This window comes from Pogoniulus pusillus, chromosome 25 (genome assembly GCF_015220805.1).
Source record: "Pogoniulus pusillus isolate bPogPus1 chromosome 25, bPogPus1.pri, whole genome shotgun sequence".
Classification (NCBI taxonomy): domain Eukaryota; kingdom Metazoa; phylum Chordata; class Aves; order Piciformes; family Lybiidae; genus Pogoniulus; species Pogoniulus pusillus.
The window spans coordinates 9,768,736-9,904,292 of record NC_087288.1 but is presented as its reverse complement, the minus strand read 5'-3'; the positions used below and the strand labels follow the sequence as shown (position 1 = coordinate 9,904,292).

The window sequence follows — 135,557 nt, the reverse complement described above, 5'->3', positions numbered from 1 at the left end:
TGCATACCTTTCCTCTCTCTCCATCTAATTCCTTCTCTTTTGGGAAAGAAGGGGGAAGAGGGAAGGGCACTCTATAAATTGTTATTGGTTCTATCAGCTATATTTGAGTCCCTGGGAATTTAAATTAGAACCTAGACAGCTATGCAGAAACAGATAAACTGAGCATGAATCCCTGCTGCTCTCTTGGGCTGGGGGGATCAAAGGAAAAGCTTTATGGGCTGGCCAGAGCATCTGATGTATGCAGCCTATAGATCAGAGAGAGGAGAGAGCCCTATAGTGGTACAGGACCACTTGTAGCACACAGCTACATCTTATGTGTGTCTTGGAATGGGGACAGATTTTCCAGAAGGTCTCCTCTGAGCCTCATTTTCTTCAGACCAAGAATCCCAGCTCCCTCAGTCACTCCTCACAAGACCTGTTCCCCAGACCCTTCCAGACTCATCCTAAATGCCTTCCAGATCTGAACAGGAATTGCTTCACAGCTTTTAGAGACGGTACATGAGGGAGATGGGGGAAGGGAGGGGATGGGGTGGATAAGTGTTAAACGACTTAGCCCTAAGGATAAGCAATACATCCTTGTGGAAAGGTAGACTACAAGAATTCACCAGAGATAAAACATTAAAGAAAGACAAAGCCAAGTGACAATGTATACACCTGCTAAGCACTGAATTGGCTGACAGCCTGGAAAAAGGACAGGTCTTTCAGCCAATTAATAAATGGTACTTCAGCAAACAAAGCATCTTTGTTAAAGAGCTCCAATAAATGTCCTCAGAGCAGGACTGCAACCAGTAAAGAACTGTCTTTCCTTCATGGTTCTACATTATATGATCACAGAATGGCTTCAGTTGCAAGGAACTTTGAATATTATCTATTTCAAATTCCCTGCCATGGGCAGGGGCACCTCTTACTAGACCAAGATGCTCAAAGCTTTATCCAGCCTAGTCTTCAATTTTTCCAGGATTTAAGCATCCACAACTTCCCTGGCAACCTGTTCCAGTGCCTCACTACCCTCATAATAAAGGATTCAGTCCAGATCTGCTCTTGTTTAAAACTGTTTCCCTTTGTTCTATCACTACAGGGCCTTATAAAAAATCCCCCTCCAGCTTTTCTGTAGGTTTCCGTCACAATCTGAAACGTAAATCCTTATGTAGGGTATGTTGTGTCCAAAGCTCATCCTCCCAACTGGCCTTGGCTGATGAAGCAGCAAACAATAGATTGCTAATGACTGAGGAGGAATCAAGTACAATGAAGCACCACAGGGCACATACAAACATCATTCATGTGATAAAGAGTTATTCTTGCTATGTCAGAACTTATTCCCATTTGCCTGAAAGCACACAGAAGGCAGCATTCATAGAGATAAAGCCACCTGCACAAATGTTACTCCTATTAATTAAGGTAGTGCACCAATGGGTGTAAAGCTATTCCCTTCAGGGCAGTCAGACAGACACAGTGAGGCCATTCATGAACTGCATGGCACTACAGCCTATAATCACAGAGCTAAAAACAGCCACTCTAAGAATGCTTCATTTCTAGAGGTGGTAAAGTTCAGCCAAGTGAAATCTTCAAGCTACGAATCACTACAAGTGACATGAGGCCCAGCCAGCATTGGTTCATGAAGGGCAGGCACTGCCTCACCAACCTGACCTCCCTTCTATGACCAGGTGACCTGCCTGGTGGGTGAGGGAAAGGCTGTGGACGTTGTCTACCTGGACTTTACTAAAGCCTTTGACACCATCTTCTTCAGCATTCTTCTTGAGAAACTTGTGGCCACTCATTGCTGGATCCCCTTCCACGATGTTGTATGCTTGTAAGTACTGACAGTAACCATAAAATCATCATAGAGTGGCTCGAGTTGGGAGCCACTTAAAAGATCATCTAGTTTCAACTCCACTGCCACCAGCAGGGACATTTCCTGCTAGACCAGGCTGCTCCTAAGCACTTCCAGGGGCAAGGTGTCCACAGCTTCTCTTGGCAACCCATTCCAGTGTCTTACCATTCTCATGGTGAAGAGCTTCTTCCTAATGTCTGATCCAAACCTACCCTGTTCTAGTTTAAAACTACTGCCCCTTGTCCTATCGCCACAGGCCCTTTTAGAAGTCTCTCAATGGCTTTCTTATAGGCCCCCTTCAGGTACTGGAAGGCTGCTATTAGGTCTCCCCAGAGCCTTCCATTCTCCAGCCTCTACACACCCAACTTGCTCACCTTATCCTTCTAGAAGTGCTACAGCCCTCTGGTCATCTTTGCGGCTCTCCTCTGGATCCTCTCCAACAAATCCATTTCCTTCTTGCTTTGAGGGCTCCAGCATTGGAAAACATGGAGTAGGACTCTGAAGTCTTGACTTTTTTGTTCAGTGCAAATATTTGCACTATGCTAGCTATTTGATAAGCACTCTCCTCTGCACTTCCAGAGAGAAAAGGAGCAAACAAGTTCCAAATGACTATCATAGTTCAGACACACACAACTCCCAGTGTATCCTCCACCCACACAACCACTTTGTCAAAAGAAAGAGTGGCAGTGGAAAGGAAAAATCCCATCTATTCGGTCTCTGACTCGGTCATCACTTTCTCTTCCTGTCCCACACCCTTCTCTCTCTGCAGCTGTTGGCATTGCTCCTTCAGCAGCATACATTGATTATTTCTAGAGTGGGAAATCTTTGGGTTTTCAGACCTTGCTTCATCTTCAGATGTGTTGTTTGTTAATGGCAGCTTATAGGATGCTCACTCAGAGCCATTAAAAACTCTTCTGGCTTTTACAAGAGATATGCAATCCAAAATACCATACTGAAGGAGAGGAGAGAAAGCCTTTCTGTCTGGAGGGGCTGCAGGGATGGTGCCAGGGTACGATGCAAAGCTCAGTGGAACAATGGTGAGTTGAGCAGCCTGAGCAGCTGTTCACAGAACCACAGAATACATCCAGTTCTAAGAGATCTCAAAGATGATCCAGTCCAACCCTCGATCCAGCATGGTTAGGTCAACACCTAACCATGGCCCTAGGCACCAAATCCACACACCACTTGAACATGCCCAGGGATGGATACTCCACTACCACCCTTGACAGGCCATTCCAGTGGGAAGAAATAGTTCCTAATACCCAGCCCAAGCGCCCCTTGACACAGCCTGAAATCACTTCTTCTGCTCCTGTCACTTGACACCAAAGGCAAGAGGCTGCCCCCTTCTCATTCCCCTTCAGGGAGTTGTAGAGGACAATGAGGTCTCCCTTCAGCCTCCTCTTCTCCAGACTGAACAACCCCAGCTCCCTCCACTGTTGCTCATGGACCATGTGCTCCAGGCCCTTCACCAGCCTCACTGGCCTTCTCTGGACATGCACCAGGGCCTCAATGTCCTTCCTGTAGTGAAGGGCCCAGAACTGAACATAACACTCAGGGTGTGTGAACTGAGCACACCACCAGTGCTGAGGACAGGGACAATCACATCCCTGTGACTGCTGGCCACACTGTTCCTAATCCAAGCCAGGATGCCATTGACTTTCTTGGCCACCTGCACACTGCTGACTCACACTCAGCCAACTGTCAACCAATACCCCAGATCCCTCTCCAAGCTGCAGCTTTCCAACCACACATCCTCAAGTCCGTAGCTTAGCATGGGGTTGCGGTGACCCAGGTGGAGCACCTGGCACTTGGCCTTGCTGAACATTTGCATGAGAGCCACACTGAAGGAGTGGATCACCAAATACTGAGACATGACATTGAAAAAGAAAACATAAGAGGAATATAAGTAGAAAACAAATGTTGTTTACAGGAAAAAATACATTTTGCAGCCCATCTTCCTTTCTTGTTAAAAATGAAGTTTTTCAGCATCCTTCATTAGTTCCAGATGTTTAATTTTGTTTTCCTCAATGTCTGTTACTGTTCACTTTGTAAAATGTGATGTTACAGCCTGTTTTGGCAGGCTTTTTTCCTGTGCCAAAACAAACTAAACAAAGAGATTTGAAATTCACCTACCAACTATTGAAATTCAGTCAGTAAATGTCTTTTAAAAAATTACTTTTGCAGATGAAGCTCTCACCTGCAATTAAATACCCTCAATGTACATGTATCAGAGGCTGGTAGCTTTCAATTTTCTTTACTGTTCCAAATACATGTTCTGACAAAGGAAAAAATAAAGTCACTGATGTGAATGAAAACACACATGCAACCTTTAGAAATAGGTTGATCTAGATAGTGGGTCCCCTGCTATTGCTCACTGAGCTCCAAAGCTGACTGATAGTAATGGAGGAAAAAAGCCCAAATGGTTCTTCAAAAGCTGTTTCTCTAATGTCAGGCTAATAAAAGGAAACACAGATTCTCAAGCGTTTCAGGCTGCACCGTTCTCTGGAGCCCTCAGAGCAGGAAGGACGTGGACCTGATGAAGCCTGTCCAGAGGAGGGCCACGAAAATGATCAGGGGGTTGGAGCACCTCTGCTACAAAGAGAGGCTGAGGGAGCTGGGGTTATACAGTCCAGAGAAGAGAAAGCTCCAGGGAGAGCGAATAGCATCTTTCAAGTACCTGAAGGGGGCCTACAGGAGGGATGGAGAGAGACTGTTTACAAAGCCCTGCAGTGACAGGGCAAGGAGCAATGGCTTCAAACTAGAGAAGAGCAGATTTAGATTGGATGTTAGGAACGAGTTCTTTACTATGACACTGGGCCAGTTTGCCCAGGGAGGTAGCTGAGACTCCATCCCTGGAGATATGCAAGGTGAGGCTCGACAGAGCTCTGATCTAGTTGAGGATGCCCCTGATGACTGCACGGGGGCTGAACTAGATGACCTCTGGAGGTCCCTTTCAACCCAAACCATTCTATGATTCATCTAGGATTGGTCTTTACATAGCTTGTGCTTCGATGTTTTACATCTGCACAACACTACAAAGTCACTTCATCTCTCAAGTTCTTTTTTGTTTTATAAAGTGCTCCAAATTCCTTCTTAAGAACTGGAATGTTCTTCCTCAAAAACCGTAGTAAATTCAGGCTTTGGACAGATGTGTTTTGCCTCCAGAAGGCTCATGTGGGACCACTGTAAATGAAAGGCGTGGAAAAGGATACGAGATGCCATTGATCTCCAGTACCACATGTCACACAGGCCCTAACATTTAAATTACAAGCACGGGTGGAATCTTGTTCAAATATGCAACAGGAAATACCATTTTTACAACACTGAAACTGCTAACAAAAAAACTGGCTGAAATAACAGCTTTTATGTTGTTCTATAATAAACCAAAAGGCAGCAGTTCCAGCCAGCCCAAAAGCTGTGACTCTGTTCATCCTCTTCTGCCTGAAAACAATCTTCCCATTTATCAGATTAATTCAATCCCTCAGCATTTAATAATCAGTCATTGTGGCTTAATTTGTTCTTTTTAATACCTCGGGGGTATCCAATCCCATTACTGACAAATTTCATGGGCTCTAGCCATTACTGACTCCTTCCTTGTTTTGAAAATCCCAGATTAAAACTGCAGAAGAAGTCCTGCTCAACTCTTGTCCCCTTTACCTCTTCCTACAGCAAAACAGCAATATCAACCTGCTACTTGCCCTAAGGTGCAACTCAAGGTATTGATTTCAGCACTTTTAATCCAGCTACAACTTGGTCCTCAGCCAGCTGAGGATGCTGACTTGTCATCCAGCAGAGTGCACCCTCACCCTGAGCATCTCCTCCACAGCAGGGGAGCAGCAGCACCCGAACCAGCACAGTGCACTAACATTCCAAAGCACCCAGAAAAGCCTAATTTTATAAACACATTCCTTACTGCCTCTTGAGCTCCAGAGGATAACGTGCCTTCAAAACTCTTCAGCCAGACAATCTCAAACGAGGTCTTTTTGTAACACCTGAGCACTTAATCTTACTTGTGCCACATGCATGATGGGGTCTTACCAAGCAAATATCAACCTCACAAATTGGTCCAAGCTCAAAAAGGGCAGATTTGCCTACACATGGTGTGACAAAACAGTTAAATGACACACCAGAAGGCTGTGCTGCCATTCAGTGAGATCTGGACATACTGGAGTGCTGGATGGGGAGAAACTCGATGAGATTCAACAAGGGCAAGGGTAGAGTCCTGCACCTTGGCAAGAATAACTCCCTGCACCAATACAGCCTAGGGGTTGATATGCTGGACAGTAACTCCATGAAAAAGAACTTTGGAGTCCTGGTGGACAGTAAGCTGACCATGAGAAAGCAGTGTGTTGTTGTGCCCAAGAGGGCAAATGGTATCATGGGGCATATTAAGACAAGAGAGGTTCTCCTGCCCATCTACTCTGCCCTAATGAGGCCTCACTTGGAGTACTGTGTCCAGTTTTAGGCTCCCTAGTTCAAGAGGGACAGGGAACTACTGGGTGAGAGTCTGAGGAGGAGCTACAGGGAAGATCAAGGGACTGGAAGATCTGTCTGATGAGGAAAGGCTGAGAGACCTGGGGCTGCTTAGAGTGGAGAAGAGAAGACTGAGAAGGGATCTGCTCAGTGTTTACAAAGAGCTGTGTAAGTTTTAAGAGTGGACAGAAGTGAATTATTTTATTCCCAAAGGGAGTAAAATACACTCCGACTGAAGAGGAGTACAGAAAAGCTCTGTACATGAATCCTTAACACCTGACACAGATTCAGGATACATGAGGACTCCCCCAGAACTGTACCCCCACCCAAACCAGACCACAAAACCACACTGCTTGTTTTCTGCCCCCCTCCTTGTCTCCCGTTAGGCCCAAATGGGCCTTGGCTGCACAGCATGAAATTCAGTGTGGCCTTGAAGGCTGCAGACAGTTTACTCCCCCCTGGTTTACCAGGTAAGGACTCCCTCCAGAGAGCCAGAGGAACGAGGAGAAAAGAGAAACATTTGCCTTTGCTGCTCACTTAAAAAGTGATAGCACAATTATTGGACTGAACAACAAAACTATGATTTCTGGGACCCACCTCCTGGACCTCTGCTTCTCCCGGCTTTCTTAAGGCTTTCTACGGCTTTCTTAAGGAGACCTGGGCCAAACCACCACAAGAACTTAAAGATGGGTGTCATGAAGGGACCAGTCTCTCTTCGCTGGTGCCCTGGGATTGCAATAAGGGCAGTGGACACAAGTGGGAAGCCAGTAGGCTCCACCTCAACATGAGGAAAAGCTTTCCTATGTGGGCGCCTGAGCACTGGAGCAGGCTGCCCAGAGGGGCTGTTCAGTCTCCTTCTGGGGAGACTTTCAAAACACATCTGAATGCTGTCTTGTGCAACCTAGAAGCATAGAATCAGTCAGGATTGTGGAAGGGACCACAAGGATCATCTAGTTGTAACCCCCCTGCCATGGGCAGGGACAGCCTACCCTAGATGAGGCTGGCCACAGCCTTTTCCAGCCTGGCCTTAAACACCTCCAGGCATGGGGCCTCAACCACCTCCCTGGGCAACCCATTCCAGGCTCTCACCACTCTCATGCTGAATAACTTCTTCAAGTCCAGTCTGCTCTAGGTGATCCTGCTATGACAGGGTGGTTGGACTAGATGATCTCCAAAGGTCCCTTCCAACCTCTACCACTCTATGGTTCTGTAAGTAATCCCTACAAAATAAGATGAGCACTTTGTATGAGCTACTCTGCTTGTGGACAATGCCTGGTCATTTTATTTTCCACCCTTCCAGAACAACTATGGACCCCAATTTATGTGCAGTAGTGCACACTACTATTATACACTGTAGTAGTGTACAATAGTATCACAGGAAAGTATAAATTCTCTGCACTTTGAGCAATAAACAAAATAAGTGTACATATAAGATACCCTAGATGTGACATCCAAGTAAAATATGGCATATTCATCACTGTATTTTACAGCCAAACTCTTTGTATCATTGCTTTCTCACTTAACTATGCAAGAAAACTTGGGCATACCTTCTACCTGCTTCATTTATGTTCATTTACCTCAAATGTGGAGGCTACATTTGGCTGCACTTTTAACTATGCTCTCTCTCTCCTAGACACAAAAGTTCTCCAACCTATACCTCTGAAATAGGCAAAAGGCATAACTGATGGAAAATAGGAATTTCTTAGGTTTGGGATACATGCATGGATGAAGCCTGCCACTGCATTACTCATTTCTCTGCTTTCACAAAATAAACAACTGATGTAACAGTCCAAAAGTAGACACCAACTTCAAAGGGTAATGCCAAATTGTATTTACATTGCTCACACTGAGGCATAAGCAGAGCTGGGAGAAGTTTGGGACTCACAGCTAATCTATTTAGTTTGGAATTTGTTACTCTTGGCCCTGAGAGCTGGGGGGAATTAAAGCTTTCAGCTTTTGACAGCATGCACATCCCCAGAGCAGAAGTAAGCATAACTTACCCACATTCCTCTGGCTAGTTTTTGCACCCAACTTCTGAAAGTCAGCCCCTTTTCATAGAATCATGCAGGTTGGAAGAGACCTCCAAGATCAGCCAATCCAACCAACCACCCAGCCCTAGACAATCAACTAGGCCATGGCACTAAGTGCCTCATCCAGGCTCTTCTTGAACACCTCCAGGGATGGCGACTCCACCACCTCCCTGGGCAGCCCATTCCAATGCCAATCACTCTCTCTGAGAACTTCCTCCTAACATCCAGCTTGTATCTTCCCTGGCACAACTTGAGACTGTGTCCCTTTGTTGCCTGGGAGAAGAGGCCAACCCCCACATGGCTACAACCTCCTTTGATGTAGTTATGTCTGGTAGTATCTTCAAACTCCAGCTTGGTAAGTCAAAAGGCAGGATGGGGCATACCTGAGCTCATGCTGCACTTGGTGGCAAACAGAATGGCCAGAAAAACCTTAAGAGGACACAATCTGATAGCAAAGGCAATAGGAGCAATTTTGCTTACTCAAATAAGACCAAGATTAAACCCTATGAACCACAAAATGTGCCTCTGTGTTGTACCAAACAACTTTAAGAGCAAACTCTCCTTTCTGTAGAAGAAACAATAAAAAGCCTGGTCAAATCCATATTAACTACTCAGTAGTTTTATGCTCTTTCTCCCAGGACATCACCGTGCCTTCTAACACTGTGCAGGATGTGATTGCAAGGTGTGATGGAACGTGTAAACTGCCTTTTCTTGAAGCAAAGTAGCTAGCCATGGGTGGACAAACCCTTTTTCTTTAATGTTACAAAGTGCTTGTCACAAGACTGCAATCCTTAAACTGTTTGTAGCTGGAGATTGGCTTTTGATTGACTACTTCATGCTGTTGCACTTAATTTCTTCCTATTATCTAGTTAAACAAGCTACATATCTCTAATTCATTTCACTATGTGCATACATGTTTCTCCACAGGGCTTTTCTTCTTCCTGCAAATGAAACCTCCCAGTTAGATGATGGAGAGTGTAGGGAAGAGGCAAAGGTTGCTGGTCTGTTGAGCAGCAGGGAGCAGCGCTGGTGCACCCCTGTAATGTGCTTGCTTCTGTTCTCACTCCCATTCAGTTTACTCAGCCAGCTCCTCCTCAGCATCACCATAGAGACTGCTTATCCTGCACTCCCTAGGCAGACTTCAGACAGCCAGTGGACAGCTGCAGAAAAGTCTCATGTAAACTGTTTACTGACACTTGCTGACATTTTACCATACAGAAGGCTTAGGTTGTTGGTGGTTGTTTTTTGTTTTTAATGAAAAAAGAAGCCAACAAACCCTCAGCATAGAGCTCTGGCCTATGGCCAGAGACAAGAAAACAAATCTATTTTTATTTACAGTGCTTCTGCAGGTCACTAAGTTGATGGAATCTTACTGCATCTACTGAAGCAATTTTTAATCTGTGTTTAGGAAATCTGTTATTATTAGGAAAGCACAAACATCCCATAAAAGTACTCTTGTCACGGCAGCACTGCAGTAGTTTAACATTCCAAACCCCTCCCTCTGAGAAGGGGCAGAGATTTCTAATACTCTACCAAGCAGCAGGAATGCAATTATGGGTGGCTGTCCCACTTCTGCAAAATAAACAGCCTTTTTCTTTCTTTTTTTTGGTGTTTGGAGGGTTTTTTTGCTGTTATTCTGGGGGCAGGGAGGGTTGTGGGGTGTGTGTTTAAGGATTAAGCAGCCCTCTAAATGGAAAAAAACACCCAAACAAAAAAAGCTGAACACTTTGGCACACAGCTCCCTTCAAAATATTAAACTGGTCATGGTCAGAAAGAAATTAAAACCTAGTTCTCTGCTAGTGTTTGCTGTGTCCAAGGGAAGCGATGTGATATAACGCCACAAAGAGCACACAACACAAAAGGATACCTCAAAAACCCCTGCACTAATCTCAGTGGTGAATAATAGAAAGCAGGGAAGCTAACAGCACCACTATATTTAGCAATGTCACCGAATGACATCACACATTATCCTGTTGCTTTTTTCATTTTTATCCACATGTAAGATTATCTCATGCTTTTCAGTGCCCAACAACCAACCACTTCCTGGAGACTAACACATGATGTAAGAGTTACAGAGTTCTCCTGTCTGAGAAGTACTGCCTGACAGCTATTAGTAACATTTTCTGACCAACCAACTCTCTCCTCAGCTGCAGGACAGTCCCCTTCTCCTTGCCTTAAAGCCTTAATAAGAACACCTGCACTAATGAAAAGGAGGGTCACAGTCAAATTCTTGTTTATTTGGATGGAGATCCAAATGAAGATTATGGCAGAAATTCATAACACAGTCACCTAAAAAAGCTTCATTTGGGTTCCTCTCCAAAAACTTGGTAAAGACATGGTAAAGACCCTTGAAGGGTAGTGGGCACTTGGGAGATTCGGATTGGACACCAGAAAAAACGTTTTTCACCATTCAAACAATTAAAAGTTGGAATAAACTCACAAGTGAGGTGATGGATTCATCTACATTAGACAGTTTCAAGGCTCAGCTTGACTGGGTGCTGGGCCATCTAATTTACACTGTATTCTTACCCTGACAGGTTGGAGTAGATGACCCTCGAGGTCATTTCCAAACTGGCATTCTATGGATCTATTAAAAAAACCCCAAAAGTAAGATAGATCTGTGGGTTTCCTAGTCTTCTGAAGCAGAAGACTCCAGCTCCTATTTATACCAACCAAAAGTCAAAGACAAATAGTGCTGGACAGGAGGAACCACAGACTCATAGAATGGGGTGGCTGGAAGGGACCCCCAAAGGTCATCTAGTCCAAACCCTCCAACAGTCAGCAGGGGCATCCTCAATTAGATCAGGCTGTCCAGAGCCTTGTCAAGCCTCACCTTGCATATTTCCAGGGATGGGGCCTCAGCTACCTCCCCAGTGTTCTACTGTCATAGTAAAGAACTTGTTCCTAACATCCAATCTAAATCTGCTCTTCTCTACTTTGAAGCCATTGCTCCTTGTCCTATCACTGCAAGGCTTTGTAAAGTATCTCTCCATGCTTCTTGTAGGCTCCCTTCATGGACTGAAGGCTGCTGTTCTCCCCAGAGCCTTCTCTCCTTCAGGCTAAACAACCCCACCTCCCTCAGCCTGTCCTCACAGCAGAGGTGCTCCAACCCCCTGATCATTTTCATGGCCCTTCTCTGGACCTGCTTCATCAGGTGTACGTCCTTCCTAGGCTCCAGACCTGGATTCAGTACTCCACATTTTGTTTACCAAACACTGTCCACAATAGTGCGTCTCTATTCACGTTACTGGGTGCATTTCATACTGGTATTAACACTCACACAGACCAAAACGTAAGAATACATTAATTTGCTACTTAGACATCTGGATTTGCACAGCCCTATCAAAAGGCTGGGCCATTAAGCTTACCATAACACATAATGTGATAGAGAAAAGCATTCTGCACACAATGAGATAGTGAGAAGAAGAATCAGACCTGAGATTGAAACAAGAGCATCGTACCTGCCTTCAGGCATAATTTCCCAGTGATGTGATTTACAACTCCAGCTATGTTCTCTGTTTCACAACGTATTTCTGTGCTGCACTACTTACAGAGAGCAGTGCCACAGTCCCTTCTCCCTGTGGCTACCCACACAGTCAAGAAAGCAACTAATCTTTCCCTGGCAACATTTTCCTGCTTTAGGTATCATTTCAGCCCACCAAGCCAAAGCAACTCAAGGTTTTGTCTTCAGTTGCCTCTTTTTCTTCTTGTCCTACAGATGCTGCAGAGTCTCAGCCTCCAGACAAGGAACAGCAAGTTGACAGATCACATGCAAGAGCCTCAGGCTCCATAATTTTCTTCCCTCCTCTCCAGACAGTCATTACCACTCTCCCCAAAAAATCTGGGGCCTGTTTACAGAGAAACCAGGGGGAGTTTCTAGTCTGCCCCACCTCAGAGAAAAAAAAACACCGAGGAAGGTAAACAGAGACTTATACAACTTTAACTTTTGCCAAGCTCTTGTAAAATACCTTAGTCAGCATTTCCACACACACATTCCAGAAGAGCTTTATTTGCCACAAATATCAGAAAACCTACATCAAAAAAACACAACCAAACCCAAACCCTTAACAAAAACTTCTCCCTTTAGTGAGCACTTCCTTCTGGATCTGCTGCCATCGCTTGCCCAAAGCCTCACACCCTACTCAATTTACAGGAGAGCAACAACTTTAAACATCAGCAGCCTACATCCACAGTTCAACACAGCAGCTGATCCACTAGAAAACAAACCAAACCAACTTCTCAGCTGCTCCAGCCTCCCAAGCAGGCAAAAGTGATGGGAGCCAGATCCTGTGGGAGCTCTTCTCCCAAGTCCCACTGAACTCTGCAGTGGTTCAAAGCTCTGGGTACCGCACACAAGGGCAGCCCTTCTTCATCACTGCTACTTTAAAGACCATTATTTTAAAGAAAATTATGTTTAAAGGAAACGAAATATAAAAGAGAGGAGGGAAGCGAGGGAAGAGAAACAAAAAAAGAAAAACAAAAGGAGGAAAAATGAAGGGTGGGGGAAGAGAGAGAAAGAGGGGAAGAGAGAGAAGAAAAAAAGAGGGAAAGAGAAAAAAAAAAGAAAGAGAAGACGAAGGAAGGAGAAAGAAGTAAAAAAGAGGGAAAGAGAAGGGAAAAAAAGGGAAAGATGACATCAGGAAAAAGAATGGACAAAACAGTATTAAAAAAGCAAGGGAACCAAATACCCATCTTTAAATCCCGTCCTCAAACCAAAACAAAGCAGCCTCATTCACCGGCCCGTTTCATGCCAGAACTTCTGCCGGCGCCTCCAGCACAGGCTAAAATTCCCCTTTCAGCAGAACCCCTCAGCTCCCCGGGGGCAGGCTCTCCCGGGACACAGCGAGGGACCCGCGCTCCCTCCCGCCCGCCCCGCTTTGGCCCCTCCAGACCCGCTCCTTACCCGCTCCGGCGCCGCCATGAACTCCTCCCGCCGCCGGCAGAGGCTGCAGAAGCGGCGGCAGCAGCAAGCGGCGGCCGCGCAGGGCCCGCCCCCAGCCCGTCTGCTTTCGGGGGGGAGAGCTGCTTCTACATTCCTGCCCATTTCCTTCTCCAGCCTCGCCAGTTTCGTCCTCCGTTCCTCCAGATCCCCTTCTCCATTCCTGCAGCTTTCCTTCTGTGTGAAGGCAAAGGTGTTCGGACTGCTCATGGTCCACAAAATGGCCACCTAAAAGCAGAGGGAAGCAAAACACCTGTGCTTTTATGAAGAGAAGGACAGGGTTTATGAGATGCAGCTGCGGCAGGGTTTATGAGATGCAGCTGAGGGAGCTGAGGTTTAGTCTGCAGCTCCCTGAAAGGAGGCTGGAGTGAGGTGGGTGGGGTATTGGTCTCTTCCCCCTAGTATCAAGTGATAGGACAAGAGGAAACAGCCTCAAGTGACACCAGGGGAGGTTTAGGCTAAAGATAAGGAAAAAAATCTTCACTGAAAGGGTTCTCAAACACTCGAAGAGGCTGCCCAGGGAGGCGGTGGGACACAGTTTAGTGGTGGGCTTGGGTTGTGCAGGGTTAATGGTAATTCAGGCATCTTCCAACCAAAATGATTCTGAGACTCAGCCCTTTAGAAAGAACTTTAAAGGGTGGAAGATCAGCCAGAAATTCCTGCTAATAATGCACCTAAGGGAAGATGAAAATATTCAAAAGGATCTGAAGAGCAGTCAAAGAGGGGTGAGGAAGCTCGGGCTATGGAAAGAAGTGAACTACCACTGCCGTATGGAGGTGGGGACCTCTTAGGAAACAGGCTTGAAGGAACAACACTGGCAGCTGTGGTGAAGATACACAAAACTGCTATGTGGCAGTGACGACCTAAGGTCGATCTTCCATGGTGTGAGGAAGCAGTGAGACTGTTTTTTAAGTTCTTACAGGTCCTCATTCGAGCTGGAACAGAACTATGCTCAGTGATTTTACTTCAGTGGCTTCTCAGAGACTTAAAAGCATGTTTTCACAGTGTCTGATTCTAGTAGTGATAGCATCGTGTTTACAGTTAGTGCTAAGGAATGGTATGCAGAAAGGCTCTTGCTTATACTTGCTTCTCTACAGACCAAGGGCACTGCTAAGTCTTGTGTATCACTTTGAGGGAGCTGGCTGCTGGCAGAAAGGGAACAGGTTACCTTAACCTGACCAACAAGGCATTCTGTTCCACAGAATGGAGGGATCATAAGGGTCAAGCTCACTTTTCAATGGCAAGAAATCAAGGAGGACTTTGATCCTGATCCATGTGTTACTGAATTCAGTTCCAGTCTGGGACTTCCCCAGTGCCTGCTGCAGTAGCAGTGGTGATGCTGACCTCATTGTCATCAGGGGTGTTGGGCTTGATACTGGTTTTATACATATTTCTATTATTATTATTAGTTTCATTAAAGCTGTATGAGTTTTTCTTTTCCAGCCCCTAAGTACTTCTCCCTTATTCCCTGTCTCTTTTCTGTTAGGAAAGGAGAGAGCTTCATAGAGAGTACTTGTCACTGGTTTAGTGGCCAGACCAGCCCTAACCCTTAGCATTATGTTGTTAGAAAGGCCAAAGAGTTTCTGGTACTTGAGCTCTAGTCAACTGAATGGTGTGAAGTAGGATGAGTAGTGACTCAAAAAGCACGAAACAGCAAATATTTCTGTCAATGCTGAAGGTCAGCATTTCCAACAACACCCTGAAGATTTCAGTCAAGCATCACTTCTTTTTCTTCAAGGTAGGCCATGGAAATTGCCAAGCCTTCCTAAAAAACATCAGAGCTATGAAAAGACCAAGCTGCAATGTGCCAGACTAGGTCCTGCCTTTGGTTCACCTGCAAAGCTGTCTCTGAGCAAACATCTCCCAGCTCCAAGTAAGGACAGGATACCTCATGTTTCAGAGATCCTCTGGAGATGGGAGTTCCTGCAAAGACATACAGCACAAGCCTTGGAAAATGGCTTAAATACCACCAGGACAATGCAGTCATATTATCTTAAGTAATAGAAGTTACTTCTTATCCATTACACTGAGTGCACCTACGAAGCAGAGGGAGAATCTGGGAGGTACACACCATGGCATACCCTGGTTTTTATTTATATGAACATGGGGAGGACATGAGGAAGTGCAATGGAAAACCCACTTCAATCCCAGCTGTCTAAGTTTGTGAATCACAAGGAAAATTTCCCTGGAATGAGTTTCCAGTGGAAACTTGCCCGAAAAGAGCAGAGGAACTCATACTGCTTCTGATCCTCCTGAAGGGACTCCCAAAGCATCTTCACAAGATGCAACTGATTCCAGCCAGAATTAGAGGGCCCCTGCCTCCAACCAGACGGAGGAGAGGGATGATTTGGTTTATCGACCAGTGTGGATCCAATGGCTTGGCAAGCTGAACCTGTGAGAGTAGAAAGCTTTAGCAGAAAATGGGGAAGGGGGTGTGGGTATTTAAGGCATCCTTGCATTCACTTCAGAAGCAATGAACTTTATAGAGAATTTGCAAGAATATACTTACCACCACAATCTAGCTTCCAAGTCAGTTAATGAAAAGAGCTAACAGTGCTGAAAGTGACTGGGAAAAAACTTCAGAACTTTCTGAGTTTAACTCTTCTCAGGACCAAGTGGTGCTGTTTATGGTAAAGATTAGACAAATATAATTTTGACATAGTAAAGAAACAGTCCATGGCTAAAGATTATTGCTCACAATGGAGATAGAAGAGTCCTGTAAACCATTATTCTAATAAAGAGAGAGCCCACTGGAAAGAATCCCCATAGGGATCTAAAATTGCTGGAGGACAGTCTACTTTTATGCTGCATTCTTATCCTCTTCCATTCATATTCAGTAGCCAATAAGCCTGTGCACTACCCCAAAAGTTCAAAATTTTGTTCAGGTTGTGTCTGGCTACTCCCACTCCTTGCTGCCTTTGAAGGACATCTGGTCGATTCAGGGAAAGACCCCTGTGGAGACATCTGTGATAAGGAGGTAGAGAATCTGTGTCAAGCTTTGTCTAGAAGGCTTTTCATTTCTAAAGACACTCTATCTTAATCCCACCAACACCAGACCTGGATTTCAAAGGCTACCTTTCTTAGTCAAGACCTCATCAGTTTATACAGCTTTGAACATACAGGGTGAATTAGGATTTAAGCCAGCATGATTTCTAGTGTCATCTCTGCACTTTCACATATAAAACGTTTGGTTTCTCCTAGGGCTGAGCAGGGTAGTTTGCCATGGAAATGAGGCCCCATGAGACCCAGACATTTCTTATTTTGCAGCTGGCTGAGCGACCTCGAAGCAAATACTTGAACTGAAAGCTTCTGTGAGAAGCTGAGCAACTCTGAATTGGCATTGATTTGTCTAAAGCTGCCTGCACATGCAGCGCAGTGGCAGACAATGACAACTGCCCCCAGGGAAGTTTCCATGTGGTGGTTTTCATAGCCCAAATCAGGCCTTAATTTATAAAGGTCCCTGAAAGCTCTTCTCTGTAATCAAGCTAGCAGTTCAGCAGACTCGATTATAGCTACCTCAAGTTTCTAACACTCTAATTAAAAGGAATATTCAGGAATTAGGGCAAACATGGCCCCTTCTAAACAAACATGGTTTCAATTCACTGCTGAGTAATACTCCAAGTGGCAACAGAAGCAGAAAAGGCAGAGTAAGACAGAACAAGCGTTTTTAATAGAGTGGCTTCTAACCTTTGTGGGAGGAAGCAATCAGGCCTCTGGTAACAACTGCAAACTTTTATTGCACTAAGCTTTACTTTTATTGTGACCCTGCTGTTGCTAAGATAGTGCTCTCAATTTACTTTGCACACAAACTGTATTTAAACAAGTTTGTCCAGCTTGCACGGCCAGATGGCTCCCCAAACTTTAATATAACATTATAGCTTTTAGAAGTTCACATGGCTCAGCCAAGCCAGTTTGTAACTTCCTCAGTCTCATGCTAGGTGGCATGTGGATATTAAAAAAAAAGTGTATTTCCTTTCCTATGTGCAACTGATACCTTAGAGGTTTGAGCACATCTGACCTTTGGAGGTGTAGTGAGGACTCTTGAAGAGTGATGGCTCTCCTGCTGTGCCCAAAGAAACATGCCAAAGTTCTTTACCCATCAAAAAAATCTCCCTCCTCTGTCAGCAAAGGAAGGTGGAGTAGAACAAGCACCCGGACTACAAGTACAAAGGAGAAATTAAGTTAGCTTGGTAAAAGGGAAAATGAGCTGTATGAATCACTGACATGCTGCAACTAAAATGGGAAAGTAAAATGCATCAGCCTTGCTACCGATGCTGCATAGAACTTTACCAGATCACATCTAGCCTCAAGATCCTAGCAGCACTGTTTGTGAAAAGTTCATCTGGTTAATAATCATAGAATGGCCTGGGTTGAAAGGGACCTCTAAGCAGGAGCATCCTCAAGAATAAATCTGAAAGAACAAACAAAGGACATCACAAATGCCACCATTTTTAAATCAATGCTGAAGATGATCAGTGTAACAATTTAAAGGAAGTAGCAATGAGATGCTTGCAGTCTATGATGACGACAGCCTAAGACTCCTGGTTTAGAGGTTAATCTTTCAGGCAGGAAAATCTCTGACCTTTAAGAGTTTAAGGACTGTTAAAATAGCTCATGTACTTGGTGCTTCTTGGGTACTGCCAAAACTCTCAAAGCATTAGTTCTTTAGAAGGCAATCTTGAAATGAAATTCATTTCTGGTTATAACAAATATTTATTTTGAACACACAAAACAGTTACTGTGGGTGTATTTTCAGAGATGTAAGACAGCTAAACATTTTGAAATCTATGAAAGTGTATTAGTTTAAAAAAAAGCATCAGGGTTTTTCTTTAAGCCTGGCTTTACACTGTGCTGTTCTAAACCATCTTCTACTTCACAACAGTATTTGTCATTAGTTTCCTGACTAATCACCTAGGAAGTCAAGTATTCTCCACTGTAATTTTTTTAACATCTATTTCAGAATTCATACAGCTTCCTTGCCTTAATTTTGTGCATTCCATAATATGCACAAAGCATTTCACAGGGATCAAAAAGTTCAAATTTGTATTTCTGGAAAACCTTGTCTCAAAGTTGAAATCTTCTCTGCAACACTGAAGATGGCTTCAGCCTTATAGAGCATTGTTCAGTAAGAAATTTAGATACTTAAGAGCATCTGAGATATTCAGATACTGATTTAGAGCCATCTGGTCAGCAGATACAGAGGGTCATTGGGCACTTTCACTCGTTCCTGTTCCTAATGCCACAATCTGATATACTACTGTCCCTTCATAGTATTACTTCAACTGGGTTCAAAATAAACATTCTAATTGTTTCCCCTCCCAAGATCCTATTTTTGAGTATTGACAGTTTACAAGTGTGCAAAACTTACTTGAAAACACTTCCTTGAAAAACTTAGGGCAACTTAAGTGATGAAACTTGCCTCTTCCTGAGCTTGTTCACTGATAATTGGTGAGGGAGGACACTCAAATACATTTTGAAGTAAATACTGCAAGACAAAAATGCTAATAAACTAATGCACATTGGAATTTTATCTAAATGCTTATACATTCTATACTAATTCCAGTTTTGATCTTGGGGGTACACTCTGTTGTAAAAATCAGTCTAAGAGATATATTTAACTTTTTATGCATACTTCTAAATACTCAAGTCTTCAAAGCATATTTTTATTTAGGCCTATCAAAACAACACAGCATAAGCAAAACCTTTCTCTGAATGCAGCCACCTAAGGGAAGTAGCATCAGTAACAAGCTCAGCAATTTGGTTTAGGGAAATACAGTAACTGAACTGTACTTCAGTACTTCCAGTACAAGAAAAGAATCCTCAGAACAGGCAGCTTCAAAAGAAGAAAGCAATTTGCTTCCAACCCTAAATGAAATAGTTGAAGTTTTATCTGCTTCAATAAAATAGTTGGAGAGAAAATAAACACTTTAATTCTGCATGGTGCTAGTAAGAAGGCATGTAAGCTCTTCCCATCTTCTCTCCCATTTGATGCCCACATCTTCATTTTAATGACAAAAAGGATCTACTCAGAACAGTTCCACAGTCACAAGCAATATACACAACATATGTCTGTTTACCTTTGAGCAGAGAAGGTGGTGAGACAACCTCAGTGTAGCACGCTGCAGCATCAGGTTCAGAAACAAACAAGACTGCTCTAATAATCTGAGCTCACCTCAACAGGTTTAGCTGTTAACACCACACTGCAACCTGGCTATAACTAGAACTCTGGAAAAAAAAAAGAGTCAAGCTGGTTTTGTCTAGTTGATTTTATTATGACATACTAATAATATATCGACACGGCTGATATCAGAGTAAACCCTTATGAGACAAAGTGCCATAATGCAAATTATGGAACAGAAATATCAGTGGAAAGTGTGGAGCAGCACGGCATCTGATTAAAAAAAACAGTCAATGCTGTGACAACTCCTGGTGTTAGACTTCACTTTAAAAAAAAGAGTTTAAGAGGCCTGAAGTTCACAAACTTCCCCAAAACACAGGGAAAACCATGTGTATCCCCTCAGTGAATCCATCAGGACTGAATTCCATGAAGCCTTTTCAAATTCAGTGTTTAAATCTTCTAAGTATTTGTGGGGTTTGTTTCTTTTTTTCTTTATTGTAAGAGAGCACAGTAAACTGATCTATTCTACACACATATTGCTTCGCTCTTTTGGGGCAAATTATGATCACAATTTCTTCTAGCTTTAAACAGCTACCAGTATAAATACATACATGTAAACAAAATACCTAAGGAAGGGCTTAAACCCATTTCATAGAAGTATCCCAATTCAGCTGTTTGTGCTCTTTACTTCAAGACCCAAAGTGCCAAATACAAGCAGCCAAAGTTTTCACTACTGCAGCCTAAAATAAAACAGTGATCCCATTTGCTTGTGTGAATTGATAGAAATAATTTAAAGCCACCACTCCAATTAATTCAGAAGGGTTGAGAAGAGGAATAATACATTTACAGTAACTGAACAGTTTGCATGGCCAGAAAAAGTCTCAAAACAATTTTAACTGGCCATTAGCAAATGAAGGAATGTACAGGCTGATAATTTAATGTGTAAGTCAAAACCAGACAACTACTGCACTGATCTAGATTTGTTGGTGCATGATCATATTTGAAAACATACAAAACCTGAAGTCATTACACGAAATTAAAACCTGGTTTTAAAAAGTGCACAGTAAAAACTGAAGGTAATTACTATATAAATTATCCAGAGAGTGGTTTAGAGCCAACATGAAGTTCTGTTTTATCTACGTTCTACATATTTTAAAGCCATTTACAGCACCAAAACAGTTTGTTACTAGACCAATGGTGACCCCCTGCTTCCTGGAAGAAGGACTTGGATAACAAATCCTGTGTAGCAGCAGCTTCTGAAGGCTGTTAATCAGCTGTGAGCTATCGATTTTTGTTCTTCTTAGAATTTCCCTGCAACAAGAAACAAATGAACAGAATATAAAATTCATATTAGAAAATCTAGACAGAGAACATATAAAACTTGGAGTCACACGGAATACATTTGGTTGGAAGAGACCACAAAGAACATCCAGTCCAACTCCTTAACCCAGTACTGAAGAGTCAACACTAAACTAGATGCACTTGCTGCTTAAACACCTCCAGGGATGGTGACTCCACCACTGCCCTGGGCAGACCATTCCAGTGTGTGAGAACCCTTTCAGTCAAGAAATATTTCCTAACCCTTTCAGTCAAGAAATATTTCCTAACATCCAGCCTGGCACAGCTTGAAACCATTTTCTCTAGTCCTGTCACTTGACACCAAGTAGAACAGGCTGCCCCCTCCTTGCTCCAACCTCCTTTCAGGGAGTTGTAGAGAGCAATGAGGTCTCTGCTCAGCTTCCTCTTCTCCAGACTGAAGAACTTCAGCTCCCTCAAATTCTCCTTGTAGGCCATGTGCTGCAGGCCCTTCATGAGCCTCACTGTCCTTCTCTGGGCATGTTCCAGCACCTCAATGTCCTTCCTGTAGTGAGTGGCCCAGAACAATACTCAAGGTGCGGCCTCACCAGTGCTTAGTACAGGGGGATGGCCACCTCCCTGTTCCTGCTGGCCATCCTGTTTTCTAATCCAAGCCAGGATGCCACATGCTCAGTTCACTGTCAACCAATGCCCCCCAGCACTGAACAAAAAACATAGTGCAGTCCAGCTGAAGGTCAGTTTTCAATAATGGAAAGCACCAGCTATTTCAAATAAGCACAACAGAACCTTACTTCAACTGAGCCCTGGGGAAAGAAGATATTTGAATTATCTCCCAAGACACTTAACTGTATTAACACCACTGATTTTGTAAAGGCAGTGAAGGCAAGTCAAATCATAACTCATCATTAAGTGACATCTGAAATACAAACCTTATAGGATCACTGTTTCAAATTAAAAATCAATCCCCCACTTCTCACACCCCGAAAAAAAATAACCTTAACTTGGCCTATACAGAATATTCCTAGCTTAGAAAATTGTTCTACACTTAACCAACACACATTTGACTTGCAACAATTTCACAAAGCAAACGAGTAGCTTAAAATAATCTCCTGTGAAATAGGAAGACAGAACTGCCAGCAACTATTTCCTTAAAAGAGCATTTGTTTTTCATCTGCCAACCACCCTCTCCAAGTGATAATGGCTTCAACTGCATCACTTTGATGCCAACCAAATTACCTTCCACATTTAGTAACGTTTCAAAATGTGTGTCTCCTGATGTGTGATCAGGAAATACCTCCTTCCAGAGTACCACTTCAAGCCTTCCAAATATGATAGTTAAAAAAATCCAGAAAGCATTTTATAAAAACATGAAGTGCTATGGGCAATATGCAGCCAACAGCTGAAAGACAGTTGAAAGATAAACACTTCTATACACAGGAGAAGGAGGAAGAATTGGCTAAAAAGTGTCAACACAGGACCTTTAATCAAAACATGTAATTTTGAGTATTTTTTAACCTTTCAGAGAAACCTGCTTCCATGCATTCCATAAAGACAGTAATGCTAGTTAATTAGTTTCATAGAGAGGCAACTGAAGGGTAAAGGCCTTCACAATATCTGTTCTATCCTAGAACCATCCAAATAAGGCATACCATGGTTTAATCACTGACTTCTGCAACTTTCATCATTAAGATAAGACAAAAGCTTCTTTCTGATAAGTGGGTAGATTTCCAGCTTGGAGAAGAATTTAAATGTGCATTTTAATTTCACAGAAGAATGTTGAAGTGGCCACTTTTTCACTCCTACATATGAGACAGGTAAGACGGTGATGGAAATATAGAGCAAAAGAACAGCTCAAGAAAAACAGTATGCTGATACAAGAGTGCAGAAAAGGACACTCCTACCAATAACTTCATCATAAACACCTGGCATCACCAGCTGATTTGCAAACAGTTCTGTAATTGCCACACAAACAAATTAAGGTACTGATTTTCCATCAGGGGATGCACTTTGAAATCCTACTTTGAAATAATGATGAACTGAAGTGCTTCTTCTTCCCACATGTATGTTTTGCAAGAATTTTTCTTCACTGAAACATGCAAGACCAGGTCTGGAGCTTTCTTTCCAGCTGGCTGAGAATAAGAGCTGTACCTTATGAATTGGTTTGTTAAAGCTTAAGTACTGCAGGAATGGCAAATGCCACCCAGAGACCTCCAAACCATAGCCAGTGTCTACTGGCTGTCAACACCTGGCAGCTTACCTTAATAGCCATCTTTAGTGTATCAATTTCTTCCCTTTGTTTAGTTAAGGTTTCATTCATACTGCAGAGATGGTCACTCATCATACTTAACTGATCCTCATAGCTCCTCTTTGTTGTCATCAGTTCATCCTGAAGGATAAAACCAGAAGCCCTTGCTCAGTATTAGTGACAACCAGAAACACAGCCAACCTCCATCTCCACCTACTCAGCTACACTTCTGATGCTGAATGTGTGCAACAAAATGAAGCCATTGAAAAACAACCCACCCAATCTCCCAAAACCTTTGTGAAAGAAACTTAGTAACCATTTCTCTCTTACCTGAAATCCCAGGCATGGTCTGTTCCCCTTTTCTGTGCTCCACTTCCTTTATAATTTCACCAACCCCCCCTCCATTTTATGACTTAAAACAGGTAACGTTTTCCCCCATTGCTTCCAGGCAGGAAACAAGTTTACAAGGTTAGAACACAGCCTGTCCACAAATATGGATCCTATACAAAGCTGAAAGAATGTGCAATCCACACATGCAGATGCAGAGTTACTGTGAGGGTGCTGGAGCCCTGGAGCAAGCTGCCCGGAGAGGTTGTAGAGTCTCCTTCTCTGAAGACTTTCAGAATTTGACTGGACACATTCCTGCGTGACCTTCTCTAAGTGATCCTGCTTCGGCAGGGGGGGTGGACTAGATAATCTCTAGAAGTGCCTTCCAACCCATACTATTCTATGACTCTTCCAGCCTAAATAATTCAATGACCCAACATGACGCAGAATTGTTAAATACACAAATTGTGTGCCTGCTATCTTTTCCTAGGAAGCTTAATATGTAATTGGAGATAAACATCTCATGCTGAGTTGGAGATTGATTGCAGAATGTGCTAAAGGAACAAGTCAAAAGAGCACTTTGTGTTTATGACCACTCTTAAGTGATTATCATATTCACTACCAGTATGAAGCATTTTATGTATTGTCCATCTCAGAGAAGTGAACAATAAAGATATGCACTACATACAAAGAAAACATGAAGGCATTTATGGACTGAATATTTATGTATGTTTCAATATTGGCACCTTTCTCAGCTGTGTGAAGGGGAAGGACAAAGATAGGACATTTGGCATAATTTTCATCTATTATTAACAAATGGCTTCTTGAAGATTACCCCAACATTATTTTTGCTCCATCTCAGGAAAAAAAACACTCCGGCAATTGTAAGATTTTCAGTCCCAGATGCTAGAAAAGATTAAGAATTCAGTGCCTCATCTGAAACCAGTCAACCTATGTCAAGGTTACGCCTATCTAGGTTGTCTAAAACAGTCAACCTATGACTGTATGTTTAGGTTATGTCTAAGTTTATGCTTACCTTTTGACATAAATGTTCCATCCCCTCTCCCCCCAAGATTTTCAGTCAAAGGCTAGACCATCAAATGTGCTGGAACACAGGTTTCACTATGGTTAACATTTCCCTGGCAAGTATGTTTCAACTTCAGCTTTATACTTGGGATTTGGAGTGTATTAAGTCTCTTCTCCACATACTATTAGAGCTTTTACATCACATAACTAGAGACATGACCATGCTCAACAGTTGCAATTTTTATCCGCCAGTTCCCCCTGACCCACGATGGCAAAGTGCATCTACTATATAATACTTTACTTGCCTGTAATCTACTGATGTTTTGACTAGCTACTTTCAGCTCTTCTGTGAGTGATTCCTTGGACTTCTCCGCTAAAGACAGTCTCTTGGCAAGTGCACGACACTATCAATAAGAACAGGATAGGGAGGGTAGAAGGAAGAAAGTCAGTTCCAGGGTATTGCCTTGCGCAGTCTTTAACTGATTGCTGTGGATATTTCCATCTTTCTGCAATCCTTAGATATCAAGAAACTTAAAGCTGGTGCACATCTTGAAATAAAAGATAATGTAATGGCCAAATATTAAATTTATTTCATTTTACAGAGCTAGTGTTATTTTCAATCCTCTAAATACCCTATTTTTTACACAATTACTAAGAAAGCAGCACAACTAACTTGTTTCACCTGTAACTCAAGTAGAGGAAAACCTCTATGTGTCCTCTACCATTATAAAAATATTTAAGAGGATTTTCTTTGTCAATCTGGAGCCTTGGTACATTCCAAATTGTGTTTGTGTTAATTATACAAACTGGTTTCAGGAAAAAAAACTTGCCTCATGATTTGAAACGAAATCAAGAAACCACAGATGTAATGAATGATTTTATTAAGTCCTGAAGTTAATTGTAACTTAGACCAAATAATTTCCTTCTCAGAAGTGAGCCTTAAGTCAAAGCTAGCTTGGTAACTAAAGCAAGCTGCTTTGGCTCATGAACAAACCCATATGACACACATCACACTTCCTAATACACCCAATAGAAGGCTAACTAAAGATTAATATACCACTTTTATGCATACTAGACCACATCCAAAAAAATATCCCAGAAATAGTTTTTTATGAAACATTATGTTCCACATATTTAAACTCACTCTTATAACACTTGCCTGCTCAAAACTAAACTTACTCTTTCAGCATAGATGTTGTCAGCATGCTCACCTCAGCATGAAAGTGTACTGATTTGCTGTCAGCAAGCTGCAGATGGGATGTAAGCTCTGCTATCCTTGCCATATAGTGGTTTTTTATCAAGTCCTCACGAGATTCAACATCTGGAGCCTGGCAAAGCAAGAAATTTAAGAAGACATATTTATGTTGAGCAGAATGAATACTTCACGACTGTCCTCTATACTGACTTCTTTCCTTCTGAGGCCTAGGTGCTCTGCTCGAAAGCTTTAAATTCCCCAAACACAATGGACAAATTAAAACAGGTCACTACACTTTGTAACATTGATGCCGACTCTCAATGTCAGACTTCCTTAAAGATCAAAGAGCTGACTGAAGATGTAAGAAGATGGCTTAATTTAACATACTGAGTCTGTGATAAAGACAAAAATCCAATTGACTTCTTTCACTTACATGAAAACTTGTTTGCATAAAGGAATTTTCAGAACAATTTCTAAATGATGCATGTTCAAGTTTCTTTAGATGTCAGAACTTAAAAAAAAAAAAAATCAAAACCTTAAAACCTGCCAGTTTACTGTAAGCAACAGAGTAACCAACTAGAGGCAGCTTTCAGAGGACTTCAAATTCACCTGCAAGTTCAGCACTATGCATCTGCTTTTAAGAACTTCTGAAGGTATGATTAAAAGGGAGTAACAACAAGAAGTGACCTAAAATACAGATCAGTTCCCTTAGTATCAGAAAAGAGAAAGCACTGAATCTTACTCAGAGTTCCTGCTGGGGTTAAGCCTTCTGCTTACAGCAGTGCCAAACAAAAAGGTAACCTTTAGTTTTGAGAGTTGAGCCCAGTTTTCTTTCAGTTTGACTGGTGGTTTAGGATAGCCTGTACGTAAGTGTTAAACAACAAGCACTAGAGTGAGTGATGTTTATGCACCTTGAGCCCAGCCTCAGATTGCTTGGAATGCAGTTAGGGTTATTGAAGTACGAACAGAACAATGCTTTCCTCAATTACACAGGACAGACCTGGACCTCAGCTCACACTGCCCTGAGCTGTTTACATGAATAGAAGATAGCAGTGCACCGGAGAAAAGATAACTAAGAAACACATGGATTTCACAAACTCAAACATACCGATTCTGTGAGTAAATCATGCCATTATACTAAAGCATTTTTTGTAATTAGAGCTTTGGAATAAGTTTAACAGAATCAGAATTGAAGTATTTACCAGATGTACATTGATAATGTTTAAAACAGATTACCTTTTCACTATCAGTAGTTACAGTCAACATTCCAATCTGGAAGAAGGAAGAAAATACGCTTAAGTGAGAACTGCAAAAACTAGACACCACAGCAGCAAGTAATTCAAATTACAAAAGGGTTTTAAATTACAAAAAAAACTTGCAACAGTTACAACTAAAACCCAATTTATGTACTTCCACCCGTAACAAACATGAATGCCTTCAACAGAATTAAAGCTGACAGAGCTCCCTAGATACATCCTATGCTTCACAATATACACCGGCAAAAAGCAATAAAAGCAACAAGATTCAGCTAGCATGCATATGAAACTGCTTGATTACATAAAACTAATTCAGAGGTGCAATGAAACATGGCTTTCCTTGCTCTTATACGTGAGAGAGAAGCTTGGACTTCTTAAGTACCTTCTGAATTCCTTCTTTTCCACTTTGACAATTCAGAAAAGCACAGGCAGAACTCCTGTATAAGGGTATGTGCCAGTAACTAGTTGCATGGAGTAATATCTTCATAGAGTTTTTTCTGATCTCAACAGGCCTGGAGATTTAGGTTTATGGGAAATATTTACACAGTGTTGACCTGTGAGTTACATTAAATATTGTGGCTAAAAAAAGCCATTTTCAAACTCCTAAGGGATCAAATACAGGATCAAACCCTTTTGTCAGATTTGCTTCAAAACAATCCACTGATCTTTACCTCGCAGCAGAAAGAAAAGGGGGATAAAAAAGAAAATAAAAAATAACCCTATATAGTACTAAGCTTAGTAAATTGATAGTTTCCTACAGATGACATCCCTGCCAACTCCACTTTTGAAGTGGCATTTCACAGGAAAGGCCAACCCCTTTTAAATACTAGTAATAAAACAAGAACAAACTATTTGCAGTGTAGAAAAGCAAGGACAGAAGGCAAGCCATTCCAAAACCAACTGTGAACCTCAGTTGTATGCACCTCCGAAGGCTGTGTAAAACTCAGCACTCCAGAGAACACTGACAGCTTGAACAGCTTCAAGTCAAAATGAAGCTATAGTAACCTGGTCTGGAATAAGTCCTATAACCCATTTCAAAATACCAATTACCTTCCTCCATTTGCTTTAACACACCAAGAGATAAAAAAACAATTGGAAACAGAGAGATTACCTGAGACACAGATTTTTCTGATCCTTGCAAGTAGTGTGTAAGTTAAACACCTAATATTTCTCTACACTGATCCACTGTTCCACTGATCAAACAACACTACTAATAAAGAAAGTTAGACTTTTCTCTATTGAAGGAAAGAGGTCACTTACCAGACTAGTACTCTTAATAGGGTCCCTCAGACTCTTTTCTGTTGTTTCCTTCTTTCCTTCAGCTGCACTTGGCAAAATAGAATGCTCTTGTATAGTTTCAATTAGATGTCCACTAAGGGAGTTCTTCAGTTTTTGGTTTTCTTTCTCTAGCTTTATTTTAGCCAACTGGGCCTCCAACATCCAGTGTTCTTTTTCTTGTTCAAGTTTTGCAATTTTCTCCAAACTCTGTTGAACCTTTAGGAGAAGTTTACAAGTCCACATTATTAGATACAAGAGGAAAAAAGCCACATGGAGGAAACGTTTGAAAACATAGTTTAAAATCATTACATAAGTGAGAATGGATAATGCTACAAGCAAAGAACTACTGATTTAAGCTCTGGGCTTAACTGTGGTCATGTGCCAAAAATGACCATTTTCTGTAGTGAGTCTGAAACATGCATACAAATTTACAGCTCATAGAACTAGCATCATCCTAAGAGGTGATAAATCAAAGCACAGAGCAGCTGTATGAAATCTGAAAGATGAGTGCCTGGCCCTAGCATTGTCTCATTCTTTGCTGGAAAGACAAACAATATCTCCACACTCAATTGCTCCACTTGACACAAACCCAAATTACCCAGATAAGAACTCAGCTATGAACAGTACACATCCTATCTCTCCACTCCTTTCTGTGGGAATTCATCTCATCCTTAATAATACACTTGGAACACTGGCCACTATAAAAAGAAAAAAAAGAAGCCAAAACCTAAACAATAACCCAAGCCAAAACCAACCAACCAAAAAAACCCAGTGAAATCTGTTTCTTCAGTAAAAGGTATATTACTGTGACAGTCTGATAATTCAAGCTGACACTAAAATTTCTGTATTAATCGGTTCACTCTCATTCATATAATGAGATGGGCAAACTGTGTAGGCATTTTCAATACCATTTAATCTCCATGTACCTCACAAAAATAATGCACACGGTAAGGAATTATAAATTGTATCTATTAATAGTCTCTTAACTGAAAAGAAAAAACCCAAACATTGTTCTTAACCAGTGCTAATAAACCCTGCATTTCTCAAGAAAAGCAAAGCCATGTATGACATTACAAACTCATACTTCAGTGTGCTTTAGACTCATCTTTATTTTGCTTTTATTTGAATGATTAAAGACTGCCTGGCTTCCTGTACCTAGGAATGAAGGCATCAGTGGATAATCCTGTCTCCTATTGCTACGTGTATATTCTGCAGGTACAGGAGAATAACAGAAGTTAAGAGGTTGAAAGGGACCTCTAGAGATCATAGGGTCTAACCCTACACCACCAGCTGGGGCGGGTCACACAGGAACACGTCCAAGTTGGCTTTTAAAGTCTCCAGAGAAGGAGACTCCACACCCTTTCTGGACAGCTTATTTCAGTGCTCCATCACTCTCACAATAAGGAAGTTTCTACTCATGTTGAGGTAGAACCTCCTGTGTTCCATCTTACTTCCATTATTCCTTGTCCTATTACTGGGTGCCACTGAAAAGAGCCTTGCACCTTCCTCCTGATACACCCCCCTCACATATTTATAGACATTAATAACATTCCCCAAGTCTTTCTTCACAGGAGGGAGGGTCAAGCCCTTTAATCATCCTCCTAACTCTTCACTGGACTCCCTCCAGAAGATCCCTGTCTTTCTTGAATTGGGGAGCCTAAAAGTGGATACAGTATTTCATGTGTGGTCTACACCAGGGCAAAGCAGAGAGCGAGAAGAAGCTTACTAGACCTGCTGGACACACTTTTCTAATGCACTCCAGGATGCCATTGGCCTTCTTGGCCACAAAGGCACACTGATGTCCTATGAATAATTTACTGTCCATGACAAGTCTTAAGTCTTTCTTTTTGGAGCTGCTTTCCAGCAGGATGACCCCTAGTCTTGAATAACTCACCCTGCAGAAGATAAATTCTTCTTTCCAAACTCTACAAGCAGTTTGGTTTTAAGCTTCATTACGTGTACATATATATGCAGAAGAGCCATGCAAACATATGAAGACTATTTCATACTACTTTACCTTTACAAAAGACAAAACTCATAGAATCATAGAATTAACCAGGTTGGAAGAGACCTCCAAGATCATCCAGTCCAACCTAGCACCCAATAACACTTATGCCAAAATACCTGTTGTGAAAGACCTTCTCTGCTTTCTGTGGAACTCAGAAGGATTCTGCGATTGGCTAAAGCTTCTTCATAAGGCACTGAATCTGCACAAGGCTGCAGAAGGATAAAAACAAACCTCAAACAATGTTTTGCAGTAGATCAGAATATGCATTCTACATTTTTCTTATTGCCCTCCCCAATGTAGTAAAAGGAAGGAAAGCATCTTTCAAGCATTTAAATCAGTATAAAAAAATGGCCTGAGGTCACCAAAACCAGCACCCTGAAATGCACAGCTGATTAAGAAGTGCACTGAGAACTCCAGGTGTCAACTAAATCAAATGCATCTTAAGGCCCACTTTACAGACATTGCAATAAAGTGACTTAACAGCAACTGTTAAGCACATTCTCAGTTGTTAATGGAGAAAACAGGGAGATGTGTCAGCGTTGAGTTTTTTGGTTCAGCACATTTTCATCAGCAAACCCCTTTTTCACTTATTTTTCCTGTTGATGTCTACTCTCTTCCAGTGAATGGAAGTATAGGAATATGACATCATTCACTCCATATCCCCGATGAATAGAGCAGGAAATTTAAATAAGCAGCTACCCTTTCTCCTTGGAGTCTTGGCACAGAAATAATTAGCAGAAACAGGTCCCTCAGCTGTGAGAGCAGCTATGCTCCACTTCCTTAGCCAAAGATTCTCATTCAGAGAATCTCATTAATTCCAAAGACTGAAAATCCTTAGTTTGTATTCTCTTGGGCATAACCATCAACAAAACTATGCTTTCTCTGTACCAGCTCACTAGCTGAACAAACCTTCTTCAAAGACTTCATGTAAGCAACTGCCTTCTTCTTGTACTGCAGCATACACTCAGCTGAAAGAGGGCTGATGAATTCTGTTCCTCCTTTAGGGCCGTAGCTCAATGAAGCAGTGAAGTGATCCAAGTTGTTGTTAAAGAATGAGGTAATCTACATGCATCAATAAAAGTCACTTTAATTAAATTGACCAGAGAGATTCAACAGAGCAACTAACTCTTGTAAGAAAAGCACAAATATGTAGTGAAACTGGGCCTCTCAAGAATTTCAAGCAAGCTACTGACTCTTGCACATAACTTAGGCCTCACTAACACAAAGCAACCTCTTCACAGTATCAACTTTCATCACCCATTCAATTGTTCTTAATTTGTATCCTGAAAGTACCTTTGAACAAACTCAGCACTACAGATTAGAGGCACATGTAGATTTTTCCAAGTCATTTAACTAACATTTGTTTAATTGTTTAATTTTACTTAAAAACCTGCAAAAGTTAGGGCATTATATTAAAACAAAAATATCCATTACCTTGCCCACTCCATTTGTTAAAGCCACAAGAGAAGATAAAACGCAGTCATTTGTAGTTATGAGTTTCTGTGTGGCAGTTGGAACATCTTGTTCTAAAGTGGCTTTCTGACTATAATGCTTGGAAATATCTAGAAAAAGAAAATCAAAAAGCCACATTTATGTCAAAATATGATTTTTGTCTGTTTCAGCAACCTTTCTCACAATTCAGCTTCTGACCTCAGGTTTCAAATGCTCCTCCTCTTTGTAAGCTGTGTAAAAGTTTAGTTTAGATACTCTCAGTTCTTCATTGTACTGCCTGTTAGTGATCATAAGGAATGGACATGACGCCTGTTACACAAGGCAAAATAAAAGTGTATATTTAGGTGAATTCTGTGTCCTAAAAATCATAGTTATGTCTTTGTATAATTATATATCTAAGCTCACATTAAAAAAGGAAAAGCAAAACAAAATTTTTTGAAAGTCACTAACAAAATCATCTTAGCTTCAAGAAACTAAGTAATATCAGCAGTACTCAAATTTCAAGAGACTCAGGTATTTACCTAATTAAAAATAAGTAATTACTTCACAAATGAACGTTCTGCACCTAGGTATTATTGCTACAGAATCCAGAAATCCTCAGTCAGCATCAGCAGTAACAATCTGAGGCAAGTTAAAACAAGTGGAAGTTTGGACTGGGAAAGAAGGAAGTGATAATTCAAGCATTCTGGGGTTTGAGAGTACAAAGTACATCATTTATATAGCTAGTTAATGAATTGTATTGACAGTTTTCTTCACTACACTACTTCTATTTTATGTTCTTTGTTCCAAGTATGTTTGGTTAATGGCACATTATAGTAACTATTTTAAGAGGCAGAATCAATAACCATATCTATGCTACAAAACATGTAGTTAGCAGGTTTAGTTTATCTTAGTCTGTAAAGGCAGATTTATCCCACGCAGCACTGTTACAGAGAGTGTACGTGTGCTGTGTTAAACAGAAAGAAGCAGAAACGTGGCAGTATTCCTGTACTCACCTTTTAAAACATCATGAAATCCGTGAAGACTTGCAGCAATGTTTGTAAACACCAAGTTGTAATTTGTCCTAAGAAGCCCTTCTGGTTTTGTACCTGAGAACATCATGCAGAAAATAAAACAACACTAAGATCTGATCACAAAGGGAAAGTTAGTTTTGAAAATAATCCAGTTCCCACCTGCTAGAGACATTTGCATGAAGTACAAGAAAATTTACAGATTCATTTAAGCAAATTCCCCCTTCAATATTAGAATGTACAAATACACCCCACATTTTGTCAGAGTAGGCAGGTAAAAGACTTATAAATTTCCCAGGTTTTACAAATATCAACCAATTTGGTCTCAAAAAAGCAATCAAGCCTGCAAAAAAATGTACATGCTCACTGCTCTAGGAAGGACCATCCGGGTCCTTCTGAAGAGTGAAGGCTGAAATAATGTGAAGCTACAGAGTAACTGTTTCTTCTTACTATTTCCAGTATGCATTTGGACATAGTGTCCCCCCACCCCTCACATACACACAGAAGTTTTACCCAACTTGCAGTCACTATCATGGAAGTATTAATGTAATAATCTTAAGAATAGGGCAAGCTGGGGTGATAATAACCCAGAAAACCTAGTCCACAAACAATGTCATGATTAAGAGATGACAAAAGGCAGACTATAAAAAGCAATGGTCATTTCTTCTCCTTTACAGATAACTTCACTACTTAAAGCATAGTGCATGCCCACGTCTATCAAGAAGGAATAGTCTATTAAAGACACTCCACAGCACAGCCTCCCAGCCTGGATGAAGTGGGTCAAACGTGATAGAACATACTGCAGAACACTCTCACCCCAGAGTTTGGGCTCTACCTAAAGAGTAGCATTAAATCTTGAAAGAAAAAAAAAAAAAAGGCCAACAACAACAAAAGAAGAGGAAACAAAAAAATCCACCACGAGCCCAAAAAGTGACCAGTTACTAAGAAAACTCAGGAACCAACCGAGGCAGAACGGCACTTACTTGGTAACACCAGAAGACTAATGTATGTATTTAACTTCTCAAAGACTGCAGTCAACCTTTTCATGTCTCTATGTAGCTCCATATTTTTAGCTCTTAAAGCAGCTGTGCAGAGAGAAGACTCACACTCTTCTTCCAAACTAGGAATACAGGAATTAAAAAAAAGGGAGCAATTAGCTTAAACAAGTTCATCAGTTTTGGAGCAGATAACTAGTGGTCTCTACATGCCCAGTCCAGAGCAACAACAGACTAGCAACTTATTTTAGAAGGGTAACACATAATGTTAATATATGAAAAACTACTGTGTGCATGTAACATCCCCACTCTTACAAGATTCTGTCTGGGCCCCTCCACTTCAAGAAGGATATTGAGGTGCTGGAGCAGATCCAGAGGAGAGCAACAAGACTGGTGATGGGGCTGGAGAGAAAGTCTTATGGGAAAGGCTGAGGTAGCTGGGGTTGTTCAGCCTGAAGGAGACTTAGAGGGGACCTTATCACTCTCTACAGCTAAGGAAATTGTAGTCAGGTGGGGATCAGGCTCTTCTTCCAGGCAACTTATGACAGGACAACAGGGCATGGCCTAAAGCTATGCCAGGGGAGGTTTAGGTTGGATATTAGGAAGCACTTCCTCGCAGAAAGGGTGATTAGGCACTGGGATGGACTGCCCAGGGAGGTGGTGGAGTCACCATCCCTGGGGTCTTTAAGAAAAGACTGGATGTGGCACAGTTTAGCTGATGTTATGGTGTTAGGCTATAGGCCGAACCTGATGATCTCAGAGGTCTCTCCCAGTCTCAATTATTCTGTAATTCGGTCATAAACCAGGAATGGTTTGCAATCAATTTCTTGCCATAAGTGTATCAATTTAAAGACTCTTCACTCTTGGCTATGGATAATTTACCTTTTGCTTCCTAAGAAGTAGACAAATAGGTAAAAGGGCAGCATAAAAGAAACTTTTTCTTCTTCCTGAATCCACACCCTCCTTTAAATAGTCCTTTGCAGCAATAATTCCCTTCTCTTCAACCCAGTCAGGAACCAAAATACATTCAATGCAGAAGAGTGTGCATCTGCTCAAATTTTACTACATTGTTATTAGGCATCATATTGCATAGTAACTAATCTTCAGACAGGCATAGGAAAATACATTTCAGTGTATCATATCTAAGAAGTATTTAATAACATTAAGAAGTGGTAAATATCTGTGCAGCTTTCATCAAAGCCTCATCTGTGAGCAGGGATAGGTTTCAGCTGTAAAAAGAAAGACTTTTGCTGTCATCTCAAGATGGAATAAAATAGCAAAATCTAAAGGCTCAAAAACACAACAGGCAAAAATCATCCTGGCTTAAAAGACAGAAGAGGGTTTAAGGGTTGACTTAGTGTTTGAGTTGTGGATGTTGGGCAGCGCTGCATGCCTGACACTTAATGCCCCTGTGTCATTTCAACTATCAGATCCAAAGTACCTTTTTAATTGATAAGGAAGAATTTTTCTTAAAAAATTTAAGTAGGAAGCTAAGTGTTCTGAGAAAGCCTTCAATTTCACAGCTGTTTCCTGAAAGAAAAAAACACCACATAAGTACTTTTCCTCTGTAAACACCCAGCCCCCCCCCAACAAACATAAATCCAAAACCCCTGCCCCAAGCAAACTTATATCCAAACACCCCCTAAAAAGTATCTTTTTCACTGCTAAAACTAAAGAAATCTTACCAGGACTGTCACAGTATCTTCTGTAATGCTCTCAAACAAGTGAAGCATTCCTTCCTCCAGAGGACGAACATAGGAAGCATTTTCATGAAGATACTGTGAAAACTGAGTACAGAGACATCGTAAAATGGTGCCTGTTGAAGGCTCTTTGCTACCTGTTTCACGTTAACAGCCGAATGGCTTCTTTATCAAAGCATCTGTCATCTTAAACGATCCCCAGAACATAGATAAGAAGATGTAACAGCCAAGTCATATATAGCAACCTCTTTTACAGGACACAAACACATGAGAGACTATGATGTTTGGTTTTGATAAGGCAACAGAGTCTAAGAACTCTCTCATAAGATCTTAAACCCAGCTTATTTCACATTAATCATCTTATATCCACTTTATCTCACATTAAACACAAGACCTTCTGTTTCAACATCTCCCATGCCCCAGTGCATTAACTAAGACAACCATCTCCTCAATAGTGTAATATTAAAGTGCTTTAAATTAAGCCAACCAGAAGTTTTGACAAATGCACTTGAGCCTTAACGTGCAAAACCTTGATTTGATTATCACACTGCTCTTGTAGCAGTGACACAGGGGAAAAGGATTATCTGCAGCTAAACCTTCACTCACATTTAGAGAATTTACCCAACAGAAAGGACTTCTCATGCAGGAGAGGCTGTCTCACAGGGACACGCTCATAGCATTGCAGTAAAGATGGTAGAAGTTTGTGTGGCCAAGATAATTCACTCCAAGTCTACATAACTGAGCATAGCTGAAATCTCTAAGCTTTACCTTCTGGTTTAACGGCGATATGGTGTCCGTTGCAGAGTCAATGGGAAAGATTTGCACCTTCTGCTCAGTGTATGTGTGGAAGTTCAAGAGAGCTGTAACAAGTTCTTGAATGAAAGCCAGAGCCTGGCCAGCCAGGTCTCGTAACTTCAGCTGTAAAGAGAGTTGTAACATTATTATATTTGACAAGTATCTATTCAAATATTAAAGAAGTTCTACAGTTGGGTTTCAAAAAAAACCTACCGATGATTGCTTTGTTATTAGTTCAGCCTAAAAATACATAGAAGCAATTATTTGCAAGTTAAAGTGGATGACTAAACAATGCCCCATGGAAGGGTAACGTTCTTCTCTAAGGAAAAAACATTTTATTTCGTTCAACAGGCATTGCTTTCTATCTGCTGCCTTTCTCAAACTACAGGCCACAAGGACGTTTAGAGTTTAGTACACTTACAGAAACCACTTTTGAGATGAAGATTTCTGGACAGGCTTTTTACTTGGTATTGACTATTTACAGAATACATCTAAATTGGAAGAGACCTCAAAGATCATCCAGCACTCATTCCTGACTATATTTATTCAGTATTATTGAGGAAAGTTGCATCGTTACACGCGAAGCCACAGGAAGGGTTTACCTGATTTCTTCTGTTGTGTGATGGTACATTCAGAGCGTTGTACTGATTAGATCCTACAGGACAAAACCAAAAAGAGTTCTGTCCACAGGATTTAAGAGACATGTATTTGGAAATCATTGTTTTAATATGTAAAACTCCACCTCACAGAGGCTATAGTTCACTTAAGTAATATTAACTAAAAAAATACAAGCAATTGGCTCCAAAGTAGGTCTAAATATCCTCTCTTAAGAGCTATTACTGTGATGAGGTGGAGAGAAAGCACTTCCAAACTTGGCTCAGATTCAGCATCAGATTTAACCTGAATAGGTAAAAGCAGAATTCTCTTACCCAAAAGAATAGTTGCCATCACTATCAAGAGTGGAAAATCTTTAAGAAAACCCCTTAAAGGAATTCAAAATTATCTTCAAATTACATTCTAGGGACTGTCAAATAAGAGGACCATTACAGTGTTTTTCAAATGTGGAAACAAGCTCCTGTATGCACCTGATTTGTTAATCATATAGACTAAGATACACTCTCCACATACTTATACTCTTTGAAGAAATCTCTGTGAAGAAACCAGTCAATAGACAGCATTTCTTCATCTTTTACAATACTCTGCAAACACTAATATTAAAGACAAGTAGCAAAGTTCTCAAAATGTTTTAATTTCCTTTAGATAAATGCAAATAATGATTTTTTAAACCATTAAACAAATTCATGTTGATTATTATGAATACTTATTACAATTACACCCCAAGTGTTTGTTCAGATCTTACAGCTTGCACATTTTAATTCCTAAGGAGTACTTCCTCCAGCTGGGTACTCCAAATTAAACAAGAAACCCAGACCAAGACAATACATACTTGTGTCATTAAAAGGTACTTTCTCATTGATTATGCATAGAGATTCTTCCAGTCTACTGCCCAAAGCTGCTTGAAGATTCTTTAACTGTTGCTGGCTAAATAAAAAAGACAAATGGAAAACCACACACACACATTGTAAACCTTGAAAATTCAATCTGCATCACTAACACCACAGCTCACCATACAGAAGCCTTTGGTGTGCAGGTCTCTGTTGCTTTCTAGAGGCTTTTCTAAGCAGAGTAAGACAGTAAGAATATTTTTTCCTCCTTTATGTCACATTTAATACATGATACTGTATTTCAAACCCTAATGAACAGCAGTGAAAGATAATACAGTATCCCTTGCAAATTGCAGTTCCATTCTTAAGAAGCTCTGCTTACTTCAGAGTTCATTTTTACATTATGTTCCAATCCTGAAATTATTGTATAAGCTATATGAGGGTATTCTGTTCTACCAGAATTTGAATGGCAAAAGTGTCTTTACATTAGTTACTACATCTGTCAATGCAGTACTCCTATGTGCAACTAGCAAGTTGTCAAGACTTCAGTTAACTATGTCACATCACTACTGACAATACTTCACAAACATTTCAAACCCCCATCATGTAAATACTGCTCTGATACACCCTATTCCAACAAGACTTGGCAGCTGTGTTTCCAATGCATTCTCAAGGGACTTTTCTCTAGAACTGCTTCACTTCCATTTGTTATGTATATAGATGTGAACTTGAGTAAAGATTACTAAGATCATTAGTACAGATTGCCAAGATGAACACTAACATATTCCAACAGGACAAACATATAGCAACAGAGATTAATGTATATTGAGTCAGAGCAAATTCCACAGCTTACACGACTTAGGCTCCCAAATTCTCCCGGTTCACTTCTCATGCGACATTAAAAACTCAGCACATATAGTGAAGGGTGGGGGGAAGGTGTCAGAGTGACAGTTTTTTCTTTTTACAAAAGCATTTAATGAAAGAGGAGTCAAAAATAAAGAAAGATAGAAAGAAACTGGCCAACAGGTACATTCTGTACATTAACAAACATTTTTCTTGCAGAGCAGCTCCGAAATTACATAGTAACTGTTCAGCGTGGACTGCCAGAGCATGAGCCACGACAGAAAAACTCAAACACCGACTGCTTAAGTAAGAATGTTTCCTTTTTAAAGAATGACAAACAGATGTCTTGATATGTTTTGTTTTACATTCTACTCTCGCATTTTCAAGGCATGCAGGCTGTCAAATCTTGTATTCCCTGACTTTCCTTTATAAAGCATGGGTATCAAAGGCAAATGGATCCCTTCTCCTGCAGGAGTGGGGAACAAGAAGAGCAGCACCCTCAAAGACATCTCCTGTCAGGCATTCATTAGCGTTTTTCAGTGTTTAAAAACACTGAAGCGACAGGCATTAAAATTTTTTTAAAGCCCCCCTGCTTAAATGGTAGGGACAGTTTCCTACAATGACACTGATTGCCCAGCCATCATATAACATGACAGATATGCTCTGAAGAGTAGGAGATTAAGACTACACCATTTTTCAAACACCACAAAGCAGCAAACAGCAGCAAAATGACTTGTTTGCAAGTCATTCTTAGTGAAACCCTGACAAGTATGAGAGAGTTACTGGTATCTTTGCATTTCTCAAAATAACTCCAGGTTACCATTTTAAAGAACTCTATCTGCTCATCCACTACGCATATTGAAGACCTGCGCTGAACAGGTAACTTCAACAGAATGCACTTAAATAACAAACGTTAAAGTGCAGCACATCTCATTTGGTCCATGGTCCTCAACTTCTTCCCCACGTTCCACAATTTGCCTTCAAGGTAAAGAAGGTATTTGAAAAAAAATAAACCTAACATTACAATCCTTCAATTAAAGCTTTCAAATATCTTTCAAAGCTTTCAAATACGTGATTGTTCAAGAAGCTTTTAGGGCTGAAGGGAGATTTTTTGAGGCTCTTTTCAACAGTTTGTTGTCTCAGCATACTTTTATCCAAGCTTTGCTCTTGGAATCAGTTTGTAAAAACTCATACCTCTGTTTTAAACAAGCTGAGTAGTTTACTGGTAATGGAATGCTGTAAAAATCAAATTCTTCAGGCTTTTTCCAACTTAACAACTACTTAAAACAGTTTGGTGATAAAGCTGCTCTTAAGGAAAGCTGCGTTTGTGGAAGTGATTGTCTAGTCATATACTGAACCTGCATAGATGTTAATGCTGTTGCCTAGTCTTGAGTTTTAGGAGTCTTTTTTTAGACCCTTCATAGTATTATTCTCTAAATGCAATCCAGTTAATCTTTTACAGCAGTTATGGGTTTTAATCAGTTTTTCATTATATTATATTAAATAAAAACACTTACCATTCTTCAGTTCGAAGCCTACAGTCCTTAGCTTCTCTTTCTAGTGTCTGAGACTTGATCTTTATGCAAGAAGATAATCTCACAATGTAAGTACTGACACAGCAAGATATTTCATTTCAAAACTTTTCCAACTTGCAAGTAAAAGTGGAGAAAATGCTTACTTCTAGTTTGGCTTTATCATTCTGCAGCTTTTCTATGGTATCAGTGTGTTTCCTAGTTAAACTGTCCACAACCGCTTGGTGCTGGGCAGCATCAGTTTCCAAAACCTCAAGTCTACTTCTTAGCTCTGCTTCTAAACGTTTGTGCTGTTCATCTGCTTCAAAGAACTGAAACAAAAAAGAAGCAGAGTTCATGTGAAAGCTTCATTTCACTAAAGAATCTAGCTCTGGGTTACAGCAATTGAATTAGCCAGTGTATAACAGCAACAAGCACTAGTTCTTAGACAAATAGAAGCTTTACAATTCTAATCCAAAAGATTTGAAGTACTTTGTGTTTATTAATACTTCTGTAGCACCAGACATTCCTTAAATATATTGTTGATTAATAGTAGGCATTTGAAAAGTTAAACTTGAGCTGTAAGTTTTTTCTCAAGCTCTCTACGCCAGAAGTTAAACACATCCAATTCTGGTAAAACAATTCTTGGATTAATGATAACAACTTACAGAAAATATTTTAAGCTTTAAGGCAACTCTGAAAAGTGAAGTCCCCACCCAGTATGAACCATATGGTCATTTTCAGTAAAGTAGTTAAGTGTCACCAAAGGTTAAATAAAATCTAAGAACACAATTGAGTTATTCTACATCCTGTCTTAGCCTGAAATCAAAATGCACCTTTATGAACAGGCTAAAATCTATTGCTTTGCAAACAACTAAGCCCCTAAATCTATTTTTCAGATGGCATTTTTTTTTCTGTTTGACCAGTTTTCTGAACTAAAAAAGAAAGGCTAAAGGAAGTATTACTCACAAGTATATGTAATCGTTCATTCTCTTCTATCTTCTTCTGAAGATCTTCATTGAAGACACTTTTCTGCTCTTGACTCAAATGAGAGGCAGATTCTACACTTTTCTAAAAGAAAACACACTCATCATTGCCCAGTCTCTGGCAGTACCCCAAAGCCAATCCTCAAGCACATGAAAACATTTTCCATCACTAATCCCCAGCAGAGGCAGATATGTATCTTACTGACACAAATATAGCAAAAGGTATGCAAGCTGCAGGTAGCATGAGGCCAAATGCAGCACTTCTCTGAAAACCATGCTTTCAGTGGTAAATGCCAACTTGAGAAGAACTCTGCAAAGTCTCTGCTCATGTGAAAAAGCTTGCATGTCCATTTGTCAACACTTGAATCTTGCATGACTTTGTGTAGTCAGGAATATGAAATCCCATGCAGACAGGCTGTAGGGCACACCTGCACCCCAAGCGTGCTGATATAAGCTGGTCTGGTCTCAGCCTGGAACCAGGAATAACCACTAAAAGTGCTCTGTCTCACAGCAGCTTGTAGCACAGGGTGGCACTGGAAAACACAGGGCCTTCACTGTCATAGAATGGTCTGGGTTGGAAGTGACCTCTAAAAGTCACTTAGTCCAACCCACTCTGTAGTAAACAGAGACATCCTTAACTAGATCACGTCGCCCAGAGCCCTGTTGAGTCTCTGTACAACCTCTTCCAGTGTTCCACTACCCTGGTAGTACAGAACTTGCTCCTAACATCCAATCTAAAACTACTCTTCTCTTCTCTAGTTTGAAGCCATTGGCCCTCATCCTATCACTGCAGGCCTTTGTAAACTGCCTCTCTCCATCATTCTTGTAGGTACTGGAAGGTCACTAATCAGGTCTCCCCAGAGCCTTCTCTTTCAGAGGTTGAACAACCCCAGCTCCCTAAGCCTGTCTTTGTAGTAGACCTGTTCCAAACCCCTGATTATTTTTGTGGCCCTCCTCTGGACCCGCTCCATCAGATCCAGCAACTACTCTGAGAATGGAGACATCTCTCTGCCAACTGTTTCCTCATTTTTCACCCATTTCATCCAAAAGACTCAAAGTTCACCAGTGAATCCCATACTACTTATCTGCTCTAAAAGGCAATACCATCACCAAACAAAAGTCAGACTGTTTAAACTTAACACCAAAGCTCAACTGCTTCGGACAGCTATGACAGATAAGCTACCTTTTGCAGTTAATGTCTGCCTATGAGCTACAGCATCTGAGATGTGGGCACATGTTCTCCTACAAGGATTACAATCTGGCATGGATGATCTCTCTGAACCTTGATCTAAACACTTTTAGAGGCAATTTACACAGCTTCCCAGTAGGAAGTCAAGAGGTGAGCAAGAGTGACAGAGAATGTAGTAATGGTGTGCTCCACAGAATGTACATAGTGAGGCTGTATAGGTAAAACTGAAGGGAACCTATTCAAAAGGGATTAAAAGCACTGCTTAAAAAAATAAAATACAGAATGTTTACTGACAGTTCAAGAGGAAAGAGAGGCAGCTGCAATGAGCTGCAAAGCTACTGAAGGCAGACTGAGGTTCTTCAAAATCTGGGAGTATGTCCAGTGAAGAGATAGGTTACACAGCATGAAAGATAAAAAGAGAAGGGTCAAACCTTATTCTGGAGAATGACTTACTGTGATGCACAAATAATGTAAGTCAGAGATACTAAGTTTGTCAAGGAACCGGACAGCCAAAAAAATAAATGCAGAAGAGTCTAGGGAGAAAGCAAGGGAGACAATCACAGTACTAATTACTTGAATTATTTTAATGCCAGCCTTGACAGCTGAAAAGATGACAGTAGTGAAGAGGGATTCCTCATAAGAGGAAGGTAGCTAAGGATGCTTGAGAATTGAATCCAGACACATCTCTCCTGTAATTCTGTTTCCTAGGGAGAATATGGCTGAGCTTAGGACATGGCAAAGAAAGACTGCAATACTGAAATTATTCTGTCATTCTGATAACATCAGGAACACGAGCTAAAAATTCAGATCCCAAAAGCATTTGACACGATTCATCTGAGAGCTGCCTATAAAAGTTACAGCCATAGCCTGAAGAGTTAACCACTGACATCAAAAATTACAACGCAAAGAGGAGGGGAGATAGGAGAGGGGTGATCAGCTCCCATAACAGTAGATTAGTCAGAGAGCTCCAAGACTATCTCCAGCTGTTTGAATACATCTGGAAAGGGAGACAACACAACTGACACACTAGCAAGAAAAGTACAGAACTACTTACCATATGTTGCACGTATCAATACTTGCTCTGTGGGTATTTTCACTAACATCACAGTTAATAACACAAGTTCTGACAAAAACAGCTCAGGCCCTTGGCACAAAACAGCTGCTACCAGAAATTAGGGTAAGAGATTGACAGAAGGGGAGCATTCATGTGATAAGGAAGGTTTTTTCTTCCCTGCCTTTAGCACATACCTTGTTCTTCTTGCCCCTAGCTTCACTTAGTGCAAGTTCATCTTGAAGTAACTCCACCCTCTTGGCAAGCTGCTGATTTCGAAAAGTCAAACTGTCCATTTCTTGTTGCAGCTTTCTCAGCGATTGATCCTTCATCTTCAGTTGCTCCTGAACAACCAATTTCACATATACTTTTATTAAAGGTTTTTAAATAACTGTGAAAGTATCACATTAAAAAAAAACAACAAAGCACACATACATACAGATGCTTTCTTCACTATTTTAACACTGAAGAGGTAAAAAGTATCACTTTTAAATAAAAGTAAATTATTTCACTTCCTTGAGCTGCCCACAGATTTCACCTTTATGAAGTGAGCACTTACAAAGAACACCTAAGGCTAGCTACAGAATAGAAGTTCTCTTACTAGTAAATTAAGCTCCTTTATTCCTTTAATCAAAACATTCTGGAGTGAAAAGTATTCCTATTTACTCTTCCCATTTACCTATTTTGTCACAGCTTGATACACCTGACAAGCAGCTTTTAGAGATTACCTTCAGAGAGGCAGAGTTTGCTTGCTCATCTACAACTCCTTTCTTCAGCACTTGGTTTTGAGCACGAAGCTGAAAAATAAGAGTTTGAAGTAACTATGCAAGACAAAAGAAATAAAAGTCATTCAACAGAACATGCACAAAGGATCACAATCTCTCATGAGAACACCACAGGCATGGGTTTTGAAGTATTCTGTTCAGGTAGGTACTACTGGCATCAGCTTGGGAAAAGAGTATCTAATTCACACCCTGACATGACAAGAAACAAGAAGTTATTTTGCCACCTGAACCTTTTAGTCAAATAGAATGCAATTCTTCCTCAATAAATTTCTTGGAAATTTTGTTGCTAAAACATAGTTAGGGTTTGAAGGGTACTGAAGAGGTCTACAGAGAAAATCAGAGGGCAGAGCACCTTGCCTATGGGGACTGCTTGCAAGAGTTGTGACTGTTCAGCCTGGAGAAGGCTTCAGGAAGACCTGATAGTGGCCTTCCAGTACCTGAAGGAGATCTACAAGAAAGCTGGGAAGGGCTTGTAGTGATAAGACAAGAGGGAATGGATTCAAGCTGGAAGAAGGTAGATTTAGACTGGATATTGGGAAGAAATTGTTTACAGTGAGGGTGCTGAGACACTGGAACAGATTACCCAGGGAAGCTGTGAATGCCCTCTCTCTAAGACTGTTCAAGGCCAGGCTGGAGAGGGCCTTGAGCAGCCTGGTCTAGTGGGAGGCGTCCCTGCCCATGGCAAGGGAGTTGGAACCAGATGATCCACAAGGTCCCTTCCAACCCAAACCATCCTATGAACAGTGAACAAACAAGGAAAAGCTGAAATTTCTATCCTGGGTAATCAAGTTCTTGCTTCTCTTCAGTGGTATTTCTCTCTCTTCCCTCTTCTCCCCAGAACTGTTCATGACTGGTTCTGGAATGTAAGCAGGGCTAACAAAGTCAAAATCTGTATCAGTTCAAGAGCTTAACTATATTCCAATGCAAAAATACTTGTTACCAGTAGCAGCAGATTGAGAGAACAGCTTGACACTCAGGAAAATGCATAAAAAGCAGACAAGATAAAGCCCTCTGTGACTGACTTTGAGAGTTCACAAATCTGAGCTAAAATCACTCCAGTGAAAAGTGATACTCAAGAAATCTATTTCCCAGTGATGTCAGAGTACCTCTACCCTGCAGCAATGAGGACATTGACAGTTCTATCTTCCCATTCCTTGATAACTGCTTGAATCCTGTTTTCTTCAACAGCAGTTTGCATTATTTTGATGTGTTTGAGTCCAGTTGATGCAGATATAAATTAAAAACATTTGTGTAGCGTTTGGGAATGTGTCTGGTAGATGCACAAAAGATTCAACATAAACCAGCAATGGCTAATCTTTTCAGTCTGATGACTGCACACTTTTGAGAGGTCAAAAGTCAGTTGACACTGCTAAGCATGGCCTTTTGCCCTGCAGTATTCCTGCAGTGCTGCTCAAGCATCACCATGGTAAGAGAAGAAACTTCCAAGCTTCCTTAACAAGAAAGTGCAGCACAGCTTTTCCCACCACAGCTACTAATGCAGGAAGATGCCAGACACAGTGAATGAGCCAGCTCAGTTGTGCTGTACTGAGACACCCAAGCTGCAGTGTGATCCACCAAAGCCTGTTTTAAGCTCAAAGAGCCTTTTGACTATTACTTCCAGCAGGGTTGTGAGAGAGAGCCAAAAATTGCAACTCAAAGTAGAGACTCTGAAAACTCACATCCTTCTTCTGGACCGGTCTGTGAATTGAGTGGGAAAAGCAATCCTTTGGCAGGTACTTCCTTCAGCATTCCCTTAGTCTACCAAGTTCTTGTCTACCTCTCTCCTTAGCTTCCACATAATTAAGTGGTGAGGCAAATAGTTTCCCAGGGCTACTTTGTTTCCACCTGCACCGAGTAAGTAATCAGTTGTGCAAGGGATCACTCACACAAAAGGAAGAATGATTTGCAAAGGAGATCCCCACGTGTGACAAGTAAATTGGGATCATTTAATACATTACTGTATTAAATTACCAGAAACAAGAATTAGATCCTATGGCAAAACCAGACATTCCTCTCGAGGCCACCTCTGAAGTGGTATCCCAGTTTGAGACGGTTGGGGGAAGGAATTACCAAGGAGGGAGCGCGCCATGCTGTTCTAACTGGAAAGTTCTTTGTTCCTGTTATTTTGGTTAAAAGTTTGCTTGGCTTGTGATTGGTGCACAGACCTGTTGCAATTTCTGCCCGGCAACACCCCTTGACTTTCTTTAGACACGGACAGTGACTGCCTCGTGGCAGCTGCGTAGATAAAGGGGTTGGAAAGCGCAGACATTTTGCGTGCCGTTGGTGAGCAGGAGAACTCCCTGCCCGCCCAGCGCTGCTTTTGCTTATTTTACCTAAATCAAGTTTGATTTTCTTGTATTCAATCTCAAAGTGTGCGAGAACTGTTTTTAACACCACGATTCTCCGGAACTGTTGCACGAGGTAGGATGAGACCAAGAAACGGTTCCCACAAAGAAGCAGTGAAATATCACTGAACCACATCTGGCAACTTTCAGACCAAGACAGCTTTTGGACACCATCACAATATTAGAAGAGGATCCAGCAGATTGAACTTTCAGTAGCTACAGTCAAAAGCCCACATTTCAAAGTCTCAGTAAGGAATCAAGAGGCCAAATCCCTTGATTCCTTCATCTGCACAATTTTAAATCCTCAAGATATAGGATAGCCCCTGCAGAAAGCAAAAGAAATATCAACTCTGCGACCTACAAAGTGAATTTGTGTTTCTCAAGACGATTTTATGGAAGCATTAAAAAAAATACAAAAAATTGTGAACAATTTAGATTCTGTGTTTTATTTTCTACTGCAGCTCCAATGAGAATAGTAATTGAAGCTGCATCACTCCATCATCTAATAAAAGGTGTGAAATACAATCAAGTAGCTTGTTACAAACACTCAGATGCTGGGCTACAGAAAACCAAAGCTGTGTTGTTCCTTTCCCAGAATGCTGAGTAGTTGCCTTGCCCTTTTAATGAAGAAACAAGAATCACAGAATCAGTCAGGGTTGGAAGAAACCACAAGGATCATCTAGTTCCAACCCCTCTGCTATGGGCAGGGACACTCTACTCTAGATCAGGCTGGCCACAGCCTTATCCAGCCTGGCCTTAAACACCTCCAGGCATGGGGGCTCAACCACCTCTCCGGGTAATCCATTCCAGGCTCTCACCACTCTCATGCTCAACAACTTCCTCCTTATGTCCAGTCTGAATCTCCCCACCTCCAGCTTTGCTCCATTCCCCCCAGTCCTGTCACTCCCTGAGAGCCTAAAAAGTCCCTCCTCAGCTTTTTTGTAGGCCCCGAGAAGGTCACCTCAGAGTCCCCTCTTCTCCAGACTGCACAGCCCCAACTCTTTCAGTCTGTGCTCACAGCAGAGCTGCTCCAGCCCTCTGAGCACCCTCGTGGCCCTTCTCTGGACACCTCCAGCATGTGCACATCCCTCTTGTAATAGGGGCTCCAGAACTGGATGCAGTACTCCAGGTGGGGTCTCAGCAGAGTGAAGAGGAATGAAGAGTTCTGTATTAAGCAAGGCCCTAACATTTGAGAGATCATCTTGCACAGGAAAAGCACTGCTATGTATCAGAAATTTCTGCACACGCTGTGTTCCAAAACAAGGCAACAGTGACCTGGGGAAGAAGCCGCAGAAGAATGAGGACAGCAGGAAAAGCTTAGAATTAGGTGTCCAAACTTCCGAGACACTACCAATAACACTGAACTCCTACACCCACCAGTCAAAGCAAACTGAGAGAGGTACAAGATGTATGACCAAGACCTCACCAAATGTTGACACCCAAAAAAAGTAACTGAGTCCCACTCCTGACTGGGAAGTGGAGAAGCAAAGGAAAGCACTGGCAGTTTCAGTTCCCTGGCGTAGCTAGCCCCATTATCTGTTCCGCTGGATGCTTTGCAGACGAGGCCCCTTTGCTCCTCACGCCCAGCCAGTGCTCGGCAACGTCGCCTTCCCTTGGCAGCCCGTAAGCTCTCATCTCCCCTACCTGTCCAAGTCTGCATTCACCTCGCCCTCAAACAGAAGCAATCTTTGGGGCCCAAACACTTCACATCGCCACAAAAATGAGCGTTTCAGCCCCGACCAGCTTCCCCTTTCGGCTGGAGCACGGGCGGGAGAGCTCCAGACTCCGCTGCTCCGCGACGGCAGCGGCGCGGGGCAGGGCAGCCCGCTCCCGCGAGCAGGGCAGGGCAGGCTCCGGGCAGGCACGGGAAGCCCGCGGGACGAGCGGGAAGGCCTCCTCCCCTCAGAGAAGCAGCCCCTGGGCGCGTAACTGCCCTCAGCCAGCGCACAGAGCGCGGCTGGAGGGGAGGAGGGACCGGCGAGGGGGCGGTGGCTGCCGCTCGCCGAGCACCAGAGGCGAGCGCTGGCACACGATACCTTGGAGTACTCCTGAGCCAGCTTCTGGTACTTGGCCTGCAGGTCCGCGGCTGCCGCCATCTCCCCGCCGCCGGCCCGGCGCTTTAACGCAGCCGCCGAGCGCCGCCGGCCGCCAGGCGCAGACGCACTTCCGGCTCGGGCGGCGGGGAGGGCGCGGGAGGAGCTCCAGCCGGCGGCGCCATCTTGATTCAGCCGCCAAGATGGCGGCAGGGAGCGGGGCGGGGCCGCGGGGGGGGGGGGGGGGCGGCGCGGCCATGGTAACGGCTGCCGGGCCCCGCGCGGCCCTACGCTACGGGGCCGCTCCCCGCCCAAAAAGCCTCGGCAGCACGCGTGGGGCGGCGCCGGCTTGGGGAAGGGCGGGTGGAGAGGTCAGCTCGCCGCATCGCGACGTGGGCAGCAGCGGTCGGTGCCCGGTGCCTTTCCCCGCCTCGGGACCAGAGCCAGGATCGTGACCGCGGCCATGACTCTGCGCCCGACGCAGAGCTGTCACTAGGGGGAGCGCCGGCCCCGGTCCTGTTACACAGTGCCCGGCAGGCGGCCAGCAGAGCGCCGTGCGTGACTCCTGCAGGGAGTGCTAGGGCTGCTGGCTAACGTGGGGCACCGAACACTCGCGGAATCTGGGGCAAATACTATGGCAGAGCCACGACACAAAAATCAATTAAATAATTTCTCATGAAACGCGAATTCCACAGTCTCGGGGCTCGTTTTGAGTGCCTGCGTTCAGTGGTTTCCGGAGGGGAGAACGACAGCGGCTCTGCTGCCTCCAGCCTGTCGGTCCTTTTGTTTCAGAGCTTGCTTTCAAAAGGCTTCATCATTCAGCCATCTTTCTTTAAAAGACTGCTTAGCTTCGGCTAATCACCATCTACGTCTGCTTTAGCCCCAGATTTGTCAAACGTTTAAATGTGTATATACCATCTGCAGTCATCGAAACGTTGAAGACAGCAGAGGTGTATTTGGTCCTGCCAGAGATCCAGCCAGTGCAGGATTTTGCTTCTGGAAGTGACTGGAAAGAGATGTGTGAGGAAAGGAAAACAAAAAAAGAAGGGGGAAAACAAAAAAGAAGGGGGAAAACAAAAAAGAAGGGGGAAAACAAAAAAGAAGGGGGAAAACAAAAAAGAAGGGGGAAAACAAAAAAGAAGGGGGAAAACAAAAAAGAAGGGGGAAAACAAAAAAGAAGGGGGAAAACAAAAAAGAAGGGGGAAAACAAAAAAGAAGGGGGAAAACAAAAAAGAAGGGGGAAAACAAAAAAGAAGGGGGAAAACAAAAAAGAAGGGGGAAAAAAAAAAAGAAGGGGGAAAACAAAAAAGAAGGGGGAAAACAAAAAAGAAGGGGGAAAACAAAAAAGAAGGGGGAAAACAAAAAAGAAGGGGGAAAACAAAAAAGAAGGGGGAAAACAAAAAAGAAGGGGGAAAACAAAAAAGAAGGGGGAAAACAAAAAAGAAGGGGGAAAACAAAAAAGAAGGGGGAAAACAAAAAAGAAGGGGGAAAACAAAAAAGAAGGGGGAAAACAAAAAAGAAGGGGGAAAACAAAAAAGAAGGGGGAAAAACAAAAAAGAAGGGGGAAAAACAAAAAAGAAGGGGGAAAAACAAAAAAGAAGGGGAAAAACAAAAAAGAAGGGAAAAAAAAGAGGCAGCAGAGCAAGGGAAAAAAAAGAAAATTAATCATTAAAAAGTGGGGGGGAAAAGGTTAAAAACAGGTTTAGAAAGAAATGCAAGCACGAGGAGATCATCAGTATATATGCAGAGCATCTGATGAATTAAAGGTTAAGGACTTACTGCTCTAGGAGAAAAGTGAAACAGCAAATGTATTTTTTTGTTGCTATGGTATATTTTTTCCCCTCCTTGATTTCAGCAGTCTTCATAGCCTTTCCTCAGTAGTGGGTATTGCTAGAGATGGTAAATCATTTTCTTACTTCCCTTCCTCTTTGTTTCCTTTAAGTAGGAGTAGATAATCCTTTTCCTTAGTCTCGAGGCTCTGGTGGTCTGTGCTATTCTTTTGCTTATCACAGCAGTGGAGTTGGCAAACACTAAATACGATACAGTGGCCACATTAGTAAATATGTTTACATCTCCACGGGAAGTCTAATGTTGCAGGACATGTTGCGGATCTGTGTTGCCAAGAACAGAGATGCACGTTTTTAGGAAGTCTAAAAAGGGAGGGTGTAGAAAGCAAAACACATATTGCCACTATTCATCCAAATGATCTTCCTGCTGTTCTGCACGGCCAGAAGAGCTTAAATAGCAACACTGGAATAACAAATAAGGAAGCTTTAGTTTTTAACATTAAAGCCAAAACAGACTGCTCCTTCTCCTGTGTTTTGTAAGGAAATTTAGAGACATTTTGAACAAAGTGAATGGAGTTTGCAATTGGCATCCAGCACACCAGGGTTAACAGCAGCACACCTCGTATGGTATGGCTTGGCGCATCGGCGCAAAGAATTTTATACTGGAAAACTGTTAACCTTTTCAATTGGTTCCAGGGTTGTGGTTTTAGGATTGCAGGTTCTAGGATACGTCTTTCATGGAACGTTAGAATGAAATACTTTGACCACCCTTTGCAAAACACAGTACTTCTGGTTTGTGCTGTGTTCAAAGATGCTTTTCGTGGCGAAACGTTCTCCTTTGTAGCTGGTGCGGTGAATGGTGGCAGAGAGACTTCACAGCTGGAAAAGCTGGGAAGGGGAACTGAGGGAATTCAAATGCCTAGCTGTAGCAGAATTAATTGCTTTCTCACTGACAACAGTGGTGTTTCTGACTGGGCAGCTCGTGTCCAGGGTTGAGGAACCCAGAATGTATTTGCCTGTGTCTACCCAGAATGGCAAGATCCAAGTGTACATATCTAGGGCACTTCACAGAGGAGGTAAAGCTAGCTTCTCAAAACACAAGCTAATGGAGTGAATCAAAAAGAGGGGTGCTTCTAGTGCTTAAAGGCTGTAAGGCTAAGAGCTAACTGCAACATTTTTAGGCTCATCAGAACAGCTCTTCTTCAGTGTATTTTAAGCACCACCCCAGCCTCTTGTATTTTAAAATGCTCCTATTTCTTCCCCAGCTTCTCCCAGGTTCTGGGGTCCCTGTAGTGTTTGGAACTTAGAACGCTGTAACCTACCACTATTCCATGATGGTACTTGGTGAACAGCTGAAGTCAAATGACCTGATGGAGCAGGTCCAGAGGAGTGCCACAAAAGTGATCAGGGGGTTGGAACAGCTCTGCCACAAAGACAGGCTAAGGGAGCTGGGGATGTCCAGCCTGGAAAAGAGAAGGCTCCAGGAAGACCTAATAACAACCTTCCAGTACCTGAAAGGGGAGCTACAAGAGGGATGGAGAGAGGTTGTTTTAAAAGGCCTGCAGTGACAGGATGAGAGGCAATGGCTTCAAACTAGAAAAGAGAGGATTTCAATTGGATGTTAGGAACAAGTTCTTGGAACAGGTTGCCCAGGAAGGTAGTTGAGGCCCCGTCCTTCGAGATAGTCACAAGGTGAGGCTTGACAGGGCACTGGACAGCCTGATCTAATTGAGGATGTTCCTTCTCACTGCAGAGGGGGTTGGACTAGATGACCATTGGAGGTCCCTTCCAACCCAGGCCATTCTATAGTTCTATGATGTGTGGTCTGCCCTAGGTGATCCTGCTTTGGCAGGGGCCTTGGACTAGATGATCCCTTGTTTTATATAAGTGATACAATATGATATATGATGTGGAAGTTCCCCAAGCATAGAGGTAACAAAAGTTGTGGGTTTGGTTGTTTGGGTTTTTTTGGTGGGGTTTTTTTTTTAACTTCTAGGAAATTCTCAGATTCATCTTTTTAATGAGCTTTCACAGCTGCAGTGCTACTGCCTCTGCTTTCAGCTGTGGAAAAAAAATGTTCTTCATTGTACTATTTCCTCACAAGCACTTCCTTAACACCTCTCCCTAGAGAGCAAGGTTGTGGAAGCTCTGCAGCAGAGAGGTACACAGTGCATGTTGCTGCGCCTGCCTTCTCTGTGACTCAGTACATAATTGCACAGGACTGATCCTGTCATCAGAAGTGCTAAGCAAGACAGGTCAAATGGAATACCAAGCAGCGTGGGGTAGTTGCCACAGGATCCCTCAAAATAATACCTTTTGTAAATCATAGAATTATGAATCACCAGAGTTGGAAGGGAGCTCCAAAGATCATCTAATCCAACCCCCTCTGCAGTCAGCAGGGATGTCCTCAACTAAGTCAGGTCACCCAGAGCCCTGTCAAGCCTCACCTTGAACATCTGCAGGGATGGAGCCTCAAGCATCTCTCTGGGAAACCTGTTGCAGTGCTCAACCACCCTCATTGTAAAACACATGTTCCAAACATCCAACTCACATCTACTCTTCTCTAGTTTGAAGCCAGTGCCGCTTACCCTGGCAGTACAGGCCTTTGTAAACAGCTTCTCTCCAGCCTTCTTGCAGGCTCCATTAAGATACTGAAAGGTCGTTATTGGGTCTTTCTAGAGCCTCTGTCCTCCAGGCTCTGGGGAGACAACAACCCTAGCTCCTTCAGCTTGTCCTCAGCAGAGGTGCTCCAACCCCCTGGTCATTTTCGTGGCCCTCTTGATGCACTCCATTAGGTCCAATGCCCTTCCTGTGTGGAGGCCTTAAGAGCTGGACACAGTAATCCACCCACAGGAGTACAAATACATGTTAATGGCAGCAGAGCTTGATGAGCTGAAACATGCCTGTTAAGCAAAGAAATGCCTTACAAGGGTTACAGCACTGCTGCTTTTCACGGGGGGGATGGAAAGGAAATGTTCTGCAGTGAAGGAGCTGCCTTTTTGTTACGTCTGTGCTCATCAGCTGCTGTAATGGGTGCTGAATTTTAGATGCTGTCTAAAGACAAATTTAAGAATTACTGCTTCAATAAGGTCTGATGGTTGGACTCAGTGACCTTGAAGGTCTTTTCCAACCAGAACAATTCTATGATTCTGTGACTCTGTTTTCAAGGTCATTTATCCCCTTTTCCCTGCACAAACAGTACCTTTCTGTCTGTTAGTCAGAGCTTGTACTCACATATATCCTGTCAATAGGTGTGGAGAATTCCACAAAGAGTGTATTTTGAATAATCCTGGCTGGTTTTTGTGCTTTGGGAAAACAAATTAGTTGTCATCAGCTCCAAGTATTGACAACAAAAGGGGGGTTAAAATCCAAGGGTGGGGTGGAATCAAAAATTGTTGGAAGGGAGCCATCTTCAGTCATCAGACTCCATCTTCAGTCATCTCAAGCAAGGCACAAACCACATCCTGGAAAGAAGCAAGCACCCTAAAACTGGTGTTTTGTTTCTGTGATCTTAGCAACAGCAAGTATGAACAGCAGGATCTGTCCTAATGATGGGTGCTCATTGTTTCTCATGGCAACTCTGTAACAAACTTTTCCATAGAACCTTTCACCTCTCCCAAAAATCTGATTGTTTAGACGAAAAAGCTAATAGTTTTAATGATTTGTAATCTTTATTCTCATAGCTTCGGTGTGGCTGTAGCATTTAAAAAGAGAGCTGAGAACGAGTTTCTATCTTTCACATTCTTTCCCAGCCCATAGGATAAATAGTTTGAGTCATCCTTAGGGTGTGTACGTGGCCAGGGGAGTGGTGCCTCTATGTAAAAAGAAATTGCTGAGAACAAGAAGATGGGAGAACTGATCTGCCTGTGATAATTCAGAGGTGACTTTGCAGTTCACGTTCCACTTGGGTACAACAAATACCAGCCCTTGGTGCAATAGCAGCAACTTCTCTGTCTTCACAGCAAATCCTCATCGATAAAACAGCAGAACCTAGCAACCGCTGCAAAGGTTAAAGGCTTTTTTCCCACTCCTTTGTTTTTTGAAAGCAGGAAAATTAATCGTCTTCCCTACCTGTGCCATCTTTTGTTGAAGGTCTACAGATCTTCTACAGGCTCTCCTCTTGCCTTTTTTTTTCCTTCCCCCTTGCAGGGGTTATAGCTGAGAAACACTGGCTCAGCTGAGGTTGTCTGCACTCAGATTGTACAGTCTTGCATGTTTGCTGCAGAAAGAAAAAAGAAAGAAATGCACATGAAATCCCGAGAGACAAACTGCCCAATTTCATACATAGGGGAAGATAGAAGACTGGGTGGAGAAGGAGCATTATGAAGGTCGTACAGTGAGAAGTGGATACTCAATTACATATGCCAGCTGGGGACATAGACCTGCAGGCCTTTGAAGAAAGTCCCAACCCCTTCTTGTGAGTCATATCAACAAACCTGGCATGGGTTTGTCTTCATTCTTTCTTATCTGCAGAGAGACATGTGAGCAGAGAAAGGAGAGCCATTAGCAAGTTCACCAGTAGCTCAGGAAACATTTTAATCAGAACTGTTGCTGTTCAGGAGTGGGTTTATTTGAATAAAAGAAGAAAGACCAAAAAGAGAAAGGATTGTGGCACCTGCAGAAATAGTTTGGACTTTTGGAACAAACTAAAACCAGGTCTTTGGTGTGCAAAAACTGTCATGGAAAAAAAAAGGCCAGGGATGGAGAAAGGAGGCATGGGCTAGGGTATCTCACCACCAGAATATGGGGAGAAGGCCACAAGGTGCCACGTGGAAGGAAGGAGCAAGCAGTGAAGAGTTATTTGTACACCAGAAGCTGGGTGATGGGAAATGGAAACTCAGTGGACGGTGGGGGGACACCCTGGGAGAATCAGAAAGCAGCAGGGGAGTATTGTGATCAAACTGATTGCTGGAGAAAGAGCCTTGGCAGGTTTGTGGATTAGTAGCAACTCAAAAGGAGAAACAGCATGGGGAGCAATGAGGGGGCCAATTTTCAATCCTAACAATGAGTGGAGAAAATATCTTAAGAGGGGATCCTGAGGCTGAAATGAACTGTATTTTTTAAAATATGAATTATCTTTTTTTTCTTCATATTTCTTTACTTGGGGTATGTGTGGGGCCTGTGGCATGCAGTTCTTAATGCTTATTTCTTTATTTTTGGTGGTTATGATGCTGACCAGTAAAAACAGCATTATTTCAGCTGAGTGAAATCCCACAAGCCTTAAAGAAGCTATCAGAGAACTTGAGTGTATTTACAAGGACAGATGTTATAATTAATCAGGGAATGACACAGTTGGTCAGAAACACTTTTTTTTCCTTCTTAAACAAAAAAGAGGAAGAGTAGGCTTTCAGGCCTCTACACATTAGAAAGAAATAAACCAGAGAAAACTGTTTTCAAAACAAAATGCCTTGAAACATACTCTGTAGAACTTAACCATGATCTGTAAATCGTTTATGAGATGATTTTAAAGACTTAAAGTTTTCCAGTATTAAAAAATCCAAACCAAGAGCCCCTCAGACATACTCTGTAGAGCTTAACCATGATCTTTAAATAGTTTATGTCATGATTTAAGAGAGTTACAAGTTTTCTTAGTTAAAAACCCCAAAGCCCTCAATTTCAAAATGACAGCAATTTTGTGGGGATGGTTTTAGATAAGAAGCCCTAGTTGAAATTCTGCTAGAAGTGGGCACATAACCTGCCTGAAATTTGAAGGCAAATTGTTACTGCCAGCTACCCACCCATAAGGGTTTTTTCATTTGAGGACCAGCATTCCTTGGAAAGAAAGGTGTGAGTCACTTGCAGGAGCCAGCAAAGAAAGGAAGCTTCAGAGAATGACAATGCACAATTTTCCACCTCTAGCTGCATCCCATATTTCTGTGTATATCTATAGATAAGCCCCCAAGTGAAATTTGGTATCAAGGTGTACCCAGGGTATTTATCCTTCTCCTCATTATAAGCCACTATACCTGATACAAATAAATTAGCAACACTACCAGGACCAGAGTATTTGTGAAAAGTTGGGACACCAACAACTAGAGATTAACCACCACGCTGGAAATAATGAAGCTTGACAGATCTAGGGTTAAATACTTTAAAATTAGATCCTGCTGAAAGCTGAATCTTGTTGCTTAGCAACGGCTGCATGGGATGCTGCAGTCACTCAGCAGATGCTTCTCTGGGGAGTTAACATTACACTCACAGAAAGTGGGTTATGATTGGGTCAAGGTGACATCATGCTGCATGGGGGCATCACATTTTCAAGGCAGCATAAACCACAATGGCATTTAATATCCAGATTTGTGCAGCCACTTGGAAAAATGAAGGAAACCTCTTTTCTTTTGGAAATGGGCTCAGCTCTGCCTCCATCTTACCTGCCCCATGGAAGGGCTTGCAGAGCCTGTGTGAAAACGGCAGATATTTTGAGCCAGCATGCCAGAGCTGATGGCAACAGGTGAGTTTTTAATCTTTTCAAATTACTCACAGCCAAAAGCAAAGCAAAATACCTGTGATTTGTGGAGGTCTGACTGTGCATTCCGAGCATAGAAACCCCAAGCAGCAGTTTGGAAAACACACACGAAGCCTATGAAAGAGAATAAAATTTACCCTTACTCAAAATTTAGCTTGCTGAGCTAATTTCAGCATTAAAACCAACTAGGAACCTGCTGGATCTTACTAAGAAACCAAGATACCAGGTTAAATAAGCACAAAATCTGTTTTAAAAAGTGATGCTAAGTAAAGGTTGATACAGGCAGCTACAGAGATTTTTTTTCTGCCAACTGGAAAGCTCATAGGTGCATCAGTGCTTCTGAGGCTTGGCTGATAGAGACCAAGATGCATTTCTAAGGCACTGAAACAGCCAAGAGCTTAAAAGCCACTGGCATCTGTGGAATTGGCACAGAAATTAGGTATTCAGTTCAGCCTAGTGTTGCTGTCCACTAAGGCTTGAGAAGTCAAGATTCTAGGGAAATGGAAATGATGGCAACCAGGATAAAAACAACGCTTGAGTAGACACAGCTAGTTTTAAGCAACTAGATGTCCTGAGAACATTAAAAAAGCACAGACAAGTACTTGTTCGAGAGACTTGAAGTATGACAATGGCAAATACTAAGACATGAGGCAGACAATTGATCTGTCCCCGCTGGTTAAAAAAGCCCATCCAAAATGCAAAAGAAAAAAACAAACCACACTAAACCAACCAAAACAACCCAACCCAACCCCAAAATCCAACCAACAACCCCCCCACCCAAACGAAAAAGACAAACCCACAACTGCAAAATGAGCTGAACAAAGACCTATGAAACACATCCCATGGGTGACTGTGGCTGTTTGAGCTAGATTTCTAGCTCAGACATTAACAAATTCAGAACAGAGAAACGTAGAAGTGGAAGCTCTGAGTGGAGAGGTGAACTTTCTAGGGATAGGCCATATAATGGCAACAATGGATAAGTTGATATAATTCCATTGGCGCATCAAAAGCTTCATGTTTAGAAGCACAGCTTGGACCTTCCCCTTTCTGAGGCTGCTGCTTCTGCCTGCGCCTGCTGCTATCTTCCCCCACCGCTGTTTTGGTGGCTGCTTCTTTTGCTGCTTTGCCACTGCTTGGCTCCTTCCCCGTCTTCCTTAAGGTTATTCTATTTCTGTACTAGTTTATTCTCCTCATACTGTTAAACTATAAGAAATGCAATTTCATTCTTCCTGACTCTCCAAAAATCGGTGTTGTAATGAGTTTACCTGGGGAGGGATCCACCTTAACCCAAGACATTCATTTTGAAGCTTTTCCAAACGTGGGGCATGATCTTGTTTTGTTATTTTTTATTGATAATCAGGATAAGGAAGAGGAGAAAAAATAAATTTGTTTAGTATTTTGTGTCCCATTATTGCTTCAACTTTGACCTGATGGGTTCAGCAGTACTCTACTAGTTGGGAGAGCTGTTATCCAGTGGCTTGCCTAGAATGTTTGAATTTGATGTTTCTGGCTGCTACTGTGGGTCTGATTGTAGTTTGGAGAAGAGAGAAATGCAAGAATGAGCAGGCTACGAGTGAGGTCTTTAGCTTCTCCGGAGGCAGCAGCAGGGAGTTAGGGGTTAAAGACACAGTCTGCAACCGCAGCGGGGGAGGGAGGGTCACCGCGCCGGGCAGACGGATTGCTCGCAGAGCAGCGAAACGTCCTGCCTCGGAACCCTTGAAACAGGAAAGAGTAGTTGGACATGCTGCGTACCCCACTGACCCTGCAGCGTGGAGGCAGCAAACTATCTGGCTCCCGTCGGTACGGAATAGAACGGGGTAAGTAAGGTCAGGAGCGGTGGAAGCCCTACCGGGGTACAGTCACAGAGGTCTGCGGCGCCGCCGCTTTTGGCTGCGAACGGTGTGGGCAGTGGCAGAGTCTCTCGGAGGAAGTTGAGGAGCTCGTTTGCGGAGAATGAGGCTCGAACGTTTCGATGGGTAGGCGAGTACCTGGCACCGGAGCGTCCCCCATGAGAGAGGCTGCTGAGGCAAAGGTTCTTTCGCCTGCAACCAGGGTCCGGAAGCGGTACCGGGGGATGCGCGGGGTCCTGGGAGGGCGAACACGCTAATGCCATCGAGCCTGCTAATGCCGCTGCTCCTGCCCTAGCCCCGCTTGTTTCTGCCGAACCGGCTGCTGCGGGAGAGGTGCCCTCTGCCTCAGTCCCAGTTCCACACCACGTAAGGAACAGAGCCAGGCAGGTGACAGTGAGCAGGGAGATTCGAATGGAAGAGTTAAGAGCTCCCTTGCTCTAATAGAAACGGGAGTGGGGGGGGAATAGCAGCTAGCAGTGGGGGTCGAGATAGCTCAGATGGCCATGGGGATAAACCAGAGCAGAGTAATCTCAAGCAGGGAACTGGTAGGGACCCTTTTGCTGCTGTTGAGGAGTTTCAGAAGTTTGCTCAACTCATGAAGCAAAGGGAAGAGGATCCAGGAGAGGGTACATCTGCTGGTGTGAAGGCATTTGGCAGTGATGAGAAGAAGGACTCAGTTATAGCAGTTGGTTACAGAATTGATGGTTTCCCGTTGGGGGAAGGCTATGACAAGCCAAGCACTTACCAGGCACGAGTGGTGCTGCAAAGCTGGGGAAACAGTAAGGCCAGGTTACGGCAGGCACCATCAACTCACAGAGGAGTGGCTCTAAGTCCCATTCACATGCCAGCAGGCTGCATTCAGTCTGGAACTGATGTACAGAAAATCGGTTCATAAGAATTGTTTCCAACTGGAAAACAAATAATCTTGGGTTGTTCAATATGTCAAAAGCCCAAGGAGAGAACTAATTGCGTTTCTTTGTTTTCATATTGCATCAGTACAGTCTGGTGTTTAACAAAGAGCTGTTTAACACTGGCAGAGAGAGGGCAGTTAGTTAATATTCTTACGTTAGCTGTAAGCAGTTCACACCTGGAAGAGCAGACATCTTTCAGGAGAGCCTTCTGGAAGAAACAGGAAGACAAGAAAACAGAAGACTGAAAATTCAAGCAGAATTGTTAGGGCTTTGCCTTTCTCAGGTGCAAAAAAACAGCTCCCATGGGTAAAAACAGGGAAGAGAATTCCTATGTGCTAATATGCTGGCAAAGTTCACAGTGACATTGCTGGACTAATAAGCAGAGCCCTCTACACCAGATGTTCACAGCTACATGTATTTACTCACACTACTCAAAATAAGAACATTTAGAGGTATCTGGAAGCTAAAAATCTGTGAAAGTAGAACCATATTGTGTCAAATTCAGACAGCCCTTTTTTTTCTCCTCCCTCCTCCCCTTCTCCAAATAAATCCAATCTATTAAGTACTTCCTCAACAAATGTCTTTAAAATACAGCTGGTGTAAGTGGGTAATTGCTTCACTTAATGCTTTATTTCCAGAACCGAGGCTCCATACAGAAGGTAATTTCCAGCAAAGCTGTAACAGAGGAAAACACTCCTGGGAAATTTAACAACAAACTTAAGTCTCTCTTAGCATAATGTAGTGAATAAGAATTAGAAAGATATCATTAACATAGGATACATAGCTGTGATTTTGTCCAAACAAATTAGAACAGTCATTCTCTTACCAGCACATTAAGATGAACACTACAGATATTAATGGAGCACAAATGTTCTGTAAATCACAAATCTGTTTATCTAGGACTTAAAATGTTGACAGCGTGGTTAAGGCAAGGCTTTGTTAAAACCTACTCTATGGCTTCAAGGCTTGCAAAAGGAACCATTGTATTTCCATCAGAAAACTTAAGTCAGTTACATACTCTGAGGTTGAAAGAAGTACAATTGGAAGAGATGGGCCACACACATGTGCTTTTGCCACATCTTGTGTTCTTCCTCTTGGGCACTGGCAGGGCACGTGTGTGTGCCCTTGAGGAGAAAGCTGGCCTTCGAGCGGCAAGCTGAGACAAGCAGAAAAGTGGGATGGGGAGGATTTAATTCGTACTAGTGAAAAGGGAGGTGTTCCCCCATCTGTGTGCTTTCCATAATGCCTTACATAAAGGGACCCAACAGACACTGTAAATTGTATCTAAAGAAAGCAAACACTGAAAAGGCACCAAACAGGATCTCTGCAGCTTTATCTAGGGACACTTTTAAAACTGCATGCCCTGTACTATGCTGTTGATCTTTGAGCACTATCATATAAGCAGCTTGGACACACAGTATGGATACAGAACTGCACATAAGAAACTTCCTCAGAAAAAAAAGATTCAAGTTACTTCTGTTTAAATACCTATTTCACACAGGAGGGCAAAAAGGTATGCAGCAGTATTTCAGCAATTGCCCAGATGTCAAAAATGTTCCTCGAGTTCCTGGGTAAAATCTTGGCCTCAGTAAGATGCTCTTCAAGCACTATGGGCCTGCAGTGTGTGAACTGGAATCAAAAGCCAATCCCACTCTGGATTGAGTGCCATACAGCTGATATCCACATGCATGCAACCTTCTTAACCCACCTACAATGAACTCTCAAAGAGGCTCCAATGGGGAAGCATGGCACTAGGAGCACCACTGAGACCAGAACCCAGGGCCTGCAGATGAAGAGAAAACACACTGCTTTCTGTTTGCAACGCTGTTTTATTTTAGAAAAGCCCCTTTGATCATCTGACTGAAAAATGCGGGCAGAAAAGTCACAAATGTTATAAAACAAAGTTTATTCTGCAATATTTTGTCATAATGAATTGCATCTCTTTGGTAAAAATAAACTTTATAAACATTTTAATTAACAGATTAGCATACAAAAAACTAAACTTCTGTAAATCGTCTTTAAAATGGGTAAAAGGACTAAAACTGGAGGAAAAAGGGTTAGAATTGGTCACCTACTGGCAAAATTATTCTAAACAAACCCAATGACATTGCTTATGCTACATTAGAAACAAGCTAATGGGAACAGTTTAAAAACCAACTCTGGTTCATTTGATCAGAAAGCATTCTTACAATTCACTTTTCAATAAATAATAGTTACAATGGATTGGCAATCATAAAATGTTTTGTATCACTATATGGCAGTAACATACCTTTAGTTATGCACTTTTTAGTTTGAAGAAATGTACATTTATAAAACAGACTTGATAATGGCACTGGCATTTAGGTGTGAAGGATGTGCTTTAAGAGATAATGGCAGGTGCAACATTTAAAATGTTCTACCCTTCTCAAATATTTTGACTACACCACTATTAACTTGTATGAGTGTACTTTGCTTTAACCAAAGCTTCAACTTCCTTCTTTTTTTTTTCTCCAGTTGCAAATCATAGAACTTCCATGTTACAGATGGGTTTTAATGTCTTTGATGTGACTTTTGCAAGAAACAGGAATTTAGTATTGCAATCCAAAAGGCCAACAGTTTGCCCAGAGTTCACATCAGTTTTATCCTCAGAGCAGCCTCCCTCATACAAGCATCCCATATGCTACTGCAGTTAAAGATTGAATATGGTTCATTAATACTTTTCCTGCCAAAATATGAGTCAACCATTGGCATGAGCATTTTACATATGTCACCAAAAAAGCCCAAAACCCAACAATCAAAATAACTTTTAATTATACTCCATTTATACTATATACACCAGGGGTCACTAACTGAGGTGGCAAACAAACCCAAACCCAACACTAGATCCATAAGCAAAAGGAAGGGCAGCTATTTGCCCACTACCAAGAGGGGTGCTCCCTCTCTGAGCTGGCAGGCTTTGCCTGCCAAAACACGCAGGCAGAGGCATGGGACAACAGTGTGGGATAGGTCAAGGGCATAGATCAGCTGCCTTCTCCTTCAGAAGGACAGAAGTATGACAGGAAAGCAGGAAGAGCAGGGCTCTGCCACACCGTTCTATGTCCCAGGGAAAGGCTACAATAGTTCCAACAGTTACAGTTCTTCCAGGTCAAAACCTGTAAGGATGGATGCAGCTTTCACTGCTGGCGAGTATGGTTTTATTGCTTGTTGCATATGGTGCCTAAACGCATTGTCTGCATTCCAACCTTCCCCCTTCAGAAATGCTGGAGGCATTATCACCAGCTTCAGGGTTCAGCAGCACAGCCACACTCCTCTAAGCATAAACCTTCTCCTTTTTTTTTTGGAGGCAAAAAAAGTAATTAGGAATCAAACCAAACCACGAAGCTGACTATGGCTGACAGTTTTCAGAATACTGCAGCTCGATCCAGCTTTCACTGGAAGCCACAGAAAAGCTGCAGCCAGTTTCAGTGGGAGGCGGGCGACACTCCTCTTCAACAACATGCGACTGAAAGCATGGCACCGAGCAAAATCCCAGACCACTCACAGTATTTCTGTGTAGCTGAATCCTCCTCTCCACACTGACACAAACTCTGCCCTTTGCAGTTTTCCATCAAGGTACCAAAGCAACAACAACAAAAAAAGGCAGTTCCACCAAGCCTTCACATCTCCACGTTCCAAAACCCTAAGGATCACTGTGCTGGTGGTTAATTGTCCTTTAAAAAGCAAGTTTTACCCCTTACTATTCACCAGGAAATAAATCTGATGTCACAGACCTAATTGGCTAATGCAGCACTTGTGATATCCACACGTGCTGCCCTGTTAGGGGTGTAAGCTAACAGGCATTCACACAAAGCAGGAACAGAGCAGTGCATTTTTCTTCCCTTTCATGAAACAAATCATTCTTAAAACTGAAGTAATCGGAGGAAACAAACCAACCAACCCACTTTCCCCCACCAGCTAGTGTTTGTGCTTTAAGAAAACTCATAAAAACAACAAAACCTTGGCTTTAAATTCCAAAACACAAAGAACCTCAAACATTTCAGGCGTGATCCAACAGCCGTTGAGTCAGTGGGAGCACCACCATTGTCTTCAAGAGGCACTGGAGCAGGCCCTCAGAGCAACAGAGCTTCAGCAGCATGGCTGTGTTCATATTTAAAGCAGACAGTTTATGGCAGTATTCGTTAAGACTGACACACAGGAAAAACAACAACAAAAAACCCCAACAAGACCCCAATACTGATCTAAGAAAGGCCTCCAAACAGCCAGGAGAATACCCAGTAAGGAAAAGGTTAAAGTTTTGGCTGAATCCAGCACTGTTTTCAATGACTGAAACAGCAGACACTGTTTTCCTAGGTGGCTCTGCTCCTAATTTTCAAACATCTCACCCAACACGTGCTGGAAGCGAAAGCTTCCCATGTTAGGGAGAACATTTATGGCACACGACGCTTTCAGAAACAGGGAAGATGAGTTTTGATAGCTGTAGACAATTCTGCAACATACTTAAGGTATCATTATACAGACAGGACAGTGAAAACCCCACCCCAACAGAACTGCTTACCTATCCTGAAACAGAAAATCTAAGAAGCCATCATCTACAGGAATGTGTAAGCAACTCGCCACTGACTGTTAAAGAAAAGGAAAAACGTTCACCATAGCACGAAAAACACTAAAACATTTTTGGCTGAAGGATGCCTGCCAACTATAAAGAGATATTTCTTATTGCAAAAATGAACTGTGAGGGAACTAGTTCCCCAAAGCAGAGAGGTCCACCTGAGCTACAACACATATCCAAAGGCAAAGGCGTAACCTTGGCAGTTGGATGCTGTGTGTACGGGAGGAGGCTGACAGGGCAGAGACAGCACAAGACAGAGTGATCTGGGAAGCAAGAGGGATGGTCAGTCCATGTGACAAAACCAACAAGCACTGGGTGGGTGAGAAGGGGCAAAAACTCCAATTCAGGGTTCACCAATCCAAAAGGAAGCTATTCTATTTTGTCTCAGATTGGAGAGGTAAGATATTCCCTTGTCAGCAGATGTCTGCCACTTAAAAGAGCCTCTACCTCATCCACGCTGTCACCACCATCAACTATTTGGATCTTGCACCCCCACCCCAATTGGTGAAGGGGATCAGAATGGCAGATGATGCAGCTACTATCTATTCTACAGTGGTAGTGACGGGACAACATCAATTTGGCAAGTGGCAGCTTTCACTGTTGGCTACATCCAAGGCCTGTGTATGCATGTACTCATCTGCATGAAAAGGACACACACTCCCTCCCCCCAAAAAAAAAAAGATAACAACTTGTCTTAAGGTGAAAAAAACTAAGACCAAACCAAACACCTCGGTTTTCTGTCAGGAATCTGACCTGCATAGAGCAGATTTGAGAAAAGCAAAAAGAAAAAAACCCACAAACCCAAACAAAAACCTGTGGGTGGTACCCACCTTAGCTATCCCTCAGCCCCAGCATCTCGCTGAAAAAAGCAGGTCCTGGAGTGCTGCAAGTTTTCAGCAACTGTGGAAGATAGGCTGAAAGCTGCAGCTACTTGGAGTTTCTACGCCAGTGTTTCCACCCGGACCTGTCTCTGAAGAGCAAAGAGAGGACAGGTGAGAAGAAGCAACTGAAACAAGAACCCTTTTTTCTGCCCCCTCCTTTCTTTATGTTTTCTTCTTTTTTTTTAAATCCTTTACATGGAAGTCAGAACCCTTCGACAAGGCAAAACTCACTTCTATAGATGGAACTAGAGAAGATGTAAATACGATCCACAGTGTGCATCTGAACAAACGTATTTTGGGGGGAGGGGGGGGAAGAGAAGAATAAAATTGTAAAATCAGCCATTTAAAAGGGAGGAAAAAAAAGTGATCACTACAAAGTTTGTTTTCAGGTTTTCACAAGTCATGCATTTCTTCTGATTTGAGAAGATTAAATTACTGTTATTTTTCTTTCTTTTTTTTAGGCAGTGATTCCAAAAATAAATGGCTAAATTATAGTCAGCGCCAAACAAACAAACAAAAAAAAAGCAATGAGTCCTCTTTATGGCTTTGATCTCCCTTGTGAAGGGTAAAAAGTAGAAGAGTATTGCCACAATTAAAAAAAATAGATGTGTATATTCAACGCTGACAGGCATCTTATTTTTTCCTTTGCTTGTGACAGTGGCTCTTGGCAGTACTTATTAAGGAACTCAAGCACGTCTGGATGCCAGCGAGGTGCAGCAGAGACCCTGCTGCTTCTTTCAACTCCTCATCAATTTCTTGACACAGCTCCTTGAGCGCTTTGCTGCTAGGCTGACTTTCCTTCGAGGTATCTCCGCACGGTTGGGATGCATAGCCGCTGTCTCCAAGAGGGTCGTCTTCGTAGTCACCATCCGTATCCACTTCGCTGTGAAACCCTTCGCTGCCGTCACTTCCGTCGTGGCTGGTCTTGGAGATGAACTCGTACACCTCATCGAGGGAGGACAAGGAAGACACGCTGGACCTAGATGCGCAGCGCTGGGAGCCCATGCTGCTGGCACTGTAGTTGTGATCCTCCTTCGGATCAATGTTGATGGCCATAGGATCATTTTCCTGCAGATTCATGGAACTGGGAGGGTTGAACGCACTGCCATAACTCCTCTTCTTAGGTGTCTTCAGAGGCTGAGGTTTCTCACCTATTAAAAAACCCCAAAACCCAAGATTTGTCAGTAAGCAAAGATTTCCAAGGAGACCACCTGCAAAACCAAGCACACTGCAGCTGGCTGACTGCAAAAGCAAGCTGAATGTAAGCACTTAAGAGTCGGAATACCTTGTGTGCATTTGTGTCATTCATATAGGACATGGTCTTTGGCTAACCACAACTAAGGGCTAGTTAAACAAAAGCAACTAAGAAAGAAGAAATGAAAAAACCTATAACGGGGGGGGACACGACAACATAGAAAGTGGGTTCTATAAAACTCTAATACTAGCAGAAAGAATAAATCAGATTTGTTTCTTGACTGCTCTTACTTTTTGGAAACCAGACCATAGTGTCCCTCCTGAAACCTTAGCAAGAAAGCATTTATCTACCGGATAGAGAAGAAAAAAGAAAGTAAAATGGCTTAATGCTTACAGTTCAGCATCCCTTGTTGAATGGAAGTATTTAACAGCATCATTGCAGTAGCAGCATCGATATCAGATTCTGTGAAGGAGAAAGAGCAAAATGTTAGATCTCAGTTTAGAGATTTGACAACAGTAAGTCCCTAGAAGAAATGGCCTAAAATAAGGAGCAAGGGGAAAATCCCAAGTGTGAATTCAGACAGAGCATGCCTCTTACACAGTGCAGTAGTTACAGAGCAGTCTCACCTCTTGCCCATGGTATTAAAACCTGAATTCTCACACTGTGCTTACCAAAGCTGATGCCAAGCAACAGTAACCTTATTTAGACATCCATATGACAATACTGTTGCTATGCTTATCAACAAATGGCTTTTCCTTTGGACCAGTTAAGAGTTGAGGCTGAAGGAGACCTCTGACATCATCAGGTCCAACTGCCTGATAGAGCTCACAATCCCACCACTACTGCTAAGCCACTACCACTAAACCACATCCCTCAGCACCACATCCATGTCTTTTAAGTGGCTCCAGGGATGGTGACTCCACCACCTTCCTGGGCAGCCTGTTCCAGTGCTTGCTAACTCTTGCTCTGAAGCAATCCAACCTGAACTTCCCCTGGAACAACTTGAGGCCATTTCCTCTTGTCACTTGTTGCATGTGAGAAGAGACCAAATGCAACCTTGCTCAACCTGCTGTGAGGTAGCTGTAGAGGGTGATGAGAGCTCTCCCCTCAGTCTCCTCTTCTGAAGACTAAACCACCCCAGGTCCCTCAGCTGTTCCTTATAAGACTTGTATTCAAGACCCTTCACCAGCTTAGTTGCTCTTCTTTGGACAAGCACCAACACCTCAATGTCCTTCTTGTGAGAGGTCCAGAACTGAAGGCAGTACTCAAGGCGTGGCCTCACCACGCCAAGTAGTGGGGGACAATCACATCTTTAGACCTGCTGGCCACATTATTCCAGATACAGGCCAGAATATGTTTTGCCTCTTTGGCCAGCTGAGCACACTGCTGGCTCATATTCAGCCAGCTGTTGGCCAGTACCGTCAGGTCCTTCTCCACACAGCAAAGCACCTCAGAAACTCCATGCCCTGGTTCCATGAATATGCAAGTTGGAGAGCAAGTGTGCCTATTAATGCAGTACCACTTCAAAACACCTCTCTCCTCCAGCAGCTTTTTTCAGACTAACAAGTCAAATGGAAGGAATTGAGAAGACAAGGGAGAAAAGGGCACTGAACTGCTCCCTCTAGAAAGCACAGGGATCTAAATAATAAATAGGCACTTCAAAAGCTTTAGGAGACCTGCAGCGCTTTTAGCTCTGGTGACGAGCGCTGCTGTAAAACACCAGCCTTTGCTGCTCGGAGGGGACTGCTGACTCCTCAGATAGGGCACCTGGAGCATATTATGGCCAAGAGTGACATTTCTAACCAGAAAGAGGTGAAAAAGGAAAAGAAAGAAGCATGCCTTTTCCCTCTCATTTCAGAACACAGTCATGAACTTAAAAAAACAAGAGGCGATTCAAGGTCTTCCTTCACTCACTTCAGCTCTGGAGAGAAATGACACAAGAAAGAGGTATGATGGACTAACTAGGCAGAAGAGGAGTAAAGAGATGGTGAGCTCTGCCAAGAATCTTGCTGTCTCAGAGCAAAAAGAGCACATCCACAGTGTACATATGGATGTATATAGATGTACTTAGGAGCAGGGAGTGGAGAAGCAGGGCTGGAAGACAGTGGCACCAAGCTGTGTGAGTGGCTGCCATGCTGGAGGGAAGGGATGCTGTCTAAAGGGAGTTTGGCAGGCTATAAAGGTGTGCTCATGACAACCTCAGGCAAATTCAAGGTCTCTGCAACTGGGTAGGGGCATTCCAAAGCACAAATATAGGCTGGGTGACAAAAGGTTGAGAGCATCCACACAGAGGAGGACTTGAGGGTGCTGGTTAATGAGTCAGCAATGTGCACTGGAAGCCCAGAAAGCCAACTGTAACCTGGGCTGCATCAAAAGATGCATGGCTAGCAGGTCAAGAGAGGGGATTCTGCCCCTCTGCTCTGGAGTACTGTATCCATCTCCGAAACTGCCAACACAAGAATGGTGTGGATCTGTGGAAGAGGGTCCAGAAGAAGGCCACAAAGATGATCAGAGGGCTGCAGCACCTCTCTTATGAGGATAGGCTGGGAGAGTTTGGTCTGTTCAGCCTGGAGAAGAGAAGGGGAGGCTTTATAGCAGCCTGAAGTAGCTGAAGATGGCTACAGGAAAGCTGGTGAGAGACTTTTTCTAAGGGCCTATGTTGACAGGAGCAAAGGTTTTAAGCTATTGCAGGGCAGATTTAGACCGGGCATTAGGAAGAAGCTCTTTACTATGAATCATTCAGAATCACAGAATGTTAGGGGTTAGAAGAGACCTCAGGAGATCATTGAGTCCACCTCCCCTGCCAGAGCAGGATAACCTAGGGTAGGTCACACAGGAATGCATCCAGGTAGGTTTTGAATGTCTGCAGAGAGGGAGACTCCACAACCTCTCTGGGCAGCCTGTTCCAGTGTTTCATCACCACGAGCCAGCGACGTGCCCCTGTGAACCAAGGCAGCCAGTGGCATCCTGGGATGCATCAAGAAGAGTGTGTTCAGCAGGTCGAGGGAGGTTCTCCCTGCCCTGCCGAGACTTCATCTGCAGTATTGTGTACAGTTCTAGGCTCCCCAATTCCAGAAGGGAACTGCTTGAGAGGTACAGCAGAGGGCTACAAAGATGGCTAGGGGACTAGAATGTGTCTTATGAAGGGAGGCTGAGAGACTTAGAGCTTTATGGCCTGGAGAAGACTGAGGTTTAGAAATACTTCAAGCATGAGTGTCAGAATGATGGGACCAGTGTTTTTTTCAGTGGTGCCCAGTGACAGGACAAGAGGTAATGGGTACAAACTTGAACATAGGAGGTTCCATCTAAACATGAGGATGAAGTGCTTTCCATTGAGGGTGGTGGAGCACTGGAGCAGGCTGTCCAGAGAACTTGTGGAGTCATTCAAAGCCCATCTGGATACGGTCCTGTGCAACCTGCTTTGGTGGGTGTTTTGGACTAGATATCTGGTGGTCCCTTCCAACCCTTATCACTCTGTGATGTTGATGTACAAGCACCACCTTAATAAATTTGCGAGATGTCAGAGGCAATAATTGCCACACAGAATTGCAATCTGCAAAGGGCATTTCTGGATCTTAGTGCCTGGAGAGAACAAAGAGAGACACTTCTGCAGTGACTTTTTAGCTCTACTTTCCATTACCTTAAATGTGCTTTGGTTTCATCTGTGATTGCTTTCCTTACTAGCACAGTACTTCCCAAAATTATACTTCCCCAGCAGAACAGCTGAGGCAGCACTTTATTACAAGGAGTAACTTTCATCTGCACATCAGCTGCCCTGTGTGATCCTTGGAAAGTTAATGGCTTGCTTCTAATGCTAGGGACATATTGAAGAGGTTCACCAAGGTACAGCAATTAAATGAGAGCAGGTAATTTTTTCAACAGCTCTGGTGTAGCAAATTGGAATAGTCAGCATCAGGCTGGCAATCTCTACACCTGTGTAAAGATGCACCAGGAAAATTAATAAGAGGAGGGGGATTTCTTGCATTCTTTAGCAAGTCCTGACAATCCTCCATCTACTAGCCATGCAGCGACCAGGCAGCCAATGATGCTTCCTTGTCACACAGGTGCCACCATAAAACCTCTGGCTGGATGTATGGTAATTACCATCTGGGGACCAGACAGCTGCTTGGTTTCTAAAAAGCCCTTGGTTTTGCAGCTGAAAACTAAAAGCAACCTTCTCACCTCAAAGTCTACCATGCTACCAAACCCAGAAAGCTGGATGCCTGCTACGCTGTTCAAGTTCTATTTCATTGGTGGCCTTTCATTATCACAGAATTGTCATTGAATGACTTGAGTTGGAACAGACCTTAAAGATTGTCTACTTCCAACCCCACTGCCAAGGGCAGGGACACTTCACACCAGACCAGGTTGCTCAAAACCTCATCCAGCCTTTGACAAGGGTTAAAATGAACACATTATAACTTTTAAGGTAATACTTTGAACTAAACAGACATCATGAAGCTATTAACAGGATTAATATCCACAACTTAGGTCTTCCTGCATTAACTACAGTTGCAATAACACCAGCTTGTGCTCTGCTTTTTGGCAAGGGAGAGGGAAGTACCACACAGATGTGAAACACTCATCTGAAGTCAACTCATTGTCCTATGCACCTCTGCAAATCCTGTCACACTCTTCCATCCACCTCTATCAAACAACCAACTTTAAGGGATTTCTATGGTTGCATCACAGAATTTTTATACATTAAAATCTGCTGCCTTTTGTTCTCACTTCTTGGTAATCAATAAAACTACTGTAAGAAACTTGTAGCTTTCAGATTTGTTTTGAACTGAACTCTCCAGTCTAAGTAGGGCTGTATTTGGGAGTGATATATCTGCTAAACACCTTGCTGGCAGAACATGATGGTCCCTGTTACACCTTGAAATGCATTTTCTGAATTTCACCTTAAGATGCAAGTGGCTAATGCAGTAAGCACGCATCCTCCTACATTAGGTTTATTCATCATCTAACAGAGACCCTTCAAAGCAGGTCCACACACATCAGCTGGGCTTCAGTACATGCCTGTAACTAAAACCAGGGGAGCAGAGTGAAAGGAAATCATTTACCTTTGAAAGATCGGTTGTGGTTCTGCTGAAGAACTGAAGTTAGGTAGTGAGGGGATGTCGACCTACTGAAAAGGAATGCAAAAGGTCAAAGGCAAGCTTGAATTAGGCAAATGCTCTGTACAAAGTATAGCAGACAATACTATGGTCATAGGAAGGGCAGAACCAAACCCAACCTAAGCAGCACAGTTTGGTGGGCAAGCAATTTCTGTTGCCCTCAGTAAGCAGCTTGACAGGTTGGTTGATTGTTCATAGAAGCATAGAAGGGTTTGGCTGGAAAAGACCTTTAAGATCAAGTCTAACCATTACTTAAGTCTATGAAGTCTGATGCTAATCCATGTCCTTCAGCACTGAATCTTTGAAACACCCCCAGGAACAGGGCTTCAATGACAACACTTCTTTATTGTGTCACCACACCAGCTTTGTACCTGGTAATGTTCTGCTTAGTACCTTATAGAATATAGGGCAAGTTAAACCTTTCACATGATCTGCTGCTACAGATCCAGTCCTCATTTTTCCCTTCATCATGAGGCAAATGGAAATAAATACAGAAGAAAAAGTACACAGCTACCAAAACCACATGCAACATAGCACTGCACATGTTTTAGCATATCGGTGGAAGAATAAAAGGTGATGAGCAGAATTTTCAAGCCCCACCTGTAACAACCTTATAGGATTAATGGGCTGATTTCATAGAATGGTCTGGGTTGGAAGGGACCTCCAATGGTCACCTAGTCCAACCCTCCTGCAGTCTACAACTTGATCAGGTTGCCCAGAGCCCTGTCCAGCCTCACATTGTATATCTCCAAGACTGGGGCCTCAGCTACCTCCCTGGGCAGTCTGTTCCAGTGTTCTACCACCCTCATGGTAAAAAACTTGTTCCTAACATCCAATCTAAATCCTCTCTTTTCTCGTTTGAAGCCACTGCCTCTCATTCTGTCACTGAAGGCCTTTGTAAACAGTCCACCTACAGCTTACATGTAGGTCCCCTTCAGGTACTGGAAGGATGCTATCAGGTCTTCCCAGAGACTGTTCTTCTCCAGGCTGAACAACCCTGGCTCCCTCAACCTGTCTTTGTAGGCTTTCTATCATTAAGATTTATCATTAGGGTTTCTACCATTAAGGTGTGTTTATCACCTGTATTTATCACATTTAGACAGCTCCAAAATAAGGCATAACCACCAATCCCTCCAAAATCACAAAGCTGCTAAGTGCTTAACTTTAGTTTTGGTTGTTTTTAATTACTTGTCTAGATCACTAACTAAAAACCAATCAATGACTTCAGTTTTTAAAATGTCTCTTCAGAATTGAAATCTCCATTCTTTAAGCTAAGTTTTGGAAGAAAATGTTTCATTTTTCACTGGCCAGTGCTGTGGCTGTGCACGTCAAGAACCCTAAGCACAGCTGTTATTGAGGGATGTTTAATACTCTTGATCCTCCAACTTGTCATCAGATTATCCAAATTCAGCAGGTCATTTGTAAAAGGCATCAGAAGTTGGTATAGTGCAGGAGGAAAGAAAAAAAAAAAGAGGCTTGAAATGCATCATCCAAGCTATGCAAGGAGCCTGCCTAGTGCTGGTAGCCAACACTTCAGAAAAGGAAGGTAATACATTGCCTTCAGTGCTGTCTCACACGACATCCTGATCTCCAAGCTGGTAAAACATGGGTTTGATGAACAATTCAGTGGATAAAAAACTGGCTTGAGGGCCACACTCAAAGAATGGCTGTCAATGGATCCATATCCAAGTGAAGTCCCTCATGGATCAGCACTGGCATCAGTCTCATTTAGCATCTTCATCAGCAACATGGATAGTAGCATTGAGCGTACCCTCAGGAAGTTCTCCAACGACACCAAGTTGTGTGGTGCAGCTGACACACAAGAGGGAAGGGATCCATCCAGAGGGACCCTGACAGGCTCCAGAGGTGGGCCCAGGCCGACATCATGAACTTCAACAAGTCCAAGTGCAAGGTCCTGAATCTGGGGCAGGGCAATCCCAAGCACTGATACAGGCTGGGCTTGTTATCAGCCAGCACCCCCAAGTCTTTTACTGCCAGGCAGCTTTCCTGCAGCCACTTGTCCCCAAAATGTTTGGTTTATTTCATTGTCCTTGTAAATACAAGCACTGCAAAACCCTTCACTATTGAAGTCTGTGGGAATTTTGCCACGTGGGTTCATTAGGACCAGGATTTCCTCCTAACTGTGGTTGTTGGCAAATATGACTATTCCTTCACTGAAGGACAAGAAGTTACTGAAAACAATAGTTTCAGCTTGAAGTCCTGATCTTGTAAGTACTTCAGCATTCAGATAAAGTCTTTCCTTCCCTACACCTAATTTCAACATGTTGTATTTGTACAAGTTAGGTAAATCATACTTCAATATTTGTATCATTGGACTGATCTTAAAAACCTTGGAGATTCCAAAAGTTTAGCTGGCTAAGGCTCTGAGTGACCTGCTCTAGGGTGAGTCTATCTCGATCATCTGCTCCACTAGGCTGGACAGTGAGGTCCCTTCCCATCTGTACTAGTCTCTAAAAATGTTAAAGTCTGACCCATGTTAACACAGACATGGTGTTCATAAAGCTTTAAAGGAACAACCTTTACTTGAGTTGTACCACAAAAAGTAGTCCATGCCCTACTTAGAAACACTGAAGTCTGTAAAACATTGTCATCTAGAGCCCAATTAACAGTAGTGTCAATAATCTTTGTTCCCATAAAACAAGTCCTGACATCACCACCAGACATCTCTTGCTTCCCAATGTGATTATTTAATGTTTAAAACACTTGAGGGTTATTTCAATAATGCTCCCACTCCAGCAGAAAGCTGGAAAACAGGGCACTTCTGCCTGGTTAAATCAAATCCAGCAGCTCAATATGGCTGAGAGGTCAGAGACCACTGTCACATCTTGTAGGTTACAAGCCCAACTGTAAAAACCCATGCCATGCTCCTGAGGCTTGCACAGGCCTGCCAGCTCCCAGGGTTGCTGTCCCATTGGACACTTACACATTTCTGCTCCATGTTATCAGTTTCACATCCTGCTCCAGTAACCCCAATTCCTCCTGTTTGCTAAGGAAACTCCTCACAGTAAGAGAAAGGCACAGGGCAAGGTACAGAGTCCTTAATTATCTCTTATCTCGCTCAAATTCTTTGCTGAAATAGATAAAAGGGCCACGTGCCTACCTGAGAACTGAGGTCACCAACAGTAGTGCATCCTTCTCCAGTTTCTGCCCTTCTCCACTACATCCCACCTTTACAGGTTGACTCAGCTGCCATTCCTCTTCCTCTACTGAGAATGCATGACTTTGACCTCAGATTCTCCAAAATCGATTGCCTAGTTTTAAAGTGTGTCAGAGGAGGAAGCTCTGACTTCACAAGTCTGGCATGACCAACCTCAGAGTATGGTTATGGTAAAGGCTGTTCTTCACATCCTTGCTGTGAAAAACTCTGACCACCTAAGCACGTTGGACTGCAGCAAAGGTGACTGGTTTTGACAGCAGCACAGAATATATATGTTTTATACCTAGACAAGTGACTTACATGAGAAGATAGCCTTCTAAGCTAGCAGCACCAGGTATCCTAGATGAGGAAACAGGATTTGCTCCAGTTCTTGGGCATACCTGTCCCCCCAGAAAAATGGGTCTCACCAGTAAGCCCTCAGCACAACCCCAACCTCCTCCTTTTAAACTCTTCCACATTTACAAAGACAACTTGGACGTGAATCCTGGGTCTGCTCTCTGAGACAGCTGAGCTCACTACATCTCCCCACCCAGTCTCACCTAAGAGCCACTCAAATTCTTCTCTTGGCAGCCAGTAGCCAACACATTAACATCTGCATGGACATTTCCTCTATTAGGTGGAGTAACATAACCACACACCCCACTTGGAAGAGAAAATTTGCCTACCTTGGTGGTGATGCCGGCGGAGTGTACAACGCGAGTGCTGAGGGAAAAGGCTGCTTCTTCAGTGCTTGGACAAGATTAGGTTTGTATTCTGGGTCAACACACCACAGTGACCCTTTTCCATTCACCTGCAAGAAAGAAATACTGCAAATCAGGAATCCCAGATGGCAAGCAGATTCCTGCATGTGGGGAGGAGTAACACCGCACCAGCACAGATTAGGGGTTGACCTGCTGGAAAGTAGCTCGATGGAGAAGGACCTTGGTGGACAGTAAGTTACAGCAATGTGCCCTTGTGGCCACGAAGGCCAGTGGGGTGCATTAAGAAGAGTATGGCTAGCAGGTTGAGGGACATTCTTCTCCACCTGGACTTTGCCCTAGTGAGACCACATCTGGAGTATTGTACCCAGTTCTGGGTTCCTCAGTTCAAGAAGGACAGGGAACTAGTGAAGAGTGTCCAAACAAGAGCTAAGAGGATGATGAAGGGATTGGAACATCTGCTGAGGAAAGGCTGAGGAAAGGCTGAGAGACCTGAACCTGTTTAGGCTGGAAAAGAGAAGACAGAGAGGGGATCTGATCAGTGTTGACTAAGACCTTAAAGGTGGTTAGCTATCAAGACAAAGGGGCCAGACTCTTTTCACTGTGCCCAGGGACAGGATGAGGGCCAATGAACACAAACTAGAACATAGTAAGTTCTATCTTAACAGGACAAAAAACTTCTTTCCTGTAAGGGTCATGGAGCAGGCTGCCCACAGTGGTGGTGGAGTCTCCTCTGGAGACTTTCAAAACAGACCTGATGCATTCTTATATAACCTGCCCTAGGTGATCCTGCTCTATCAGGGAGATTGGACTAGATGACTTCCAGAGGTCACTTCCAACCCCTACTATTCTGGAATTCTGTGATTCTATTTTAATTCCCAGGCATCAGTGAATTCATCAGCAGTCTTTTGGTCAAAAAGTTTCCAAGTAAGAACCCAAAGCACCTTTCCCTTGGCTTGGATATGGCCAAATGGCACATGGATGTGGCACTTGGTGCCATGGTTTAGTTGATTAGATGGTGTTGGGTGACAGGCTGGACTTGGTGATGTCAAAGGTCTTTTCCAACCTGATTAATTCTGTGATTCTGTGAAATAACCATTTCAACTTTACACCATCCTGTGAAAGCACCTTACCAGATGCCAAGCTACAAAATGGATTATTCCCACGTCTTCAAAATCTGAAAACCTAATTAATGTATTTTTGGCACACCTCACAACATAGGCATTATTTGATATTAAATTTGGCATGTCAAAAGCTAAGCAACATAAAACAGCTCCTGGCACTCTCAGGAGTTTCCTCACATATTTCCAAGTTAAAAAAAGGAAACACCAAGTGGGTGGTGGTGGTTTGAGCCTGCTAGTTCTAATGATATAAAGAATACAATTAAATAGGAAAAGTTAAAACAATTCTGTAATTACTGACCTGCCAGGTCAGCTAAGAGCTCTTACAGCAAGCAGTGCAGAGTATTTTGAGGCAAGGCAGAAGGATGGGGCAACTCTGCACCTGAACATTAGGATTCTAGAGGACTTTAGATGAAAAAGTCCCAGAGCAGAAACTCGAGCTTTGTGGAACACCTCCTGCAAGCCCACAGATATCAGTTGGCCTCCTCCTGCCAGTACCAAGGGGGGATTAATACTATTTTATGGATGGACACTCCATGACTGACTTAAGACTGAAGAGGACCCACAAAGCATTTAAGTTTGTTGACCTATGTAAGTTTACTACCAAGAGTGAAAAAACAAGGAATCAGGGAGAGTTCCAACTGAGAGAAGAATTACACTGCTCTGTAATTTTAGATGGAGCCACTGACTTGCCTAAAGATCTCTCAGCTGCAGCAGCTCTCAGTTACTTACGTTTTTAACCTGAACCTTTCCTCATACTGATATTTTACTGCTAAAACTGAGCACTATCAAGAAGCTTACTTTAAATGAAACAGCCATGGTGGCTGGCAGAATGATTTAATGGGCTAGGTACTAACAACGACTGTTCTCTCAGCTGGCTCCGTTCATTGCTTCAGTGAAAAACCAACACCTTTTCATGTGCTTCTCCTGAACCCAGACACTTCCCGTGGCACGCCAAATCTTGCCCAACTCTGTCCTTTTTTTTTCCCCTCCTTTTGGTAGCTTTGAAGCTTTTACCCTTAGGGAAAAGTCAGGAACTCCTCTAACCAACAAGCCACTCTTTTACAGTTTTATCTGCTACTTTAGGCAAGCACTTCCACTTGTCACCTAATTCAGTTCATCTAGGGCCTGCAGCCAGAATGGGTTTAGTTGCCCCTTTTCACCATCTGGCTGCCCTGACAACATCACCCAAGGACTATGGTTAGCTATCACAACAGCAAGCTGAACTGGAACACGCCCTGAAGCCATACAGACACTCCAATGCAAGAGGCAATAAACACGGTGACTTCTACAGGTAGTTAAGCCTGGGTCAGGTGTAACTTGAAATCAGGCTTCCACCCACCATTGTCTGTACTAAAAGCAGAAGTGAGCGAAAGAGATGATGCCCATGGGACTGCTCACAGGCACTATTTGACTGGCATCTGCTGCTCAGCAAAGGCACAGGGCTGAAGTGTTACACTCCAGGGGAACGCCATACACAAGTGGAACTGAAGATCCCACAGGACAGAGATACATCCAGTCTCAAAAATAAACCAGTGGTCTAACCACAGCAACAAAAAATGACTGTGGCATTTGTCCAAGCAAACACCAAGCCTAAGATGATTCAGTTTTGGGGCCCTCACAATAAGAAAGACGTTGACTTGATGGAGTATATCCAAAGAAGGACAGCAAAGCTGAAGGGTCTGGAGAACAGACCTTGTGAGGAGCAGCCACGGGAACTGGGGTTGTTTACTCTGGAGCAAATGAGGCTAAGGGGAGACTCTCTTGCTCTTTACAACTCCCTGAAAGGAGGCTGGAGTGAGGTGAGGGTCAGTTTCTTCTCCCTGATATCACAGAATGTTAGAGGTTCGAAGGGACCTCCAGAGATCATCAAGTCCAACCTACCCAGACATAAGCAGGATCACTTAAGAGTAGTCCACACAAGAATCCATCCAGGCAGGCTTTGAAAGTCTCCAGAGGAGATTCTGCAACTCCCCTGGGCAGCCTGTTCCAGTCCTCCATCACACTCACTGTAAAGAAGGTTTTCCTCATGTTGAGGTGAAATCTTTTATGTCTCAGTTTCTATCCATTGTTCCTTGTCTTAATGCTGTGCACCACCAAAAAGGGATTGGCCCACTCAAACAGTTTAACAGAAAAGCAAGGATGTTGAGAAGAGGTGATGCTCAGTCCTATCAGTACAAAGCAGTCCTTCATGATGCCAGCTCAGCTCCAAAACCTCGGTCTACAGCAAGAGGCTGTCAGGCATGCCAGACATTGCGTGCATTTCTGATAAGAAGCCTGCTACCACTTAGGCTGACCTCCAAGCTTATGGGTCTGGGATTTGTTTGTTGACTTCTGGTATGTGGTTTGTTGGTTTACTTAAGTCAGAGCCAGCTCTTTGAGGAATGGGAAGGGAAATGAGGAGGAAGTAAATCACTAGCAGCATCATACAAGTCAGAAGAAAGACTCTGTACAGAAAAGAGTATCCTTTTAATAAGTGAAGCTTGTGTCTGCACCATGCAGAGACATGCTGCTGTTATGACAAGAGGCTGAAGCAGTACCATACATTAGACGTGGGAATTAAGATGGTTCACAGAAAGCTAGAACTGTGCTAACTGAGAAAAATCACAGGTGAGTGAGCTGAATATACAAGACAGCTGTTAGACTGAGAAACACATAGCCATGTAAAAACAGTGTGCCTGCAAGAAAGGTGCCCTGCAGAAGGCCACATCTGCACCCAAATGGGCAACACCCATGCTAGCCAAGCAAGGAAGCTGCTTGGATCCCACCAATGGGATGGCGTTTAATAGCTCCAAGTGCAGGGTGCTGCACTTTGGCCACAACAACCCCATGCAGAGATACAGGCTGGGGTCGGAGTGGCTGGAGAGCAGCCAAACAGAGAGGGATCTGAGGGTGCTGATTGATACCCACCTGAAGATGAGCCAGCAGTGTGCCCAGGTGGCCAAGAGAGCCAATGGCATCCTGGCCTGCATCAGGAATGGTGTGGTCAGCAGGAGCAGGGAGGTCATTCTGCCCCTGTACTCTGCACTGGTTAGACCACACCTTGAGTACTGTGTTCAGTTCTGGGCCCCCCAGTTTAAAAGGGACGTTGAGATGCCTCAGCGTGTCCAGAGAAGGGCGATGAGGCTGGTGAGAGACCTCGAGCACAGCCCTACGAGGAGAGGCTGAGGGAGCTGGGATTTTTTAGCCTGGAGAAGAGGAGGCTCAGGGGTGACCTTATTGTTGTCTACAACTACCTGAGGGGTGGTTGTGGCCAGGAGGAGGTTGCTCTCTTCTCTCAGGTGGCCAGCACCAGAATGAGAGGACACAGCCTCAGGCTGTGCCAGGGGAGATTTAGGGTCGAGGTGAGGAGAAAGTTCTTCCCTGAGAGAGTCATTGGACACTGGAATGGGCTGCCCGGGGAGGTGGTGGAGTTGCCGTCCCTGGGGCTATTCAAGGCAGGATTGGACGTGGCACTTGGTGCCATGGTCTAGCCTTGAGCTCTGTGGTAAAGGGTTGGACTTGATGATCTGTGAGGTCTCTTCCGACCCTGATAATACTGTGATCTCTTCTGCTTTCTGGTGCATTTGTAGCCATGGCCATGCTGGAAAAGCGGGGAAGGAGGAACACACTCCAAAATTTCAGCATCAGAAAATAGAGCATCAGTTTAAGAAGCTTCAGAGAAAAAAAAAACCAAAACATTAAGAGAGAGACCTGAAATTTCAGTCTCGTTATGGCAGGCTGGCAAAATTCTAAGCAGAACCAGAGCCCTGCCTCTGCAGTAGAGCCTTAGCCAGCTTTAAAAATGCTGCCCCACAGGGAACTCTACCCAGATCAGTACTAAATAACAACACCAAGTGACTTTTGCCATCCTATGATTTGTCAGAGGTGGCATTTCCAAACCACCTCCAGCTGCAAGCAAAGTATTAAGGAGACACAGAGAGGAGGGAAATAAAAACCAACCAAACCCTTGAGAAGGGAAATATAAAACCCAACAAAACCCCCCTGAGAACAATCAGGCTCTTCTCCATTTTCCCCCTTGGACGTCCAGGTTGATCCACTTCCCTCTCACCTTGCCATGGCTTCTCTCCACTTTACGGAAACACTTGTTCAAGGAAAGGTTGTGTCGGACTGAGTTCTTCCAGCCTGTGGGTGCTGTGGCAAAGTAGGGGAAACGCTCCAGGATCCAGCTGTAGATTTCTTTGACAGGCAAGCTCTTGTTGGGGGAATGCTCGATGGCCATGTAAATGAGAAGGCTGAAGGAATAGGGGGGTTTGGAAGTGGAGGATTTCTTTTTGGGGTTCTGGTAGCATGATGGCGAGAAGGAGGGCACACTGTCCCCCTCGATGTCATACAAGGGGCTAACGATGGGAAGACCCTCACTTCCCAGGCTGAAGTTTGTTAGCAGGTTAGTACTTTCATGCAGCCAGTTCAAATTGGTGAGCTCGTCGTCTGCTGAATCTCTGCCCACCACAGTGGCCTTTGGCCTGCCAGCATCACCTGCATCGGGCAGGCTTCCCATTCCATGACACTGCCGAAGCCCTGCAGCTTTTTCTGCTCCTGGCGTTTCAGCTTTCTTATCCGGAGTCATTCCAGTGACTGGACCCATTTAGATTTATTGGTCTGCAACAAAGAACACAGTCAGAAATCAGAGCCAGCCTTGAAAACTGAGCGCAGCGGCAGAGCACCCAAACAGAGGGCTGTACCATCCCCACGTTGTGCAGGAATACTGGAGTCACTGATGAGAGCCAGGGTCCAACATAATATTCCCAGTAACCATGGAGCTGTTTTGGTTGGAAAAGACCTCTAGGGTTGAGGCCCCATCCTCTGGAGGCATCATCAACTCCAACCATTAACCCTATACCACCGCAGCCGCTAAACCACGTTCCAAAGTGCCATGTCCACGCATTTCTTGGACACCTCCAAAGATGGCAACCCCACCACCTCCCTGGGCAGCCTGCTCCAATGCCTGAATATTCTCTCAGTAAAGAAAGTTTTCCAAATATCTCATCTCAGTCTCCCCTGGCACAGTTTAAGACCATTTCCTCTTACTTTTCAAGAGCATGTTAACTGTCTTTCATTTATAACCAGGACTTATGGCAAGCACTTGGAAACTGCTGTATCTTTCTTGAAATGCCATTTTGGACACAAATAACAGAATCACAGAAAACATCGGGTTGAAAGAGACCTCAAAGATCACCCAGTCCAACCCTCAACCTACCACTGAAGGGTCAACACTAAACCATGTCCCTAGGCACCAGGTCCAGACACTGCTTGACCGCCTCTAGGGATGGTGACTCCACCACTGTCCCGGGCAGACCATTCCAATGTGTGAGAACCCTTTCAGTGAAGAACTATTTCCTAACATTCAGCCTGAACCTCCCCTGGTGCAGCTTGAAACCATTTCCTCTTGTCCTGTTACTTGACACCAAAGACAAGAGGCTGCCCCCTTCTCCTTCCAACCTCCCTTCAGGGAGTTGTAGAGAGAAATGAGGTCTTCCCTCAGCCTCCTCTTCTCCAGACTGTATGAACCCAGCTCCCTTAGCTGCTCCTCATAGTCCTTGTGCTCCAGGCCCTTTGCCTCATTGCCCTTCCTTGGACATGCTCCAGCACCTCAACGTCCTTCCTGTATTGAGGGGCCCAGAACCGAGTACAATAGCTACTTTGATGTCAACATCTGAAATCTGAAAAAAACTTCGATGGATAAGATCTAATCCATTCAGCTCTCACATTAACTTCTCTCTTATTATCCTGTAAATTAACCCTATTTAAAAGTGCTTGCCTTTGGATCTCAAAAGGTAAACAGTAAGTTGCAAAGCTCAAAATCAGCACAGAGTCAATTTCTGGTCTCTGCACAGATGAAAGCTTTACAACCCCTTACAAGTCACAGTCATTCCCAAATATTGTCTCCCATTTGCACCAGGCAAAAATCTGGCCAACCTATCAGTTCATCAACTAGGTCCTACAGAGCTGCCCAGGCTCATAAGACCTCCTGCAAGGACAATGCTGTTCTGACCTGGGCTTCCCTGCAGAGTTTGGTGGGAGCAGCTCTCAACAAGAATTGCAGAACATTAGGGGCCGCAAAGGAAAGCTCAACCAGCCCAACCACCCTGGCAGAGCAGGACCACCTAGGGCAGGTCACAAAGAAACACTGCCCAACATGCCTAAAGATGCATTCACCAAGGCTCCTTAGAACCACAGAATCATCTGGTTTGGAAGAGACTTCTGAAGGTCATCTAGTCCAACCCTCTCCACAGTGATCAGGGGCATAGAACAGTTTAGGCTGGAAGGGACCTTAAAGATCATCTAGTTCCAACTTCTCGCCACAGGCAGGGGCACCTCCCACTAGAACAGGTTGCTCAAGGCCTCATCCAATCTGGCCTTGAACACCTCCAGGGAGGGAGCAGCCACAACCTCCTTGGGTAACCTGTTCCAGTGTCTCACCACTCTCACTGTAAAGAGCTTCCTAACATCTACTTTAAATGCCCCTCCTTCCGGTTTAAACCCATTACTCCTCATCCTGTCATTACAAGACCTTGTCAACAGTCCCTCCCCAGACCTCCTGTAGGCCCCTTCAGATGCTGGAAGGCCATGCCAAGGTCTCCTTGAAATCTTCTCCAGGCTGCAGAGCCCCAACTTTCATACGTAGCCTGTCCTCATAGCAGAGCTGCTGCAGCCCTCTGAGCATCTTTGTGGCCTACTCTGGACTCACTCCAACAGTTCCATGTCCTTCTTGTGTTGAGGGCTCCAGAACTGTACACAGCACTCCAAGTGGGGTCTCACAAGAGCATCCTCAACTAGATCAGCTTGCCCAGAGCCCTGTCAAGCCTCACCGTGACTATTTCCAGGGATGGGGCATCAATTATCTCCCTGGGCAGGGAGGACAGAAGCAGTGTGCACAACGGAGGCATGATGCAGTGACACAGAAATGCAACAGGATACATCTATTTATGCTCCCCAACAGGAGCCAGAGCCCTGCCAGCCCCTGCCTGGTGCCAGGCATGAGGTGCAGAATTTGTGCCTTCTCCTGAAAACACGCTGGGTTTGCTACCAGCAATTTATTCTACTCCCTTCACCTGCTCATATGCTTTTGCATCAGCTATTGCAAAACTGTTTTGACACCTGTGCTTACCAGTACTAGTGCTGAAAACCATCCCCCAAATTTTCTATTTAGGTGCAGGGATGAGCATTATTAACTACCAGCTCAGTAGCTAAAAAAAAAAAAAAAATTAAAGCAATGCAAGTCACTCAGCTCAAAATTAGCTTTGCTCTCCCTACAATTTATTTCTCCCTCAAGCCATCAGAGCAGGTTTATATTGGCAGTCAGTGATTGGTAGCTTTAAACACATATGCTTATGTCAGTTTTTTTCTATCCTCTTTTTTAAGTTAAAAAATAAACCAAACAAAGAGCCAGTGATAAAATTCAGAGTGAGATGAGCCCCAGTTCTGCTCGAGTGGAGTTGCACCTTTTTCCCTATAATGAGCAACTTTACCTCCTTGTTCAGCACCTCTTCAGCCAGCTTGCACCTCCCAGATGTGCCTTAGCAACTTCCAGCGCTTGGTTCATGTTGCATGTAACAACCCTTTGCAAGTCTTCAGTCAGCATGACATATCAAGAACGTGCACGTGCAGCTTTAGGTCACTACATTTATTCTTTTGATAAAGTGGGGCAATGAAGTCTGTTTTACAACACAGATATGGCCTGGGCATGCTCACAGTCTCCTCCAAAACAGAGAGGGAAGTGAAGCATTTTAAATTACTCAACTAGCACTTTAAAAAACCCAGGTAGGCTTTGTGGTGTCATGGTGTTTGTGTCTGCATGCTATTATGTGTTAGCAGAGAATCATTAAAATAATTAATACCCCACTTAATATTACTTGCAGGCTATATACTTACAGTAAATAAATAGAGGCTAGTGCCCTGTTACTCTTAGTAGGTGCATTACAATAATCCACATGCCCTACTACTTTCTCAGCGCCCAGTTCACCACTTCACACATCTTCTATGTGAACACAGCAGCAGAAGTTAAAAAATATGTTCTCCAGAAAGCTATAAAGGCCATTATTAAACTATTATAATCCAATAAATAAGAGAAAGAATACAAGCACAATTCCATAGCCTGGGCAGTTTTTGAAGGGTATTCTCCAGTGGTCTAGACAAAACATTAAAGATAACTTAAATATAGAAACAACAGACTATGCAGCAGGACAAGTTATTGTAATTTTAACACTTAAGTCCGTTGTGATGTCAGTAACCGAGACATCAAGGACCACTGCCAAGGATTAAGTCTGGGCTGGTCACTAAATGAGTGATAGATGCTCTCTATTCATTCCTCCCCCTTCACAAAGGAGAGGACAAAGAAAACATGGAAAATTTACAAGTTGGGGGGAAAAAACACAAACAACTAAAATGGCTTTAATAGTAACAATAAAAAGAAAAAATATTAATAATAAACCAATGAAATATGTACAAATATGTACAAAACCAATAGAGAACACCAGCATTGATGCTGCAGAGCAGGGACCAGGGAAGTCACAGAGTGGACTCAGCAGCAGATGGCAACTGGATTCAGGAACTCTCAGACTGGGATAGAAAGCAGAAGAATGGACAAGGTCCTCCTCAGACACTGGCCACAGAAGAGAGTTTGACAGGCTAAGAGAGTTGGGATTGCTCAGCCAGGAGAAGAGAAGGCTCCAGGGAGACCTTCTAACAGCCTTTCAGTAGCTGAAGGGGACTACAGGAGAGCTAGGGAGGGATTATTTACAAAGGCCTGTAGCACTAAGCCAAGGAGCAATGTTTTTCAACTAGAGCTGGGTAGATTTAAGCTGGACATCAGGAATAAGTTCTTAACTGTGAGGGCAGCGGAACACTGGAACCGGTTGCCCTGGGAGGTAGTGGAGGCCCTATCCCTGGAGACATTCAAGATCAGGATTTATGGGTCTCTGAGCCAACTGGATCTAGCTGGGGATGTTCCTGCTTACTGCAAGGAGTGTTTGCCACACTGATTCCATGGTTCCTCAGGTTTATGCTGTGCATGACATCTATGGAATGGAACACTGTTGGTTCGGGTCACCCATCCTGTCTGCTTCTCCTTGCACATGCAGCCTTTTTACTTACAACCCTTTCACTTACAGCACCCCAACGTGATACACAGCATCGAGCAGTGACCTTGGTTTGTATAGGAGCAAGTATAAGCAAGAGCCTTTTGTACAGCAGTCTTCAGTAGCAACTGTAAACATCAGTGCTATCATGTCTAGAAGCAGCCACTGTCTGTGAAAACATGCTATTGACTTCAGAGAGTGAAGTCACAGCGAGGAGACTGAGCTGAGGAGCCAAACCGCTAAACACAGTTAGTTCTGTTCCAGCTCAAACCAGGACAATCATCGACTGATAGTTTTGGCACTGCCTTTCTGAAGATAGCCACTGTCCCTGGACAGCATCATCTCAGCCCCAGCAACACAGCGTGCTAAATTTATACCACATTAACCTGCTCTTGCTTTGGTTTATATGTCAGAACACTGTAACCTCTCCTTCTATCCAGTTGACTCCAGTCTGCTGTCTGAAGAAGAAAGGACTGCAAAGCTATCAAAAGCTTGCCCTTCTCCTAGACACAGATCAACCTGGGCACCTTCAAAAGGTACCTCACAGATGGGCTAATTATCAGACATGTTAATGTCTGTCTCACCTCTGAAGCACCATGGGCCCCACAGGAACATCTCTAGACTATTCAGCTGACACTGTACTGCTTTCCACCTCTAGCAGCCTGGTGAAGAGGGACAGCAGTGCCACTGGAGTGTATCTGAAGGCACACAAGCTTCATACACACTTTTCACAGTCCCTCTTCATTCATGCATACCTTAAGTGACATCCAAAATTCATTTCTTATACATGCGTGCTCTACTCAGCCATAAGCAGACAGGATTCTGAGAACACAGCTTCCAAGCTATCACTTTGAAGATCACCATCCCCAATATCTGGGGTGTAATAATTTACATAAGGGTCATGCAATTCATCAACACTATCTCTGCTACAAGCTAGCAGGGACTTGAGGATAGGGATGACTAAATGGAAAATGCACAGTAGGAGCAAGGAGAGCAGACAGTTAGAAGACGAGAGCATGGAAGATGCACTCTAATGCAGGCACCACGGTAAAAATATACATCTTTGGACCTTCAGATTTCTTCCTGAAGTTTCTCTATGTTACTGGCCAGAAAGGCTGATGCAAAGTTAGAGGCAGGTAGCCACTAGGACTTGCTCACCACAGTGCTCCCACCCAACATCAATCATCAGCATCCATGCCAAACAGCTAGGGAGAGGAGGAGAAAACTTACCAGAAGGGCAAGGTTAAGAGCACAGAGGAGTGCTGTAAGGCCACTTAAATTTATCTTCCACTCCTTTAGTGCCTTGCTGCCACCTTCCCTGCCTCTCCACCTACTCCAAGGGCAGCACAAGCTTTGCAGGAATACCACTTCCATACAGCACACACTTGCTCAGCTGCAGAGACAGGCTCCATACCCCTCTCCTCCTAGTCTCCCATAGCCACTCCTTACCAAATCAGGATGGCCAGTGGAAATGTTTAATCGTTGGCTGGAATGTTGAATCAGAGAATGATAGGAGTTGGACGGCACGTCTGGAGATCATCTAGTCCAACACCCCCACCAGAGCATGTTCACCTACAGCAGGCTGCACAGGACAGCATCTAAGCAGGCACTAAATGACGACAGAGACACTGCAAGCTCTCTGGGCAGTCTTGTCCGCTGCTCCACTATCCACAACGTAATGAAGTTCCTCCTCATGTTTAGATGGAACTTCCTATGCCCAAGTTTGTGCCCATTACCTCTTGTCCTGTCACTGGGCACCACTGAAAACAGACTGGCCCCTTCCTCCTGACACCCACCCTGAAAGTATTTATAAGCATTGTTAAATGCCTTCGCTGCAATTCTAGCAGGAAGTGCCCCGGCGCCAAAGCAGAGCTGGAAGGCAGCCTCCAGCTGTGCAAACGCTTTAAGTGCGCCTCTAAAAACTGTGCAACAGTTCAGGCTCTATCCCCTGTGCTTTACCGTACTAACTATAGAGTAACCCAGCACGCTGCCGTTAATGAGCATTAAGGCTCGGAACTGAAAGCCAAAGCATTCAAAGCTTAAGAGCATCATGCATTTAAATCGTAAAGAGTTGAACCATTATCTCCTCTAAGCACCTTCAAAAGAAAAAACATCTACTCCTCAAATACAAAGCACTGCAGCAGAGGTACACATATTTTGCATGGCAACGGACCACGATTCCAGAGCAAGAATATTAAATGTCTGCTAAGTCAACTGAGGCTGCTTGCACACAAGTTAGGTCACAGCAGAAAACAGACAAGAAAGACTGTGCCTTTTCCAGCAGTCCTGTGCTTTTTGGCATCACTCAATAGCCAGAACAGTCCAGTACCCAAAGTCCAGTGAAGTCTTTCAGGCTACTCATGACCCAAACAGCACAACCCAGGTTTAAGGAGGCTGAATAAGGCTGCAGATGGATTCAGTTAGCAGTTCAGGTTCAGAGATGCCCTAACAGATTGGAAGGGACTCAACGCTCCAGGACAAGGCAGTAATTTTTGTAATCTTACAAACTCACTGAAGAGTCAAGCTGGGAAAAGGTTATGGAGTCTGGAAGGCCCTCAGCACAGCAGAGGTTAACAACAGGGCTTAAACCAGGTTCGGACACGCCCAGACACATTAACAGCTATAACTTCTTTTTGACAGAAGACCCTGAGCACCACGAAGTCCTGCCACAGACGTGAATGCTTTGAATATGCGAGCATTTTGTGAAATCAAAGCTGCTTTAACACAGGACAACTGCTTAACAAAAACAGAGACATTTGGACATACCCTCAGGCAAGCAGGGAAGTATCTTTTTGGTTTTCTTTTTGCAGCAGCCCTTCTCAAAGAAGTCTCAGTTCCAAGAGTCCAGGTCGAAGGGACAAAGCTCTAGCGCATACCCTTGTCCCACCAAAACTGGCCTTGTCCAAAACTAGCATGGTTGCAGTTAAAAGTGCGCGGATGCTATTTTATGGCCACCATGCCTGGATGCACCAACCTGGCAAGAAAGAATTCAGCCTTTTCATTAAGACATGCCTTGTAGTGTGCAAGAGCTGCTGCTGTTACCCTACCCGTTACTCTTCACTAGCATCAGATGAAAGGTGCTATTTGGCACTTGCACATCAGTGTCCCAAGTTAGGGCAATCTTCTCCACAACTAAGTACACCTACTTATTTCTGTTGGACCAGCTGAACAAGTAGATCACCTCTGCTGGTAGTGGGAAGCTCTGGAACCTGCTAACAGCATAGTAATTTCTCTCCAGATGTAAAAAATAAACTAAAAAGTAAATCTTACCATGCATTGTTTGATTTTTAGCCATACACTTGGGTTAACAACAGCAGCTCTGCAACCACTCTCTGTGCAACAAGCTGAGGGTGCGCAGAGCCTGGACATTGGCATATGCCATGCACAATTTTTGTACTGCTACCAACAGGTTCTGTAAGAGCATTTGAAAAGGAGGGCAGATGCTTTTGCATGCAAGCAATTCTACCTACAGTAAACTCTTCTTTTTTTTTTTTTCTTTGGTATTCTCATGTATTTATGGGAAGTGTCTTGACACCAGAGACATTAGGAAGAAGTTCTTTACTATGAGAGTGGTGAGACACTGGAACCGGCTGCCCAGAGAGGTGGTGGAGGCCCAATTCTTTGAAACATTCGAGGTCTGGCTTGATGGGGCTCTGAGCAACCTGATCTAGTTGGGGATGTCCCTGCTTACTGCAGGTGGGTTGGACCGGATGACCTGCAGAGGTCTGTTCCATCCCAGCACATTCTATCATTCCATGCTAAATACATGTATGTATTGTGTTGTTAAAACAGCCCAAGAATTAACACAAACCAATTACTTATCACTGCTTATCTACACAAGTTTGAGAAAAGCTTCTAAGCACAGGAGCAGGCTCAAGTTTTTTGGATGTCAAGAGTGATGAACAATCCAAAAAACACCACCGAAGACTTGGCACAACCAGTGAAAATGCATCAATAAAACACTCCACATCCATTTGATCGGGAGCATTAAAAGCATGACACCAGACCATTTCCCCCCCCCCATTAATTTAACCTCGTCCCTCCACTATCTCCTTTGTCTCAGCCTGTCCACCTCACACGAGTGGCTGAGCAGGCTGGAGGTCAGCTGAAATCCCTCCCTGCCCAGCCCTGAGAAAAGCCTATATTTGATTATAGCACTATATGATGTCACGTATCCAAGACAACTAAAGGCATTACAGTCTCCCGAGAACAAAACCGCCTCTTGGCCGCACATTTTGGCAAGCTGGGCCCCGTTGTTTGCAGGGAAGAGAGGGCAGCTGCACCACTCCTTAGCCCCCCAGCAACAGCAGATACCCTGAGGTGCTCCCCCGGGACAGTACTTGGCAAGTGGGGTCCCTGCCCTTCCCCCTCCTCTTGACTTGCAAAAGGGAGGCAAAAGGAAAAGTAAAGACCCGTTACAAAGGTGGTTATGGGCTTCTTGAAGTCAGTGCTCCCCTGGGGCAGCACTCGTGGCTAGTGGGGTCCTTGCCCTTCCCCCTTCCTCTTAGCTTGCAAAAGGAAAAAAACTGTTTAGAAAAATCATTTTTAAAGAATCACAGCTTCGCAGAAAATACTGGGTTTGAAGAGACCTCAAAGGTCACCCAGTCCAACCTTTGACACAGCACTCAAATCATATCCCTAAGCACCAGGTCCACACTCTGCTTACACACCTCCAGGGATGGCAACTCCACCACTGCCATGGGCAGACCATTGGGTTGAGAACCCTTTCAGTGAAGAAATATTTCCTAGCATCCAGCCTGAACCTCCCCTGGCACAGCCTGACACCACTTCCTCTAGTTCTATCACTTGATGCCAAGGAGAAGAGGCTGCTCCCTCCTTGCTCCAACCTCCCTCCAGGGAGTTGTAAAGAGCAATGAGGTCTCCCCTCAGGTGGTTATCATCAGCTTCTTGAAGTCAGTCAGAAAAACATCAACAAAATCCATTCGAGGTACCAGACAAGCCATAAGGTCAAGCATTTCTTAACCTTGGCATCGGTGGGGTCAAAAGAAGTTTTCCCAAATACTTCCAAGCCTCATTTTAATGAGCTTTCAATATTCTCCTGCACCCTGTGATATAAAAGCAGGAAAGAAAGAAACAAAAACAGCAATGGACAAAAAAAAAGCAGCCCAATTTAGGAAAAGTTAAGAAATGCTGCAACATTTAAAAAGGGAAGGAATCAAACCATGATCATAGCCAGAGGAAGATTGTATCTGAGATCTAAGCTGTATGCAAGAAGTGTTCATTTTTATATTCAGTACATACACACAGGTGAGTTTGAAACGAAGGTGAGATGTAAACTCAGACGTGCCTGGAGCCCAAATACAGAGCCTGTGCACCACCCACCGCCACTGCGCCGTTTAAAGCAGCACTGTCTACAGTGCAATCACAAAGCCCTTCCAAAGGCTGTAGCCACTGTGAGACCCAGCTCTCTCCGCCTCAGATTTAAAATACATATATGAGAACAGTTTAATGCAGAAATTGGAAAGCAAAAAAACAGAACAAAACAACAAAACAAAATCAAAGCCATTAAGAAAATCCCTTCCTGTCACAAAAAGGGGGGAGAAGTGCTTCTAAGAAGAATGCTTTACTGCCAAAAGTAGCTTTTTAAGAGATGCCTTTGGGTTATGTTCCTTAGGTTCAGTACACTGCTTGCTACATGAACTAATGCCAAATACCAATGTGAACATATCAGTGGCTTATACAAGTGAACAAAGTAAATGCCTGGCAGAGTAACTGTGATACTAACTCCCCTTGCAGGGCGTTTCTCTACCATCACCTTGAAACAGAAGGAATACAGCTGCATTTCAGCTGGTGTCAGTACCAATTTACCAACACTAGAAAACGTAATGATATCATTTCTTTCCAGCTTTTCTGCCTTCTTCAGACTTCAAGTACCAGAACTCCCCATTTTCAGCTAAAAAATAACAATTTGAAGCTTTGCACCAAGTGACCCTTCTGCAAGATTTAATTTAGAAGTATAATGGGAGCCATAATATGAAGCCAATGCTATGCTACCAATACGACTTTGTGCTCACGAAGCTTTCACCAAAGGTTGTTCCCCTCCCCTGTAGCACAAATTTTCCTCCAAAGCCTGAGGCACAGCAAAGGGATGCTCTTCCCTGTGCTCACCTCCCTGGCCAACTTGCCGACTTTTTATGCCCAGGCCTGCATTTTGAAACACTCACCACACCCACTAGCAAGAAATTCAGGGAAGTGTCATCCTGCAGGGCAGCCACTGTACATTGGTACGGCTGATCTGAGTAAACGGCATTAGGATTTTTCTGCCAGTGGTGATCAGTGACAGGACAAGAGGTAATGGGCACAAATGTGAACATAAGTTCCGTCTAAACATGAGGGGGAACTTCTTTACATTGAGGTTGTTGGAGCACTGGAAGAGACTGCCCAAAGAGATTGTGGAGTCATTCAGAACAAGCTCTGGTGGGGGTGTTGGACTAGATTATCTCTAGAGGCCCCTTCCAACCTTTATCATTCTGTGAACTGAGTGAAAACACACCCAAATTATACTCCAATCCTTACAGTGGGTACAGAAACACAGAGGTGGGGGGTGAACTCTGCAGCAGGAGCCAGTTCAGTGGAGTCTCTAACAGAACTACGAGAAAACAGTAGGGAGCTCAAAATCTAGTTTGAACATAACTGAAAAAAATAAATCCACATTGTTGACTGTTGGTATAAATCTTATTATCCACACCAATTCTCTTAGAATGGTCCTGGCATGCAAGCAGTCGTTCAGTGACAGGTACTTCTACCCCAGACACAGCTGCTAGTCTTCCTGGTTGCCAGTCATACAGCCCTCCAGGCACTCAGCACTGAGAAGAACCCAGCAGCACTCTCCAAAGAGAGTGTGACCCAGCGTTCATTCTTCCACAATTATAACATGTTTCAGGCAGGAGGCAGAGTACCAGGGGTCATAAAGACACTGGCTAGCATCAGCAATTCCTCTGTACCACCTAATTTATTACCAAAGCATGGGCAAGCTGTCTCCTGCTTGCTGACTACAGTTGTATCCATAGAATCACTGAATGGCCTGAATTGGAAGGGACCTCAAAAATCATCCAATTTCAACTCCTCTGCCATGGGTAGAGATGCCCCTGTGACAGTTTGGGTGTTACTTGATCCCCACTCTTATGAAATCACCCAGACTAGACTCAGCCAGCTGGGAGTTAAGGAATGAAGCTATATTTACAACTTAGCACAGTATACGAGCAGGTATTTAAAATATATACACCTCTATACAGAACTGTACCGGTTAAAAGCAATACAGAAACACAACACTCCTCCTAGAACCCAGAAACCAGAGTCCCCAGGAGGGGCTCCCAACCCCCCTTACACCTCCTTTCCACCCCTCCACCTTATCCCAGAGTTTGCCTTATGTGCAAGGTGAGGTTGGAGGATCCACAAGGGGAGCGAGAAAGCAAAAGGATTTGTTACACAGAAAGCAGCCCAGGAAGAAAGCACAGGCTCCAACAGAGACCCCCACACACTGTGTTATCTGTGTTTGTGTTCTTGTTCTTATACATCTCAGCAAGCCTATCAGTGAGGTAGACATCACCACTGTTTCCTTTTCACAGTCTAGAATCTAATTTCTCTCACTGAAATATTCCAATTTGTCTCAAACTAGCACACTCCCAGTACACTGAATTGCTCAAAGCCTCATCCAGCCTGCTCTTAAACACTTACATGGATAAAGCACCCATAACTTCTCTGGACATCATCACCCTCACAGTAAAGAGCTTCTTCCTAAAACCCAGTCTAAAGCCGCCCTACTCTAGTTTAAAATCATTCCCCCTTGTCCTATCACCACAGGCCCGTACAAAAAGCCCTTCACCAGCTTTCCTGTAGCCCACTTCAGGTACTGGAAGACCACTATAAGGTCTCCCTAGACTCAACTCCTCTCCAGGCTTAACTCCCTCAACCTGACCTCTAGGAGAGGTACTGCAGCCCTCGAATAATCTTTGTGGCCCTTCTTTGGACCCTCTCGCAACAGATCCATATCCTTCTTTTGCTGGGGGCTCCAGAAGTGGACGCAGTGCTCCAGCTCTCACAAGAGCAGAGTACTCTCTAAGTACCACAGAGCATTGCTGCATGCTTTTAGCCAGCACAATGAGGATGAATGCAAAGTTCACTATCACACAGTGTGCAGTCAGAAGGCACATGTAATATGTCAGGAACAAACAAAACAAGTATCGCATACAAAAGTCCAGCAAGACAAAAAACAAAGCAGCACCTTGGGGTTTTCTTGTTTTACTTATGGGTGTTTTTGCAGGGAGCAGCAGAAAGTGCTGACTTTGGGAAGAGACAAAACACAGCCACCCAAACCGACCCTCTCAGTTGCTGCACTGGGATGTGGACAGGGTTTGAAGCCTGCAAGTTTGCACTTGCTGAGAGATGAAGCTGCTGCTGACGTGAGTCACCGAGGGTTGCTGACAGCAGGAAGTTGCCTACCACCATTTGGGTTGTCGGACAGCAAGGCAGACGAGCTAGGATGAGGCACTGGCTGCCTCCATTAACTTCCCTCAAAAAAGCTGCAGTCAGGGCAGTGACATCCTACTTATAAGCTTGGACTTAACACACCTTATGACTGGGAAGGGGAGGAACAGGAACAGCCAGAAAAAGAAAAGTCAGGGATCCAAGTGGAATAAATCACAGATAATTTATACCTGTACTAAAAGGTATCAAGTACACTTCTGCAGCACTGATAGCCTTTGCTTACTGGGACTAAAAGCCACTTTCATTGATTTGCAGCCAGGAGAGGAAAGTTGTCTTTCACATAGTTCACTCTGCATCACAGCTGTGCAGTAAGGCTACCCTGTTGAATGGAATGGCACAAGAGATGCACAGCATCAGTGGCTGTGGGCACAGTCACTCCTCCCAACACCTCTACTTTGTCACCTTGCTGGCTATAATCCTGTTGTGGAGCTTGTTCTGATCAAGTAATGTAAACCTGCATTTGGAAGAAGTCTTTAGAGTGCCTGGAGTATTGCCTCTCTTAAATAGCAGCTCCTTCCAACTCAAGCACCTCCCTCAGCAGCTGGTCCTTTTTCTCATTTAATGGGACCTTTACGCACCCCTGTATCTGCTCCATTACTTACTGGACTGGCATATTCTGACACTCAGATAGTTGCTGACAGTGTTGGTGCCTTCCATCCCAAGCTTCCCAGAGGACATAGAAAGGCTTCTCAAGCAGAAAAATCTATGATGCTTTGAGCTGTTGAGGTAGCACCTCCTTGACTGGTGTCCCTTTTGCATTAAACTAATAATATTAAAAACTTACTTCTGAGTTGAGCAATCACTGCAGAGCTCCGGCAGCACACAAAGCAGGTCACAACTTCATTTTCTGGCCAAGATACTGACAAGGAAAACATCAACAGGGTTTACCTCAGCAAGGTCCATGAAGGCCACTTGGGGCTGCACACCTGAAGCAAGGTAAGATCAATGCCTCTAGCTCCTTTCAGTCCCCTCCTCTCCAAGGCAAGGACTGCAACAACATCTCCACCACACTCTGAAAGCTAAAGCCAACATATATCCACCGTGCTCCACGAGCATCACTGCTCAGTTCATGGGTGATTAAAAAACCCCACAAAATTAAGAGCACAGAAAACTCCTATACATATTTTAGGCAATTCAAATATTCGGAGTGAGGACTACTCTCTCCTCGCTATTTCTACAAAACCCAAGACACACATGGACACAAGCAAACTCCTAGCAGAAGCTGAACCACTCTGGTAGCATGTGGCTCAGAAGTAGCATACCCTGACACTCAGCTAAGTTCATTAGCTCAAGCTCTATGCCCTGTTAACTGCTACTATAGAGCTTTAAGTCCAGAGCAGCTGATGTGTCCAACCATCTCCTGCAGAGCTTGGGAAATAGGATGGGACCTGCCAAGAAAACAAACCAACCAACCAACTGCAAACTAGCTCAACTTTTCTAGCATAAGCGAAAGCTGTCTTAATTTTTCTTGCATAGGTGCAGCATCATGCCAGACTTGTAGAAAGGGAAAAGGACCACAAACCAAGAAAACACAACAAAAAGTACAGAATTCAGTTGTCAATATATTACAACCCAGTTGTTACTAACATCCATCTGAATTAAAGTCCACCAATAACAAGATTTGGAGTGTGTGTATGTGTGCATACATACGTGATATTATATGTAACATTAATTTCATGGGATAGCAACAAACCTAATTAACTAACCTTCTGAGCATTCAAGTCCAACATAATTCAGCATTCTAAACTTTACTTTCTGCATGTAACATCCATTCCTAGGCTGGCACCAAGGCGAGGAGATGATTTTGCTGGACTTTGCTCAAGGTTACTCCTTATTTTCTTTTTTTTTCTTTAGAATGTCCTCTTTACTCTTTTGTTTGGACCTCATCAAAATCCAAATCTTTGCCAACCAAAAAAAACCCCAATTTCCATGCTCATATAAACTGGGAGAGCAGGAGCATGGCCAAGCAGGGGTGAGCTAGGTGGGCCGTGAGATGGTGCTCCTCAGAGCTTTTCACTTGCCCAACCCCACCAGTCGTGTTCCCCCCACTCCCATCCACTCCCATTCCCTCAGAAATAAAGGAAAAAAAGCCGTAGCAACTCTTCAGGGCCACGTGCAGATCCCAGCCCTGGTTCCAGTACCTCCTTCGTGAGCCCTGTCCAGTGTTCTAACCCAAATCGCAAGACCCCCGAAACACATCCTCCCGCTTGCCCCTCATCTCTGCAAGTCACAGGCACCGTGACGCCTGCCTACCCATTTTGGAGACCAGAGTACGGCCAAAAGGTGTTTACTCAGTAAGCCACTTCGGCCTTTAACCGCCGTGAGCCGCAGGCGAGGGGCACGGCGGGGCCGCGCTTGACGAGTCTTGGACGCCGTCTGCTCATCCCTCATCGGAGGCGCGCAGAGAAGCGCCGGGGCCTGAACTGCCGCGGGACCTGACCCGCGTAAAACCCGCGGGCGGACGGATGCTCCGCGGAGCCGCGCCGGCAGCAGGAGGAGGAGCTGCGGAGGTTGCGGGGGGGGAAGGGGTAGCCCCGCTGCCGGCACGGCCACGGCGGTTTGTGGGGTAGGGGAGGGGTGTCCCCACACACCATGCGCACCCACCCTCACGCATCGTCATCGAGAGCGGCTAAGAGGAAGCGCCACCACCGCGCCTCGTCCCCACGCCGAAGGGCCAGGGAGAGGAAGGTGTCGCTTCCCCCTCTACACGCGTGGCAGCGGCAGAATCCCTCGGGACACAGGCACACACCAGCCACCCCCACCATGCCTCCGCCCAGCACCAGCGGGACCCGCCGCCCCGCTCCCTGTTCTTTCCCTATTCACCCACGAGCCCCCCAAAAACCCAACAAAACGCACCGATAAAAAAACACCAACCCTACAAACCCCCGAAAAATCCCAAACCAAACCAACCAAAAAAGGCAGAAATCAAGAAAAAGAGAGGCGTGAATACGGGGTTGGGGAGGAAGGGGCGAGCTCGCCGGCTCCACTCACCGCGGTCATGAAGCCGTGCGGCCGGCAGCACGGACACAATATGGCAGCGGGGGGATGTGTCAGGGAGCAGCTGCTCCCTGCGCAGCGGCGGCGGCGGCACCGCCCTCCCGCCTCCCCATGGCAACCGGGAACAACCCACCCCCTCTGCCCGCCGCCGGTACCGCCTATCCGCACCGCCCCGCCGCCACCATCCCCCTTCCCTGGGGCCGCTGGGGCGGTGTGAGAGCAGACAGCGGCTTCCAGGTTTCTCATCCCGCCTCCAGCGTCCTGGCCTTCTGGGAAAACTTTCCTTCTCCCCCAGAACATCACATCTGTCCCCCAAACCCGAATTTCAAACGTGAACCCTCCTTTTAATTTTTCAGTGTCGCTTCGTTTTCTTTTCCCTTCGCGCATCCACAACTGCCCGTGCGTTGCTCTATTTTCGTCCCCCGTGTCCTATTCCCACATTTTTGGGTTTGTTTGGTTGGGTTTTGTTTTTTTTTTTCCTACTTTCTCTAATGACATTAAACCTTTTTTTTTTGTTTGTTTGTTTTTAAAGTATTATTTCTTCTCTTAACAAAGCTGAAGCCTCTGCTAGGTTTGCTCTGCCTTGCTCTCCACTTGCGCCTTCAGCTTTAAGCTTTGGAGGGCTATGAGAACTTCGCTGTTTGCTTAGCCTGGTCTTTCAGTCTTGGGGACACTCACAGTTTTGCAGCTTAATAAAGGGGACCTCTGGAGGTCCCTCCCAGGAATAAACTTTGGATCTGTGCCCATATTTAAAAAGGGTAGAAAAGAGAAACCTGGAAATTAGCAGCCTGCCAGCCTCACCTCTGTGCCTGGGAAGATCAGGGAACAGATCCTGCCTGGAAACTAAGCGTGTGGAGCACAGGGAGGCGAGTTGAGACAGCCAACATGGCTTCACCAAGGCTAAGTCCTGCCTCACCGACCTGGTGGCTTTCTACAATGTAGTGACTACATCAGTGGACAAGGGAAGACCAATGGATGCTATCTCTCTGGACTTCAGCAAAGCCTTTGACACAGTTCCCCCATAACATACTTCTCTCTAAATTGGAGAGGTATGGATAAGGAATTGGTTGGGGAGCTGGGGTTGTTTAGCCTGGAGAAGAGGAGGCTCAGAGGTGACCTTATTGCTGTCTACAACTACCTGAAGGGTGGTTGTGGCCAGGAGGAGGTTGCTCTCTTCTCTCAGGTGGCTAGCTCCAGAACAAGAGGACACAGCCTCAGGCTGCGCCAGGGGAAATTTCGGCTCGAGGTGAGGAGAAAGTTCTTCACTGAGAGAGTCATTGGGCACTGGAATGGGCTGCCTGGGGAGGTGGTGGAGTCGTCGTCCCTGGGGCAGTTCAAGGCAAGGTTGGATGTGGCACTTGGTGCCATGGTCTAGCCTTGGGCACTGTGGTAAAGGGTTGGACTTGATGATCTGTGAGGTCTCTTCCAACCTTGGTGATACTGTGATACTGTGATACTGTGATACATCCAACAGCTCCATGTCCACATGCAGATGGGTGACAAGTGGTGTCCTTCAGGGGTTCATACTGGGACAAATGCTGTTCTAATGAAGACATTGATGATACAAACAAGATTGAGTGCACCCTCAGCAAGTTTGCAGATACCAAGCTAACTGGTGCAGGTGGTAAGAATAAAGGACAGGATGTCATCAAGAGAGACCAAGACAGCCTGGAAAAGAATGCTCAGGTGAACCTCATCAGGTCCAATAAGGTGAAGTGCAGGGCCCTGTACCTGGTTTGGAGCACTCCTCATTATCAATACAGGCTGGCAGATGATGAGATTGAGAGCAGAAAAGGACTTGGGGCTACTAGTGGATGAGAAACTGGACATGAGCCAACAATGGGCACTTGCAGCCCAGAAGAACAGTTGCATCTTGGGCTGCATCAAAAGAAATGTGGCTGTCAGACTGAGAGAGGTGATGCTGCCACTCTGCTCTGGTGAGTCCTCTCTGAACTCATCAACACAGGAAGAACCTGCTGGAGTGGGTCCAGAGGAGGGCCACAAAGATGATTAGAGCACTGGAGCACCTCTCCTGTGAAGACAGGCTGAGAGAGCTGGGGTCGTTCAGCCTGGAGAAATCTCCAGGGAGACTGGATAGCAGCATTTCAATATCTGAAGGAGACCTACAAGAAAGCTGGGGAGGGACTGTTTAGAATGATCTGTAGCAATAGGATGAGGGGCAATGGTTTGAAACTGGAGCAGGGTACATTTAGGTTGGACATTAGGAAGAAATTCTTTACACTAATAGTGGTGAAATACTGGAACAGGTTGCCCAGGGCAGTGATGGCCCCGTCCCTGGAGACATTCAAGGTGAAACATGACGAGCCTCTGAGTAACCTCATCTATTTGCAGATGTCCCTGCTTACTTCAGGTGGATTGGACAAGATGGCCTTCAAGAGTCCCTTGGGACTTGATGATTCTATGATTTTATTTTGTGGCTGATTCACCACTGCAAAAAAAGTTTATTTGCTTTCCAAGCTTTCACACAGAAATCACAGAACAGTAGGTGTTGGAAGGAACCTCTGAAGATCAGCAATTCAACCCCCTTGCTAGAGCATGATAACCTAGAGTTCATCACATGGGAATGGGTCCAGGTGGGTTTGGAATGCCTCCAGAGAAGAAGACTCCACAACCTCTCTGGGCAGCCTGTTCCAGTGCTCTGCCACCCTCAAAGTGAAGAACTTGTTCATTACATGTTCATGGAACTTCCTGTGTTCCAGTTTGTGTCCACTGCCTCTTGTCCTGTGATTGGGCACCACTGAGAAGAGTCTGACACTTGCCCTTTAGATATTGGTAAGCATTCGTGAGATTCCCCTCTCAATCTCCTCTTTTTGAGGCTAAGCAGCCCTAGCCTTTCCTCCCAAAGCAGATGCTCCAGTCCCCACCTTAGTGACTCTGTGCTGAAGTCTCTCCAGTAGTTCCAAGTCCATACCAATCAGTGTTAACCACTGGGAGTCCATCCCTGTAACTTTGTAAAGCATGAGATACCTTGCAACCGCCTGTGTTGCAACGAACTGGAGTTCATTTCCATGCCTTCTGAAGGACATGGCCTCATGATACCTCATAGTGATTCTATTTAGGAGGACAGGGAACGTGTTTCAAGGAAACTGACTCCATGTTAGCAGGAACCAGAACAGCCTCCTGGGGTTTTTCAAGAGTGACGATCAACCTGGCCCAGGATTATAGCAGGCAGAATATTCTTCCATGAACAAAGGATGGAATCCAGTGGCTTGGTAGGCTCAGCCTGACATGCTCAGGGTCCTTCTGCTGAGTCTTGAAGCAAGACCAGCTTTGGAAAAGTTCAGCCACAAAGTTTTGACCAAAATAAATTATTCTCAGTGGTTTCCATTTTGCTTCTGCCTAAGTGCCACTCAAGGACTCCATTACACTTCATTTGACCTTTTAACAGCTTCAGAAGTTAGCTGGGGCCTCCTTACCCCCTTGGCCAACAACAAAAGCAAACTCATATTAATTATGTATTACTAAAGGCATCTAATGCTAAAAGCACCCTCCAATCCTAAACCGTTACAAACACATCTAGCACTTCTACTACCAGTAATGCCTTGCCTGTAAGAGGCTGTTTAAGTCCCAACAAGGCATTTGATCTGTCTTGTCTCAAACTGGGAGTGTTGTAAGAGGAGAAATAAGAGAGAAATGGATTGAGCTCTGTGGAGGCAGAGTGGCAGCTGCTTTTCTCTACCCCTCCTATATGGCTGTGAAACATCAGCATGCACATGCATCTGCTGACAGGTCAAACTTCGGTCTGCTGTGTCCCCCCTGGCCTTTCTCGACTGATTTTGAAACCCAGACACAAAAGGCCCAGTTGTGGTTCCCATCTATTGCCCCACTGAAATCTCTCAAACACTTGAGCACACAGACAGCTGCCACCCTGAAGGTGGCCCCAGACTGTCTAAGATATATAATGGCGAGCGCAAATGTTCACCTTCCTGAACCCACCACCTATGGACTCAAGACAGCAATGCTGGGTCCAAGGGTGGTGAGGTCTCTCTCTCGATCTCTCCCCCCCCATCTTTTCAGCTTAACTGGGGCATAGAGCATTTTAAGCGGGCATTGCCAGGTCAACTACCAGCTATAGGACAGGCACATGCCACAGAGAGGTGATTCAGCATTCCTAGAATTACAGTGATGGTGGGATTCACTTCTCAAGGGTGGTTGTTTCCCCATGAACCACAGCTCCCACAAACAGCCCTACAAAACCCAGCACATACTATTTGCATCTTGAGATGATGCTTCATTTCCACCTGTCTTCAGCAGTGGCCTGGATTCATGCCTACTCGTGCAGGAGCTGTGGTACAGAGGGGCTCCAGGCTCTCCTAATCTACACAAAACATTGAAAGGGGCATACACCCTGCATGAAGAGGCGGAGACAGTCTTCCACTGCAGGCTTTTTTGGGTCACTATGGGTGCATTCACAGCTCTCCTAATGTCTCCTTGCTTTACCTGTACTCAATCCTCAGCCAGCATCAAGATGCCTTTACTCAGTACCCAGGCAGCTTGCCAGAAGATCAAGGAACCTGTGTTTATTTGGTGTCTTTGCTGAGTTTGATCCCTGCTTCCTTACCATGATTTGGTTTTCCTGCTAAATCCTGCACACAATTAGTGACAGCAAGAAGGAGCAGGTGGTGAAGGGCTGGGAGCAACAGCATCAGAGAGAGCCAAGGCCATCAGTGTTGTCCTACTGCTTATTGGCTCGGCCCTGGTAAGTTGGAGAGCCATGACATGGAGGACTCACTGCTTTGTGCAAAATCTTTGAGAGCTGCTTCATCCCAAAATTCTGAACGGAAGACATGAAATCATTCTTTTCTGCAACTTACCCTGTCCACAATGGAGGCCGGCAGCTGCTGCCAGTCCAGGCCCTCACACAGCTTTGGTCCTTCTCTCTTCATCTCAGCTTTCTACTGTAGGATAAGCATAAGAACTACTGAAAAAAAAAACCCTACAGCAAAATGACAAACAAGCAAAGCAGAACTTGTCTAAGAAACATGACAAGGGCATGGTGCTGTTTCACAACACATACCTTTAATAGAGGAGGGACAGACTTTAATCATGGTATTATGCTGTGGGTCTCTGCACAACTCCCCAAGATGTCCATGGAGCACTCCCTGTAGTCTCTCAGGGCAGTAGACGTGGAGAAGATGAGATGCAGAGAGAGAAGAAGATTCTGAGGAGGTAGCAGGAGGTACCTTCCACCCTATCCTTGTCATCTGCTGCTCAAAGCCACGAGAGAGTCAGCAGAGGTGGCTGGTGACTCCTGGTCCAGCTCCAAGACTGCACCCACTTAAGGACACACCACGCCTGCTTTGCCAAGGTCACTGCCATCACTGCAGCTCTCCTTCCTGGCTCCTGCACAGTTCTGCCAGAGGATAGCTGTTCTCTCTCCTTCAAGGCACAATCAGCCTCTGCTCACCTTGTGCTCACTGCAGGTGATGAAATGCAAACAAAACAGCCTGGTTTGAAAGCTTATGCAGAAGTACCTATTCAAGAACAGGAAAGTCAGCCACGGAGTAAACCAAATGCAATAGAATCATAGTATTATTTTGTTAGGAAAAGACCTTTAGGATCAAATTCATCCATTATCTAACCCTACCAAGTCTGGTCCTAAACCATGATGTTCCTCTTTGCTCTGCATCTTCAAAACACCTCCAGGGATGAGAATTCAACCACTTTCCTGGGCAGTCTGTTACTGAGTTTCAGAACCCTTTTAGTGAAAATTTTATTCTAATGCCCAGCCTAAACCTCCCTTGGTGCAACTTGAGGCTATTTCCTCTCGTCCTATCACTTACTACTAGTGAGAAGAAACTGACTTCCTTTCAGGGAGTTGTCGAGAGTGAGGTCTCCCCTCAGTCTCCTTTTTTTCCAGACTAAACAACCTCAGTTCCCTCAGCCGTTCCTCACAAGAAGTGTTTGCCAGCTTCATTGCCCTTCTCTGGACCCACTCTGTCACCTCAGTGTCTTTCCTGTAGTGAGTGCCTCAAAACTCAAGTCAGTAATCTTCCTTACCAATGCATTTGGGTGGCTGGCTAACAACATCTATTTACTCTTAAGCTGAAGGAAGTTTATCTGTAGACTTGCTGCCTTCAAGAAATAAGAAATAACCCCATCATTTTTACTACTGGAAAGAACCTTGCATTTTGAAGAGATAGCTTATCCCTCTCTCTCCTTGAGTAATACCTTACAGAAAAGAGTAGCAATTTCCTAAGTAAGACCAAGTCAATTGTTTCTGTGGTGCACAAACAAAAAGAAGCATGCCTTTTTTGCAGATAGCCCACCATGTAATCTGCCAGGCTGAGTTACTCAGAGATCCTTTGTTTTGAAAGGAGTGCAGAAATCCTGCAGGTTTAATTGCCAATAAATCCCAATAAATCAGCATGATCTCCATTCCTTGACACTTATATATATATACACACACACACACGCACACAATGATCTTTTCAAACAGAAAATAAAGTGACTGATTTTTACAGTGTGTGCATTCTGCCTTTGAAGAGATAAGAGCAATGGCACACACACACATAGAGGTTCCTCCATTAAAAGCTCTCCTAGATAATGAAGGACTCCATCAATGGTGTGTTCTGTTTGCTTTCTGGTTATTTTCACCTCGTGCTCTGGTGCTTTCTTTTTGTTATGATTAGGACAGTACTCGCTTGTTTAACAGCTGGCTTTCAACTTGTTGTGTCTGTGTATTCTGTAGTGCTCAAAATAAGTTTATTTGAGGCTTATTTTTATAGTGACACTTAAAATTTTAAGGCAAGTGGCAGGATTTCAAATTCTGATCTGGGGTTACATATCTGACTAAGGAATTAATTGGCAGTGTAAAGAGAGCCTGAGTACTTTAAAAAGAGAATACTTCCATTTCAAAGCAAAATGCTCACTACAGTGCCTCTCAGCTGAAAAGGCTTTATGTGTTTATACTATTATTCAAAAGAAAAGGTATGATTTAAAGCCCAGTGAAAGATCTGAAATCTAGTCCCCTGCATTACTGCACATTATCAGCTTTACTTGTCACATCAGCTTTTATTTAACCTATCTTTAACCCAAATAGCTTCAAACATTTGGAAATGTTTAGCTTCAGAATGCCATCTGAGACAGCTGGTGGTTATAATCTCCTCTAACAGATAGGTGGGTTGATATAGGGAAGGGCTGAAAGGTGAACAGCATTTCATCAGTGCAGAGTGGTGGACTGGGGTTCAGCAACTCTGAAACAATCCCTGAAGAGGTTTCCTTCCATCCAGCCATCATGTTTCTGTCTGAATAAGGAACCATGCAGCCAGTGAGCCTGAGGTGATGCCACCCTAATCACAGACCCATAAAATCATAGAACCACAGACTGGTTTGAGTTGGAAGGGACCTCAAAAATCATCAATTTCCAACCCCCTGCCATGGGCAGGGACACCTTCCACTAGAACATGTTGCTCAAGACCTCATCCAACCTGTCCTTGAACACCTCCAGATGAGGGACATCCACAATCTCCCTGGGCAGCCTGTTCCAGTGTCTCACCAACCTCACTGTAAAAAGTTCCTTTCTAATATTCAGTCTAAAGCTACCTACCCTCTTCTAGCTTAAAACCTGGCCTAATGCTCAGCTCAACAGCAAGAGGAATGCACAAGCTTTCCAAGGCTATTGCTGAAAGGGTAGCCTTAGGAGATACTCTCTGAACATCCCCTTTTGCACAGAACATTTACAAACCAAAGAACACCTAGGACAAGATAATGGATGATGACGATTGGTCTACCAATCATTTAGTGCACTACAAAGGCAAGTGAACAGAGGCTGCCCAGGCCTGGAGGAGGAAAGGATCACCAGTTTCTATATGCAGCTTTTGGTGTTGGGTGGGTTTGCTTTCAGACAAAAGACAGAGTGAATGAGCATGGAAGTGAACTGTCATGGCAGGAAAGGCTCTCCTGCCTTCCCTCCTTCATTGCCCCTAACTTGCAATTCAAGGGACTCCAGACAGGTCAGAAAGATTTCACATGAAACCAACACTTCATTCTTAGGAAGTTCAAAGTGTTTGCAAAGAAGTATAATATGTAAAGAAAAGAAATCAAGATAAGAAATGGGTTTAGGGGTAGAACAAGGAAGAGTGCATAATTCTTACAGGTATTTCTTATATTAATTGTACGTTAGGCATTCTCTGCAATGTTTTCATGTCAAGAGATTGCCATGGAGTTATGCCATTGCTGGTAATGAAGCACTGACCCAGGCAGTCAGGTTATGTATTCCAGTGACTTGTGATATGGTAAGATTCCATAATGAGAGCAGTGATGAGTTCCTGATCCTCTCTGTCTAGGGCCCACATGGTTTGTGTGACGGTTTGTGTGTTACCCACCCCCCCACTCTTATGAAATCACCCAGACCAGACTCAGCTAAGCTGGAAATTAAGAAGAAGCTTTATATTTACAACTTAGCACAATACATACAGCTATGTACAGAAATATTCAAGTTAAAAGAGATACAGAAACACAGCAGCCCTCCCAGAAGCCAGAGTCCCCAGGAGGGGCTCCCAACCACCCTTACACCTCCTTTCCACTCCTCTACCTTACCCAGGAATTTGCCCTATGTGCAAGGTGAGTTTGGAGGATCGGCCAGGGAGGTTAGGAAGCAGAAGGATTAGTTACACAGACAGCAGGTTAGGGAGAAAAGTGCAAGACAGCCAGAGACACACAGCATCTGAGTTATTGATGTTTGTGTTATTGTTTTTATATATCTCAGCAAGCCTATGAGTGAAGTAGACATCACCATTGTTTTCTTTTCACAGCCTAGAATCTAATTTCTCTCACTAAAATATCCCAGCTAGGCTCAAACTAGCACAGTCTGGGACTCCCAGTGCATTGGTTTTGCATCCTGGCTCTGCAGTTAGGTTACCCTTTGCCTGAATCTCCTTCATTTCGTGAATGAAGTTGCTTAATTCTATCTTCATCCATGAGTGTCCTGGATTAACATAGCACACTCTCACAAGGCCCCCACCTCTCCCCACACAGATGGAAGAGAAAGGAACACAAAAACCCCTCTCTGTTAAGGTAAAGATAGTTTAATAAGATGATAAGGTAAGTACCTTAGCCTACTCACAGAAAAGTGCCTCAAAAAGCAGAAGCAGCAGCAGAGGTCAGTAACTTCCCTCACACTCTGACTTGCAGCCTGCCCAGTCAAGAGGACAAATACCCCAAACCCAGAAACCAGAACAGGAAAGTTCTCATGTTACAGTGATGCCATGATCATCATGGCCCATGATATCTTGGTCCAGCCAGCACTTGAATTTTGAAGCTGGCACTGTGACAGCATGGCATTGAATACCAACAGCAGATTCAAGTCAATCTATGACAAGGAGAAACTCAAGCTGTGTGGTCATTGTATGAGGCCAACAGCAATGCTGGTTTGGTACCTGCATACCAATGCTCCATGAACTAAGAAAAATTGCTCTCACATGAATGGCATTCCAGCACCAAGCTGGAAAACCCATCACTTGTTTCAGCTGAGGATTTTCAGCAGGCCTCCTGGCTGGAAATGCTAGAAAGATAAAGGTTAAAGACCTTGTGCCTGGTTGCTGCATTGTCCTTGACAGTCAAACATTTTAACTAAACTTTCTTTCTGAGGTAATGAACTCTGAAATCTTTTTCACTACGTGTGGGGGACTGGCATGCTCCCGATGGCTGCTTCTGAGTAGCTGATGTGTAGAATGAAATGAAACCAAGGCATACCAAGTAGATTAAAGTATCAAGCTGTGGCCTTGCCATCACTCAGACTAACAAAAGCATGAGAGAGAAGGGTGATTTACAAGGTCTTCTTTATTCTGTACACAAAAATTATTCTTTCACCCTTTCATGATCTGGGTAGGATGTGCTGGGCTGAAGGATCAACTGTGTTGAAACTCCTGGCTATGGAATAAAATTTGTTTTCCTTAGTGTGCTAGCACTGGGTATAATCTCATGAGTCAGAGCAGGAGATGGATGAGGCCTTGGGAAATAAGGTGGACTCAGATGTCCTGTTGATTACAGTCTTATTTGGAGAGAAGAAAGCCTATTCAACACCAGCTGGTGCATTTCTCTGTGGCATTCATGAAGGTGCCTTCCAGTTGATTAAGGGCAGCCTAATGTTCATGCAGCATTTTATTTGGTTGATATATTCATGTAGTCATTGTGGCCAGCAAACCAAATGCCACTAATGGTCCTAACTGAGTATAGGAAACATTTTCTCTTGAAGCCAGCCCTTTTAAGCATGTTCCTAATACCCACAGTTCATGGATTATCAAGGTTTTAATTCACCTCACAATCAAAGCACCAACAGCTGGCTTGCCAGCATTAAACCTGTTGATCATGGATCTGCAGGGTATCTGAGGTAGTCGTGCTAGTAATGATACCCTTTGGGACTGGTGATGTAGACCTCTACAAAAGCTAACATAAACTGATGGGTAATGGCCCTTGTAATGCTCAAGTGGCATCTTCAGTTCTTCAGCAGGATAGTTTTGCCACTTGACACAACTTGAGTAGGACCGGTAGGTCCCCCTGCAGCACTGCAGCAAAGCACCTCTTCAACACCTATCACCAATGCATCCAAGTGTGTGAGTAATGGATGGAATCTCCCCAGGGACATTTCCAGATGTGAAGGTGAATTCACAAACTGTCAAAAAGCAGCTAAATTAGTGGATGAGAGAGAATACAATTCTGTGTGGGGCCACGTTTCTGTGATTCTCCAGTGCATAACCTGTATGCAAAGCCTGTTGTGAGAGGCTGGCCAGCTCAGAGCTGGTGAGGAGGTGGAATACCCAACACTGCTCTGGCAAGCTTGCTCTCTGAGCTCTGCAGATCAGATCTGCTCCTATGGAAATGCTTTCCATTCAGTCTTATCTCCAGTGTTTTCAGAAGAAATAGTTTCCTGACAAATATTTCATCTAGTCCTTGGGAAAAGGTTTTTTACTACCAGGATATCATTTGCTTTTTCTAGTACAAAACTAGAGTTCAGTCAATGAAGCTGCCTGCTGAGTTTTGGAGAGCTGCTGGTGGGTCCTCCAAGCCTGTGTCTGCCAGCGGATTGTTCTTCACTCTAGCTTTCACAGGCTTTAATAGCCTTAAAGCCCTGAGCTTGCTTTCACCTGTAAACTCCCAAATAACTCAGAATGTTCTGAAAGTCAAGGCTATTCAGGAGAGAAACTTTTCTTTGTCTCCCACCAGACCCAGGGTTTGAGATCATCCAAAGTAGAATTAACATTCCTTTGATCCCACTGCTGCCATACAACCAACAACCCACTTCTGCTGCCTTTGAGCTTTAATTAGTGCATGGAGAAGTTTCTTGATTGACTGTTACTTGGTGGAAATGTTGTTTTGTTGTTTATTTGTTTGTGTGGGTTTTTTTCAGGAGTGTGATGTATTGCAACCATGATTTTGTTTACTGAGAGGTGTGCTAGTTTGAGGCTAGTTGGAATATTTTGGTGAGAAGAATTAGATTCTAGGCTGTGAAAATGGAATAGTGGTGATGTCTGCTTCTCTGTTGGAGCCTGTGCTTTCTCCCTGGGCTGCTTTCTGTGTAACTAAGCCTTCTGCTTCCTAACTCCCCTGGCCGATCCTCCAAACTCACCTTGCACATAAGGCAAAGTCTAGGATAAGGTAGAGAGGTGGAAAGGAGGTGTAAGGGTGATTGGGAGCCCTTCCTGGGGATTCTGGTTTCTGGGAGGGTTGTTGTGTTTCTGTATTACTTTTAACCTGTATATTTCTGTATATATCTGTAAATATTGTAAAGATCTGCTTGTATATTGTGCTAAGTTGTAAACATAAAGCTTCTTCTTAATTTCCAGCTCAGCTGAGTCTAGTCTGGGTGATTTAATAAGGGGGGGGGAGGTAACTCCCAAACTTTCACAAGAGGATAGAGCTTCATTCTCTCATCTTCTCACCAGAAGTTGTTTTGGGAAACAACATTGATGATTCCATTAGTCTATGTTCCAGTCTTTAAAGGGTGTCTTCAAAATGGAGACTTTCTTTCCACAAGGAGTCACATGGAAAATACAAGAGGTAATGGGGACAAGTTACTCCTGTGAGGATTCCAGCTGAACACAAGCAGAAACATTTTCAGAACAAGGACAATCTGCCGCTGGAAATTTTTTCCCAGGGATGTGGTGGAGACCACAACATCAAACAATGTTAAGACTCAGATGAATGGGGTGCTGGGCCAGATTGTTGAGACTCTGCTTTTGCCAAGAAAAGTTTGACCAGATGATCTTTGAGGTCACTTCCAACCTGACATTCTGTGATATGTTTGACTTCTGTAAAATGACTGTAATCAAAGCACTTATCATTAAACATTACACTTAAGAAGCAATTTCCACATTTGCATGTTGTGTGAGTTACAGCTCAGAAGCAGTTTACAGCTCTTTAATCACTGCCAGAGATTTTCTCTCTATGTTGCTGAAAAGATCAGAGTTGATGTTTCTGAGCTGGACTGTCCTACATATTCAGGGATATTCTTACATTAGGCTTTCAGAAACACTATGAAGTGTGGCCAGCAGATCCAGAGATGTGATTCTGCCACTTTGCTCTGGTGAGACCTCACCTGGAGTATTGTGTCCAGCTCTGGCACCCTCAATACAGAAAAGAAAAGGACCTGATGGACTAGATCCTCAGGAGGGACACAACAATGATCAAGGTGCTCCAGACCTTTGCTAGGATGACAGGATGAGGGAGCATGGAGAAGAGAAGGCTTCAGGGAAACCTAACAATGACCTTCCAATACATGAAGGGGGCCTACAAGGATGGAGAGGGACTGTTTACAAAAGTCTGTAGTGATAGGACAAGGGATAACGGCTTCAAATTAGAGAAGAGCAGATTTAGATTGGATGTTTGGAACAAGTTCTTTGTCATGAGGGTAGTGGAACACTGAAACAGGTTGCCCAGGAAGGTAGTTGAGGCTCCATCCCTTGAGAAATTCAAGGTGAGGCTCAACAGGGCTCTGGGCAGCCTGATCTAGTTGAGAATGTCCCTGCTGACTGCAAGAGAGGGTTAGACTAGATGACCTTTGGAGGTCCCTTCCAACCTAAACCATTCTCTGATTTTACGAATTATTGGTTGTCATTTGAAGTTTAGATTATTGTATATGCATATATATATTTATATACAGTGTGTCAACACATGTATTTTATATGGAATATGTATGTTTATTTTTGTATGTATATAGACTTTAGCTGTAAGATTAGATCTAAACATTGAACATAAATTTACTTGGTTATAGGCATGCCAAAGAGGTGGCTGTGTTTTAGTTGAGAGGATGTGGAGGTACAGCAAACTGTAGTAGTGAGAAATGACAGGAGTTAGTCAAGTAATCCTCATTTCAGCAAACTTCCCAGGATTTTGCTGGGCATCTTGCTTTGTTTAGGATGACAGAATTTGCCCCAGAGTAATTTCTTTCCTTTCTGAAGTCTGTGAGAACATCTACGGTTGGGCGCACAAAGTCAAAAGCGCCTTCTGCACACCTACTGCTTGTGTGTGATAGGGACTGCCTCTGCCAGCACCATGGGGGTGGGCAGCTTTCTCTGCCCCTTCCAAAGAGGCAGAATGGGCTGGAGGAGAGTTCAGGCTCCAGCACCTTTTCTCCCAGTCAGTCTAAACCTAGGCTTTCAGGATAATTACTAGAGAAACTTTTAGAGGTCTTTCTCCCTTGGCACAGAAGCAGTTACTATAACATCCAGCATAAATCACATGCAGAGAATCAACAACCACCATGACCCCACTCAGCAGCTTTTGCTAGTAAGCCTGATGCAAATCCACATGTTTTGTGTGCTCAGTGCACTGCTTCCCATCTCCTTTCTCTTCCTATCTCTCTTAGTCTTTTCACAGTCAGTCCAGATTTACAGCAGGGTAACTTAAAAGAAAGTCAGCCTCTGAGGCATGCACCAGTTATTCACTTCCATAGATCATTACTCTTTACCATCAGAAATCTTTAGGTATTATTCAGAGAGCTAGTTAAAAATCAACAGAGTTTGGTACTACAGCCCACTGGAGAGCATGTGCTCTGGGCAAAGAGAAAAGGACTTAGATGGTGCTCATTAAGTTTCCCAAGTGTTGCCCCAAACCCTGCTCTTAAGACTAAGTCATTAAGCATGGAAATGCTATAAGTTGTCCTCTGCAGAGGTAGGACTTCAGCAAGGGATAACTTCGCCCTGTGAACCACCAATCAGAGGTTACATCTTGCTCCTGAAAGCCACTGACAAGGTGACAATGTGGATATGCTCATTCCAACCAAAGCTCCTTCTGGACCATCGTTTGCTACTCATATGTGGCCATAAGTGGACAGCAAGGGGACAGCAGGAGCAACACAAGTGTATGTGATCCTTCTGCTCTCCAATATTCTCTCAACTGCTGCTTATGTTCAGCTTGGGGGCTTCTTGAACCTAGCACACTTTGTTGGTTGGTAACTGAAGAGTTTCTTCTATGTCCTGCATCTGAACACCACCCTTCAGGAAAGACTTCCTAATGTCCATCACTTCTTTCATGGAACATCATCTCATTTTGTTGTGCACCTGGCTTACATTTTAAGTTATGTATAATTTGCTAGCATATGAGTAAAGGTCATCCTGTTCATTGTATAAAATTCCAATATCCTTCTTTGTGAAGACTGTATCTAGATGACAAATGCTAGCCAGCTCCCCAGTTATACTGGAAATAAAGTACTCTAAATCAACAAAGTTTGGCTTTTTAACAAAGGGAAGATAGGATCAGTTGGCCAAAGGATGAAGGCGAGTGGCCATGCCAGGAAGCAAGTTAGTGAAGGGAAAGATGATCCCAAATCATGGATCCATGACCACATGTGAACATCTGACCAGCAAGTGAGGAGCACCTATGGTTGGGAATTATGTGTGTGAGGGCTCTGGCAACAAGGCAATGAATGTATCCAGGGCCCTGGCAGCCAACAGCAAAGGTCAAATGTTCTGCTTAGGGATTTTTGGCTCAATTTCCAGTTCCAGGAGGAAGGAAGCTGTGGCAGGAAAGTAGGAATAAATCTTCTGGCTCAATCTCAAAGTCCAGTCTCTTCAGCAGTTCTGATGCAAACTAGCATTGGATGCTTCCCAGGGTGTGGAAAAATCTGCATTTCTCATCCCAGCACCAGGAGTTAAACAGTGGCTTCCAGGAGGCTATTGAAGAGCTTTCTCAACTTTGTTCTCCTTTGGTTTAGCAGTAACAATAGTCAAGCTGGGTACCCTTGATTATGCCTGCTCCCTTTTACAAATCAGTGGCAAGAGGAAAGCGGAACTGGAAACGATTCATTTGGCTAAAATCTGCAGAACAGAGGTGAACTGTTGGCTGAGCCAAAATGGGCTGGTACAGATAACTTAAGAGTTTTGTGGGTAGGAAAAAAAAAAATCTTCATCTGGGGAATAGAAAGACACCCCAAAAGCCATTGCCAAGCCCTTTTAAAATTCCTGATCACATAGCTGTGTTTACAACATCCACGTTATTTATTGGCCCTGTGCTTGACAAGTGGCTACCATGAGGAATACTAATTCAAGGAGGCAGTGAATTTCAGGCAGGGAAGCAATACAATTTTCAATTAGTATTATTTGCAGCCTTACATAGACATGGTGACCTGCTTATGTGGGGATCTGGACAGTGAATAATTTGCCTGTACATTTGTTTTATTGTTTCAGATATATATAAAAGAAATACTTCTGTCTCATTGTCTACTAAATCCAAGTGGTATTTAAGCTGATCCATACATCACATCTTTATATGTGTATATACACATCTGTTATAGCTTGGAGTGGATCCCTCCCCCAATAACTTACTGTAAATCTGCCCCAGAGAGCAAATTCACCATAACTCAGGATTTGGAAAGTCAGAAAATGAAACTGTATTTTTACAATTAGACTAACTATAACAAATAAACTATTACAGAATATAGTGATCTTAGAGGGAGCAGAGATGAAGTAAGCAGTGCAGCAAAGCCAAGCAGCAGAGGCAGGAGAGATAGCAGCAAGCACAGCAGGTGTAAGAGACAGAAGCTGTGCTTCCAAATATAAAGTTTTCAATGCTCCAATGAGATTATATTAACTTATCTATTTTTGACATTTTATGGCCTATCCCCTGGCATGTTATCCTTTTCACTCAGAGGCTCCAGTACTTTTCCATTTTACAATCAGTGTCTAAGTTTCTCTGTTCCTAAGGTTTTTACATCTAAGCTAGTAATCTAGCTCAAAGGGATGCCTATCCATGCACTTGCTTGCTTTCACAGAATCACAGAATGTTAGGGGTTGGAAGTGACCTGAAAAGATCACCCAGTCCAGCCTCCCCCTCCAGAGCAGGATCACCTAGAATAGGTCACACAGGAATGCTTTCAGGTGGGATTTGAGTGTCTCCAGAGAAGGAGACTCTACAACCTCTCTGTATCAGCTTTCTGTAAGGTGGGAATAGAATACTATCACTTGCTGCATCCAGTTCCCAAAGAAAGGTATAGATACCACTAGATGAGAATAAAGCCAATAAGCCATTATGCTCGCCTAAACTTCTTTGCCAGGAACATTTTTATTCCCATACCAAGTGTTTCTGACTCTCAAGACAGTTGTTATCTGTGTTCATCATTTTTCACAGCTTCCCAAAAGCGAACACCACAACCATGAGGGCTGGGAGCCAGCGACTGCTTAAGGATGGCTCCAATATGTGGAAGCAGGAGACAAATTTGCCAGTCAAATGGCTGGCATTACAGATATTTTGGAAGTATGGATCAAAGCCATGTCTACCCAGCATCACCACCTCCAGCTGGGATTATCATGGAACAGATTGATAAGGGCAGAGAAAATCAATCCACAGTATGCCATAGAAACCTACTGGCATGTGTGAGGGCACACATGATGGGATATGTCACAAAACTGGAGCTATGCATGACAGCAGATTCCTCTGCCTTATGTAATCACTCTATTGGCGTTTGCTGCAACCTACTTGCAAGAGAGTGTTCTGAATTGTCAAAGCAAGGCTAAGCTAGCAGGCTTAGTGTGAACCCACATCTAACTGCAATACTGTATACCAGTGCTGTTCTGTCAGGAATGGTTATTGGCACTACACAGCAACAAGACAAAGACTTCTCAAGGCTTAAATTAAAGATACTTTAATTGAAATTAATTATGTCATCTTTGCCAATGAGATCGAACTGGCAGCAATTTAAAAATGAGGTGAAGTTCAAAGAGCACTTCTGGGGTTTTAACACCTTGTTCATTTTCCTGTCCCTCCTCTGGACCCACTCCATCATGTCCATGTCTTTCCTGTATTGAGGGCTCCAGAGCTAGACACAGTATTCCAGGTGAGGTCTTACCAGACTAAAGTGGCAGAATCATCTCTCTCAAACTGCTGGCCATGGTGCTTTTGATGCAGCCCAGAGGCTACTGAAATACTCAGACATTCAAATATTTCCCATGAAAATCACTCAGCTTTGACCAGTATATCAACATCAACCATTGCACGGCTAAGCAGTGGCTGAGGAAGGGTCACGGAGGCCACGTTCTCTGCCTCTCCAGCCACGCTTCTCTTGTGCTGATAGATGTTCATGCAGCTTTACAACTTGCTGTCAGCATCATGCTTTTAATCAGATCATTGTGAATAGTTTATGTGCACTATCAAAGAGCACAAGGTGCTCAATTTCTTTAAATATTGGAACAAGTGGAACATCAACATTGTCTTGAGTTTGGGGCTTAGCTTCTCATTAACAAGGCACAGTACATTTTTAGGCATTTTAGAGACCTATGAATATTTCTGCGCCTGAGTAAAACACACAACACTGATGATGCCTCTGGGGCACTGCTCATGCTCATGAAGTGGGCCAGTTGGTATCTCTTGAGGATCCAATCAGGTTAGCTGCATGGAAAATTCCCAGATCTGGCAATCAAGTTTGAGTATATTATTATCATATCCTGTTTCTTCTTTGAGGGCAGTTAATTGAGAAGAGGCAGCAAAGCTGCCTTTCCTTGAATCCCTAAAACCTTGGGGGTCTCCTTCTCTTTGCAGCAGTAATTGATATCATGTAAGTCAGGCTGCCTCTGAGAGCAGTGCAGTATTGAAAAGCAGGCACTTGAGTACTGGAGTGATAATAAGGGGCAGACAGGCAAGTCTTCATTGATCACAGACAGTAGCACCCCCACCAAGTGTGCCAAAGCTGTGTGGTGTGGTCAGGTCAACATGCTGGGGAGAAGGGATTCTCATCTAGAGGGACCTACACAGGCTGGAAAGGTGGGCCCATGATAACCTCATGAAGTTCAATAAGGCAACATGTAAGGTCCTGAACCTGGGTAGGCACATTCCCAAGCACAACTACAGGCTGGGTGACAAGTGGATTGAGAGCAGCCCTGCAGAGGACTTGGGAGTGCTGGTTGGTGAGGCACTTGACATCAGCCAGCAATGTGTGCTGGCAGCCCAAAAAACCAACTGTATCCTGGGCTGCATCAAAAGATGCATGGCTAGCAGGTCAAGAGAGGGGTTTCTGCCCCTCTGCTTTTGTGAGACCTCACCCGGAGTATTGCACTGAGCTCTGGAACCTTCAATGCAAGAAGGACCTGCATCTGTTGGAGAGGGTCTAGAAGAGGGTCACGAAGATGATCAGGGAGCTGCAGTACCTCTCCTATAAGGACAGGCTGAGAAAGTTGCATCTGTTCAGCCTGGAGAAGAGAAGGCTCTGGGGAGATCTCAGAGAGGCCTTCCAATAGCTGAAGTGGGCTGCTGAAAAAGTGGGGGAGAGACTTTTGATAAAGGCCTGTGATGATAGGACAAGGGGCAATGGTTTTAAACTAGAACAGGATAGATTTAGACTGGATATTAGGAAGAAGTTCATTACTATGAGATTGATGGGACACTGGAACAGGTTGCCCAGGAAAGTGGTGGACGCCTCATTCCTGGACACATTCAAGGTCAGGCTTGATGGGGCACTGAGAAACCTTATCTAGTTGTGGCTGTCCCTGCTTTCTGCAGGGGTGGGCTTGGACTACATGACCTACAGAAGTTATCCTCCAACCCAGTGCATTCTATGATAATACAACTCTATGACACAAAGGAGTGAAGGAACTTGACCTGCATCTTAAATCTGTGATGCAAATGTTCTTTGCTTGACATGTAATGGAACGTGGAACCTGTTTCTCCCCCTGTTGCTGTGACCAGCATGAGCAAACACAGTTAAGAGCACAGAGCAAAATACTAGGCAGGCAGCAGGGGATGCAGATGTTCACCTCTTGCATGTGAAAGCAAACAGTGCCAGTCTATGCTGCCTGCAAGGACAGGGCTGCTGAGACATCTAGGAAAGCATTATCTACTCCATAGCAATAAACAGCATTTTGTTTTGCTTTATTTTTAGCTTGGTTCCTCCTCTTCCTCCCCACATGTGAGCCCTTCAGCTCAAGGCAAAGGTCCAAGAACAATAGTGTTTTGAGCCAAGGACTAAGCTCACAATTGGAAAACTAGAGCCTAGATGTGACCGGCTGCTCTATTTACTAACACAGAGCACATAAAACCAAACCAAAATAACCTTCTTCGATGTTTTTGCCTTAAACAGCAAGGAAAGCAAGTGCACGCAGTTCTGATGTGCTGCCATCAGGAATACCCTGTGAAGTCAGATGAAATTTATGCATAACACTGAAATCCTTGTGTGCATGTTCTTGCTATAAAATCTGAGCCTCAAATGGCAATGTGATTTGAATTTAAACACTTAAAGCTGTGGCCTTTACAGTAGGCACTTTTGTATATTCATGCTCCTGCCACTGTCCTCAGTCTCCCATGGCCTTGAATGATGTGTTGTTTTTAGACAATTAGCTTCTTGTCTGCAGAAGAGCAGTTTGGCCCAATCTCTTCCATTGTCTTTTATGTCCATCGAGGAAAGGGAGGGGGAGAGGGGCGGAACGGAGAAGAGAGTGAAAAAGAGAGAGACAGATTTCAATCAAAAGCACCACACTGATAAGAGACTAATAACAGCCTGCCTTGTGGGCAGATGAAACCTAACAATCAGCCCAGACACCTTATATCTGATTAGCAGAAGTGATCACTTCCAAGTAGAACATGTAGAGCCGACTACCTACATTGTTTCAACTAGAGGCAGCTCCCGGTGGTGCCCCTTGATGGTGAGTTTGCGCTTCTAGCAGACTTTGCTCCAGTCAACCCATTTTAAGTATAAGAATTTATGAATAACATAAGAATGGTGCTTAACAGCCACAGTTAATGCTGAAGATACAAATAGCTCTGCCCTAATCACAGATTCACTATGGCTGGAAAAAAGACCTTTAAGATAATCAAGCCATGCAACAGAATGAGAACTAAAGAGACAAGAGTGGGTAGTCTGGTGAGCATGGTGTTATAGTGCTGTTATTTTCATTGTTCCAGCAGTTCTTTAATGTTCAGAGGTTACGGCGCAGATTGCACGCAGCCCAGACAGCAACCCTGTGCTGGGCTGCAGCAAGAGCAGCGTGGCCAGCAGGGCAAGGGAGGGGATTCTGCCCCTTTGCTCTGCTCTCCTGAGACTCCACCTGGAGTACTGTGTGCAGTTCTGGGACCCCCAAAACAAGAAGGACACCAAACTGTTGGAATGAGTCCAGAGGAGGGCCACAAAGATGCTCAGAGGACTGCAGCAGCTCTGCTATGAGGACAGGCCACAAGAGCTGGGGCTCTGCAGCCTGGAGAAGAGAAGGCTTCAAAGAGACCTTGTAGTGACCTTCCAGTATCTGAAGGGGGCCTAAAGGAGGGCTGGGGAGGGACTATTTACAAGGTTTAAATGGGTTTAAACTGGAAGAAGAGAGACTTAAAGAGGATGTTAGGAAGAAGTTCTTTTCAGTGAGGGTAGTGAGACACTGGAGCAGGTTGCCCAGGGAAGCTGTGGATGCTCCCTCCCTGGAGGTGTCCAAGGTCAGGATGAGGCCTTGAGCGACCTGTTCTAGTGGGACGTGTCCCTGCCTGTGGCGAGGAGTTGGAACTGGATTATCTTTGAGGTCCCTTCTAACCTAAACCATTCTATGGTCCTTAAGGTGCAGGTATCCAGTCCTGTGAAAGAGCTGAGTGACAGCAGACAGAACTGAGAAGCACAGAATCACCATGATTGGAAAAGATCTCTAAGATCATCAACTATTCTGCAGCTGAAATGGGGTCTCTTCCAGATAACCACCTGTTAAAATTTGCAGACAGAAAGGCATCACCTCCCCTGCATGTGCACAGGGACCCCAGCACATCCATCAGTTGGTGCACAAACAGTGTGCACACAGACTGACACTATATATGCACTGCAGGCACAGCAAGCTCACCACACAAAATGACAGAATAATTCAGATTGGAAAAGACCCCCAAGATTATCAAGCCCAACCACTAACCCTACTCTACAAACTTCACCCCTAACCCATATCCCCAAGCACCACATCCAAACAACATTTAAGTACATCCAGGGGTGTTGACTCAACCATCTCCCCGGGCAGCCCATTCCAATGTCTGACCACTCTCGCTGTGAAAACTTTTTTCCTAATGTCTAGTCTAAACCCACCCTGTTGCAATTTGAGGCTGTTTCCTCTTGTTCCATCACTAGTTACCTGTGAGAAGAGACCAGTACCAACCTCCCTAACAATATCCTTTCAGGTAGTCAGAGAGAGCAACAAGGTCTCCCTTCAGCCTCTTCTTCCCCAGACTAAACTAAAGCAGTTCCCTCAGCTGCTCCTTACCAGACCTGTTCTCTAGACAGCTTTGTTGCTCTTAGCCTCTTCTTCAAACTAAAAATGAAGAGACACTCTCACGATTTTCACATCCTGACAGGAGTCATTCAGACAGACTCCCCCAACTCATCCTAAAGTGATGCCCCTGTTCTGCTTAAATATCTTCACCTTCTCTCTCTGGAAAATTGAGTAGAACAAGTAACACATTTGATTCTTCCATCAAGTTTAGTTTGTTAAATATTGAGTTAAATACAATGCAGTGGATTGAAGAGACTCATGAGAATGATTGAACTCCTGACAACTGTGAGTTTGTCAGATTGTCATGTGCAGCTGTCCCATGACCAGTGAGTAGGCCACACGTGCCACATCTTACCTGACTGCATCCAAAGGACCCCCATGACCACTGCACTTTGAACATTACTTTTTTTGCTGGATTTTCTGGCTGTGTACAATGTTACAGAAGATGACAGCCTGTATGCCTCCTGTATTATTGGGTAAGCTCAGGATGTCACAAAGCAAACCTGGCAATTTCTTCATCAGAAGCAGCATCACATTTTCCACTCCATATCAGGTGTATGTTGCCCTTAGTGGCAGCTCATCTTTTGAAGGAGAAACAGGGATATCTTGGTGCCACAGCTTCAGCCCATAAAAAGCCAAGCTCCTGTTCACCATCTGCTCCAAGTGACACCACCAGTTTTCCTTTCAAAAGGTCAGACCTCGTGTCGGTGGGAAGATGAATGCGGCTTTCACGTGCATTGCTACAGCCACACTGCACTTGGTTACACTGGGATGTGAGCACAGCAGCCACAACAGGCTGGCTCCTCTTTATGGTAATCAGCCATCTGCCAGAAGGCAGCCCAGCACAGCCCAGCAAGTAGAGTCCAGCCAAGGCAGCCCTGTGAAACTGCTGGAAATAAAGGTAGGAGCTCTTGTTCAGCAGGAGGAGGCATAGCATTATGCCATGCTTTAAATGTTAACCCCTTTTTTTTGAGGGTATGCGATCTGCTGGGCTCATAAAAATCTATCTGCCATGGTGATCATTCCATATGGGAGACAGAGACGTGCAGTTTTCTACGTATGTTGTGATGCATGAAGAAGAGTGTAGCCATCAGGTTGAGGGAGATTCTTCTTCCCCTTGTGAAACCACATCTGGAGTACTGTGTCTAGCTCTGAGCTCCTCAGTTCAACAGGGACAGGAAACTAGTGGAGAGAGTCCAAACAAGGGCTAACAGGATAATTACAGGGCTGGACCATCTATCTGATGAGGAAAGCCTGAGAGACCTGGAGATGTTTAGGCTGGAGAAGAGAAGGCTGAAAGATCTGAGCAGTGTTTACAAAGACCTTCAGTGCCAAGAAGAAGAGGGCAGACTCTTTTCACTGGTGCCCAGGGACAGGATGAGGAGCAACAGACACAAACTGGAACACAGGAAGTTCCACTTCCACATGAGGAAAGACTTCTTCCCTGTGAGGGTGGCAGAGCACTGGAGCAGGCTGCCTAGAGAAGCTGTGGAGTTTCCTTCCCTGGAGGCTTTCAGCACCTGCCTGCACACATTCCTGTGCAATCTGCTCTAGTTGATCCTTCTTTGGCAGGACACTTGGACTTGGTGATCTCCAGAGGTCCCTTCCAACCCCTGCCATTTTATGATTAACCTCACTAGATTATGTGAGACAGTAAACACCTTCTGTTAGATATAATCAAGCATTGTGGAACATGACACATTCGTGCCTTCAGGCCACATCACAGTAATCATTCTGACACTAACTCACCTTCTCACATGAGATGTTTTACCAATACTCTTAGAAATATACCCATTTCACAGTCTGATAGTGTGTACTGGTAGCATGTCCTATTGTTAAGGCTACATTCCAATCTCATCTATAGTCATTCACTTTGCTAGTTCCTGGCCAGCAGGCTGAGATGATTCTGCTCCTTTGCTCTGCTCTGGTGAGACCCCACATGGAACACTGCATCCAGCTCTGGAGATCTCAACACAAGAAGAACATGGACCTGATGAAGTGGGTCCAGAGGAGGGCCACGAAGATGATCAGAGGCTGCAGCACCTCTCCTATAAGGACAGGCTGGGAGAGTTGGATTTGCTCAGTCTGGAGAAGAGGCTTCAGGGAGACCTAATAGTAGCAATTCAGTATCTGGAAGGAGCTTACAAGAAAGCTGGAGATGGACCATTTATAAGTGCATGTGGAGACAGGACAAGAGGCAATAGTTCCAAACCACAGCAGGGTAGGTTTAGGTTGGACATTAACAAGAAGTTCTTTTAAATTAGGACAGTGAAATACTGGAACAGGTGGCCCAGGGAGGTGGTGGAGGCCTCATTCTGATCTAGTTGGAGATGTCCCTGCTTATTACAGGAGTGCTGAACAAGATGAATTTCCACAGACTTCCAATCTGATGCATTCTATGACTCTGTTCTATGCATTTACAAAACAGTTCCTGACCAACAGCTATTTTTTATATTTAACCTGTTTTAGAAAGAGGAAGCTTTTATTTTTTAAAGTTTATAGCAAAAGTTTTTAAAATGGTAAGGTTTTAAAACTTTAAAAAGGCTGAAGAAACATTGCTATAGAGAGAACAAATTAGCCTGCTCTAAGCAATAGGTTCTGTTCACTGTAGGATATGCAGTACGGTTAAGTTGTGATGTCTTCATTTATTTATACTTTCATCTAGTTCCTATATTTAAAGCGAAAGGAACAGAAAGAGAAAAGCAGCTTGGAGAGAATATTTAGGAATGAACTCCACGGGATTCAGTACAAGGGAATTTTGGTTAACATGGCTCTGGGGATTTGGCACAAAGGGAATATCAGGCAAGTAGAAACTGGGGTAACAGTCACTGGATGTTCCTCTAATAGTCACCATCACCCAGTCTTTGCTGTCCCACTAGCTGAAACAAGCTTTAGCTGTCCAACAGCCTCAGCACTGCTGGTGCTATAGCTGAGAAGGAACTGCTCAACAGATTTCCTGTTGGCTTTCTCTTAAAAGGTTCATTAAGTTCTTCAGGAGTCTTTGCAGTTCAGCTGAGAAGGGAACAGGGAATGCCTAGAGGAAGCTCAGACATCTCGGCATATTTATTAGTCTGTCACTGTGAACACTTCTCTTTTAGAGCAGACAGCTCCTCTCCACATCAAGACAGCCAGAAACTCTCAACACTACACATTTCCTTCTGCTCTTCTAAAGCAGTCTACTAGCCAATAAATACTGAAGAAAAAAAAAAGGTATATCTTAAAGGAGACATATGTGGGCTTCAGGAGAAATTACAGTTAGGATGATAGGAAGACTCCTGAAGAAACCCTAGGGATGCCAGTGTGGGGATTCTCATTTCACTGGCATGAAGATCAAAGCATTCTAAACCTAGGAAAGTAAGAGATCTTGTACATAACTATGGCTTTAGTAGGACACCTTAAGTGGAAGACAGCATGGACTTATGTCTTCATTATTCTAATGACATTTACTGTTGTACAGGACTCAGCTGTGCTCAGGCTATTTCTTGTGGGCTGAGGCTGTTGGAGAGCTTTTAATGCCAAGGTGTCCCAGGTTAGGGTGGATCCCTCCCCTGGTAAAGTCACAACACAGATTTTTGGAAAAGTCAGGGAAAATGAAATTGTATTTCTTACAGTTTAAATATAAAAGTAGATGGAGAATAAACTACTACAAAAACATAATAACCTTAAGGAAGATGGGGAAAGGGTCACGCGGCGGTGAAGCAGCAAAAGCAGCAGCAGCCAAAACAGTGGCAGGGGAAGATTTTTTAGGGTGTCAGGTAGATCACTACTTGACTTGGGGGAATGGAGCAAAACTAGAAGTGGGTAGATTCAGACTGGATGTTAGGAAGAAGTTCTTCACCATGAGGGTAGTGAGACATTGGAACAGGTTGCCAAGGGAGGTAGTAGAGGCCCCATCCAGGCTGGATGTGGCTCTGAGCAACTTGATCTAGTGTGAGGTGTTGCAGTCCATGTCAGGAGGGTTGGAACTAGATGATCCTTGAGGCCCCTTCCAGCCCTGACAATTCTCTGCTTCTACTTTTGTTTGAGGATATAGCCTGCCACTGTCATGTTTGCTGAGACCCTGATAATTTTAAAGGCATTGCAATAGTGTAGCTTAATATTCTCATTTTATATTTCAGTATCTAAGGAGCAGAGAGATCAGATCTATGTCACCCAGGTTTCTTTGGCATATAATATCCTTCAAGGTAGAGGAGAGGGTTAAGTCTACTGTAAGCTGCTACCAAGGCAGGTCCGTCTAAATGATCTTTCAAGAAACAAATCAATCCCAACAGAAAGCGATGCCCAGTAATGTAGTCAGTAATGTTTTTGTCTGTATCCTTTCCCAGCACTGCAAATGGATGGAGATTTACTGCATCACTTTGGGAGATGGATAACACAGCTCAAATGAAGCAGTAATGGAGCACTATGGAATTAGCACACTGAAAGTGCTTTGTAGGCTGGAGTTAAGACATTTTCATCCGGGATGATGGGATGACTTTCCTGCAGTAATTAGTGGAGCAGCTGACATTAACTCCCTAAGCGACCTGCTTGTTGGTACCACTGTGAATTAAAATTAGATTAATAGCCCCCCTATAGGTGTGGTGTGCGGTATGGAGGTTAAAAGCCCAGAAAATGCTTTGCTGCTTCCAACTGAACTGAACTGCATCAAAAGGATTACACAGCACTTGGATCATCTGCATGCAGCAAGGATTTCAGAGAGATCATATAGCCCTGGGGAAGGGAGGTGAAGTGTTGATGCAACAAACAGTTCTTGCTAAGTATGGACATATTTATCCCCAAGTCTTCATGACACTTACAGTCATCACGGGCTGCACATATGTGCTGTGTGCAAAAAGCAACAGATTCAAATAAACAAAAAAGAAATTGGCTTGAATAAATAAAAACCCAGGAATCTTCAATGTGGGGGGCATGTCACTGTAAAAACACACTTTGAGAGTGTACCAAACAGAACTGGCATCTCCCGTGCTTGCATGTCCTACAGTATTGGGTAGCTCGAGATGATGACCCAAACTTTCCCATTTTATTCTAACAGATAAGTTTGTAGCCCTTATATTCTTTAAAGTGAGGATGGTGAGATACTGGAACAGGTTGGCCAAGGAAGCTGTGAATGCCACCTCCCTGGAAGTGTTTGAGGCCAAGTTGGACAGGGCCTTGAGCGACCTAGTCTAGTGGCAAGTGTCCCTGCCCATGTGAAGGGAGTTGAAACTAGATGGATCTTTAAGGTCCATTCCAACCCAAACCATTCTATGATTCTACGGTTGCAGAAAAAAGCTTGTGAATGAGAACCAAATGTATCAAAAAGAATGTCTTTAAAACTCAGACAAAAGAAAAAGATCTCTACATCTTTGAAAAAGAGTCTCACAATTCCTCAGCTACTCTCAAGATGCTGGGGGGTGGAGCATGCAAAATTCTGTTGTTAGGCAGAAGACCCAAAGCTCAAACAAACAGAATCAGAAAGGCCCCACTGCTGCTATCCATATAGCCTTAACAAGAATTTCAGCCAAGGTCAGCAAGGCCATACATAGGCACTAGCCCACAGCCAGAGCAAAGAAGAGAGAAGGAAGAAAGAAAGAATAACTTGTGCAGCACACTTTATCCTAACCAGCAAGTGAATGGAATAATAGAGACATCATTCTTTTCTTTTGGTATCTAATCTCCTATATTATTTACCTTGCACTCAAAAATGTCCAGAAAATTCCTCCTACTTTGTTTATAACTTAGAACCAGGCTCTAAATTACAACCACCACAACCATTTCAGAGGCAATCTGAAGTTACATGAATAGCACAGGGTATTTGTAAGAGGGAAGAGTTGCTTTGTGTGTGATCAGAAGTTACAACAAGCCAGTAAACACTATGTTACTAAAGATAAGATCCGGGGGGAGCAGGGCTTGCAGGTATGTGCATGAGCAGTAGGGAAAGATGGTATTCCAAAATAAAGGAGGAGTTTGGTTCTCCTTGGTTCAGGATTCTGGGATGCACTGGACACACATCACAGAATTCTGAACACATATAAACTGAGAATGTGGGTAGGGGAGCTGGAGTGGCAGCAGTCTTACCACCATGATGGTGTGGTTCCCGGTGGGGACGCCTACCTGCTGAGACAGCAGCCAACCAGCTCTGCTAGCTGCGCTGCTCAGGAGCTATGCTGGCCAGTGGGATAGAGTGAGTATAGCCTGCTTGTCATGTCTTAATTCAGCACTGTAGTTTCTTCCTATGGCTGTAGCAGGTGAGTCATAGGTAATGTGTATACATCTTCCTCATGATGGTTTTAGTGTTTAAGCTATAATAAAAGTATCGAAACTGTACCCAGAGTGGAGGGTAGCCACGTGTGAGAGTGCTCCCTGCTCCTGAAGAACTCATTGGAACAGTACTGCAGGCTACCTAACTACGAAGTACCCAGTGCACAATTGCTGCTGTGTTTAGACTTAACAGTTTTGAGATTTTTTGGATATAATTACACAAGAAGTCAAACTGTAAGCTGATATCACTGTACATAGCTGTATTGGAAGAAGTGAGGAAAAGCCAAAATACAGCAGCTGTAAATGTGATTCTGCAATACTAAAGTTCAAAATTGTTTCCTTTTAATTTTAAACAGCAATACATAAAATGAGAACTGAAGGAAGGAATCATTATCAGGATGAGTAACTAGAGTAACCTGGGAGGGGAGGGAAGAAAAAGCTTTTATCTACTAAATGCTTTTTAGAAGGAGCATTTGTGATAAGTCAGAAATCCTTGCGTTAAGTGTCATTCAACTGAATGCATTGATTTTTTCCTTTGCCTTTCATCCCTATTTATTGAAACAGAGAAGATTGCAAGCTGATCTATAGAGACTGTCAGCCCAAAGCCTCCCTCTTTCAGAGACACGTGTGAACAAGAACTTGCACAAGAGTAGGAAAAACTTCCCACACATCCTTGATGCATTAAGTGGGATCTATCTTCATTGAAGGCAACAACATTCTTTCTTTAGCTCCAGTCACTGAAATCCATAATCCCCCCTCCTTTTCCCCTGCCCTGTCTTCACAAAAGTCTGTCAGCTGATATAAACATGCTCAGCTACACGATGCTGTGGTGTGGCAAGACGGGTGATGGTAGTGGGGGACAGAAGGTAGCATTCATTTGTATTCTGTGAGACCTGGGGTTTGGTTTCAGGTGTGATGCCCCTTTGGTTCATTAATACTTGTGGCATAAGGCAAAACAGGAAAGGCAGAAGTAAAAGTGGGAGACATAGCTTCTCAAATGCCCACTGCAAGGGTAGATTTGGAGAGGCTGGAAATAAGCTTCACAGTAGCTCTTACACTTTTCAGAAACCCTTAACCATATCTCAATATAATCTTCTTTCAGCACTCAGATGTTCTTAGTTGTTAATTTATCAGAATGCTTGGCAATAAAGTCACCTTAGGTAAAAATCTCTAATGTAAGATCTTGCATTATTTCTTGAAATTACAAGAGGCCTGGGAATTTCAGCTTTATGGACTTAAAGCTGCTGGTACTTATTGATCTCTAAGATCTCTCAGCTCTCCCCAGATCTTGTCCAATAAAGACAGAAGGAAAAAAAAAGGGTGTTTTGTAACAGTCCGTTCTCTTCACCAGTGTCCAGTCTGCTGGTGTGATATAAAAGGAAAGAAATATTAAGACTGCTTTGGAGCTAATAGGCATAAGACCACTGCAGAGGTTGAAGAAGGCAGTTTTAGGACTGCATAGAGAGAATAAGGCAAGAACTCCCAATGTGGGTATGCGTCTTCCTCAGCTTCCACAGCTTCCACAGCTCCAAAGCCTTTGGATGAAGAGCACAGAAGTGCTTTTGAATTGCTAAATCCATACAACCATTTAGGCTATTTTCCTGCTGTGAAAGGATGGGTAGGAGTGTCTAGACACTAAGAGGCCAAGACTATTGACACTGGCGGGATCTATCCCCATGGAGCCGTCAGCTCTATAGAGCACCGTAGCTGCATGCTCCAGCTCTCCAGCTGTGCAGCACAGTAGCAGAATGCCAATGCTCCTACCCAAAACAAAGCAGAGCTATTATGTCACGATGAAAACTATTTTTAATTTTTTTTTTCCGTGGGGAATCACCTCTTCAGGTCCTCAGCAGCATCCAGTGGATTTTCTCCAAAAGCCACTCAGAGACCACGTTCAGAAATTTATGGTCGAAAAGCCAAAAAAGAGTAATTAACCTTTAATCATGTCCCACTTTGTATGTATGTGTAGGTACATATAAGGCAGGGGAAAAGCCAAAAAAGAGTAATTAACCTTTAATCATGTCCCACTTTGTATGTATGTGTAGGTACATATAAGGCAGGGGAGTTTCTGCTTCTGAGCATTGGGGGGGAGGGGGGGAGATGGAACCAAATGTGCACCCCAAGTACCATTTAATGAGAAGGGCTAGGGCTGAGTGCTTCTGTTACCTCACTCCCAGTCTGAATAAACATAGTGGGGAGATGCCAGGAGTAGATTAGTTTGGCATCCTCTTGGCTGAACCTTACTAAGGAAGCCTGCAAAACCATAAGTAGTAAATAGAATACCTAGTGATTCTATTCCATTTCTTACATGCACCCTTGGTACAGAGCATGAGGGATTCCAGCCCACAGCTTCTGCAGGGCAAATTTCTGTTCCATGTGTCACAGAATCCAGAATGGTAGGGGTTGAAATAGACCTCTGAAAAGGCCCTGCCTGAGCAGGATCATCAGAGCAAGGTGTGCTCTCACCTTTCTCTGCAGAAGAGAAATGATCAGCAATGCATACAGGAACTGAACCTGATAGCTCACCAGAGGGCAAAGGGCATCTTTGCCAAATAATTGCTCTTGTGGAAGAGTAAATCAAGTGTCACTTGGAGATGAATCTACATTCGCGGGACAATCAAAACACAAACACTGAAGCAACCATGTGATAGCCCTGGAGAGTGCTATCAGAGAAAGTAATTTAACAATGAGTTCATTACAGTTCCAAGATGGAAAATTACAAGCGTTTCATACACAGCAAGAACGTTGCACTCAGTCTATTCAGCTTGCTTAGCACTGGAAGGGAGTCACAGAATCACAGAAATATTCAAGTTGGAAAAGACCTTCAGGATCACCAAGTCCAACCAATAACTCTACAAGGTGCACCTGAAACCATATTCCCAAGCAGCACATCTAAACAACTTTTAAACACATTCAGGGCTGGTGACTCAACCACCTCCCTGGAGACCTTATTCCAGTGCCTGGCCACTCTTGCTGTGAAAATGTTTTTCCTACTATCTAGTTTAAACCTACCCAGTTGCAGCCTGAGGCTATTCCCTCTTGTTCTATCAATAATTATGTGTGGGAAGAGAACAGCATCAACCTCTGCACAAAGTCCTTTCAGGTATCTGTAGACAGCAATGAGGTGTCCTTTCAGTCTCCTCTTTTTGACACTAAACAGCCCCAGCTCCTTTAGTTGCTCCTCATAAGATTTATTCTCCAAGCCCTTCCCTAGCTTCACTGCCCTCCTCTGCACTTGCTCCAGCACCTCTACATCCCTTGTGAGATGAGGTGCTCGAAAGTGAACACAAGTTGTGAGATCAAAGTTCCTCATTGCTGTCAGTGCCATAAGGGAGTAATGTCAAGGTTCGTAGGAGCTGTTTGCTCTTAAGAGTTTCAAGGCCCAAAGCAATTTTCACAACGCCTTTATGATGCAGATTTTATAAAAGCAACATGCAGGCAGTGTGTATAGATAGCAGCCCTTCTATAATGAGAAGGGAAAAGGGGTGTTGCAGCCCTCATAAGCAAAGGGAAACAATGGAATTGTTGAGCTGCTGTTTAAGTTTGGATGTGCAAAGCCTATTCATTATCATGTTATTCAGCTGGTCAGCTAAACACATTTTCAATGCAGTGGAAATTGTTGCAAAAGGTGGTCAGGCATTGGAAGACATTACCCAGAGAGGTGGTGGAGTCACCATCCCTGAAGTTGTTAAAAAAATGTGTTGACATGGCACTTTGGGACATAGTTTAATGGTCATGTTGGTGTCAGGTTGATGGTTGGACTTGATGATCTTAGAGGTCTTTTCCAACCCAAGCAATTCTGTGAATGTCTGTAAACATCCTGAAATTCAGACCAATATACCATTGCCTACTGGAAACTTCTGACAAAATGGAAGTGTATTTCAACAGCATTTTGGTAGCTGAGTTGATACCAATCTACAGTAGTTTTTTTGTGTCATCAAAAGAAATGGATGAAATTAGAATCCAAAGGAGGAGGGCTTAGCTTTGCCAAGATATGCTAAGCAATTGCTTAATTTGTCTTCCTCAGGTGATTCTGAACAGGTAATATTTCTTTAGCTAACTCAAACCAAAGTGCAACACCATAGAAAACTTGCATTTGCTTAACAGCTGAAAGAAAAGTGAAGCCATACAAGAAGAAAGAAAAAATTAGCAGAGAAAAAAAGTAGGAAAAGCAATGTACTTGAGCAAAGACTTGAAGATCACAGTATATTTATAAGTAGAATTCAGTTAGCATCTCCCAGATTTCAGGTTCCAAGATCAAGCATTTGCCATTTTTCAAGGGCCTTATACTTGTGATTCAGAAAGTTCTCCAATATAGATCTCCAGTTCCAGCTGCTACAGTTCATTGACTTCAAGTGAGTAGAGAGACAAAGGTTTGAATGAAGTATGGCTGGTTTCTGCTGAAGGCTGCTATTATGAGCTACACAGCATTTATTCAGCATTACCATTACCATTGTTGGATCTCTCCTTATAGAAGGAGAAAACATTTTCCACCATGCATATACAATAATTAAGAGGCCAAAACTCGGGTCACTGTTGTCAAATGCCCACTTCACCTGAACTCTTGCACTGTGACCTGCATATACCCTACTGGCACATCAGCTGAGTAATGATGCTTCTGCTCATGTAGGCAAGGTGCATCGGTTTAGCATAAGGCTGCTGGTTTGCAGGTGACATGCTTCAGCAGCTGTTGGCCAAATGTGCTACACTTTAACTAACAAAACATGACTCAAATCTGAAGAATCAATGTTTTAGTGATTTCTTTCTGTAATCTTTACTGATGGAGTGCAGAAGCCTGTGCAACATTTATCTGCCACCAACTGAAGTCAGTGCCACTGCCTACAATGAGAGCAGGACTGTGCCAGCTCTTGCAGGTACAGCAATAAGCTGTGATACATCAATATTACAAAGAAAACAAAGATTAGCTAGTTCAACTTATTCCTACCATTTTATCTACAGTAAGAAATTATTTGTTATGTAGAGGGTAATTCCTCTGAAGGACACCACAATTAAGTGACAAATTAATTTGCTGCTTACATTCACTAGCTCTTCCAGCTGGCTTAATTCTCGTCAGCCACCATAATTTATTAACAGTGAGGTGAGAAAAGACATGAATCAGCTTAATGTGCTATAAGTAGGGCATTGTCATGGCAACAAGATGCAGACTGTTTTCTACTATTTACGTATGGTTTGTTTTGTACTCAACCTTGAGATACCACTTGAAACAACTAGAATTAGAAACATTTCCTTTTTTCCCAGTTTTTTTAGCATATTAAAAAAAATGAAAGGCTCTGAAGCAGCTCTTCTCAAAAATAGCTAGCTATATGCTCTTCAATGAGTCCTCTTAAAAACAGAAGCCTTAACTCTGATCTCCCAATCATTTTGTCACATTGTCACACAATCAATTCCATGGATTAACTCCCATTTTATACCGATCTGAGATTAAAACCAGACCTTTCCTGTTCAATGCTCTGCATATGATGGTTAACAGGGAGGGAGGAGGGGGAATTAAACAGTATTATTGACAAAAAGCTTTTTTTTCTTTTTGTCTTTAATACAACACACTGTACTTAACACAGGACATGGGGAAATGATTAAGGATGTTAGTCTTGTGATGGGGGAAGTATACAGTTAAAAATTAAAAATTAATTGTAAAGGATTTTCATTGGCTTCCTGGATGAGCCTAAACCCCCTGCACCTTTTGCATCAGCGACTAATGGTTTGCACAAAACCACCTCTTCATTCAAAGTTAATTTTATTCACTACTGCATAAAGGGAACGTCTGAAACCCTCACACAGCCCTCTGAAGAACAATTGGCAATATTGCTGGGTTTTGTCTTGTCCTTTCCTTTCCTCTTTTCTTTTCTTTTCTTTTCCTTTCTCTTTTCTCTTTTCTTTTCTTTTCTTTTCTTTTCTTTTCTTTTCTTTTCTTTTCTTTTCTTTTCTTTTCTTTTCTTTTCTTTTCTTTTCTTTTCTTTTCTTTTCTTTTCTTTTCTTTTCTTTTCTTTTCTTTTCTTTTCTTTTTTCTTTTCTTTTCTTTTCTTTTCTTTTCTTTTCTTTTCTTTTCTTTTCTTTTCTTTTCTTTTCTTTTCTTTTCTTTTCTTTTCTTTTCTTTTCTTTTCTTTTCTTTTCTTTTCTTTTCTTTTCTTTTCTTTTCTTTTCTTTTCTTTTCTTTTCTCTTCTTTTCTTTTCTCTTCTTTTCCTTCCTTTTCTTTTCTCTTCTTTTCCTTCCTTTTCTTTTCCTTCCTTCCTTTCCTCTCCTTTCCTTTCCTGTTTTCATTTATTTTATTTTTCCTTTCCTTTCCTTTCCTTTCCTTTCCTTTCCTTTCCTTTCCTTTCCTTTCCTTTCCTTTCCTTTCCTTTCCTTTCCTTTCCTTTCCTTTCCTTTCCTTTCCTTTCCTTTCCTTTCCTTTCCTTTCCTTTCCTTTCCTTTCCTTTCCTTTCCTTTCCTTTCCTTTCCTTTCCTTTCCTTTCCTTTCCTTTCCTTTCCTTTCCTTTCCTTTCCTTTCCTTTCCTTTCCTTTCCTTTCCTTTTCCCCACATGACCTCAGGAATCTGATATTAAACAGTTAATAAAAATCAAAACATTATTAAAATATGCCAGGAAGACTTCATGGAAAAGGAAATACCTTTCCTTAAAAGTGCTCCAGGCTTAAATCACTGCTTTGTTCTTAGTAAGGACAAAAGAAACATCTGAAAGTATCCAGTATGTATATTTCCATTTCTCCATGCATTTTTTTCTATTTAGTATGTCTGAGTTTATATTACCCTAGGTATTTGTTTGCATAATATGTAGGGTAACAGGAAACTGAGTGGAACCATCATATAAAACTGTGCTTATTTATCAACCTGAGGAAAACAACCAAGAAACAATATAATTTTGAAGTCAAAACTTCTGTCAGGCTACAATTACACTGTTCAATTGAGCACTATTAAATGATACCTGCTGAGGTCAACCGTAGAAGTTAATCAAGAAATGAAAGATCTGGGTAGCCTTGCCTAAAGGTTCAGGGGATTTGTTCAGTCGACGTCGCTAATGGCCCCAAAAACACCAGAGCTGATAGCTGTTAATTGAAAACGCTTGCAGAGGCCAAGCTGGGGGAATGAGTGTCTTGCCTGCAACAACTCTTTACCCCACGCCAAGTTCAGTGACAAGTGAGTCTGAGATGCAGAGTTTGGCTGAGGGCCTAGATCTAATATGACACATAACAAGCAGGTATGCCAAAACATTTGTTAAGAGGTGTACAGAGAGGTGTGTGCGTGTACAGCACTGGAGGTGCTCTAGTACTCAGGCCATTGCTACCTGCCAGCTCCCTGGTACAAGCAGTCTTGTTGGAAGTACAAGACAAAAGAAAAGGTCATCCCCTCAGACCTCAAAGTTAAATGGGAGAAAGGGTACTGGATTGTCACTGCATGTCACCGAATCATAGAATGGAAGGGGCTGGAAAGGCCCTCTGGAGATCATGAGTCCAATCCCTCTAACAAAGCAAGATCCCCTAGGGCAGGCCACACAGGAACATGTCCAAGCAGGTTTTGAAAGTCTCCAGAGTAGACTCCACAATCTCTTTGGGCAGCCTGCTCCAGTGGTCTGGCACCCTCACAGGAAGGTTTTTCCTCATATTGAGGTGGAACTCATGCCTCAGGGCAAGGGCATAAGCTCTTTATCCAGCCCCAGGGCATTTTGAATCTTCTTGCAACACCTAAATCCTGACAAAAGCAGTCAGGAAATACTGCTTTTGTCAGTAAAGACTTGTTTCAGGAGCAATTTTCATTACCTTGAAATGAAGTGATAAACCCTGTTGTGTGGAGCCTGCACAAGATCCTTACTTACTGAAAAGTCTGAACTTAAAACTAAGGCTCTGAAGACTGAGGTGATGAGCCAGCTCTTCATCAGCTGGAAGACATGTCTCTGATTTTGCTTTCAGTTGATGGCACTGGATATAGGATCAGAGAACTGAAAAGCAATTAAAATATAGAAGAGAGTCTCTTTTCACATGGCCTTCATTCCATATAATTTAAAAGGCACCACATCAGTAAAAGCAGGCACTGTTTTGCATAATGTTGCAAAATTCTGCACAATTTGTGCAGAAGACAACTGCAGGGTATGGAATGACTTGGTAAATGACACTTTTAAAAGATCTAAAGGGACTGCCACGAATGGCAGATGCAAAGAAAACCCTACAAGCACTTGCAAAATTTACCATGCTAACCACTCTGCTTTGTTGCCACTATCTGCTCTGATGAAGAAATACTGCTCCTGGTGGTGCTGCATCGAACTGTTTACCATCTTTGTTGAGAAAGTGTGATTTATCCCATTCAAACATCTTGCAGTCCCCATGTTTAGAAGCAGCGTCATTCATAGCATCAGCTCATGGTCTAAGACCTGTGGTATGAGCAACATGACCTAATGGTTCATTTCAGCATGTCTCTCGGACTTGAGGTTGAGTTTCTCAGGATCCATCAAGACAAACTCTTCACACCAATATAAATGTACTGACTAAAATGAAGCGACTTGCATGGCTGATGGGGAAGATGAATAATTTTAAGTTCATAGGAAAATAAAGATTGATTTAGGCAATATAATTAGAGTTTCTTAAAATACATGTGAAACTTCCTGTGCTAATAGAATCATAGAATGCACTGAGTTGAAAGGGACCTCTAGAGGTCATCTAGCCCAACTGCCCTGCTGTAAGCAAAGACATCTCCAACTAGATCAGGTTTCTCAGAGCCCCATCAAGCCTGACCTTGAATGTCTCCAGGGATGGGGCCTCCACCACTTCTCACAATATGGCAAGATCTGGTAAGACCTGAAGTTACTCACAATGCTGGCACCACTCTGATGTGCAGTTTGTGACCATTTCCTTGGAGATTGATAAATATCTGGAGAAGACCATGTTCAGTAGATTTCTTACCTTACCCTTTAATGCTCTCTGAGATAATCATCACAGAAAAAGAGCAGAAAAGCCATTTTCCCACCCAGTACAATATCCCAAGCTTTGAAAAGCACCTCTGTTCTCCAGTACAACCACTCCTGGCCCCTGGCCAAGCCAAGGAGGGTTGGAAGAGAGTATCCAGCCAATGATGAGAGCTACCTACAGAGCTTCATCCCACCTTTTCCTCACCTGAGCCTGACTGAACAACCACGAGTCTCTCTATCTCCCATGTCCTTGCTCAGGACTCTCCATAGAGCAAAAAACACCTGAGAGCTACCTGTTCCCTGCTTTGAGGGCAGTGACACCTGATGAAGCATCTGTGGCTACTTTGTGCACACTCCCAGAAATTTTTGGGCAGTTGCTATCTGAGAAGAAGTAGGACAACTGGAAAGCATACCAGCATTGTGTAGTGGGGGCAATAGCCTTAAGCCTGAGCTTTGGCCCTGGCTGGACATAGGGGGCAGAGCCAGAATTTAAACATTAAAGTTGCCATCTAGTGGTAGGCTTTTGGGAGCAGCCACTGAACTGTTTGGACTGGAAAAGACCTTTAGGATTATCAAGTCCAACCATTATTTCTGACAAGTCTGGTGTTAAACCATGTCCCTTAGCGCTACTTCCCAAACTCTCACAGTCTTTAGGTGAACCAATCGCGATTTCTGAAGCAGATATATATATATAAGGTGGACCCTACCGATTCCTGGGAGTTGGAGGAGATCCATCCAACCTCCCAGCTCAGAGCTGTAACCCGCAAAGAAGCTGGGAATGCTTGCCCTTGCTGACCAGTCTGTCACCACGTTTCAGACCTGGTGCATTGCTAGCTCGGTAGAACAAAGCATTTCTGGAAAGTATGCAAAGGAACTTTTATGTATTTGCCTCCCCACAATGGTGCCAAGTCTGCTGCAAAGAACTTAGGTAGAGCAACTGTAAGAGGTAAAAAGTGAGGCAATGCATTATGCCAGGCACTTTCAAAAGCTTAACTGTGGCAGGAGAGGACAAGTTAACATGTTTTCTTACCAAAACATTGTGCTATCTCTGCATTTTTATTGCTGGTACTTTAGTTATCAATTTATTATTTTCCTTACTTAAGGAAATAATCGATGCAGCTATTAGCACTGTCCTGAGCAGACAGACTGAAGATAAATCTCAGCCTAGCACAGGATCCCTAAGTAAAATGCATAACTAAGGAGTAAAATGTGAGAGGAGAGAGGAGTTTTCAAGTTTTCATTATCTGGGTACATGAATGTTTTCAGCAGAAGCTGCAAAATTAAAACATAAAGGACATATTACACCTCCACCCCTGGGGCTGTTTATATCCTGTACCTTTATATACATCTCCAATATATAATATATATATATATACACATATAAAGGTATTTTTACATTTCTATCTTATACCTCCATCCCTGAAAGGACTGAAAAGCCACACAGATGTGGTGCTGAAGGATACAGTTTAGAGTAGATCACCAGTGCTGGGTTAATGGTTGGACCTGATGATCTTAAAGGTCTCATTCAACCACAACGATTCCATGGTTTGAGTTTTCATTAGGGCTAGCTGATCCTTTCTGCCCATAAATCTGGCAAAAGGAGGACTTTAAATCGTGATGTGTCACCTGCTGCAGATGGGTCAGTGGTTAAAGCTCTGGGCTGTCTCCCTTGGTCATCACACCATGTAATAGAGACGGTTCTGTGTAGTATTAAGTTCTGGGTGGCTTAAGCCCCACCCCTCCACCCACCAAACCACCAAACAATAACAACAAAAAAACAAAAGAAAAACTATTTTAAAAAATTTTGCTGTGATTAAAAAATGAGGCAACAAAATGCTGTGTTCTACTTCATGTCTTTTATCCCTCATCCCATCACAAGACAGCACTGAAAAGAGCCTGGCCTCTTCTATTTGATACTCGAGCTCATGTTCTTTGTAAATATTGACCCAAATCCCTCTCAGCCCCAGGTCTCTCAGCCTTTCCTCATAAGACAGGTGTTCTATTCCCTTGTCACCCTTGTAGCCCTCCACTGGACTCTGACCATCAGTTGCCTCTCCCTTGAAATGGGGATGTTTTCCAAAAAGAAGAGGTTGAAGAACCTTCATGAAGAAACCAGAAAAAAATGATTGTGGCTGAGGAAAGGGGGAGATGGGGGAAAGGG

At 43.7% G+C, this 135,557-nt stretch overlaps 3 protein-coding genes and 1 long non-coding RNA gene across 15 annotated transcripts in view; 1 reads left to right on the top strand and 3 right to left on the bottom strand.

Annotated features, from left to right (window-relative positions):
* The window catches only part of STON1 (stonin 1), a 29,966-nt gene extending 16,451 nt beyond the window's left edge, over positions 1-13,515 (bottom strand). For 4 of the 5 annotated variants that reach the window (XR_010307030.1, XM_064164387.1, XM_064164388.1 and 1 more), the window contains exon 1: positions 13,238-13,515. The gene's annotated coding sequence lies outside the window, so the exon portion shown is untranslated. The remainder of the gene's footprint in view (positions 1-13,237) is intronic. The other variant, XR_010307029.1, reaches the window with a different exon arrangement.
* Positions 13,516-19,524: 6,009 nt separating this feature from the next.
* PPP1R21 (protein phosphatase 1 regulatory subunit 21) lies at positions 19,525-48,378 on the bottom strand. Its single transcript, XM_064164386.1, has 22 exons — positions 48,187-48,378; positions 43,749-43,817; positions 43,218-43,364; positions 40,764-40,865; positions 39,962-40,126; positions 39,801-39,859; positions 37,443-37,537; positions 36,598-36,650; positions 35,969-36,118; positions 35,186-35,287; positions 34,942-35,030; positions 33,489-33,625; positions 32,491-32,583; positions 31,478-31,605; positions 30,953-31,105; positions 30,160-30,252; positions 28,018-28,251; positions 26,738-26,773; positions 25,518-25,634; positions 24,612-24,710; positions 22,966-23,094; positions 19,525-20,702 (listed from the first exon to the last, which is right to left on the bottom strand). The coding sequence occupies exons 1-22, from the start codon at positions 48,244-48,246 to the stop codon at positions 20,673-20,675; spliced, it is 2,340 nt and encodes a 779-aa protein (XP_064020456.1). The 5' UTR covers positions 48,247-48,378; the 3' UTR covers positions 19,525-20,672.
* A 1,451-nt stretch (positions 48,379-49,829) lies between these two features.
* FOXN2 (forkhead box N2) lies at positions 49,830-96,638 on the bottom strand. 8 transcript variants are annotated; one of them, XR_010307026.1, is made up of 13 exons: positions 94,351-94,426; positions 80,030-80,580; positions 74,825-74,949; positions 70,928-70,992; positions 66,255-66,323; positions 64,616-65,817; positions 60,906-60,980; positions 59,352-59,405; positions 59,032-59,155; positions 56,474-56,550; positions 54,306-54,437; positions 54,042-54,189; positions 49,830-50,294 (listed from the first exon to the last, which is right to left on the bottom strand). XR_010307026.1 is itself a non-coding variant. In XM_064164383.1 (6 exons), the coding sequence occupies exons 2-6, from the start codon at positions 80,564-80,566 to the stop codon at positions 65,300-65,302; spliced, it is 1,314 nt and encodes a 437-aa protein (XP_064020453.1). In that variant the 5' UTR covers positions 80,567-80,580; positions 94,351-94,426; the 3' UTR covers positions 59,806-65,299. The 8 variants fall into 8 exon arrangements, 3 of the variants coding, with proteins under 3 accessions (XP_064020453.1, XP_064020452.1, XP_064020455.1); XR_010307027.1 differs by lacking the exon at positions 60,906-60,980; XR_010307025.1 differs by lacking the exons at positions 49,830-50,294; positions 54,042-54,189; positions 54,306-54,437; ... (2 more) ...; positions 59,352-59,405; positions 60,906-60,980 and adding an exon at positions 61,007-63,313 and having other exon boundaries at positions 63,732-65,817.
* On the top strand, positions 58,160-66,141 carry LOC135186570 (uncharacterized). The gene is made up of 2 exons (XR_010307028.1): positions 58,160-58,253; positions 65,325-66,141. It is a non-coding gene; the product is annotated as an uncharacterized LOC135186570 (long non-coding RNA).
* Positions 96,639-135,557: the final 38,919 nt, after the last annotated feature.

Coding starts and splice junctions, on each gene's coding strand:
- FOXN2 (XM_064164382.1), bottom strand. CDS start 80,566: ATGGGTCCAGTCACTGGAATGACTCCGGATAAGAAAGCTGAAACGCCA. Junction 70,993..74,824: donor CCGCCGGCATCACCACCAAG/GTAGGCAAATTT, acceptor ATTCCTTTTCAG/TAGGTCGACATCCCCTCACT. Junction 66,324..70,927: donor CCACAACCGATCTTTCAAAG/GTAAATGATTTC, acceptor TCTCCTTCACAG/AATCTGATATCGATGCTGCT.
- PPP1R21 (XM_064164386.1), bottom strand. CDS start 48,246: ATGGCGGCAGCCGCGGACCTGCAGGCCAAGTACCAGAAGCTGGCTCAG. Junction 43,818..48,186: donor TGGCTCAGGAGTACTCCAAG/GTATCGTGTGCC, acceptor CTTATTTTTCAG/CTTCGTGCTCAAAACCAAGT. Junction 24,711..25,517: donor CAGTACACTTTCATGCTGAG/GTGAGCATGCTG, acceptor TCTTATTGATAG/TGTCGTGCACTTGCCAAGAG.